The sequence below is a fragment of the Xiphias gladius genome, chromosome 12 (assembly GCF_016859285.1).
Source record: "Xiphias gladius isolate SHS-SW01 ecotype Sanya breed wild chromosome 12, ASM1685928v1, whole genome shotgun sequence".
In the NCBI taxonomy this organism is placed as follows: domain Eukaryota; kingdom Metazoa; phylum Chordata; class Actinopteri; order Istiophoriformes; family Xiphiidae; genus Xiphias; species Xiphias gladius.
In genome coordinates this window covers 494,311-638,489 of record NC_053411.1, presented here as the reverse complement: position 1 = coordinate 638,489, position 144,179 = coordinate 494,311, and the positions used below count along the sequence as shown (strand labels likewise).

At 37.9% G+C, this 144,179-nt stretch overlaps 2 protein-coding genes and 1 long non-coding RNA gene across 3 annotated transcripts; 2 read left to right on the top strand and 1 right to left on the bottom strand.

The window, feature by feature from the left end:
- The first annotated feature begins 32,942 nt into the window (after positions 1–32,942).
- On the top strand, positions 32,943–42,698 carry nat16 (N-acetyltransferase 16). The gene is made up of 5 exons (XM_040141387.1): positions 32,943–33,028; positions 38,702–38,927; positions 41,498–41,722; positions 41,854–42,197; positions 42,470–42,698. Exons 1-5 carry the CDS (start codon positions 32,970–32,972, stop codon positions 42,696–42,698), a joined length of 1,083 nt encoding a protein of 360 aa, XP_039997321.1. The 5' UTR covers positions 32,943–32,969.
- A 13,812-nt stretch (positions 42,699–56,510) lies between these two features.
- Positions 56,511–57,810, top strand: LOC120797592. Its single transcript, XR_005708544.1, has 2 exons — positions 56,511–56,718; positions 57,258–57,810. It is a non-coding gene; the product is annotated as an uncharacterized LOC120797592 (long non-coding RNA).
- Positions 57,811–71,416: 13,606 nt separating this feature from the next.
- Positions 71,417–138,743, bottom strand: acox3 (acyl-CoA oxidase 3, pristanoyl). Its single transcript, XM_040141060.1, has 19 exons — positions 138,627–138,743; positions 134,806–134,970; positions 133,179–133,276; positions 130,419–130,554; positions 129,419–129,493; positions 106,810–106,899; positions 105,515–105,658; positions 104,468–104,556; positions 103,042–103,138; positions 98,610–98,792; positions 94,576–94,698; positions 94,113–94,233; positions 93,726–93,848; positions 92,509–92,622; positions 91,342–91,457; positions 88,866–89,040; positions 88,701–88,768; positions 81,632–81,718; positions 71,417–73,672 (listed from the first exon to the last, which is right to left on the bottom strand). The coding sequence occupies exons 2-19, from the start codon at positions 134,941–134,943 to the stop codon at positions 73,553–73,555; spliced, it is 2,097 nt and encodes a 698-aa protein (XP_039996994.1). The 5' UTR covers positions 134,944–134,970; positions 138,627–138,743; the 3' UTR covers positions 71,417–73,552.
- Between the last annotated feature and the right edge of the window lie 5,436 nt (positions 138,744–144,179).

Sequence of the window (144,179 nt, the reverse complement as noted above, 5' to 3'; positions counted from 1 at the left end):
ATGATCTGGCGGGGTCTGGAGAGATGAACTGGGTCTTTATACTGCTGCAGCTTGTGGAGTTGATTAGTTGATGATCAGCAAGTGTGGAGTTAGAACGGTGGGAGATTGAGACCGGGAAGCCATGCTCAGCACAAAGACACACAAACAAACACAGAGATAGACAGACTGAGGATAAACATGAAACACCAGGAAGGGGAAAACACTGGGGAAAAAAGGGAGTATTGCATTCTTCCTAACAGTAAGGAAGGTGTGACACAGGTGTGTCTTCAAAAGGAGACACACCTGTGTCAGCGCTGGTTGAGGAATTGTGTGCATATTCGATCCAGGCTAGATGAGTGCTCCAGGTGGCAGGGTTGGATGCAGCAACACAGCATAGGGCTGACTCCAGGTCTTGGTTAGCTCTTTCAGTCTGGCTGTTGGTTTGGGGGTGAAAACCAGATTTGAGGCTGATAGATGTGCCTAGCTCTTGACAGAAGGCTCTCCACACCAGAGAGATAAACTGAGGGCCTTGATCTGACATGTATATCCACTGGGATACCATGGAGATGGAAGATATGGTTAGTCAAAAGGTCAGTAGTTTCTTTGTTCGAAGGAAACTTAGACAGGGCAACAAAATTAACACCTTTGGCAAAACATTTTAAAATAGTCCGAATAGCGGATTACCTTGGGAGGAAGGTGATGAAATCCAGGGCTGTGAGTGATCATGGACAACTCGGAACAGAAAAGGGGCGGAGCAGGCCTTCAGTTGGGTGCTTGGGCAGGATGATGCTTTTCCTTGAGCACATACTGTGTAAGGCAGCAAAGAATTCAAAGTGTCAGTCTCCATAGTGGGCCACCAGAAGTGTCTTTTAAGGAGAGTTAGGATACGATGCTGGCAGGAGAAAGCATCTGGTTTCACATTATGGGAGCCTGGATTATAAGTAAGGCTGAAATTGAATCTCCTGAAAAACAGGGTCCAACAAGCTTGGCAAGAGTTCAGTCTCTTTGTCATTTGGATCTAAACAAGATTCTTATGGTCAGTCCAGACTATGAATGGCTGTTCTGCCCCCTTCAGCCAGTTTTGCCATTCCTCAAGAGCAAGTTTAACACCATAAGTTCTCTATTTCCCACGTCATAGTTGCATTCTGCAGGAGAAAGATGTCAGGAAAAGTATGCACAGTGATGAAGCTTAAGGCATTGAGACGCTACTACACCCACCCCAGTGTCTGATGCGTCTATTTCAACTATTAACTCCTTGGATGGGTCTGGCTGTATCAAGACAAAACTGGAGGAGAAAAGAGTCTTCAATTTGTTGAAGGCTCCCTCACCTTCAGGAGTTCAAGAGTAAGGAATGGAAGAGGAGGTGAGTCTGGTTAATGGTGCAGCAACTCTGCTGAAATCCTCAATGAGCCTCCGTTAGAAATTGACAAAGCCAGAAAATCTTTGTAGCTGCTTCCTGATGCGACGTTGTGGCCCGTCAGCCACTACTCTGACTTTCTCCTGGTCCGTCTTCACCTGCCTCGATTCTTGATGATATAAAAATAAATAAACTCATGGTGCTGGAATGGAATTCACACTTCTCTGCTTTAACAAACAGCTTATTCTCCAGGAGTCGTTGTTAGAACCCGACAGACATGAGAGATGTGTTCAGACTGGGTTTTGGAGGAGATGAAAATATCATCAAGATAGACAAAGACAAAACAATTGAGAAAGTCCCTCAACACATCATTCACCATAGCCTGGAAGACAGTGGTTTGGTTAGTCAGCCCAAATGGCTTTATCAAATACTCAAAATTGCCAAGTGGGGTGTTAAACACTGTCTACCATCTCCTTCTCTTAAGCAAACCAGGTGATATGCATTCTGTAGATGCAACTTTGTGAAGAGCATAGCAACCTGGAGGAGTTCAAAAGCAGAACTGATTAATGGCAATGGATACTTGTTTTTCAGAGTGATGTTATTTCAGCCCTCGAAAATCAATGCAGAGACATAAAGACTTATCTCTCTTTGACACAAAGAAAGAAACCTGCACCAAGAAGAAAGGAAGATGGGTGGATTATGTCTGCTTCCAACAAATCTTTGATATACTCTTCCATTGCCTCTCTTGATTATACGAGCGACTGGAAGGCAAAGGAGCACCAGGGAGGAGATTAATAGCGCAGTCATAAAGTCTATGAGGAGGCAGAAGAGAGAGCATGATCCTTACTAAAAAATTCACCCAGGTCATGATATTCAGCAGGAATAGATGACAGATCAAGGGTTTCAGAACTGGGACTGGATGAAGTGATGGTGCCCTCTGCGGGAGACGAGGTAAATAGCAAACAGGATGAATAAAAAGAAGAGATCCAATTCACTATTCTCCCAGCTGACCAATCAGTATTGGGATTATGATCCTCAAGCCAGGGGTGTCCCAGCAGCAACATTGTTTTTGGAGTAATAATAATACTCTTTCCCATAGCTGACTTCCTAGCATTTATATTTTCTTACAAATATGTAATACTGTGTGTAGTGTTATAGACATGAATCAACTGTTTTTATACTTCTTATAAACGCTAAATAGGGTCGTCTAAATAAAGGGTTAGCTATAAGGGTAAGAAAAAATTAACCAAGTGGTCATTACCTAAGTAAAAACTAATACAGCAATTCAACAATAAGGGAGGAGACTGGTCAATCTTTCATAAATAAATTGTGAATGTGTTGTCTTTAGTCGTTATTTGTTTGCATAATTAAAACATCATGGTAAGAGACGTACAGTAATGAAGCTCAATGGATATGTGGAGGGTTAGAAGGAAGGTTGGAAACTTATACAAAATCCTCCCCAATAGAGAAAAAAATTTAGTTTCAATCAATTTTAATAATGTGAAACACACACACACACACACACACACACACACACACACACACACACACACACACACACACACACACACACACACACACACACACATAATTGTCTTACATATGTTGTGAGGACAATCATTGACATAATATATGCAATATATTTGACATAATAATCTGAGTTTCAATCAATTGTAATAATGTAAAACACACACACACACACACACACACACACACACACACACACACACACACACACACACACACACACACACACACATAATTGTCTTACATATGTTGTGAGGACATTCATTGACATAATATATTCCCCAGCCCCTTACCCTAACCTTAACCATCACAACTAAATGCTGAACCCCGATCCTTACCCTAACTCTAACCCAAACCTAATTCTTACCCGAAATCTAAAGACAAGTCTTAACCCTCAAACAGCCCTTTAAAGTTGTCAGGACTGGCCAAAATGTCCTCATAACGATGGTTTTAAACCAAAATTTGTCCACACAACCATAGAAAGACATGCACACACAGACACACACACATGCAGACACGCATACACACAGATAGCAGAGGGGGAGGGCTGCAGTGATGCTGAGCCGCTCCAGTGAGTCCAGTACGGAGGTTTGACGTAAGAACTGGGAGGGGCGGGATTTGTGGTTCGTATTGAGTCTCCTGTAGATCACCGACAGAGCCGGTTTGTCTGTCTTTCATTCATCACCGGAACTGTGCAGCTCGTACATCAGCCGTGACTCCGTTTACCATCCTGTCTCCTCCGACCAACGACACCAAGGACACTACCGCCGGCCATCATCCGCGGTAAGACCCGAAGATCATATGGCTGGAGCGCCTTAGAAAGCGGATGGCTCAGTGCTGTCCTATAGGTTGTTGAAGGAAAATTACCAGCCTATAACATCACTCTATGGTGTACAGAGCGCGTGCGGTGCTCAGTGGTGCTTAGCAGGCCCGCAGGGTTCATTGTGACGTATCGGATTTTATGGTATTGTTTGATTTTAATCTCCAATTGTATTATGTAATATTCTTAAAATTCTTTTGTAGGCTTCTCAGTAATGAAAGGATAGTGACCTTGACGGATAATTTCGGCTCTTTTTCATTTTGTTTGCATTTTGTTTGTCGTCATTAGTGATACACGCTGACGACACACACCACTGCTGAATATGTAGCTTAAAATTTGAAAAATTGTTATAGCATGATAAATGTTTTTGTAAAAAGTAATTGCTCCTGTCGTTGCCATCTTAACGAATTGTTAAACATATAATGCCTTATGACATGGCATAAAGGTCATTATGGTCATATTCAATTTACTTAAATTAATTAATCCTACCCGCTTAACTATTAATATAATACAACAAGATGAAAAATGAAAACATGCACAAACTGATTCAGCTCGAAATATATTTTTTAAAAAGGCATACATACAATAATAACACTTATAATATAATGCAAAAAAAACTGAAAATTATACTTTTAAGAGGTAATAATATTTTTGTTAATCCATTTTTGATATTTATTTTGTTTGTGTCAGAGAGGTGTCTATTGGTGCTGTAGTGTGCACTGAATACCGTTTTGTGTTTCCGTAAATTTGGTAAGAATTAATTAATCAAAGACTAGATTGATCAGATTAATCAACTGATTGATTGATCAGTATAATCAGTTAATCCACTGACTAGTTTTGGATGGAATAAATGAATCAGCGACTATTTTAAAGTCACTTTTCAAGCAAAGATGCAAACCACTAGATAGTATGACATTAATAAATGCATTTTCCTTTCTTCTATATGTAATAATATCATTGTAAAACAAATATCTATGGGTTTTGGACTCTTGGGAGGACAAAACCAGACCTTGGACTCAGAGAAATTGTGATGGGCATTTCTCTCAATTTTCTTATATTTTTTGTTCAAAATGATTAAGATTTACTAATAATCAATATTATCATTAGTTGCAGCCCCATTACAGTTCCCTAAAGCCCTAGCTGATGACTTTCTTTTGTCTGACCAACAGCCCAAAACTAAGTCCTAAGTTTTCAGTTTACAGTGATTTAAAAGAGTAAAACAGCAAATCCTCACATTGTAGAAACTGGAATAGCCTCTACAATGTGAGGATTGTAGTCTGTTTTGCTAGTCTGTTTTAATGTGAGGATTGTAGTTTGTTTTACATTATGCTTGACATATGAGTTTAACATTGAACATTGCTGATTAATTTCCTCTTGAAAGCATAAAACTTGTTTTTGTTGATATATTTTGCTGATTTTCTTGTTTTTTGTTGATGCCTTCATGTCACATATGTCTTTTTTGAGGTATACTTTGTGTTGGATAATATTTTGATTTTCTGTTAATTTGGCCAAAATAACAGAAAACGGTATTACTGATGTAAGGTCACAACAAGGATGCACGCTGCAGTTATTTTGGATATTTATAAACCAGTGAGCTGGGCTTATCCTGATTCAGAGCATTTCAGAGCAGGATCAACACCTATTTTGCAGGATTGGGCATTTCCTTAAATTAGGGTTGTGGCTCTTTAAACAGTTATTTTACCTATCAATTTATCTGTTGATTGTTTTTTCTGATTTATTGATTAATCATCTAGTCTATAATATGTCAGTAATAAGTGAAAAGCGCCCAACTCAATTTTTAAAAACTAAGTAGATGTCTTCAAATATCTTGTCTTTTCCAGAGAAAAGCAGCATCACATTGGAAAAGCTGGAACCAGAGAATGTTTTGCGTGATAAATGATATGAACGTTGAATTTTTGTGGCTATGCTAGTACAATATATGTTTTGGATCATTGTTTGTGACTCTGTTAATATGGACAAAATAACAAATCTCTTTTTATTGAGGAAGGTAATGATAAGGGTACAGTTTTCAGCGTTTTCATTTACAAACTAGTGAGCCAGACACACCGGAATTTAACCCAATCCAGAACATCCCAGATTGGGATTGTTACCTGATTCGGCACATTTTTCCAGCCCTGTCAGATTATGGCTGTTGTTAATTTTCTGTTGATTGACTAACTGATTTACTGACTAATTCATGAATTGTTTCAAGTTTAGACAATATAGCACTTGTAATTAAATATCATAACCATTCAATATTTTTATCACTGAGAGGCACATAAAATTGCATTTTTGTTACATGTGTTGGTACAGTCAGGTTTTGATTGAGGCTGCAGATTGAATTTGATTATATTTTGTTTTTGTGTCAAGTTGGACAAATTAATAGAAATACCTACCTATTGATGGCAGGTAAGGATTAGGTTTGCATCTTGCAATGATACAGGGTTTTCCCTTTTAAACCAGTTAACCAGTGGCAACAGAATAGAACCTCCCAGACTGGGATTGTTACTTATTTTGTTGGATTTGGCACTTCCTCTTGTCAATATAAAAAAACATGTTTTCTGAAATATCTCATGCCTAGTGTCAGTCAATTATTTCCCATTGACACTTCATGTAAAATGAAATTGGCATAATAGACTATCAGCACTAATATTTTTTTCCAAGAAGACTAGGGTCCATTGCTTTGTTACAATTGCTCAATATGCAGTTAGGAAAGAGGAAGTAAAAAGTATAAAAGTAAAAACAAATACAAAATAGTAATAATAATAAATACACAGTAAGTGAATTGAAAAATGTACAAAGGCAAATGTGCAAAAGTAATGTGTCCAGGGTCACATGACTGAACTCCCCAGAGATCATGAAGAAGCTTGCGGGGTCTCGCGGCAACAGACTGGATCACGTCACAAACGGTGTGTGTGGAGTGCGGGTGGGGGGGTGGGGGGCAGGGTTGTAAACAACAACCAAAATGGCGTGAGAGAAATCATTGGGTATGTATGTTGGACTACACGGTTAATGCCCCACTGCCTCTCTTCTTTCTGCTCTCACATTTATTCCTGTCTGGCCAAAACCGTCTGAAAGGTGTCAATGGTAGTGATGAGATCCGGAGTATCTTCCTGCTGCATGTGTCTGTGAAACACATAACACTGCCTTCACCGAGGTCCCTCCGATTCTTCGCAAGAGCCGCTAGTTTGTCCATCTTATTGTCCAGGGATCTCATGTTTCCCATGATGATAGAAGGGAGATACTGCTTATACCTCCTCTTCTTCATCAGTCTCTGTTGTCTGGACCCAGCTCTCGTTCCTTGTCGGTTCATTCCTCCTCTGTATCCTCTGTGTGTCCTCCTCCTAATTTCCGCAGTAATGTCCGATGTTCCGGTTGTCATGCTGGGCAGTTTCAGTGCAATCAGCTGGTCCCTGGTGTAAACAATGCGACCAATGATTTGCTGCGCAACAGTATTTTAGCTGAAACTAAATACATAACACTACACTTACTACAAAGTCATTCCTTGATGAAAACAACAGACCAGAACTCTCTCCTAGCATGTTTAGAGAGGGCACGGCTTAAAGAAGTTACTAGTTAACATTTAAACAAGTATGACGGAAGAAGAAAGCAAAAAAGTTGGAAAGATGTGAAAACAAGCAGGAGCAACTGCAACCAGCTGCATGCAACAAAAAGGAAATAAAAAAGTTTGCTACTTCCAGTTGTAATTTGGAATAAAGACAAGTTTAGAAAGTGGTCTATATTTTTTAGGCACTACTCCTTATAGACACTGTTACTGAGCACTGCATCTGCCCATAAAGGGGCACACTGGGTAAATAAAAAAAGCACACAGTACCATACTAGATAAAATAAGATTAAAAATCTATGACCCACTGAGACTGTAACTCTCTTTACACACTGTAAACCAAATGTGCTGGATGGATTAAAAATGGAATGACAACTTTTCTATTCTTAGACCTGTACCATTAGCAGGGCCGGAAATATCAGGTTTGGTATGGGTGGGCACAATCAAACAGGTTTACCTTTTGTACATTTTTAGGATATCTAAAACTAAGCTTACCAGCTCCAAATCTCTAAGCTATGCATTCCCATACTTAAAACAAAAGAGAAACAACTTATGGCAGGTGAGGATGAGGATGCAGTCTACAGCTGTCTGGGATGTTTCTATATTTAGATATCTGTTTTTAAAAACAGTTAGCCACAGACACCAGGGCTTAATTTTCACCAGAGCCTACCAAAACATGATTCTGAACCCCCCAGATTGGGATTCATGTCATATGGGAACTTGAATTGTCTCATGGCATGAACGCAAATTGTGAAAATAGGCAGCTTTCCTATCACTATCTTTGGCATATCATGGCATGGACAGAATGTTATTCCCCATTCACATCATGACAGACTGTAAATACAGCTGACAGCAACTAAGAGGAAAGAGCTGTTGACATCTGCCTCTAGTTGTAATTATAAATATGACATTTGTTAAACGTTTGATGGCTGATACTGCTGTAGGTAGAAAATACTTCAGAAGTGTCAACAAACTGGTTCTTAAATGGCTCCAATGGCAGGCTAACATGATCAAAATCCAATATTAACACTAACACATTTGCCACTTATAGCTAAAAAGCCACTCTAAAATTCCACTACTTGGGCATACTTTCAGCTAGAGACTCCAGTTAAGCTTTAAATGGGTCTCAAGGCTTTCAGCTATTAAACATATATTCAGCTTTTTGATATCTTGGACAGTTTTTGAATTAATAGTGGGTGTGTATTGTGTGGAATGTTCAGCCTTATACCCCATTTACACCTGTCACTAAAATGCATTTTGAGTGCTTGGATTACAATTAGATAGTGCTTGACCACTTGAAAGTACAGGTATAACTGCAACCAAGATGCTTTGAGGATGGATTGTAATCCGACCGGCCAAGCCCCATCCAGAGGTGGTCAGGGATGCATTGTGACCGCATCGAACACAAGTATAAATGCAATTGTGCTGTCAAACCACATACAACAACTACATGAGTGGAAATATGTTATTGTGCACGACTCTTCCAAACCAGCAAGGTAGCAGCTAGGTAGCTAGCAGCCACTAGCCAGTAAACGCAGAAAGCAGTCCTTTCCTCAGTCCTCCACTATTGACTTTATTCAAGACATTCGTGGCTGGAGTGAAGACAAGACTAAGTGTCTGCTTTCAATTTGGTCCAACGAAAGTATACAGTACAAGTGAAATTTGGCAGTTTATATTGCAACAGAGCCATTTATAAAGCAATGGCTAAGCAAATGGTGTCTCCACCATTTGCTTATGGTCTTCTTCTTCTTATTTTATCCTTTTTTTTTTTTTTCTTGGACCCACGCAAACGAGAACAGGATGTAACATGAGCTGGACAGAGCGATCAGTTCTCAATTGGATCTCAGTCTGGACATTAAGGACACATATTAATACCAGGTGTACATGTAATCAGGTTAAAATCATATGTAGATACAACCTGGTTACGAGACGCATTTTAACGCCAGGTGTAAATGGAGTAGGTGACATCACTTCAGCGGTTCTTCTTTACACAAAAATTTCACACTTTAGGCCTTGTAAGTCTCACAAATTTCACTACCATACACAATTTAGTCATCAAAAATATGTAGAAATTTGTGCTCTTTCAGACAATTTGACTATCATTGCACATTGTCTTACAAAATTTGAACTATGGATTTTCAGAGAAAAAAACGAAACAACCCTTTTTTAAACTTGCTCTATTTTCCACATTTTTGACGCCAGGAACACAAAATTGCGCAGATGTGTGCAGCAAAGTCTTGTAGCACTGATAGTGTGCAAGCTTTGGTTTTTGACTGAACAGCAGAACTTTGAGAGGTGTGCCAAGCCAAAACTCACTAAAGTCTGAGTCTCACGCAGGGAGAAAGACACCGGTACCATCATCATGGCAACCTTTTCTGGAGCTGGCTATACACAGCTGATAGACATTAACAGCTTCTCTGGTCTCTTTGCTGTTTATACACACAACCATACACACACACACACACACACACACACACACACAACTGAGACCCATTTCTTCAATTTCTTTCCATTCCAGTTAATCTGTGTAATATTAATACAAAGACCTTCCTCCTTCACAGTTTTAAGACATTTTATTTTTACTGACAGCATTGGCAGTGTATCATTTGCCTTTCAGCTGTTTCAGCAACATGTTTCAGCTATCAGCTTCTTCAGCTAATGCACATCAGCTCCCAGTTCCAGTTTTACATTTCAGCTTCCAAATTTTCAAAGCAATGCATTTCAGTTGATATCAGCTGTTCAGCCAATTTCAGCATTGATTCAGCAATTTCCTTCAGCTTTCAGCTTCAAATTTATTTCAGCTTTCAGCTACCAAGTTTTTTTTACTGCATTTCATTTAGTTGAGCAGTTTCCTTTAGCTTTCAGCTTCCAATTTCCCTAAACTTTCACATTCCAAATTTTGATTTTGCATTTCAGATGTTTTTTCAGGAATTTTCAGCATTGCGTTTGCATTTTTTTTCAGCTTTCAGCTTTCACACTGCATTTTCAACAGGAAATGCAATTTTTTGTAGTTGGTGGGATTGCAGTGGAACAAGTAATCCACTATACGGTCTTCTCATTGGCCATTTTGTTTATTGGTGGGACAGACAATGTGACTACCTAACCAAAGTGACTTACAGTTGGAACTATGAACCAACTGTCCTATAGACTGCAACACAACAAAAAAAAAAAGAAAATTGCACAGATGTGTGCAGCAAAGTCTTGTAGCACTCCTTTGGCAATAGGAGTTACGGTTTTTGACTGAATAACAGGAGTTGAGGAGGTGCACTGAGCCAAATCTCACTAAAGTCTGAGTCTAACTAGTAGAAACTGACCACATAAAATCACCATGGCAACCTCTGAGTGCAGTTGTGCACAAACAACTGATCCAGAGCAATTGATTAGACTAGCTCTGTGATGTCTGTGGTGTTTATCAAACAATTGTGTGACATTTCTGTCAAAGTTCTGCTACATACTGTTTTCAGTTTTTTGCCAGAATGAAAGCAAATTTGTGCTCTTTCAGTCGATGTAAGTACCAAAGCACAGTGACAGATGTGTGCAGCAAAGTCTTGTATCACTCACGGTGTCAAACACTTTTTACAGTGTTTGACTTCGAAAGGTGCACTGAGCCAAATCTCACTAAAGTCTGGGTCTCTCTCATTAGAAAATCACAAAGGAAACCTCTGGGTGCATTGGGGCGCATACAGCTGTTTCAGATCACCTGATTAGACTGCGCACACACGTAAGCACACAGACATACAGATAAACAGACACAAATACAAAGATGCACAAAGAAACACTCACACAGACAATCATGTTTAGATCACTTCACAGGATATTACACTGACTTGCAATCATTTGTGTTACACACATGCACAAATTGCTATTTCTCTGTACTTTAGACACCATTTCAATATACTTCCACAATGTAAATCCAAATCATTATGGTAATTGGGAGGATATATAATATGTTGTAAAAAAAAATCATATTTAGTCTCAATTTTCAAGTTTTCTGTATTTAACACTGGAATTGCCAATTTTCCCTGAATGCCTTCATCTACTTTTTTTTATGTCAATTTATGCCAACGATGCAGATTAGTTTCCAGCATTTACAGCAATTAAACTCAGCTTCAGCCTTTTTGTAGCAGCCAGCAATGCAGTTCATCTGGCTTTTACAGAAGACAGCAATCCCACCGTAATTTCTCCAGGAATTGCATAGTCCAGTGTTTAGCTTGTAATATCTAGTATGTTAGCATGCTAACATTTGTGTGAAAACATAGTCACTTTTAACATGTCAAAATGCTAACGAATGTACAAAATGTATTATATTAACTAATTTCCAAATGATTAACTTGTTAATTTGTACATTTAGTGTGACAACATCTCAGGCGTAAAATTTAGCATAATAACATTAACATGTATACAGTTTGTTAACATGATATATTAAAGCATATTAATATAATAAAGTTGGAATGTGAACTGGCTATGTTAGGATTAATGTCAAAGGAACAGCGGAAGCTGTAAGGAATTTGTTAGTTTTAGTGGCATCCTCTCATGAAGTGGTGGACAAGTGGAAATGCTGAAAAATTTAAAGAATCAAAAACAATATATTTTATTTATGTTATTTACCTAATTTGTGTTCACTCATTTCATTTCACCTCAGTGTGAGAGTCTCTACTGCGTTTTGCTGTCTATTACAGTCACTACTCTCTCCTTTACTTTCTGATTCACCCTGTGTATGTCTTAAACCCTACCCACATACACAGAGAGGAGCGGAGAAATTGAGAGACAGGTTGACAACTCATTAAGTTAAGTGCGATTAAAAGCTTTTCTACAAGTTTTTCCTCTTAAACAAAAGATGGACGATAGATGTTGACCCCAAATGTTTGATAGTCAGGCCAAAACATCAGCATTTTTTTAAACACACAATCTGGCAACAGTGGCAAGGATGCTAGCCACTCTGCTGCTGATGGCAGAGAAACTAGTCCTGGACAAAACACTAGTAGCTCTCCTGCTGTTATACAGAGGAGGAAAAACAGCTATTATTAACAAACTTTCAAATTTTAATCTGTGCAGAACAACATTAAAAACATGAGAGAAGCCGACAGCCCCAACCCATTGGACCACCCATCCCCCAAAAGTAGTCAACCTAGGGGAAACACTGTCTGTCATTCTTAAAGTCATGCCACCACCAAGGCAAATAATGCATACGGATAGCTAAAGTATTGGTAGGAATATTAGCAGTAGTGGCCCCTGCGTATATGTTGCATGTGTGGACCTCATACTGATCTTTACAAAAAGAGGAAATATCTACTTAATCTAGTTAGATTAGACTTGCAAATGTTTTTTGCAAAATATGGATATATATAGTATATAATATATAGACTATGCAGTCTTACCTAATAATTATAAGAATTTAAGTAGATATATGAGACTCGTGAAATTAACAGTAAGGGGCCCTATCCCATTACCACTGTTGTAGGTCTGTCACTTTTCTCAAAGTGCTCATGACTGGGGGAGCTACAAGGGCCATTTGGGTTAATCTGGAACTATAGATTGGGATACCAATTGCAGCAGTGGACAAAAGAAACAACTGTAGGTATCAGAGATATTTAGAGGCTGTAGTCGTTTGGCCTGTGAATTCATGGTATCCTCTATTGACAAAATGCAGCAACTGTCAGGTAGTCATCATGAAAAATCAGTAACATACTATAATCCACTGCATGTCTGTAGATTTTTATATTTTTATCTATAATTATATTTTTACATAATATGAAGATCTTCTGGCCACATTTGCACACATTTTTAGCCATTCCTCAACCACAGAAAATTCTTATCTCTCTTGATTGGACTATGCATGTTGTAATGCTGTGCAAATGAAAAATGAGCATTACAACAATTTTTAATTTTCAAACCAAATATTTATTATATATAAAAATATATATGATATTGCGGCTGCTGGAGAGATGCTGCATGTGGTTCACTGGGCTTTGGCAGCTGTAAATCCTCTCTGTAAAAGAAATAAAAATTTAGGACATTTATTACTACTAAGTTCACTGAAAGAAATTTCTCATTGCCTTTCTCCTTTGTTCTTCCAGGTGACCCCCACGCACAACAATTCACACCTAAGAGGAATGTGGGGGTGGGGATACTCTCTCTCCATTTCTCAACTCTAGTTGAATAATTTTACATTCAGTATAAAATCACACACACAAATAAATAAGACTCTATGAAAGACAAAGTCTCATCTGCACAAAACATTATGATAAAATGGCCAAAACATAACCATTCTGCTATACTATTTTTAAGTGAAGCTCACATTTACAGAAGGGAATATCTTTCACACAGAGTAAACCTTTACTAATGGACAGTCAATATTGTCACACAAAGTTCATGACTCTTCATCCACAAATTGATTTTGTGTATACCAGCAACATTTAGCAAAACGGGTCACATTTACACACAAAGCCCGTTTTTACTGTGATTGATATTGATATTGAAAACAAAGTTTTCGTAAAATAAATACAATTACCAATCTAAAAATATTAGTGATTTCCTGAGTCTCCATTGGTTAATTTCACAGAAAAAGTTGACAAACAAATCCGCCAATTACACGTGATAAAAGGCAACTTACGTGTGCGTCAGCTCTCTTCTCTGCCTCCCTGCACCGTCTGTGAGTCATGTACGATCTTGTGAGAATAAGGACTGGAAAGTGGAGAGTCTAGAAATTGAAGCGCTGATGTTTTCATCAACCTCAAAGGGTTAAATGAATGAAGCACTGTACTGTATTAACGGCAGTGAAGTTGCCAGCAGGTGGCTGGGTTGGATGGCAGGCATGCAAATGTCCAACCAGAGACCGGGGTTCACATAGACAGTCGGTTAGGTTTAGGCAACAAAAGCACTTTGGTTAAGGTTAGGGAAGATCATGTCTTGTGAGTTCTTAAACATAACCATAAAAAAAGTTTAATAACACTGTAGTAACTAGAAATGGATATTGTACTAGAAGATTGGAAATTTAGGTGGAAAACAAATGAATATTTTACTGATACATCCAGTATTAACATGTTTGTCACTTGCAAAGTATGTTAATTTACAACATATCCTCATTTGCATTAATAGGAAATTTCATCTGGTGACTATTACGCTTCCTTCAAAATGTATTTGCTTCTGCAAATTGGTTGTATAAAAATGTTTTTCTAGCAGATAGGGTTGGATAGGGCCAAGGGCATAATGGGACAGGGCCAAGATCGCTTATTGATAATTCCCAGTGTTCACAATAAATATCAAGCATACCTAATTTATCAAGATGGATCTCTTTCAATAATAATTATCTCTATAGAAAAGTGTATAGACATATAATTTCTAGTTATGGTACCAAGTTTCATGTCTTTAGCTCGTTCCAGGCAATTAGAGAAGAGGCATAAGATATGCATAAAATATTATATATATATATATATATATATATATATATATATATATATATATATATAATACTTCAGATTTTGGTTAATATTCAACCCCAGATCATGTTCACCAAATATGGTGAGATTCTGTCCACCAGGTTTTGAGGTACACATTTTTGGTATTTGTGGTGCCCTCTATGGGTTGGACTCAAAATGCTTTGGCAGGCCAATTCCCAAACACAGTCTGAAAATATCTACCAAGATTTATGATGACTGGACAAATCGTTAATGAGTTTTGGCCAATTTCTTGATGAGCCCCAACCCTTGTTAGGGATACTGGTCAATATCTTGAAAATGAAATAAGATATCGACAAGCTTTATACAGCTTTTATAAGCTTGGTCCAATGATGATCTACAGAGAATTTGGTAGCAATCAGACCAATGGTTTAGGAGGAGATGTCAAAAATGTTTTTCAAAAAATTAAAAATGCCAGAAAATCTATCATGGCAGACTACATTTGGTCAATTGGGCTCATATTTCTTGGGAAGTACTTGCACATTATTTCCAGTAATTGGGCCAATTTTCAAGTTTCCTGGCTCATTCCAGCTAATGGCAATTTGAGCCGTAGCTGAAAAAAATTAATAATGTGAATATAGCTGCAAGCAGCAACAATCAGGTGAACACTCAAGAACACTGGGACCCATTGTTTCAGAATTCATTAACTGTGAGCAGAAGACCAGTGGAGCATGGACGCAGATGACTTAAGAGATTAGAATGATGTAAGAATTTTGACTCTAGGCCAAGCCATTTTTTAAAATAATTGTGCAAAATGTAAACTTGATTATTACAGCGGTACCTTGAAGACAATGTCAATTTATGTGCCTGAGTAGTGGGAGGAACGCCAATTTTGGTGTTTCTAGGTTTTTGCTGCATAAACACTTCTAGCAGAAATATATAAAAGAGAAGAAGAAAATATCACAGGTTCAAAATAAGTAACCTCAACTTAATATGACCTCAGTAGGCACTGGAATCATCCCACATGATCTCCATACACCTTCTCACAACTTGAGCAATGATATCACGTGCAAAACTGGGGTATTTTGTCTGTTTAACCTTGAAATACTTACAACAGTCAAACTGTTGGTGTGAAAATTCTGAAAAAATCACACCATTCTGCTGGTTTCTGAAGTATCAATAAGTGTTTTGCTGAATTTGAATCCAACACTGAGCAAAAAAGAAAATGTGCATAGAGTACAAATTACAGCAAGATGGTGAATATCACTCAGCTCTGTACTACATATGAGTAATTTATTTAGATTTTTTTAAAGTTTGGAATGGGAACTGTGTAGAAATTTAGATTTGTTGTAAATAACAACCTCCACTGTAATCCGTCATAACCAAATTTTAAGCAATCAGCTGATTCATGACCCTAGATCATGCAAACCGAGATTTGTAAGAATCCATGTAGCTGAGTACATTTGTGGCGTCCTCTAGTGGCAGAATATCCCAAGACTTCATTGTGAAGCTTGGACCTAGCATCCAAAGTGTACCAAGTTTGGTTGCGATCGCTTACCCAAGTTTGATTTATGAGCATTAATATTAAATTGAAGATAAAGACACATGTTTAACAATGCATAATTTAAAACCAGATTTCTATATCAAAATTTTCTTAGCAACTTAAGATCAGGCAAGTCTGAAGATGATCCTGACCAAGTTTCGCAACATTTGGACCAGTGGTCTTGTAGAAGATGTCAAAAATAGGTTTTTAAAATAAGTGAGAAGAGATCATAAAATTGACATTTTTAGAGCAGAAGACCAATGGAGAAAATGCAGGCCAAGCAAAAGATTAAAATGACGAAAGAATTTTGACTCTAGGCCAAGCCATTTTCAAGATAATTGCATAAAGGTACACTAGATTATTACAGCACTACTTGGAGAACAATTAGTGTCATTTTTTGTGCCTGAGTAGTGGGTGGAATTTGCAACCCACCTGACAATCTCGGTGCTTCCAGGTCTTGTGGTTTTTGCAGCTCAAACAATTTTAGTGGAGAAAAATTATAACAAGAATGAGAACAAAAACAATAGGGTTCCAGCAGCTTCGGTGCTTGAACTCCTAATAATTGAAGCTGCAAGCAGCATTGAACAGGCTCAAGCACTTTGAACCGGTGGGGAGAATGGCAGCCACGGTGTTAGTGCTAGTCGTATGACATGTCTCTGAATTGGCATTATTGTCTGATACAGAACTAATGAGTTAAACATCACTTACAAACAGTACATGCACAGATGGACCCTAAAAGGGGCTTGAGCTCCTGTCCTTTTGCCCTCAGACTTGACAGGCTTCACAACATAGCGTCATCAAGGTCCTATTGCTTTTCTCACCTAATTTGATAGGGATCTGGTACATCAAAGTATAACGCATGTCATTTCCTGTTGCCAGTAGGTGGCGCTGAGACTATGGCTGAATATTGGCATGTAGATGTCTTCATGCCAACAATCTTATCAAACATGAAGTTTCAGGCAGATTTAACAACGTACGTTTGAGTTACAACAACTTCCTGTTTCATGGCAAAACATCAAAATTCACTGTGCCACCACAAGAACGGCATTCAATGAAAACTCACAATCTTCACAATAAATCCTCATCAAGGTCTTAAGGCCGTTCTGACTACATTTGAGGTGGATCTGGTCAATCCGCTAGACGGAGTACATCAAAGTATAGAAACTGTAATTTCTTGTTACCAGTAGTTGGCATGGTGACTATAACTGAATATTGGCCCGTAGATGCCCTCAGGTCAGGACTCTTATCAAACATGAAGTTTGGGGCAGATTGTACAATCTATATTTGAGTTAGAAGAACTTCCTGCTTAATGGCGAAACATTGAAATGTGCCACGGCAAAGGCGTTCAATGAAAACTCAAAATCTTCATGATAAAGCATCATCAAGGTTCTGAGGCTTTTCTTACCATTTTTAGATGGATCTTATCAACCCATAAAAGTAGAGCAAATGTAGAAAACGTCATCTTGTGTAGCCAGTAGGTGGTGCTATGACTATAACTGAGTATTGGCATATGGATGTCCTCAAGCTGGGACTCTTACCAACCATGTGACATTTGGGCGAGATGTGACCACATACCCTGAGTCACAACAACTTCTTGTTTCATGAGAAACATGGAAATTCCATGCCACGCCACACACATGCTGTTAAATGAAAACCAAAACGCTTTGCAATTTAGCATTACAAAGCTCTTTAGATTGCAGTGATGTATATGGAAAAAAAAATGCTGTGAAATAGCAAACTAAATTCAAAATGGGCAACTTCGTCTTGGGTTTAGGGTATGGCTCCAAGAGGCTTTTTTGTAGATCTAAATATTATACACATGCCTACCAGTTTTCGTACATCTAGGTGAAACATACCGATAGGACTACTTTGTTGAACATTTCTAGGGGGCGCCCTTGAGCCATTTTTACACACCCATGCCCAATACCCTTGTCAGATATCAAGTTATGCCACTTCTGGTGCGTGTGCAAAGTTTCATGAGTTATCACACACCCCTTGCACCTCAAAAATGCTAAAAGTAATTAGGGGGTGCTGTGGGGACCACGCCCATGCCCAATTGCAATATCAAATCGGAATACTTACTAGTTCGAACATGGATGCAAAGTTTTGTGATTTTTTTTTTCCAAAAGGCCTCAAAGATGTGGCCAATTGTAATCAAGTACATTGAGCTGGACTTGTGTGTCAAAGTCCATTTTTACCAGTTGAAGAATATATTTAAATAAAGTCATAAGTAGACCTGCAGGCTAAACGGGGTCCAAGACCGCCCACGCAATCCACACCCAGCGGCCCACAGGTGCGATGCAAGTCTCATATTGAAAACATTTCACCAAGGTTGGAATGTTTCTGAGGGGTGTTTCAGTGGGGTATTTAAGAAAGCAACTTGGGGTTGAGTGAAACTGTTGCGACTTATCGAAAGTTTTTGGGCAATCATCAGCCTAAGATGAGTTTGGAAATGTTGGTTTTACATATTTTTCAACTTTGTGTAAAAGCATCATCCAGTGGCCAATATGCATCAAATTTTGCACAGAACCTCAGTGTGGCATTGCAAACTACTGGTCCACGTTTTGTAGACAGACCTATGTAAAGATATAACATCACTTCCTTTGTATGAGTACAAGTTTTTCCTTTATAACTTTGGCAAGTCTTTAAATAACTTGTGATCATGAGAGTACATAGACGATACACGCAAAGTGTCATGCAGATCGCACTTGCATCCTAATAGTAGTTTTGAAAAATAATTTAAGCGTATTTCATGATTTTGGAACAAAAACGCTATCTAGTGGCTGATTGACACCAAATTTTGCACATATTATCACTTTATAAAGTTCATATGGCAAATGTATTAGCAAACATTGGTCTAGTTTCATATCCAGCAGACAAAGAGCAATATGAATCATTTGTCATGTGTATGTCTAATGGATTTAAAGCTAAAGTCTTATTCTGTCTACGGGTCATGCTTAGCCCGTACCTTGCCACCTTCCAGATTTGGGAAATGCAGATTTAGAAAAACAATGTATAGTGGGTCAAGCTGTGTGAGGCTCTTAAAGCTTTCCAAATAAATGTCAGTTTTTCGTAATTCATTTGCTAGTCACCAACTTGGTAAAAGTATCTGCCTGCTGCTGCTAGAAATTATGCTAATGAGATAGGAGTTTGTAAGCCGTAAAACCAAAACATTGAACTAAAAGAGGTTAAAAAGGTTCACAGAGCTGAGAGGAACTGCAGAGTTGATGATAATTCTCTGTGAATTTTTGTCACTATGAATGACTCCCTTCACATTACAGATAGTTATTTGATGCATTGTTAATATGAAATTATTGATAAGTGCAGCTTTAAATAGTGATGGGACAGGTGTGTTGGTGGCAATCATCCTTCCATATAATCATCACCATAATTTTCTTACTATTACTTATATGCATCTTTCTTTTACATAGTGACTTACAAATGAAATACTTTCTGTTGTCTTGCTATATCTGCTAGAGGGAGAGAGAGAGAGAGAGAGAGAGAAAGAGAGAGAGGTAGAAACAGTGACAGAGAGAGAGAGGTTTAGATGTGATCTGATGTCTTTTGACAGTTTGGTATTTGGAATTGAAAGCGTGGAGGCATTATTGTATTAATCATGGAAGGGAGAGAAAAAATAGGAAAGCACAACATCGAGATCCTATTCTTTTCACTTTTGTCAACACATGTATTCACAAAGTCCAGTCTCTCTGTGTTTCACTCCCCAAGCAAACACCAGCAGGATAACTACCAGGGAAGTCTATGAAGACAGGGGACGAGCACACGGTTCTGTACATGTTGTACTATGTTCGGTGTAGTTAGTTGTGTGCTATCATGCTTACTGTTACAGTCTTTATGTTATTGTGTCTTAACTATACAAAATCTGGCATCCTAATTATTAAAAGTTTGTTAATACATAGACATTTTCAGTGTTATCATAACAATCTGACTGATGCTTCCATGCTTTTGGAAAAGGGCCGGTCAATCTGCAGGTGATAGGATATATACTCAGTGAGCACTTTATTAGGAACACCATACTAATACTGGATAGGGCCTCCCTTTGCTTTCAAAACAGCCTCAATTCTTCATGGCATGGATTCCACAAAATGTTGGAAATATTCCTCTAACATTGTCGTCCATGTTGACATGATTGCATCACATAATTTCTGTAGATTTGTTGATTGTACATTCATAATGCCAATCTTCCATTTTACCTCATCCCAAAAGTGTTCTATTGGATTCAGATCTGGTGACTCAGGAAGCCACTGAAGTACACTGAACTAATTGGTATGTTCATGAAACCAGTTTGAGATGACTTTTGCTTTGTGACATGGTGCATTATCATGATGGAAGTAGCCATTAGAAGATGGATAAACTGGGATGCACATGGTCGGCAGCAATACTCAGATATGTAAGTTTTCTCTGCCACTGAATGTGGTTTGTTGCCAGTAGCGGGTGGTGGCAATGGTTGCTTGCCAAGAGCTTCAGCCATCATTGCGTTTACAAGACAAGAGGTTAGAATACAGCACTACTTATACTTTTACTTAGGATATAGCAGTAATTCTTCATCCTCTCATGTTGGACTGGGGGCAGACTCACAGTTCAAGTCACTTTGGTGAGATCACATTTTTTCCCCATTCTGATTTTTTGATGTGAACATCAACTGAAGCTCCTGACCTGTATCTGCATGATTTTATTTAATTGCAGTGCTGCCACGTGATTGGCTAATTGGAAATTTGCATGAATAAGTAGTAGTACATGTGTCCTTTATAAAGTGCTTGGTGATTGCATAGTTTAAAATTATGCACATGTGTGATAAATAAATACATATAAATCCCTACTGATCTGTCAAGCATGTTCTTTATTAGTGTATTTTGAATCTGTTAATAATGAAACTATTAGTAGTTTTGTTTTGATTTACGAAAGAAATAGCTGAATAGAGAAAAGCATTACAGATAGTGGAGGACAGTAATACAGAGGTATGATACTGCATAAAAATGCAGCAACAGATAAAAAAAATTAGAGACCATCTTCCAATGGGGATCCCACCAGCCGCAATGCCCGTCAACATGATGACGTTCTGACCCATGATTCAGTTATCATTACTACATTATTATATTTTCACACACTACATTATTAGATGAGAACTCAGTAGGGGGTACTTAGTACTCATGGGTCGGACCACGCCCATCTTCGAACTCTGCCTTCAGTACACACTTGTAAAGTTTCGTGACTTGATCTTGCACGGTTGTGACACTATTGTGGTGACAAAATCTCTCCACAGACAGGCAGACATACTCAAATCTGCCTCTGTGTTGTTCCCAGTACAGTAGGTGTCTCCAGGACCACATTTTGCCATGATGACAAACACACACAGACTCACAAGGTGAAACAATACCAGTCATGCTGTCATGGCTGGTACTGGTCATACTGCTTTCCCCTTAAATCACAGAAAACTGGTTGCTCCCACTTTTGAATTCATGCAGATGTTGAAAATGAACCTATAAACACATTTTAATGTCTTAACTTGCCAGATTTTAAGCCATTAAGACTCCCCACCTGATCCATAAAGACAATCTTGCATGATTATACACACAAAAACGTCAGCTGGCATACAATAGTGTTTGGCCCCAGGGTTGTTTTTCTCATGTATTACCATTACATTGGAGTCACAGAGCTACATGTCAGCTTTTCTGGAGGACTCTTCTAACCATCTGCATGGAAAAAAATCTGTCCACTGCACAATAAAATGAATTGAACACATTTCCCGAGTTGTGATAAAAAAAATTACAATGTCATTTCAGGTACCACTTTCTGATAAGGCAACATTCACAAAGGGTTTATAAGCTGTAGTTAATGGCTGTATTACTGGTTAATAAATAATTTACTAATGCTTTACAGATCAGTTATAAGCCATTAATAAGAACAACTTTTAGGTTGTTAGGTTGTGGAAAATCCTCCTCCACCATAACAGTTCTGTCTTTTTACCAGCTATTTAATTCATTAGGGAACCCCCTCCAATTGACTGTTTGACTACTTACCTTCTGGAAAGGAGCTGCAGGACATGTGGACCAAAATCCATTTATAAATAGTTTATGAAGATTTATAACTACAAACTTGATGGATTATTGTAAAAGGTATTAATGATTTATTAATTGTTTATACGTGACCATCTAATTTTGCAACAAAGTTAGATGGTCTTTTCCCAATTACAAAATGAGAAACCCATTACCCTTTAACATTTATAACTGCATACAAGAAGACTTATTAAAAAGGGAGAAACATGGTACCTTTGTTAATGACTTACTAACACTTATACAGTGCATTCAGAAAGTATTTCGCTTCACTTTTTTTCACATTTTTTTATGTTGTTAAAAGCGCATACTTGTCTGTATAAGGTTTCACAGCTAACAATACCTTCTGTAAGTGTCTCACATCTCCACGCAGGATCTGAGAAATGGGAGGTACCCGAGCCAAATTTCAAGTGTCATAACAAAGGGTCTGAATACTTACGCCAATGTGATATATCAGTTCTTCCTTTTTAATAAATATGCAAAAAATTCTAAAAATCAGTTTTTGCTTTGTCAGTATGGGTATTAAGTGTAGATTGATGAAGGAAAACAAATTTTTGATTTCAGAATAAGGCTGCAACATAACAAAATGTGAAAAAATTGAAGGGATCTCAATACTTTCCGAATGCACTGTAACTGCAGAATTGATTGCTTTGAGGGGTCTCCCTAATGAATTTAAGTGCTAGTAAAGGGTTGTGCTGGCAGAGAATTTTCCACAACCTGGCAACCCAAAAGTTGTTGATGGCTTATAGCTGATCTGCAATGCATTAGTAAACAATTTGTTAACCATTACTAAAGCCATTAATTACACCTTATATAGCCTTTATAATGGATATCTTATTCTTAAAGTGGTCCCCTATAAACAATTTGCAGAATGAGAACCAAAATGAAAACAAAAGAATCAATTAAATTATAAAAAAGTTTAATCAAAAGTAATATCTGTCTATATTGATGTTACTTTCTGTAAAATTCAGTCTGAATATAAGACCATATTTTTCTGGGAAATTAAATATAAAAAGATTGGGGTCATATTATATTAAAGGACTAGACATTTACGTGTCCACAACTGTGGATATTCTTTTTGAATGGCAAAAGTACTGGTGTTATGCCCAGCTCATACACAGAAAGTGTTGCATTGTGGATTGTATGCAGCCTAATTGTGCTGTTAAGGTAGCAACTGTCTTCAAGTTTATTCAGCGTGCCTTTTAGAGTTTGTCCGCCCAAAAAGTATTTAGCTTTAATGGAAAAGGATAAGAAAAGGCTCCAATTATGAGGAGTCTCTGTGAGGAATGGTGGCAGGGTCACATTTTACAAATGTTAGTTGCTTGCAAATTGCAGATAATTTGTAAGTCTTGCTGGTATTTGATTAGAGAAACTTATGACACATTAACATTAGTGGACATGATCTCATGTTTTTGCATGTTGCAAATTTGGTGAAATGGGCCCATAGATGGTACCTATTTATTGTGCAGAATTTCAGCAGCAAACAAAAATTTACATCCCACAGACCATTGCAAACATTAATGTGTAATGAATGCATTTATTAGTTCATGTGACTTTTCATGGTTGCGACAAGTGTGACATTGTGATACACATATACACCAATACATGCACATATACATACACTGTGTGTAGCACTAAAAGGACCTTTGAGATTAATGACTGTATAAGTGCTGCAGTGCAGAGGGGAGGCCAGGAGAGGAGGACAAGAGAGAGAAAGAGGGAGGGACAAATTTAGGAGAGGATGAGAGAAGCAGCAGGAGGGGGATGGTAGAGAAGCTGGGAAGATCGGAGGAGGGGGAGGTTTAAGAGGACTTGAAAGGGAGGCTCGGGGGAGTGGGAAGTGTGAATGAGGCTAGAAGGAAGTTAGGATATGAGCAGGATTATGATTAAAATAGAAGAAGGCATAGAAGAGGTGAAAGTTCAAGAGGAGGCTAGGAGGAGACCAGGTGGATGTGGAGGACAATGTTGTTTGCCACAGCATTTTTGTTGTTTGTAGATAGGCCAAATAGGGCTTAGTGAGTGTCTGTGTGTATGTGCGTGTGTAGAGTGATGCATTCCCTTGCTCACTGTCCCTCCATGAAACTGAACAGAGCAGACACAAAAATACAAATCACAAAGCCCTCATTTCTGATGTCACCTAACCTCTCCCTTTTACTGTTTCAGCATGATTATTACACCTGCAGCTGTCTGTGGGTGTCACACACGTAATCCCCACCCATCCCCCACAACCACCCTCTCCTCCCCATGACCCTTGTTCATTTTATAGCAGGAGCAGTTTGGGCTATTAGCATAGACTTGGTTTACATACATTTTTCTTGCGTCAGAATCGGTTTTAAGAAAAATACACATCTAATACACATCTATCTGGTGAAATCTGATTACTTGGACATTTATATGCTAAAAAGGTCTTTAGAGGGTGTTTTTGCTTTGTGCTTGTGCATGACGATGACCCAGGACAAATAACAGCAGTTTTGGGAGGATGAAAAATCAATCACTGCTCGCAGTGGTGCATCATTGTACCCTAAATTCAGCTGATAGTGTGACTTAACCTGAAACTGAATCTAACTACTATTATTCAGTATTTTCATTGTCAACAAGTCCCATGTGCAGAGCCAGATCAACAATGGATTGAGCCTTCTGACAAGTACTGTGTGTGTCCAAACTTGATAAATCTTATTCCTCTGTCCCTCAGAGCTCCATTGTTGTCCACAAACTATTAAAAACACATCAGTGAGCCACACTGCTGCACTGGCTGACATGTTAATTCATTACAATGAACACACACACTGAAGTTTACTTTGACTCAATCTCAGACACACTGTCCTGCTGCCCCAAATACTCACTAGTGCAATAAATGTGGATTAATCCACCGCTGAAAATAGTCCCTAACAAATGCACTATTTCCTACAGTTGGGTAACATTTGTTAAAAACTATGGCAACCAGCTTTTTTAAGAAATAAATAAACCTTTTTTTAAAAAAGAAAAAAAAAAGACTGATCCCTGCCAAGAAATAGTCAAATTATCCCACATAAATCCACAGATTGTTTTTTTTTTACAGATTAAACAAAGAAGATGTAACATGTTACTTAGTGAGCGTTAAAGGTGCTGGTACTTGGATTTTTTTTTTTTATCAGTGAACAAAGCCAGTGAAAAATCTAATTAATGACTGACTGCTACTGTATATAAAAAGGGCTTTACAGAAATCAGACCACTGAAGCAACTGTGAACACCTAATCTGAAAAATCTGCCTAAACCTGATTGTTAGTGATCTGTATCAGAATGTCACAATGTCAAGAAAATTACAGTTATGACTGCGCTAATGTTCGTACCCCTGGGCTCCTACATTTTTGTATGGACAAGACAATAACTTTTAGTTAAAAAATAAGATAACTAAGTTAAAAAGTTTGTCGAAAGCAGAGAATACAGTTATGTGTAGGAATAAAATTAGAACTTAAAGTTCAACTGAAACGCCAAAAGTCTTCTCTCTTTTAGTCAAAATTATTGTCAAAGTGAGTTTTGTTGATATGTTTCATTACTTGAAAGGAAGACAAAAATGCCTTTTGAGATACATTGATGTTGACATTAGCAGGAAAGAATTTAAGATGTTCAATGTGCTGCAGCTGACTAGGTGATCTACTCTGATGTTAGCTGTGCACTTTTCTGACTTTTTCTATGAAAAAAGAGCACAGAACATTGACGTACAGAGCAGATCTGAATACTGTAGCTGAAAATGTATACAATTTCAGCTAAAACAAATGCAGTAAAAAAAAAAAACTTTGCATGAATAACATCAGTGCTCAGTAGGGAAAAGCCATTTAGAAATGAGGATTTAATGTATACTTACAGCATTAATAATTTTATACACCCATTTGAATTTTGAATTTTGAAAGTTTTTAACCCCTATTGGCAATTTTGGGGACAGAAAACTCTGTAGTAGTTAGCATAAAGCTTATTTTGTCCAGGTCATATCAGATTTTTTGATTTAATTAATGATACAAAACATTGGATACAAGGGAAATCTACAAACATGTTGTTAAGTGCAGAAAAAAGGCATGGAAAGAAACTGAAAACGAAATTATTGGCAGCTTTACTGTTGTGGTTTGTGACTGAATGGAATACTAAAAATAGTACAACATTGTGTCAAAAGTTCATCAGGGAATTGCAGCTTACACAAAAGCAACTGCAGCAAGTGGTAACCCTACGCTATCCTATTCCGAATTATGCATACTACCTTTGTTAACGCATTATTCATGACCAATGTTACATTGTACAGGTGGCGGTCTTAAACCATTAAGCACATTTGCTGAACTGGTTAAGAAAGTAATGCCTCAATGAGTGGGGTAATGCTTCCTCTGATGGCAGTTGACAAACCCTAGTGTTCTTGCAAAGGTAAGGGCAATGTGAATTAATTGGTTTTTTTTTCATTTGGTAGCCAAATTGTACATAAATGTCAAAATTCATAGCATAAAGCATGTTTCTTTATTTCCAGGAAAAACACCCTTCACCTATCTTCATTCTACATCATTCTTCCCGTGTCAGGTCCGTTACCAGCCAAAGACTCTGACTGTGCTTTTCTCTTCAAGAATGAACCCAGTTGACTGTGAAGGAACATTAAAACCTTGTGCATGTAAGAGCAATACTATGCTCTCAAAATAAAAATAAAAAAAAAATAAAAATGAAATGTTTTTTTGAGTCTTTAATATGCTATTTGGTTCAACCTGGTATTGTGGAAAAATTTCTTACTAATTATCTTCATTAACATTATAATCATTTGGGGGTTTGGGGGGGTGTTGCGTAATTTGCATCTACAATAATTTCGACACGTTGTGGGGGTGCTTGTTGAATTTCTTCACGGAGAACATGTGCTTCCACTGGCTGGTACCCCGCTCTGATCTGAATAAATAACACGTAAATATGCCGGGCTACAAAGTACCAACTGGTACATTGTAACTGTTGTCTATAAATTCATCAGCCCACTGGTTATAACTAGGCTCCCAGCTTTGGTCCTGTGAATGGTGTAAGAAGCCATTGCTGTAGGGTATATCCTCTGTTACCAGGGGGATGACACCTTTGGGTTTCTCCTAAATAATTGTATTAATGCCTGGTCGCACCATCCTTTAAAGTGGCAAAATTTTGCAGTAAAATCAGTTCATTCCAATGGAATAGCCACGATCAGTGGATTCACTTGAGGAGTCGAAGTATGAGTACAACTTTAGTGAACGTTTATATGTGTATTTGCACCATTGACCATTAGCAAGCTGTTCTAACTGCTGACCTATGAGGGAACAGACAGCCACAAAGTACAAAATAGATGTAGCCATTGGCTTATTAGCTGTGTTGCACCATGTACTTGTATTAAACCCTCCTCTGGTGGAGTATAAAGTTATTGTTTACAGAATGAGACAAATGGTACAAATATCTCTTGAGTAAACTCTGTGATTTCGTCGTCCTTTCAGCAAACGAGCTTGATCAACAGCAAGCACTTAGCAAGCTTGTTAGCTCGGAGAAATCGTTGGGACTAAAGTACTTTCACTGAGGATGCGGGAGCTGTGGGTGAATTCAAGTCATCTAGCTACCACCAAATTTGATGTTCTGTATCACACAGCGCTTGCTGTTGTATCTTTTGCGGTTTACCCAAGTTTTCTTGTTATCTCGTTTTCTCCCCAAATGACTCAAGGGAGCAAATTGAAATTCTACAAACCTTACTACAATATATGGAGCTGTTGGAAGAATTATTGTTTTGGTGATACCTTGCTTATACTTGGCTGTGATGGTCCCAACTCTTCCACATTACCCAATTGTATATTCCCAATGGCTAAACTTGGTGGTAAAACAGCTGTCATCTCTGCTGTAATTGCATTATTCTGCAGAGTACTTGGAGATACTACATCTCAAACTACGTTACGTAAAAAACAGTAAGCTTTTTCTATCAAAATGCAACTGCTTGTCATTGTACAATTACAAAACATTCTTCGAAAGTGCATTCTCGCTTCTGTCTCATTACTGCAGCTTTCTAATCCAGGGACCAGACCAGATAACTTTTTCATATGGTCATAACCATGGACCATGGTTTGTATAGTGGAGAGTTTGTTGTCTTTCACAACCTGCATGACATGCAAAGGTGATCCTGCAGGAGCCATAGACAGACTGTGGAATCTGGAATGTCATCTACCCGGATGACATGAAGCACATCGTAAACATCAGAGTTACCAACAGAAAAACAAATACAAAGAAAAGCTTGATAGTATAACCAGATGGTGCCAAAGTAAACAAAAAGTCCAATCCCGTACATAGTGGCTTTAAATCTAAGCATATTTCTATGTCAAAAAAAAATATAATACAGAGCTTTTATGCATAACTTTGAGGTGTAGAAATAAAGGTGAAAGATTTGAATATTTATATCATCTTTAAGTCAAGCCCCAAACTATCCTTTAAGCAGTTTCATAAACTAAAGCTCTGGTTGGGTAATTGGGTAACTCTATTAGACTTAATTTCAGCATCAGGGACTCTCCACACTTTGATTTATTTAATAGTCTGGTGCAGAATGAAAGCAAGTATTTGGCTGGCATGCCTCTATCAACATGGAAGGTATTGATTTTTACATGGTACATTAAGGTCATTTTGTTTGGGATTCAAATGGAATTTATATAACTGCATTTTGTTATATCTAGACTTGTTTGGATGTAACCCCATAAGAAGAAATTAAGAAAAAAAATAAGATTTTGTTGGCGTGCCAGGTTTAATCCACTGGCATCTATTTGTTACCCCTAGTTTAGGCATTCACAAACATTCAGTGATTTGAAATACAGCTGTGCGCATGGATCTCAAGGTGTATAAGTAACAAGGTAATTAGAATTTTAGACTTAAAGGTGGACTGTTGATATTTGAACCCAACAGCAAAAAAAATACAACCATTCCTTCAGTGCTCCTTCAGAAGCTCCGCCGCCCAATTCATGGACACGTATTGCCAAGGCAACAACACGATGGTGGAAACCAGAGCATCTTGTGAGGCATGGAAGTGGATACTCTTTACAATAATATAAATAATATAGATTATAATATAAATATATAATATAAAACATCATCAAATAAACAGCACGCAAACAAACACGGCATCCAAAACATAAAGGAGTAAAAGCCAGAAAGAGTTAGTTGTTAAGATTGTTTTTACAAAACAGTGACAGAAGAGAGGACAGTAGGTTTGTAGCTAAGCTAAAAAGGATTATTCTTATTATTTTTATTATAAAACCCTTCACACATTGTACAGACAAATACCATGATATAGAGGAAGATAAAGTTTCCCATAGCCAGCATACCAGCTGCAGACAGCGATACTCACAACTCTCCTGCTAATGTACCTAACATCACACCAACAGCATATTTTGGCAAACTAGAAAGCAAGCCAAAAAAAAAGTAATTTAACATAACCTGCTTACTAATTTACCAATTTGGATTAGCTAACAAGAACATTAGCAAACAGGACAAAACAATACTGACCTATTGGCTTTGCGAAACATAGCAAAACTAATGTTTTACGTGCCTGTCAATTTGAAACAGAGCCATCTCCGCATCCGTCTTCATGCCTTTCAACTCTCCAAGGTCTATCTAACATAGTTGTACTGGCCATTGGGACTACTGGGACAAATCCAGTGGTCTGCCGCATCAGTGGGCCAGTGGACCGTCAGAACATCCATAAAGTTTTTAAAGTTTTTACCGGTCCAGTCAGTCTCTTTACCAGCCCTCTCTGTGCGCCTATCATTCAGGGTGTTGTCCAATCCCAGCAGATGAATCCAGGGCTGAATTTCTTTCACAGTCCAACCGTGCAATCTCCACCGTTGGAAAGCCTCACCAGTGTTAGCACGACTCTTCATTCTTGCCTGATCATAGTACTTCTTTTACAATTTTTGTTCTTCTGTCCTTCTTCTTTTTGGCTGTTCCTCAGCCATTTTTTCTTCTTGACAATGCGATTATTTTGTTTAGAATATGCCGCTGTCACCTGTAGATTTATCTTCCATGCACTTGCCTTAACGTCGCTGGTGGTCTGTCAGTACAGTCCCAATCAATCCCATTCAAAACTCCACATGGTTTGGCAGGGACGGAAGGGTCTACTGCTCCTTCTCTTTCCTTCTCTAGTAATCCTTAAATTGGCACTATCCGTCAGCATGTGCCAGATTTACCATCTCTCGCTCCCACTGCACCCTTTCCCCATCTCCCCTCTTCTCTTTTTCTTTCCCTTGTCCTGTGCACAAGCATGAATGCCCCCTGTTGCTGATTGGCTGGTATAGTGTTGTGTGGCTCGGTTCGAGCCACTTTGTTTGTTTCCCATTTACAGAGTCAGGGCTGTGTAGGAACACCAGATTTTTTTTCGGCACACACCCAGAAAGGACAGCTAGTGGACCATGCAGAGTTATTCATTGAATTTAGCAAAAAGTGTATTGGATTAGAATCACTTACTCCACCTTTAACTCTATTTAATACCCTAAGGCTAATCCACATATTATAATAGAATCACCTCAGTGAAAAATCTTAGGACTGTCGATAAGTGATTCACAATTTTTGAATCAATCATTCAATATAGGTATCTCTGTGTACAAAAGGCCCAAATTTTGGATGAAAAAACTAACATCTGAAATAAAGAGTAATTAATTCAGACCACGGAGCTTAATTCTATTTAAGATTAAAATTGAACAAACTTCCCTTTTGTTGAGATCTGTTCACAATCGCAGGTCACCTCTAGGAGAGGGATATCTGCCTTACCCTGTTCACCGTGAAGGTTAAGATTTCTCTGTACAACATTCCACAAGGGCATTTTAGAGTTCAGTGTTCTTTATTTGTAGTCACATGCTAAGACATAACAGAGTGTCGTCCTGTAGGTCAGTTAGATAGATCCAGTAACCTTCTAGCCACACCTAAGGCCCTAAGGCTATCTTTCTATTTTGAATGTTCATTAATAATAATTTTATCCACTGAATACATTCTAGAAGAATGCTGTATTAGAGATACACTTTGTGATGTTGAGTCCATCACATCTCATAGGTTGACCTTACTGGAAATACCGTAGATGATAGCAGTCATTGTTTCATGAGATTGCTTGGCCATTCGGCAAGGATGAACTGATTAGATTTTGTAGGGCAATGGTCAAGGGTCAAGATCAATGTAACCTCAAATCTGTCCCATTCTTGTGAACATGGTATATCAGGAACACCTGAAGAGAATTTTCTTTACATGTGGCCTAAACATCCATTTGGACTCTAGGATGAACTGATCAGAATTTGGTGGTCAAACGTCAAAGGTCAAGGTCACTGTAACCTCACAAAACACATTTTTGGCCATAACTCAAGAATTCATACACTAATTATAACAAAATACACTTAATACCTTTTATTAAATTCCTTCAAAGTCTTCACTACACTTTTTTTGGTTGTCCGTACAACTGCACGTACATCTGTATGTATGTATGTCCATGAACATGATATCTCAGGAACACCTGGAGGGAATTTCTGGCAAAAATGTCCGCTGGGATTCTAGAAAGAACTGATGAGAATTTGCCAGTCAAAGGTCAAATATTATGGTCACTGTGACCTCACAAAACACGTTTTTGGCCGTAATTGAAGAATTTATATGCTGACTATGACAAAATATACTTTTATTAAATTCCTTCAAACTCTTCACTACATGTTATCAGGTTGTCCATCCATACATATGTACATCTGTCCCATTTTCGTGAACATAATATCTCAGAAACACCTGGAGGCAATTTCATTACATCTGGCGCTAACATCCACTTGGACTCAGGGATGAACTGATTAGAATTTTGTGGTCAAAGGTCAAAGGTCAAGGTCACTGTGACCTCACAAGACATGTTTTTGACCATAACTCAAGAAGTCATACGCTAATTATTATAAAATACACTCAATACCTTTTATCTAATTCCTTAAAAGTCTTTACTACATATATTATATGAGTCTGGACAAAAATGGATGTAAACTGCAATTGACTGATGGAGGAATACAACCACGAGGCTCTAATTCTAGTTATTAATAAACCTGAGTCATGCAGAAATGTACACAAAACATGCTCCAAAACCACAAAATTTGATGTTTTTCAAATTTACACTTGCTGCAACAATGCTTTTGGGTTCAACACTGTAATAATTAGCCATGTGTAAATTGTGTGCCCTCTACTGCTACATTACCTCAGTTAATAATTTGAGCAGAATGCATTATAAAAGATCACATGTCAAGATAGTTCAGTAGTGGTTGTGATTTTATATAATTAAAGCAAATACTCCAAACTGAAATGTATAAAAGTCAAAAGCCTACTTATAGTCACTGCAGAATATCACTTGAATTTTGGAGTATGATCCATACAAACAGGTAGATTAGAAGGAATTCTTTACATTTGCATTTTCTTAAAATATAACTAATCCCACACAGAACCAAACAGTGTTCAATAACAATGTCCAAGTATATCGCACAGTTGTCTTATTTTCTTGGCAACAAGCACAAAGTGATGATTGACAGATTTACCAACTAATAATTTTCTGGTGCCTGTGTGTCACTGGTTTGTTTCATGTATAGGCGGGGCTGCGTGGGAAAAATGACATGGAGCCTGCTATCGTGCAACAGGGTGATATGCTTATGTGTTTGCGTAAGCATGGAGTCTACTGGCATGAAGCACTGGAGCCAAGGATCTACCCAGGAGACATGAATGATTTTGGTGTCCATGTTCTCATCACTTGACCAACAGGATAATCTACCAAAGACATGGTGTGTTCCTTTGAGTTTTGTATTATTCAGGTGCTCAAGAATACCTGTTATTTTCAATATGATGGTCTTATCTGTTATGTGTGGAAGTGGGGTAAGACGAAGAGGAGAGCTGGCAGCATACTCCAAATAAATCAAAGATGGTGTGTTAACAAAGACTAAATGGTATGCACTGTGTGCCATATTTGGCTTTGATCACCAGTAAATAGTGGCTATAGCGCCAGTCGATCTCTCTTCATGTGCTAAGTTCTGCTCTTTATAATAAATCATCAGATGAAGAATCTTTCTAGAGGTACAGTTTATAAATCCTATAATGCCACGCCTTGTGATTGGAGGTTTTCTCACAGTTTGGTGGAGAATGCGGGTACAGCTAAAACTCAATTATCAATCATAGATTCTTAGTTATAATTCATGGTCATTGTTGGTACCATTTTTTGCCAAGTATGTAGCTGTATTGCCATACGGCTACATACTTGAGGCATTGAAGTAGTCTTATACTACTCCAGCAACAAATATGGGTACACAACAAACCTTATTCTTGGCTCTGTCAAAACACAACCTGTGCAATAAATTGTAACCGCAAGTTTTAACTGATGATAATCCTGACTGATGTTCATGTGAGCAAATCCAGCATCTTACATTTTCTTAGTTCCAAAATATTGCCACAATTTGGTTGACTATTACCCTTGTTCCCCATAACTTGGTCAATTCACTAATAAAATCATGTGATGGAGTTTTTTTTGTGCATCCTTTGGGTTACTGTGTTTTTTCAAACTACCAGTCCAAAGCTCCCCCATGTGGTATGGGCATCATAAAAATGACAAGACCCCAATATGCAGGGAGCAAACTGCCATTTGCTCACAGTGGTGTATTTGATGGCAGCTCAACAGTCTTTGCAAACATGTCAAATATCCATTTTGTTTGGAGTTTACTGCCAGCCAAAGATAGGAAGAAAGCAAGAGCATGAGAGTGTATAAGGGAAGAATGTGTGAGTGTGTGAAAGAGACCAGGAGACAGAAATACAAAAACACAATAGCATCGCTCTCATTGGCAGGACTAGACTACCCAAGCCCGGGTAGCCAAGCCTGACAGCTCATCTCACAGCATCAAAGCATGATGGAAAAATACCAGTGTCCACGATGTGTACGTGTGTGTCTCCTGTGACCAGACAGTGTTTTCACTACAAATACCCTTACAGCTCACATGACTGATTGATAGATTATTGGAACATGTCTAGCATTTCTGTGTTATCCTCTACAAACCAACAACTCCCCTAAGGGACCGACTGGCCCCCTTCAATTGCCTCTCCTGATGGCATTAAAAGACAGTGCTTAAAAAAAAAATTGATAAACACAAACTAACAGGTAATGAAGAAAAGCTGCTAATTAACCCCAGTACAGCCACAACAACAAACTAAGAAGGAACACAGAATGATTTCTTTGAGGTCGTGTTAAACAAATGTGTCCAAATTTTTTTCACAAAGATTTAAAAAATTACAGAAAAAGTTGGTTTTCCATATACACTATGTTATCTAGAAATACCAAGTACAGATGAAGCACTGAACATCTCTAGACTTTTCACCATCCCTCTGAAGAGTGTAGAGTAGACAGTTTTCATCTGAGAGTTACCTCCTGCCTACACCAGACACATTTCAGCCATAACTTTCAGTTGCTCTTCTCACACATGCCTGATTGAACAGATGTACTTCCATTCTATTCTATTTTGCTGTCTGCGCTTGCTAAATAATGGCATGCACTTCTCTTAGGCTTCACTAACTCTAATTTAGCTACAGTGCTGCAATGTGTGTATAACGCATAGTGTTACGAACCCAATAACCATCAAAATAATTAAGTGTATTTTGCAAAAAAAATAAAGACTTGCACAAAAAACAAACAAAAAAAACCCACTGCAAGTGGCATGCACCCAGTTCCGTGGCAGGTGTAAACAATCGTATAACCGTAATTCTAAAATTGTAGACAACTGTAAAAAATGACAGACTGTTTGCCTTGCTTACTGCTGAACTTGCTTAGTGAGACCTCCCCTAAAGCTAGTCTGTACTGCTTTAGAGGGCTATCAGCATTGCAACAACACTCTAATTGCACTCCTGTAGCATTTAGCAGCAGCTAGAGTTATGGCCTGTAGATGTTTCTCATGTATTCACAAACAGGAGGTAAAAGCTGTGCTTTGATATGTAAAGGATGCTAGATCTTTAAATAAATGCAATTTTCAAAACATTTCATTATTTTGTCGCTTTTTTGTGGTCAGCATATCTAAGCTATATGCTTTTTTGTGGGAAAGTGCTCTAACAGTGGACAAATTGATATCATTATATACAGTACCTATGATTTCCTTCATGGCTTTGAAACATAGTTTGCTGAAAAGAGAACCTATATATCCTCTCTGTGCGAAAGAGCTTACACAGAGCAGTGGGTTTTGAGCTCATTGTCTCTCTCATAGGTTTTTAGCTTGGGGGGGAAATAAGATTTTGACCATGGCCAGGTTGGCCAGGATTCCCTTTTAGATTTTGTGGTATTTTCCACAAATTGATCTCTTTCTCTTTGCTTTTTTGGTTCTGCATGATTGGTACTGTAGAGTTTAGGGGACTCAGAAGAATAGTGTCACGACCCTTCTCCAAACTCACCTCTTGGCATTTAGTGCATATTGAATGAAAGAATTGAGTGAGAGAGAAAGGGAGCAATCATGACAAGCTGTGTTCAGGCCATCATTAGAATGTGTCAAAAGATTGCAGTCTCCTTCATTTTTATAAAACTACTGCAATGTCACATATGGCTTGTGTATGGCTTCTTCAAGCTTGGATTATCTAACAAGAGCCCTAGCATGTGAACATTCTGTGCAATATCTTTGCAGTTTTTAAAAGTTTTCTGATCAGAGTTTCTGCACATGGTTCTTGGAATCTGTCTTAGCCACTGTTCTTATTTGGAAACAGCCCTGAGCGCTTCTTCCACCACTGGGACTACTTTTGTCTTCGCAGTCTGCATGTTTTATATAGTTTTTCTTTCACCCCCTTGTATTTCTCTTGTATCTTTTTGATGTTGATGTCGCTTGTTATTACTACATTGCTGTAGCATTCTCAACCACTCTTAACAATTTTATTATACATGGATATCTTTCTTTTTAATCTCTCTTCACAGCCATCCGTCCACAATGGGGCAGATGTGGCCCACACAGAGCCTAATTGGCAACTTTGAAGCTTATGCAGAGCAGCCAGATTTGATGGTCTCTTAGGAGACTAACTGTTGTTCTTCACTTTCCTCTATGCTTCATAGATAGCATAAATAGATTGACTGTGAGACTTTCTTTTGTTAAATTTATTTCCACAGTATGTGCCTGTATTCAGCAGGGTATTATGTTCAGAGTCTGCTGTGGACATTAGACAAGACTGATGCCAAAATTTTACCCCTACTTTAGTGTCCTGTATCTGTGTCCGGAGAGGATTAGCATGAAAAATGGGATGAGAGGGTGACCACGGGGGTAACCACGGTTACGTTCTATGGTGTTATGACTCTGGTATTGAGAATCAAACAATACCATGTCTACCAGAGTGCCATGCATTTAAGGATGGATATGTGTTGTATTGAATTCATGTTGTCAGTCCAGTCGTCAGATTTGTGTGCTTGGTCTTACAGTCCTAAATGACTGTTGTGTCTTTTGTTATCTGGTGCTTTGAGTCCCCTGTATTGTTTTCTACATGTATTGATACATACTGTGTGTCCATTCAGCTTGGTGGCTGGGATGCCAAACAATTCCATGCTGTGGAGAGGGAAGTTATAGGTCAGTAGCTGGATGATGGGCTTCCCTTGCCATCATCTTTTGTGACTATATTGGCCTATGGTTCTTTAGTCTGTTGTTTAAGTTAGGCTATTATCACTTGAAACCTCTGCATAGCAGTATTATAAGCCTCAGTTCAATTGTATTGTTTCAGCCCATTCTTTGAGCTAGTTTTCTAAGCTCCGTCATGGACCAGTACAATTTGCAGTCTCCTGGTTATTATACTTGCATTGACATCTACGTAGTGCCACCCATAGCTAGGGCTGTGTATTGTTTATAACTGTTTGACATCAATTCCAATATAAAACTTGAGTGTATCACTGCAGACCTGTGGTTCAGTTTGCAGTGACCGTAACTCCAGCTAGGTTGAATCTCCCACGTGTTATTCACTCCTGGTAAAACTCATTATTGGCAGGTGAAAAGAAGCTACTGGACATTTGCTGTGGATGTACCCCAAGTTTTGAAGAATGCAATGCATAAGCAGTCCAGCATTCCAAACTGGGAAAAAATGGAAAATTTGCAAAAAGAGATTTTTTGTAAGAAAATAGACTTTTTTTAGAGACAAAAAAACCCCCACAATATAATAATAAAACATTTTTTTATTTGAAATATCTGATCAAATTGTGCAACTTTAAGTATTTGACAGCTTTTGAAACTATGAACACAACTTGATGATTATTATAATTGATATTATATAATAATAATAATTGAGATTCAATACCCACCCCTACCTATATGTCACTGTATGTAATCATATACTTATATTTTGTTGTATCTTATATTGTGTCACCTTTCTTTTGTATCGATTCTTAGGTTGCAATTTTTTTTTTTTGCACAAACCTTTTTTATTTGGTTTGATCACACTATAATACGTCATATGTCAATTCAGTGTCTTACCTAATTAAATGCAAAACTCTTAAGAGCAAGCCTTTTGTTTTTGTTTTCCTTAGTAGAGAGACCAAACACCTGGCACCTGTATGTAGGGTTTATCTTGCTCATTTCCCTCAGTATTATTCAATATTCATCATTAATTACATTTTGCTTGGTCCCATACTACTCCAATGACTTCACCGCATCCGAGTACAAAGCACACAAGTAGTTAATCTGGATGAAGTAACAGTAATGTGGGCAACATGATGGACTTCTAAGGCATATCTTTATGATGAAACAATATTGTTCATAGCTTTCTCCATTACGTCTTGTGTCTTCCACTTCCTGTGTCTGGTGTCAATTATCTGTTTTGCCCCATCTTTCTGCCCTTCTTTCTCCTCAGCCTGTCTCATCTGTGGTTTATTCTCTTATTTTCCTTGCTTTTTCGTCCCTTTGGTTCATTCATCCATCTTCCCCTTCCCTTTACCAAGTACTTAATCTAATTTAGCTACCTGGCACTTATAGCTCCCAGCAGTCATGTGTGTTTGGTTCCCCTTTGGGACTATGATTTTGTTTCTGTTGATTCAGAGTGTGGTAGTCAGTAGTTGTAGTAGTTGGGAGGATAATGATGTTTGTCCACTGTGGCAAGTATCGTGTGGTGCAGATTTGATTTCCTGCAATAAATGTTTTTGGTCATCCTGGGCAGTATTCACTTTCTGTCCTGTCTGTTGTTCATTCTTGTTGTTGTTTCGACTCAAAAGATGTACACCCTGTTTTTCTACACTAACCAGACTTTGCCACCTGTCAGGAACTCCCAAGTTAGGACAGCTCTTATCCTAAATCCTGTTTTAAGAAAATGGGAAAATGCCTTTATACTCCTATGCTTTAAAGTAGGAACAGTCAGGTGTCACTTTTGACTGGTTATTTTTGACTGGCTGAGAATGAGATCCTGCTCATCCTGAGACACTTGTTAAATATAATCCCCAATAATCTCTACTCCACTTTGTATCTCATCAGTTGTTTCGAGATGAAGATTGATACCAGCCTGACTATGCCCCAGCTCCCAGAGGCCCTGTCCCATGCAGGCTTACAGTTCGCTGTGGCCACTGAGGAGGACTTCGATGAGATCATGGCTATGAGCCAGGACATCTATGGAGGTCTTGACTACTTGCCCACCAGATACACCAGCTGGCTACAGGAGACCAACCGTACAGTCATATTGGCCCGCAAACAGGGAAAAGTGGTAAGTTCAATGAAAAGTATGAAAATATTTCAAAACTAAAGACCATCTTTGGATGGGATCACACCAGCCGCGATGCCCGTCAACACGTTGACAGTCAATAATGTCGTCATTACTACATTATTGACAGGCGTCGCAGTTGGTGTGATCCCATCCAAAGATGGTCTGTAGTTTTACCCAATGTCTTGGAGGGGAAAGGAATGAATGAATGAAACTGTTATACAGTGATCTGTTACTTAAAATAAATGTGGGCCATGGACGCTAAGTGGGGGGCCAATAGCCAACTCCATACTTCCAACCCCCCTACTTCCGGTGCTCTTGCTTGGACCACACCCATCTTCTAAACGGCCTTTCATTTTGATCTCAACTACATTGATGTACAGTTTCATGAAAGTGTCTTGCATGGTTGTGACTCTATTGTGGTGACAAAATCTGTCCACACAGTAAGACAGAGAGACAGACAGGCAGCCAGACATAGTATGAACACCTGCCAAAGTAGTCAAAATTGCCTCTGTGGTAGTTTCTGCTACAGTAGGTGTCTCCAGGACCACATTTTGCCATGTGGCATACACAGACTTACAAGATGAAAACAATACCAGCCTTGCTGTTGTGGCTGGTAATTATGGGGTTAAGAAAAGGCAGAATTCATATATTCCAGAAGCAAAGTCACAACCAAGTATGATAACCTGAGAATATTTTATTATACATGGATATAATTACCTTTCATTTGCAATGGTAAGGAATGTCATGACTTTCAGTTTGAAAGTGTATGAAGAAGTAATGAAGTTCATCTTTGTGCTTCTTGATATTCTTTTCTTTAATGAAAGAAGATGTTACTTAGTGTGTCTTCCATACAAATATGGACGTTTGTACATTAAAATACTAAAAGTGCCGTCTAGTGTTAGAGTTAAGAACAAAACCAACCAGAAAAACTAATGAAAAGGATGTATTTTGAATTTCAATGAAATTGGCATAATCCAAAACATACATATCTTTGCGATACCTGTGTGCAAATCTGCAAGTATTTCTGCCAATGGACCTGCAGAGACTGGATCTGTGACTGCAAACCACCTACTGCCCCCCTGATCCTGCTCAACAGCCACTGCTTCAATTATTATTATTATTATTATTATTATTATTATTATTATTATTATTATTATTATTATGACTACTATAGTCTTTATTATTAGTCTTATTTTTATTATTAATCTTTAAGTGTAACCTGCATTGTGCTATGCGCCCCCCTTCTCTGTCTCTCTATCTCTCGCCCTCTCACTTTCTCCCCATCTGTCTTTCTCTCTCAACCATGGTCAAGGCAGATGGCCGCCAACCATGAGCTGGGTTCTGTTAAAGGTTTCTACCTGTTAAAAGGGAGTTTTTCCTTGCCATGGTTGACACGTGCTTGCTCGTGGGGGAATGTTGGGTCTCTGTAAATAAAACTGTAAAGAGTAAAGTCTAGACCTGCTCTATATGAAAAGTCCCCAGATTTGGCGCTATATAAAACTGAATTGAATTGAATTGAATTGAATTGAATTGAATTGAATTGAATTGAATTGAAAATCACTGTACATCAAAGATAGTAGTGCATTATTCCTATCCCTGTAGTTGTTGTAGTGAATTGCAAAGCAGTTCAAGACTAAGTAGTCATAACTGGATTATTCCCTCATTATAAATCGGCTGAAAGGAAGCCACTGCACAGTATTGTAAATAAACTGGCATGCATGATCAGGGCAGATAAAGCTCTTTTTACTTACTTTAATTATGAATTTAATTACTGAATCTCAATTTGTAATCCCCTCACACTACTTGTTACTGAAAAAATAATCACATTTGTGTAATGTGTTACTAGGTATTGCGTTACTGCCCAATACAGATGCAACCAATCAATGTAGTATAAATAGAACCATATGCATGTGCACTGAGCCTTTAAGTCAACTGGTAATTTCAATAGGAAGTGGATCCCTTTTGATATGCAGTTAACTACTACAAAGATGGAAGGAGACTACTACTTCTACACGAAGAGCAGCCATCACAAACAATTAGCCCTGGCACCCTGTGATGGAAAATTATTTTGGCCACTGAATTCTGCACTTCTTTCGGTCATTTCCCAATGGTCATGACCAAAGGTGAATGTTGGAATGTAGATTGACTAGTAAATCGAGCTTCGACTTCAGGTTCAGCTCCGGTCAGCTCCATGACAGTCCGGTACAGCAACCCAGAACCAATCTTTCTGCAGAGCTTGTGTTTCACCTCCTCTCACTTGTGAACAAAATAGTTATAGTCACTTGGAGCAGTGACTCCACTTGAAGGGAGCAATGCACTGTTTTTTGAATGAGTACCATGGCCTCAGACAAGGAGGTGCTAACTCTACTTTAAACTGGTCCACACTGAAGATCACAGCCTGATGATTCCAGAAAAAGCACATTATCTACTTGCAGATAATGTGGTTGTATTGGCCCATTGCTTAGTCTGCTGCCACCGTGACCCAGACCCAGATTGGTCATGTTGCTCTGCCCATCTATGTGATAATTGATCATTTTTTTACTTCATTCTTCCTCTATGATGTTCGATAGATTGCTCTGGAGTCTGTGTGTTTGATTGATGATGGAGAGACCATGCTGGTGGAAGGTCTCCGTGTTGCCCCTCAGGAAAGGGGCAAGGGCGTGGCTGGAGTTCTATTGCGTTTTTGCTCCGAACTGGTCAAATCCAAGTACCCAGAGGTCAAAGTAAGCCGTCTGACCCGTGATGACCAGCTTGGACCCAAGGACTTCCAGAAGTATCGCATCATAACCAAGCAGGTACCAGTCTTAATATTTGATTGTTGTTAATAACCAACAAGCTTCATTCAAAATGCTATTTGTCTTGCTTTCAGTCAGTGTGTTTACTGTTGTAGTTCCTTGTCAGTTCATACATGGACTTTCTCCTACAGGGTATTCTGCTGGTGCGCTTCAGAGCTGAAGATCTCAAGCTCCGTCTGTCTGAGCTTGGTCTGGATGGAGACATCAAATCCTCTTTGTCCACCTCCCCCTCTAAATCTCCTCCAGTGCGTCTCGACCATACAGCTATCCACCGGCTGTATCTGACCACTGACCTGATGCAGGGGGTTCTTCCTAATGCCACCATCATTCAAGATTGGCAGCCATTCAAGCCCTTGCCCAGTAACATGGCCATTCTACTGAAGAAGGACATTGACTGGATGGTGGATAATGTGTCCAACCCTACCATGGCCAGCCTCTGTACCTTCCCTTTCAGAGTGCCCATTGGAGATGACTGGTAACCGTCCTTTCTTTATTTATTCATAATGCCACGCAGATGTTGCTAGTTAATTCAGGCACAACTAGTAAGTGAACAACAATATAGTGCCATGCCACTGCTGTCTACAATAGTATCTTTTGATAGTAACACTGGGAGGTGTCAGAGCTGTAAATTTATTAGATACTACACATAGTGGCTTTAAGACACTCATAACATTTAAGACAGAAATTGCTTATTTTCAGTATAAGTCATTCATTTTACTCAGTCAGCCAAACTTTTTTTTGAACCAGGTATTACCTGAATATTGACATGTTCGGTAAAGACCTGGACCTGGCTCGGCAGCAATTCTTGTGCCACCTGGAGCACCACACCGCTACCCTGAAAGGTCATGTGATGTGCCAGATTTTCCTGGACCCACCACTCTGGAAACCAATGGCTGAATTCTGCCACAACACCTTATGCGTGGAGCTGGTGAAGGAGTACACTGAGCAGTGTGTGGTGGAGTCAGACGTCATCTAGTTACAGAAGAGGGATGGAAAGGAAAAGAAGATGAAGAAGCCAGAAAGGAATGAAGACAAGGGTCTATACAACAATGAATGGACACAACTCAATTACACCATGTTTCTGAGGAGGCAGAAACCAAGCAAACAAAATGTAGTTTCTACAAAACAAAACTTCTAAGAATGCAGTGAGTACAGAAATAAATACACAGTGCAGACATAAAATCATGAGCACATTATGTAATCAGCTACAATAGGTGTGTGACAAATACTAAATTTGTAAAGATTCTAAATTTCAATTGGTTTCAGAGATGTGTTGATACAAGTATTAAATCACTTGGTGCACAATTTTTAAGGCTGTAGTTTTGAGGTGTATTTAATATTTCATGCCCCCAATGTACTGTATACAAAGAGGTGGGACTAAATAGCATAAACACCTATTAGTAGAGGTCTTCACTGTTCAAAAATTTTGGACCTGATGCAAAATGAACCCATAGGAAACATACTCAAACCCAAAGTTAACAATTTATTTTTGAAAAAAAGAGAGGCCTGCTCTGAAAGGAGCCTAAGGGCAGTCACGCCCAATTGAATAGAACTCAGGGTAATTGGTTAGCTTGTCATGATGGTTAGTACAGTGGCCATGAAGTGCAAATCACAACGAAGAATGGGAAAACACAACAACAAATCAAAAAACACAACGGCATATATTAAACCACAACAACAAATAGGGAATCACAATGGCAAATCACAAAACACAAAGGCAAATAGGAAAATACAGCAACAACTCACAAAATGCAACAACAAATAAGAAAACACAACAACAACTCACAAAACACAATGGTAATGCAACAGTTTTGTAATTTGGAATTGTGTTTTGCGATTTGTTGTTATGTTTTGTTATTTGCCATTGTATTTTGTGAGTTGTTGTGTTTTGTTATTTGCTATTCTGTTTTGTGAGTTCTTGTTTTGTTTTCCTATGTACCATTGTGTTATTTGATTTGCCGTTGTGATTCTCTATTTGTTGTTGTGAATTCCTACATGCCGTTGTGTTTTTTGATTTGTTGTTGTGTTTTCCCATTTGATTTACATTTCACTGCCACCATAACTTTGCAACCGGTCCGTGGTGCAAATTTGGGTGTCAACTCAACCAAAGTAGTCGGAAAGCCCTTGCCAGTGAGTTCAGAATCCTGACGTTTCATTGAAAGAAATGGATTTTGGTCAAAAACATTGTTATAAATGCTGATGTGACTGGATCGTAATGCAATCCAATGCAACAACACTACAAACTATAGCCTCAAAAATGACCATAGAGTTGAATCATCATTTTATTAACTTAGCTTGAAATAAGTTTTATTACAATGATTGCAGGTGTTTTTGATATTATATTCACCCCCTGTATGTCTCATGATGTGGAAAGGTGTAATAAGAGTGATAAGCCTGGGGAAGCTTTCTCACACTGGTAGCAGTGATGAAACCTAAAACCTTAAAACAGTCAACATGCAAATGATATTCTTTGAGGAAAAAAATTAAGTACCCCTAGGGCATCTCAAATTTTTCATCTCTGTTCTTTCTGTAAATATGAAACTTCTAAATATGTACACAAGCTGAGTTGGGTTACTAAATCTGCACAACTCTGAGGGCACTTTATTAATACTACACAGACAGGTTGTGTCTAAGTTAAAATGAAAAGGAATGGATCAAATAGGGGTTATTTACAGATCCCCTCACTCTAATGCTGATGGGTGCATCTGTTAATGCTAATTTCTTCAGGGATATCAACAACAAATCTTTGCAGAAACAACAAACAAAGCCTGTTAGTGAAATGAACATGCTCAGTCACAAAATGGCCTAAAATTTACCCTTTGTTATGGTCAAGGTTATGTCTTAGCTTTTGTCTTTTTTGTTTATTATAAGTATTAGTATTAGTATTAAGTCACTCATTTAATTTCTACTTAAATGCTGCAATAAAATGTTAACAGAAATGATTAACTTCTGAAGCTGTAAGTATAATCAAGGCTTACTTTTGTAAATTGCTAGCATAATGCCAAATAAAATGCTAATGCTTGAAAATGTTTGACAGACTACTGTGCAATTTACTAATGGTTGCAGCTAATGCAGGGAGAAGGAGTAAAATGAAAATAACTGTTATAATTAAGAAAAATATAATATTTCATATTTAACCATCACTAATATTAGCTGGCAAATCCTTTTGAATAATAGTGTTCCCTCTGTGACTATACAAGACCAGTGCTAAGAGAAGGTTCAGCCATGTTAGAGCAAACTAATCTCTAGTTTATATTCTAGACATGAAAAGACTATTGTTCATTATACAATAAGGACAGTACTCATTTCTGCACAGATGGCATTTGTCCATTAAATTCTGGACACCTAAAAAATAGTCCTAATCAGCAGTTAAATTTGTGAAGTGTTGATCCACCATGAGCCTCCAGAACAGCTTCATGTCTCCTTGTCATAGATTTCCCAAGTGTATGGAGCTCTACTTGAATGATAAACAACATTGGCCAAAAAATATCTCATTTGCTGTTTTGATGATGGTGGTGGAAAACACTGTCATAACATGTCGCTCCAAAATCTCCATAGTATATGATTCAAATCATTTTCATACCTATCAAAGAATTGAGCGAGCCCTTGTCTCCCATAAGGAAGCATCTGTTTGTCCACTTATTTATTCACATTTTTCCTTTAGTTTGTCACCTCTATGTATATGAAAATGGAAGCAACCATTGCAACGATAATGATTCTTTACACTATGTTACCAATTAACTCAGCTGTGAACGTAACTCACAGATGATGACAACTTAAACTCCAGTTTTTAGCCACACTAACAGCATAGTTTTAGGGATGGCAATGTTGGCTGGTATGTTGGTCCTCTAATTTTTGAATCACAATGACTCTGGTAATCCCCTTACTTTTCATAGTGCCACTAGTAGTCTAAGTTTTAGATTTAACTTATACAGTGAACTAACATCTATTGTACCTGCAAAACTAATGACATTCCCATCAGCATCAGCTGTAATTTGTTTAGTGCTGATTAGCAAATCTTAGCTTGCTAAACTAAGATGTCATTGTTTGGACATTTGCACGCTGACATTTAGCTCAAAACACTGTGCCTAAATACAGCCTCACAAAGTCACTAGCATTGCTGTAGACTTATTTCTTTGGTAAGTGGCCATGGTATAAGCACAATACCAGTAACCGATGTCACCATATACAAAATAATAAACTTTGCTAAAGACACTCCACTTTAAATTCTTTGGCCTCCACCTACCTGTAGTCCATTATTTTCTTATACTAGGCTACCTGCTAGCTCACCTACATATTAAAAATGTATCTAGTGATTAATTGCTGTTGTGACATTAGAATGGGATCATACGAGTATCCATAGCAATGGCCACACACTCTTTACACTCTCTAAATCTCCCCTTAAATTTCCACGTAGAGTGTGTAAAATACGACCACTGGTCTGAGCCAAACATGAATATATTATTTGAAATACACCTCAGTTTGTATAGAATTATTTTACCTTCCTGTTACCTTGAACGGATCTCAACTTAACTTTGACCACTTTCTTCTTCTGGTATGCAATTTTCCAGGAGTAAGGATGACTGGGTCTATTTTTTTCTAAATAAATGATTAATCAGACATCTTTTTTTAAATTATTAATATTTATTGTGGCCTCAAACGTCAACATATTCTAGGGAGCATAACAAAAGAGGAGGCCACTACTCATCTAAAGCCTATTATTTGCTACCTGGAGTGAACCTGAAAATATGCAAGGTTGGAGAGTGTAATTATTTATAAGCTACAATTTGTTTTCTCCTGATCATTATTATTATAATGTAATTATTATTTGTTATCTTGGCATAACATAACCAAGACTGTGTTCTCGTGATTCTGATCCTGACATGATCCTTCCTGGGGAGACTGTCTCTTAATATGTGCCATGATCATTGTTTTCAAACGATATCACAATAACAATATCGGTGAGGAACTGAGCCCCTACTGGCCCCCTTTTTCCTCCAGTTTACCGTGCATAGTATTTCTATGCTGGACTAAGATATGGCCCCTGGTTTGGTGTGTGGCAGTTTGTTTAAGCACAAATTTAATCTTGTACAATACTGGTTGAAATAATGAAAGTCTTAAACTAGATTTTGGGAGCCCACTTCAAGACAGGAACTCAATATTAAATGATAAAGCAGGACCCACCATATTAATGTTAGTTGATATTGTGCATTTGTAGTTCACATTCTTGTATTCCCAAAAAAGTTGCAGTTACTCAAAATAACACAGCCTTCTGGGAGTCCATCAGGGTCTTGGGCCCCAGGGCAGGTGACTGCTTTGCCTGTTTGGTAATCCAACTTTAAATCATAGTTTGCCCATAGGCTAGTTTCATTAAACCTTTACTACTATAATATTCCTGATAGTTTTACTAGTGTAAATCCAGTTCTTTTCATGAATTCTGTCTTTGCATGTTTTTGTAGTGTGGATGTGATGAATTATACAAATGGAGATAACATCCATACCCTCCACAACTGCACTATCAGAGAAGGAATTCTAGAAAAATACTATGTGTAAGCATACTGGGGCATTAAGGATCCATTTTGACCTGTAATCTTTGAAGATTTTTGTGCACCAACAAACTCCTTTTTACATCTCAAGTTGCTTGGGTCATGGCAGCTTCAATAACTTGGCCATGTCTTTTCCAATTTTGTCAAAACACATTTTTGCCTGCTTCTCCTACAAACCCAATTTAATCTAAACTATATGCAAAACAAAACATCTCTGGTATTCTTTTATTATGCCTTGTCAGCTGAAAGGGAGGCTTGTCTCGTCTTCTTTGCCTATGTGTTCAGATTAACAACAATCCTCTGGTGCCATCAGTCTAAATTTTTGTGCTTTATCACCAAACCTTACTGAATCAAGACAACTACAATAAGACTTTTAATTTTAAACAATTAATTTGGGTACTGTTTTGTGTTTTGTCAAAAAAAATTCTCAATACTAATTATCTACTTTTGTAACACTCCTATAAAATTGACCCAGTCATCATCACATGTGAAAGAAAACATCTTTTGGATGCTTTTATTGTGACTTACTAAGAGCATTTGGAGCATTTTTTTCCAAACAATTTGGTATTAACATGAAAATTAATCTGACAGAAGCTGTCTGTAAATTGTGTTTCTGCGTTTCTTTGCCTTGTTAATGATCCCTGTTCATTACATAGAAGTCCTCAATGTACATGTTTGCAAATGTTAATAATTCCCTCTAACACCACCACTAATGGTGAAGAGATTCCTAGAAACTTCTGTGGTCTATAATGTGAAGTGCTTCACTGAGTTCTGTAGATAGAGATCAATCCAAAAAAATGTGGTCTAATGAATATCAGTGACCACCATTTTAAATTTGATCAAAACACTTAAACATACTGTAAAGAAAAGAAAAGAAAGGAATAGAAAGGAAAAGAGCATTCCACCCGAGGCTTATCAGACTGACTTATTGTTCTCTGCCTGATGCGCTTCTGCTCAGCCCCCAGATTTTGATTTGAGCCTGTATTTTGGAGTTGGAATTGGATATAACTCCAGTGTGGTTTTGTTTGATTGTCAAACAAATAGCCCAGCAGAATTTGGGGTTACCCATTTTAGATACTACTTTCACATAAGGGATGCTTTTTAAGGGGTTAAAATTTGCAACTAATGGCTTTATTAATGTTAATAAATAATTTATTAATATAGATACAAATAAGCCAATAATAAGGACAACATTTATTTTTATACAGTTAATAGAGGTTTTTTCCAGTTAAATGTAGTAGTTGAACAAACAACTTACTGTATGTTGTCACTTTAATGGGAGGACAGTCTCACTGATGAAAGAGATAACAGCAAAAGCAACTTACACCTGGAAGAGGATATACACCAACCTAAGGGATTTTTCACAACCTGATAATCCAAAAGTCCTTTGTACAAATGGTTTATTACTGCTTTGTCAATGAATTATTTATTAACCATTAACAAAGCCATTAATTACAACTTATAAAACTTGGTACTGTATAATAAAGTAACATTTATAAAGGGTTTATGATAACATACTGCTAGTATGGACACTCATCACCAGCATGTACAAGTCAGGGATACCTTCACAAAGGATGTATTTAATGATGAGGAAAATAAGAACGAAACATTTTATATTAAAGATAAAAAAAACTTTTAAGATTGGCTTTGTCACCCAGTAGTGTCCCCAATCCCATTTATCAGGTAAAGTATCCTCAGCTGTAAAGTCTCAGATGTGTTCCCCGGTTTTCAGGGAGCTTGATGCCTGTGTTTACTTCAGACCTGTGTATACAGAAAATAGTGAAAAATTCACTGTACAATATTTTCAGAAAAAACTATTATGCATAATACTTCTTCAATGGATGTGGATGCATTGTGTGCTTAAAGGGAAGCTCAAAGAAGTGACAAATTTCATGACTGCTAAACTAATTTATTTTTCAATTAGCTTACAAAAATTTACTAAAAAGCAGCATATATCCAGAGTTTTCCTATCATTTTTCTTTATATAGAGTCCCCACCACCACCACCCCCCACTCGCCCCACTTGAAAAATGTGATGATGATATACTTTGTATACAAGTGAATAAAATGCTAACATTTTGCTGCAAACCATATAAGTCTTATAGGGTTAAGTATTATATTAATGTATGTTTTATGAATTACTGTACAAACCATTAATTTAGTGGGTAAAGCAGCATGCACTTTAGTTGTCTTTAGCAATAATAGATATGCTCCTATCCCCTGTAGAGTAGCATCAACTTCAGTGAAAAACAAATGTTCTTGTTGCACATCTTGATGTCCAGAAACAACCACACAGTTTTATGTGAGAGAAAGCCTTTCTCTGTTAGTTTTACAATGTTTCTTCAAAGCTGAACCCTTTCACAAAAGAAATGTACAGAAGTTTGTACATCAGTAAACAGTGGTATTGAAATTAAGTCTATATTTTACTCTCAGAATAGACCAACAACTATAAGATTAAAACAATAAGAGTTTGAAATGGCTGTGTTCTGAAAGAGTAATGTGGATTGTATTGGTTAAGTCCAGAGATAAAAAGTAACTAAGTATATTTAGTATACTACTTTTAAGTAGTTTACTTTATGTAAGTAATTCCATTATATGAGGGAGAATATTGTCCTTTTTACTCCACTACATTAACCTTACAACTGTAGTAAGTAGTAATTTTGAAGACTACGTTGTTACATGCAAAATCAAAATAAGATTCACTGCTAGAGTATAACTAGCCAGTGTCATGACAGAAATGTGTAGAGTTCAAAGATAATTTTATTTTAATATGCAGTCAGTGATGCAAACCTTTATCTCTGTACATTAAATCTTTCTCTGTGCTTGATTTGTAGTCACTGCTTTATCGTGGCTTGATAGGTAATTCCCTTTGACCTCCAGGAGGGGGAACATGAACAAACCTTACTCATTGGTTGTATTTTAAGTAAAGACAAGCAACAAGTCTGTGTTTTCTTTCATATTATTTTTCTCCTCTTAAGGGAGTTGTTCAACATTTTTGGAAATACTCTTATAGGCTTTCTTAGCAAATAAATTAGGTGAGAAGAATGATTTCAGTCTCGTGTCTGTGTGTTAAGTACACAGCTGGAGTCAGAACGTGGCTAGCCTAGCTTAGCAAGAGCAACATGGGGTAATGGCTAGCGTTTCTCTGTCCAAAGCGAAATAATAGGCCTTTAATAACACTTTTTTAAACACCTCCCCATAAACCAGAACTGACCATTTGTGGTTTATGGGGAAGTTGTGCAATGGAGCAATTTCTTGACCAAGAACAGGTTATTCATTTGCCCAGTAGGCTACCTCTGTGCAGCGTTAGCGCGGGTAAAAAATGCACGGTCAGTGAGCACAGATTCTGGCTTTTGCTCTCCTTACAGGCACGATGGTAACAAACATTTCTCTGATGACAACATTTTAGAAAGCTGCACATAGTCACTGCCCCTACTTTTGTTTAACAAGAAACAGTTTCAGCACACACAATAACCTCCCCAAAAAACGAGTGAGCTACGGTGAGATTTTGGTGTATTTTTGAAATTAGAACAGAACCAGTCTAGCTTTTTCCTCCTGCTTTTATGCTAAGCCAGGCTAACCATATCTTGTCTCCAGCTCTGTAATCAACACACAGATTTGCACTAACGAAAGTAGGTAAACTGTATTTTCCAAAATGTTGAACTATTCTTTTTAACTAAAGAGTCTGGAGTAAAGACATAGTTAGCCTAGTGTAGCATAAGGACTGGGTGTAAAAATAGGCTCATTCCTCAAAAATGCATAAGTATTCCCTGAAGGGTTTCTCTGTGGAGAAATTAGATATTTACCGCATAACAAATCTGTCCTACTACAACACTGATATAACAATGGGAAAACCTCCATGACCTCCATGTACTTCTGATATTTTACTCCATTTGACTTTAAATACTAATACTTTTATTTACATAAACTTCTGAATGCAGTATTATTCCACTATGGTGCTGATAGCTTTACTTAAATAGAGGATCTAAGTCATTTCCAATTACTGTTTTCTGTAAGTCATTCTATGAGTTCTTAGAGGAGTTTCATCAAATTTTTCATTATTATAGTTTGATATGAATGTATTTTTGTAGAACTTGGATTTTTGTATAGTAGGATTAGTATTTGTACAAAACATTTTCATAAGGGTATCAATAAATTTCAAGTCATAGAGAAAACTGTTTCTCAAATCCTATCCTACATATCCTACAACTGTTGCAGTGTGAATGTGGAGCAAAATGTATTCACACAATTCATCAGAGTAGCAAAACTTTTTTCAACAATATATTTTTCAGGAATATTAACTGTAACTCTACAAATATGTGCTAAGATAGAATTACTAGACATCAGAGTGCTTTTCTATGGAGAGAAATTAGTCTGGAGGCCACAAGTGACAAATGCATGTTTTACATTTATGCAAGTTGGCTGGTATTTGTGGATAGGAATACACATTTGTGAAGATAATTTATTCGCAAATTACTATACACATTTATAAGTCTTGTTAGCCATGCTAGACTGTCGATGGCGGGGTAAGTCTGAAAGTCATTCAGTGTCTTTGGTCCAGACTGAAATAGCTCAACAACTGTTGTGGATTCACATTACATTTTGTATAGACATTCAGGATGAATCCTACTGACTTTGGTTATCCAGTGACATTTCCTCTAGCACCACCAGTAGGTCAAAGTTTTCACTTTTCCTAGGAAATACAGTGCATTTAGAAAGTATTTAGACCCCTTCACTTTTTTCACTGTTATGTTGCATTCTTATGCTAAAATTGTTTAAATTAATTCTTTCCCTCACCAGTCTACACTCAATACCCTATCATGACAAAGTGAAAACAGAATTTTAAAAAGTTTTGTAAGTTTATTAAAAAGTAAGAATTTAGTTTGCTCAGTACTTAATTTAAGCACCTTTGGCAGCAATTATAGCCTTGAGTCTTGTTTGGTTGGACGCAACAAGCTGTGCACATGTGGATTTGGGGATTTTCTGCCTTTCCTCTCTGCAAATACTTTCAAGCTCTGTCAGGTTAGATGGAGACCATCAGTGGACAGCAATTTTCAGGTCTATGCAGAGATGTTCAGTTGGGTTCAAGGCTGGGCTCTGGCTGGGCAACACAAGAACATTCACAGAGTTGTCTCTAAGCCACTCCTGCATTGTCTTGGCTGTGTGCTTAGGGCCATTGTCCTGTTGGAAGGCGAACCTTTGGCCCAGTCAAGAGGTCCTGAGTGCTCTGGACAAGGTTTACATTAGGGTTTACATTAGGAGATATCTCCGTACTTTGCTCTTTTCAGCTTTCCCTCAACCTTGACCTGTCTGGCCACTCTGCCATAAAGCCCAGATTGGTGGAGTGCTGCAGTGACAGTTGTCCTACTGGAAGTTTCTCCCATCTCCACACAGGATCTCTGGAACTCAGAGTGACCATCAGATTCTTGATCACCTCTCTTACCAAAGCCCTTCGCCCCAGATGGCTCAGTTTGGCCGGCTGGACAGCTCTAGGAAGAGTCCTGGTTGTTCCAAACTTCTTCCATTTCAGAGCCACTGTGCTCTTGGGAACCTTCAATGCAGCAGAAATATTTTTGTAACCTTCCCCAGATCTGTGCCTCGACACAATCCTGTCTCTGAGCTGTCTTTGACCTCATGGCTTGGTTTTTGCTCTGATATGCATTGTCAGCTTTGAGACCTTGATAGACAGGTGCGTGTGCCTTTCCAAATCATGTTTAATCAGCTGAATTTTCCAAAGGTGGACTCCAATCAAGGTGTAGAAACATCTCAAAGATGATCAAGAGAAATATGAGGCAGCTGAGCTTTCAAGTGCCACAGAATACTTATGTCGATGTGATATTTCACTTTTTAATTCAGTTTTTGCTTTGTCATTTTGGGTTATTGAGTGCAGATTGATGAGGGGAAAAAATAATATATACTGGCTAGATTGGCACAAAATTTTGTACAGACATTCATTACTCCCAGAAGATGTATCCTAATGACTTTGGTGACCCCCTGACCTTTCCTCTAGTGCCACAATGAGATTGACATTTGTGGCAAATGTTAGCATGCTAATACGCTAAATTCAGATGCATGGCTATAGACTCTTATTGTAGTTTTTATTTGTGAAACATGATACACTAATTTGTTACTTGTATGGAGACTAATCTAAATACTTTCACTACATATCTTCTATACACATATATTTTGATACTAGAAGATATTGTATTGGAAAATTCAATCAGTTGAAGACGGACTTGAGATTGTGCTGAAAAGTAAAAAAAAGTACAGTAGCAAGCTGTTTAGGGCAAATAAACACTAATGGTACAGCGGTCAAATTCATGTGAATGACACAAGGCAAAAATTCGCTTCACTTTCTGTCGGAGCACCTTGGCATGGCAAGACTACATTTGCAGGGACTTGTAGTCAGAATTCATTGCTTCTGGCTGGTCTAACTGACCTGGAGTCCTAGATGGTGTGTTGGTAAAAACAATAACTACAACAACAAAAAGAGTATTTTTTTTAATTTCCCCTAGTATAATTCTAGTGGTAAAAACTACAGATTGTCTTGGATCTGTAATGGTGGACCAGCATCATTTGTCTCACTGACAAGATCAAAAGTGCTCAAGACATTTGATTTTTAAAATTTGCAGCACTACTATACACTGCAAGTGTATTTATGGACATTAACTAAAGATGCACCATTGGAATTCTATAAAACTCTGGATCTTAAATACAAAAAGTTGCAATCAAGTCTCAAATAATTCAGTGGTTAAGCTCTCCTTAAATGCAAGAGGCAACCAAATTCTGATAATCCTTCATTGTTTATCTTCTGACCTTTTCAACACAATGTTTTTGGGCATCCAACACAAATCTTTGATGTTGGGTAAGATGAAGTACTCCAAAAAGCTACTGTTACAAACAGGGACAGTTCTAGGCTCAGTGGAGATCCAGGGCTTAGCCCTGAAATCTTTGAATGAGTCTAGGGTCACATGTTGATCAATAAATATTGCAATATAAGTGCTTTGTTAATAAACTGTTATTATTGTTGTTGTTATTATTTCAAACACACTGTTAACTGTCAAAACAGCTCTTGCCTCCTTTAATATAAACTACCTATCCCTTTTTTGGTACACCTTTACAACCTAATGCAATCGAATACAACAGATGTGTTATGTAGAAACTGTACATTTAGGAAGACTGTAATGATGAGATGAAAATTCTTAATGATGAGGTGAAAATTCTGAAATTACTACTATATGCTTATAACTGAGGCTGTAGTTAGTGGTGTTGTTGTACTGGACTGCAATACATTTTAAAGTGTTTCTCATATTCTTATGCTTGTAAATGTTGGGATAAAACTTTAAACACACCCCACAATATAACACAATCCAGCTCAACAGCACTGCAAACTACGACCTCAATAATAAACATATGGTTAAATTAGCAAACTCTCTGACAGTGTCAACAAACCGATCATTAATATCTTTGTGAAGGTACAAAGGAAGGAATTTATGGCTGAGCATTTGTTTTGGATGCATTAGATTTTACAGGCATACCTAGTAAAGCGTCTACTGAGTGTACATGAAACTAATTTCAAACAAAGCTATATTTTAAACAATGTATAAAAAACACATCCTATACTGATAATCTGACTGAACTGCCATTCTATTTCACGTCAGTCAAATACTTAAGTTGGTGTGCCTCATGGAACAATAAAGTTATTAGTTACTATCAGCTGTTATTATCAGCTGCCACTGAATGGACAAACTGGGTAATGTTATGTATTAAGGTACCATCACCATATTACCATACTGTCCTGCAAAGGGACAATGCAGTAAAATTGTCAAAACTGAGTTATAACCTGTATCTGACTTTATGATTCAATGTATATAAAAAATATATATAGATTAGCACAAACTAGTAGATTTAAAGTATGGAAAATAAGGATGACAAAATTATAGATAGGAAGACAGAGTATATGAAGAATATGATCCGGGAGGATGTTACGCAACTTCCATGTAGTGAAGGGTTGATAGCATGGACTGTAACTGTAGCTGGATGGGAGTATGTAATCACTGTGGTGCATCAGCAAGAATTCACAGATGTTGGGATGTTGTCTTTGCTGACATTTGTGCGGTTCTACGATTAAACAAGAACAAACAAAACATTAGCACCAAAGCACAACAATAGTACTAGCAATGATCGTTAAACAGTGTTAGTGCTAAAAATGCTATTAGCATTTGTTAGCACTACTTAATCTAGGAGGCAAATTGCTAACTAACAATACACTGGTATTCCAAGACAACATACACATTTGCCTAAGACGCCTGCCATTATAATGCACTAATATTCATGACATCAGTGTGAATTCAAGGCACAGACACATATATAGCACACAATTCTACTTACATGTTTTTCTGAACAAACACATGCATGGATGGCTTATTGGCGGCAACCAATTTTACAGGGATTAGTCTCTTTCTGCCACTTTGTGTATTTCTGTAGGGCTGGAAGGTAGTGTCTGATGTTTTGCATCATAACAGATAGGACCTGATCTCTCTATGGACATTTTTATTGGATTTAATTATTTGTAACCCACAAAAGACCATCCACAAATGTGTACTGTGACCTAAAAATATTTAACTTTCCACAAATATGTATTTTTAAATTTGTGTTGTGTAAAATCCTTTCCACAAAATAGCGTAACACATAACTTACTCTGTAAACATTTACACATTTGTGGATCCATTTGTACACGTGAATTGTGGATTGTGGATTGTTCCCTGTCAATTTGTGGGTAATGTGAAATTTGTGACTTACATCCTATTTGTTTTCAGATTTTTGTCAGATTTTTGTCAAATTTGTACCACAGTGGATCTGTATAAGGAATCCACAAATGTGAGGTGTCTATGGAAGATAATCCACAGATGTATACCATGATGCACAAATATCTCACTATCCATATTTTTTAAAATGTATGTTAAATATGTGTAATTTAAATTTCACCTAAAAAATTATTTTGGTTTAACAAATATGAAGTTTCACCATATAAATACATGTAAAGTGATGTTTATGCATTTGTGGTCCGATTGTACACATGAAATGGATTTTTGCACATTTGTGGATCGCTTCATATCAGTTTGTGGGCCATCTTTGACTTCCGTCATATTTGTTTGCGGATTTTTGTCCAATTTGTACCACAGCTGATCAGTAGGAAAAAATCCACAATGTGAGGTGCAGTTACTAGCTACACCAGCAGGTGGCAGCAGTGCCTTACATGAGCAGACAGAACTCTGTTCTGGAAGGAGGCTAAAACAAGACTCTACCTAGCGTCCAACCATATAACATGAGACAAGAAGGGCAAGGACAGCGGTTTGGCTTCAACCAGGAGGTGAAAGACAAAAGGTGGAGCATCTTTATTTAACCCCACAGTCGTAATTCAGGATTTGGTTCATCATTGTCATCCCTGGTGAGTGTCCTGTGCTTGCTTACTTACTGGTTTTACCTATAGTTTGCTAACTCTATGTTAGCTGTGGTAGCAGTATACAAGCTACCTCACATTGGGATGTGTGTTACCTGCTCTGTTTTGGCATGGTTGTAGCGCTGTGAAAGGCTAGAAAATAAAGCATAAAGCTTGGATATGAGATAGGAAATGTATGTATGAATTTCACAGTAATTTGTAATTCACACTACAACTGGAATTATCAAGCGATTCAATAGCCCAAATTTACCACTGTCAGGTGATCAGTAAATGTTCTGGCTCCTAGTGATGATTTCAGAAGTAGGAAAGTTGGCCTGATCAAAGCAAAATTATCATTATCCTATTGACAGTAATTGAAAGGTTAAATGCTTTGTAAGCCATGATGTCACTGGATTGTTTCTGCTAAATGATTATGGGAATGATGTGACTTGTGGATTTTCTCCGAGATATCACTGACATTTTCATCCATTTCTTTCTCCCCGTCTTCTCAAAAATGCTTCATCTTGGCCTCATCAATCATGTCCCAGCTGTTACCATCACTGGATTCCAAACCACCAACACTGCATTCTGCTGCTTCCAGCTAGCTGGACTCTTTTCTGTAAAAGTGTATAGTTTTTACTTTTGAATAGTTTATCACAATATACTTGTTTTACAGTTATATTTAAATAAGTATGAGCCTACATTTGAGAATTTTGTTTGTAGTATACAGTCCTGTATAAACAAAGTATAATCCAAATTATAATTAATTACTACTTAAGTTGTACAGTATACATCTATTTATGTTTAATATATCATACAGCTTCCTGTCAGAGTTGTTAAAGAAATATTTGTAAAAGTATATGAAAAGTATAGTAGTTACATATTTTTTGAAACCCACTTGGAATACTGCATTTCAATTAACTTGTACTTTAATGTGAAATGATGTGTTCGCTTTTTGTTCACTCTTTGTTATTAACATATAGTACACTCGTAATGAATACATTAAATTGCAACTCAAATACCAGTGTACTGCATATTGTATTACTTTTTATAAGCAGAGATACTGTAAATATTATTTGATTAAAATCCACTTTAAGTTTATTCAAACAGTATACTTAATTGTGTATCACAATAAATTCATATTCTTAGACTGTATATAACAATGGCCGTAGACTCCAGGTCTGAAAAGTGAAGCCAACGTGGAAAGTGGCTACCACTGAGGGCAGCTGGGTGCTGGTTCTAAAAAATCTCTGGCTCCCATAAGCTCCCATTTAATTAAATACATTTTTGTCATTATGGTGTCATCAGCTAAATTCACTCCTGATCAGTGTTCTGGTGGTACATTTGAAAATATTTCCATAATTAATTAGATATTTGGCCTCAAAGATAGGTATGTTTGCTGGCGTGCCTGGTTTGGAGCCAGTCTGGAATAATTGTCAGTCAACCCATTTGTAGGGGGCCAGGAGGGTCATTCCCCGGTGAACTTGAGTCACGTACATTGTTTGGATTCAGCTGTGTTGTAATTACTTTTATTTCTCTTTATTTGTCTGTGAAGTAGGCAATTTCCACAGACTGATGCTTAGTTCGCTTGTAATAAGTTTTGGGTTCACCGTAGTTCACCACAATAATTAAAGCGTGTTCCTCAGTTAGTTGTGCTAACAGGCCCTCCAAGGATTCTGGTATCTGTTTTTTTCTGTAAGTACATGTTTATTTTCTTAATGGTGTCCAATTTTAATGCACTTTATATGCAATTTTGAGTTAAGTATAATTTTCACAATGCACCTCAAAAGTTGTTGCATTTTTCCTAGGTGTTTTGATAGGGAAGGGTAGACAATTAGCATCCCAAGTAATATCACAGTTCATCTGAATTACGGATGCACATCGCTAACCGAGTTAATTAGCTAGCGTTAGCAGATGAGCTGAGGAACGCGAGGAATAGATGAGACAACAGGAAATGATGCTAAATAAGCGAATGAGATACATCATATACATACACAAATCATAAGAGATTGATTCTTAAGTTTGATCAAGAGCTTGAAACAATTTCATAGGTTGTAAGAATTATTTACTGCAATGTAGACTAGAAGATGAAACACCCTGACTGACGCTACAGTTAAATATAACATTTAAAGTGCTGCACAGATAAACTGGAGAAAAAAAAACCCTCATCTAAATGTGAAATGTCTACAGCCCTTTCTTAAAATACATGGAAATCCCAAACAGGAAACGCAACCAGGTGTGCACCCAGGAGCAAAATGTGGCTCCTGCAATAGATGTGTAAGGCTGTTACCACTTTAGAAGTATGTGACAGTATCAGACATACAAACGCTTTAGTGTGTACTGATGATTGGATAGTTAGATTTCAAAGCAGTTAAGTTATCCAGTTGCAATTGATATTGCATGTACTTGTATCGTTTTGGACTTCCAAAATGTCAGTTTAGTACAGCTGATTAGTTTTACTCATAAATACAGTTATTGTAATTGAAAAAAAATGTGTTTAAGCCTTTACAATTTGCGATCATAGTTTTCTGTTATATTGAATTTTAAATATACCCATCATGATTTAACGGCACTGAGTGCATTTTCCATTAACTAGAGAACACTCTTTCTTGGTTTTTACAAATTTATCACATGCCTTGTAATGAATCTAATAGGACAATTTGGTGTTTTCAGTGTCATTAAAATTGATAAGTACATAAGACACATAAGGAAAGCATAAACTCTAATATATCTTTTAATCCTTTGTTTTCAATGTTCAAAGACAGCAGCATTTAGTAAACATTCTATGATCCAGGTTGTTTGTTAAAGCTAACATAGAAATAGCCTCATAATTAATTACAAATTCTGGCATAACCTCCATCAATGTATTCTTCTGACTGCAAAACTGTGCATGTTGCTATTGTTAAAATTAATACCAGATATACACCATAAAAAACATTAACAAACATAGGACAATATCTTCATAAATACCTTTATTGCACATTAAAAACTGAATTAATTTAAACAATTTTATAATCCAGCAACAACACCAGAAAGGTCTATAAAATATTGAAATAAATGGATGAATTAAAAAACTACTTACTGCTTAAAAAAAAAGATAAGATAATAGATACAAATAAAGATAAGGCTGTTGATCAAGGTACAGTGAACTTAACTGTCACAAGACAAGTTTGCATAATAGAAAGAGGTAGTTGAATATCCAGTGCAACATATTTTTTGTAACAAGTATATATTTCTGTAGAAATCGTAGACATGAGAAACCCCAAGTTAAAAATTAAAGCTGCAAGCAGTGATGATTAGGCACTGGCATCATCGTGCATATCTGCGGTGTTGGCTTGGGATGATACATGTTCCTAAAAAATGTCTCATATCTAGGTTAAATGTACCACAGTAGCTACGTAGGGGCCACTATCAAGCCCTTTTAACACACCCTTTGATGAAATCAATATGAAATAAAAATTTCTGCCACTTCTGACTTGTGTGCCAGGTTATGTGAGTTTTCGAACATCCCTAGCCCGTCAACAACAACTTCCTGTTTCATGGCAAAAAATTCGAAATTCATCGCACTGCCAGTGAAACAATGTTCAATGAAAAATCACAATCTTCACCATTTTTTTTTTTGAATTTCGTACATGTAGGTGAAAATTACTGTAAGGGCTACTCTGTTGAAATTTAGCAGGTGGCACTATCAAGCCATTATAACACACCCATGTGCAAGACCCATAAAAAATGTACATTTTCACCACGTGTGATACATAAGCAAAGTTTTGTCAGTTTTCGAGCTGCTTTAACCCCTCAAAAATAGAATTAATTTTGAAGACGAATACTAATAATAATTACAGCTGCAAGCAGCGTGGATCAGGCCCTCGCACTGTTGTGCACATCGAGGGTGCTGGCAGGATGCCAGTTGATGCAGATGTGCACTTTCACGACCATTGGAGATTGCATTAAGATTTGATTTCCTGCGTGGAGTGGATGGCGGGCGGACATTACGTAGTGCACATTTTGTACTGATTCCTGTGTTCATAATGTGGCGCTCAAGAAAATGCACAAATCATGTATTATGTTGTTGTATATGAAATGTAAACAAGATCATGAAAGTTTTATATAAATAAAAAGATTATCGTCACACAAAGCTTACATTCTGTTGCCAGTAGGTACTGCTTTTACTGTGATTCAATATTGGCCTGTACATGTCTTAAGGCTGGGACTCTTTTCGAACGTGAAATTTGGGAAACATCTGATGATACAGATTTGAGTTACAGTTTGTTTCATGTCAAAACATTGAAATTCGCCACACCAATGGGGAAACGCCATTCAATAAAACCTCACAATTTTCACAATGAGAATCATTAAGGTCTTAAGGATTTTCTGACCACATTTGAGGTACATCTTGTCAATCCGCTAGGAAGATTACATCAAACTATAAAACATGTAATTTCCTTTTGCCAGTTTGGGGCAGATCGAAAAATGTATATTTGAGTTACAACAACTTCTCGTTCATGGCCAAGCATAGAAATTCACTATGTCGCCATGGACATACCATTTATCGAAAACTCAAAACCGTCACAACTTAGAATTTGAAGTCAAATGATTAACTTTCTAGGAGGAGGTTCTTAAGTACAACACAAACTGCGCAAAAGTTGCACAGTAAATGCCGGAATGTAATTTAAAAAATGGCTGACTTCCTGTTGGCTGTACATGGTTCTACCAAATTTTGTACATGTAGGTTAAACGTACTTTGATTGCTACTTCCTTGAAATTTTATCAGATATCAGTATACGCTACTTCTGACGTGTATGCCAGGTTTTGTGAGTTTTCAAGCATACCTAGCCCCTCAATAACAACTTTGTGTTTCATGGCGAAACAATGAAATTCCCCATGTCACTACGGTAATGCCGTTCGATGAAAAGTCGCAATTTTCACAATAAAGAATAATTAAGGTCTTAAGGATTTTTTGACCATGTTTGACGTTGATCTGGTCAACCCGCTAGGAGGAGTACATCACAGTTTAAAATATGTAATTTCCTTTTGCCAGTAGGTGGAGCTATGCACTGTAACTCAATATTGGTATGTAGATTTCTTCAGGCCAGGGCTCTTATCAAACGCAAAGTTTGGGGCAGATTGGACCATGTACAGTTCAGTTACAAACCACTGAAAATTTGACGCTTTGCCATCCTGTAGGTCTTGGATTATGGCTCCAAGTGGCTTTTTTAGGTCTTGCCATGATACACTTACCTACCAAATTTGATACATTGGCGGGAAAGCAAAGCGTGGGTGCTTTGTTTTGAAATCTATAGGGGGCGCTATTGTGTACAACCTGCCACACCCATGCCCAAGACCCATATCAGATATCTATTTTCACCAAGTCTGACATTTGTTCCAAGCATTTTCAAGCACCCAAAGCACCTTGTTTTTGCGTTTAAAGATGGCAAATAATAATAATAATAATAATAATAATAATAATAATACTTAGTATCACAATAGGGCCTTCGCACCACCCAGTGCTTGGGCCCTAATAATAAACATAATGGTTCCAGTAGGGTCCTTGCACCGCTTGGTGCTTGGGCCAAAGCCTGTGTAAAGGAATAAAAGCTGCCTTTACAATTAAAGTGAGCACATTGCAACATTCTGTAGGTTAGAAAAAAGCTATTGCGCCAGTCAATAGTCAATAAGTAATGGAGGTAAGGTCCAAAAGCCCAGGAGCCATTATTCATCATGAGTCCTTGTGTGAGAAAGTGTGAGTATGTGTGAGTTTATATGGTATGTAGCAGGCTCACAGCTTCGAGGAAAATGCTGTTCTGAAGTCTATTCATGTTAACAATTTCTGGGTTTAAATGGGTCAGTATAAAAGGGAAAAAAGGCAACCTGATAGAGTATTTGTTTGTAAATTTGCGGCAGTAACAACCCCTCTCTAAAAAGTAATGCTGTTGGAAAAGCACTCTGATAAAAATTAACTTGAATAATTGAGAACAATGAACAATATGAACTATGAACTGAAAAGTTTAAAACTATTTAGTTTGTTACAGCTACATCCAACATGGGGGCAGAGAGTGTCACAGACACAGGTAAGACTGGGGTGTTAAGGGAATAAGATTGGGAAGGGAAAAGGGGAGGGTAAAGGAAATGAGGGAGAGTATAGCTGATAAGACTGCACATTGTTATGGCCACAATATCCCAGGAGTGTCAAACCTTATATGTGGGTGATGTACAAAGTTGCCACTTAAACAATGAATATACGGTATGTAGCCATAACACTGTTCACAAACCTGCAAGCCTTGTCAGTCTTCCCCAGACTGATACCAGCCTTCCACATGCATCTCTTGGTGATACCAGAGAAGAGGATCTTCATACCTGGATACTGCAGGCGGAGGTGGGACAGGTCCTTCTCCATTGCTGAAATGAAGTTGATACTTGAGACGTCCCCCAGGTCATTCCTACTGCAGTGGATTAGGAGGACATTGGTTACTGCTCTTCCACTGGTACTGGGTGAAGAAGAGGAGAAGGCTAGAGACCACTCTAGCCAAACCAATGGATGGAGATATTATCAACAAGGTTGTTCCCCATGGTGTCCGTAGCTCTCTGGGCCCCACACTAGACCTAGCTGTCCCCAGTGATCCAGACTGAATGCTGGATAGAAAAATCAATGTAATAGTTAGAAATAAATGCTATAGAGACGACCGTCATCAACAGTGAAATGAACAGGACTTGCCAAAAGAGCATACAAACACTTAACCAAAGACCGTTTTATTAAAACACACTGATAACATTGAACCATGCGTTCAGCTGTACTTCATTCATTTAACTGAGAGAATACCAGAGAATACCTGTTAATCAATAGTGTTATGTAGTGTAATGTTTACTTAGTTAAATGAGCTGATCAGCTGGCTCTTGCACGAACAGCATGTCAAGACTCCCACAGTTAAATGTAATAACTTTATCGTTTTTTAAGCGTAACTTAACAACATTGACAACCCATTGTCACTGCTAACACTCAAATAAGTTAGGTAACATAACCTTAGATTTTCAGAACCAATTTTAAAACACAATGTTATGATATGTTTTAACCTTATATAAAGTCTATGGTTTTACCACAACTGTTTACACACAGTTAGTTTTCACACCAAAAATTAATATACTTTTAATGAATACATTAAAGTACAACTATAAATGTACTGGATATTAATGTACTTATTACAAGATGTATTTGTATTATTTACAGGTATATATGTATTATAAGATGGACTTATTATTTAAATATAACATGATTAAAGAACACATCAAACAGTACACTGAAACACAGGTTAATACACTTTTTTCATATTTAAATTTAATACAGAAAGTAATTTGCTTTATATTATATATATATATATATATATATATATATATATATTTTGCTGTTCTTTTCCATTTTAAGTACACATTAAATGTATTTTATTTTTACCACTGAAAAGTTGAGGACGAGTCACTTCTGGTTGAAGTGGCAGGCAGGTGGATGTGTGCATGATAAGAGCACAAAAACAACTTTTTCCCTGTTTTTTTTTTATTATTATTATTGTTGTCAACACCTTATGACCAATTTGGGCCAGAGTTTGGCCCAGATTTCTTAACTGTAACCCTAAGGTGTCACATCAGGCCCATCATGTACCAGGGACAGGACAAATTCCACTGCCTTCAAATACATATCTACACCATTACATTCTGAGTGTTGGAGGGCATTTATTGCCACCCTGACCATTTCCATTTGTTGGTCGCTCAGGGGGATGTCAGTCTCTGGCAGAACAACTCCAAAATCAGGCTTGTGTGGATGGCCACTGTCCTTCTAGTCAATGTCCTCGATGTAGGTGTCCTGCAAATTTGAGTATAAAGACAATGACCTCAGGTTCGATTAAAATACAGTATAAAATACAGTGGTCATATGGGAAAATGTTTCTAAAACTGAAGTTGGAGTTTCTCTCTGAAAAAGAAAAAAGTAATTATTACAACAAAGTGTAGTTACAAGTAGGCTTCATTTTGAAGATTTCCTGTTCTGTGTTTGGCTTGCTCAGTTATTAAGAGCAATAATATGTGCACTTTTTACACAACAACGTTACCAGGGAATGAGATGTTGGCACACCCATGTGTGATGTAACCAGTACTATTGTAGCTTTACTTTTAAGTAATCAAACAGCTACACAATCATCACCATCCTTTATTTATTTCTCAGGAGAAAATTGAGTGAAAGACACTCATTTATAATGTAGCTGAGATTTCAATGCAGGATTCCAGTGTAAAAGAAAAGGTTAAAAAAAAAAGTATTAAAAATGGAAATGTTACATTAATTACATTTCAAACTTGGGAGCTATAATACACTGCAGTCAAGTGAGCCGTGTCTTGCGAAAGCTTGGTCTTACCAGCTGATCTTTATATATATTCTGCTGGTTCCCTCATGGTTTAGCAACAGCTGTTGAAGGAGTGTAAGCAGTTGAAGTATTTGCTGTAGTACCAGTAGTAGTAGTTTGGAGGTAATGTAACAGCAGTAATAGTAGTGCTTTCATAATACCAAAATTGTAGTTTAATAGTAGTGATCCTTGTATAAAAGCAGTAAGCCACACTGTAGTTAAACTCAAGAACAGTTCAGTATAGTTTATCTTTTCTTCCTTTTCTGTGTAGAGGGACTGTAATAGCAGTGATACAAGTGTAATAATAGCATAATAGCCGAATTTGAGTAGAAAGAGTATCATACTAGTGTAAAACTGGTGGTGGTTTCAGGGGTGTTGCTAGGTAGTTATTAAGGACTCCTAGGTGGTTGTAGTAGTCACAGTTGTAGTAGTATTAGTGATAGTATTAGTGTCCGCGGTAGTAATAATAGTAGTAGTAGAGGTCATAGTGACTAGACAGTGGTTTCAAAAGAGGTAGCTCACTTGATCACAGTTTAATGCACATGGGGTGTAAATACTGGTTTGGAAGATCACAAGCACTGACTATGTATAAAATCAAATAAAATTTGACATTCACAAGGTCAGTTTTGAACTACATGGATTGTTGAGTGGATACAGGAATTTGGTCGCCACGTGATGGTGTAGCTAGTAACTGCACTTCACATATGTAGAGTTTTTCTAAAGATCAGCTGCAGTACGAATTGGAAAAAAATCCATAAACAAATAGGAGGGAAGTCACAAACTTCACATGGCTCACAAACTAATAGGAAGCAATCAACAAATGTGAAAAACCCATTTCAAAGATAAAAATGGATCCACAAATGTGTAAATATCAGTTTAAATGTATTTTTGTGGCTAAATTGTTTACATTTGTAAAAACTATATCATTTTTATGTAACAGTGAAATACGCGTTTACAGAGTAAGTTTTGCGTATTTGCAAATCACTCCATATTTTTGTGGATATGGTTTTACATAACACAAATAAAAAAGTACATGTTTGTGGATAGTGAAATATTTGTGGACCATGGTACACATTTTTGGATTGTCTTCTGGTGGGTTACAAAAAATACTGTCCAATAGAAACTTCCATACCTCTTCACCATAAAGACCTGAGGACAGACTACAAAAATACACAATAGGCAAAACCCAAGGACACCAGTCACAGATTTAGGAGAGGAAACAAACACATAGAAGAAGAAAGAGACAAGGACATCATGAACACAAGAAAGAGGCTGGGCCTCCTGGAGGATGAAGATCCAGATCCAAAACATCTGGAATGAAGCACCAACAGCCAGGCGAGAGAGGGAAGTCCCAGGATGGCTGATGGTCCTGCACAGAGAAACTGAGTGAAGAGAAAGGCCCGGGAGAAAAAATAGCAAAAATAGGGAGAGAGGGAGGGAGAGAGCAAGATAGGCACACAGCTTGGATGTTCGTGCTTGAGGGACAACAAACAAACAGAGAATTGTTCGAGAAAAACAAACAAAAAGATGGTTTAACAAAAAGTTTACAGTAATCTCGTCGGCAGGCCAACATGGATTATACTTTTATATTATACAGATTCACTGAGACTGAGACCGACCCAGTGGAGGGAAAACCTTAACAGGTACCAGACCTGAAGTAATCAAAATGTAGGACCAAATAGACAGACAGCACAAAAGGTCCCTGTGCTTCATACCACACTTCCAGCAAATCCATGTGGGCTTTTGATCAGCAAGATCCCACTACACACCATGCATTCCAGGACATCTCTTAAGCAGTACTGTTTTTTACAATTTGAAACCATTTGGTGGCAAGACGTTGCAATCAAAGGGCAAGTGTCTTGTTAGTTTGTTTTGTGTTGTTGTTACTTTGTTGTTTAGTTCGTAGTAGTAGCAATAAATGTGTACACTTAAGTTTGGTGTTTTTCTGTTTTACATCTCAGTCCCTAACTCGTATAGATTCTTTGCTACCTTGCTTAGTTAGTTATTTTTTCCTAAAGAATAATCATTTCTGATTAAGAAATTCTTCTTGGCAGGCCAAGAAGAGATTAATTTTTCGTTAGTGTTAAGCCTTACTCTGTAAAGCCATCTCTGTGGACAAATGGGTAAATTGGATGTGTGTAATAATTCTAATTCATATTAGATAAGATGGCATGGAACATCAACACTTTCACGGGATGCTAGCAACCAAGCAACCCCTAAAGATAAAGTATACTGTACTTAATCAGGGGTAACCTCTAGCCTTGAGGTCCTCTGCTTTCTGGATCGCCAACCAGAGGAAGTCAAAGCTAGCTCCCAGCTGCTGCGTGAGACCCTGATTATGGAATTCGCCAACCCAGAATCAGAACAGGGCATTATGGTCTCAATGGATGTCAAATAAGGCAGACAATCACATCCGGAAAGCTTACTTAGGGTGTCAAAACAACTGGAAATGGAAGATCTAAAATTTAAGAAACTTTTCCTCTGGAACCTTCAACCAGTTCAATTAAATTCAATTCAATTTTATTTGTATAGCACCAAATCAGAGCAAAAGTTATCTCGGGAGACTTTGCACATTTTCGGTTCCACATAAAGATGTATAATAATAATAATAATAATGAGACTAAATATAATAATAATAATAATGATTGAAGTAGTGGGTGTTGAGCAGGATCATGGGGGCAGTCGGTGGTCCGTAGTCACAGATCCAGAAGCTGTAGGCCTCAGCTCCGGAGGTAGAAATACCTGCAGAAAGCTCCAGGAGAAAAGAGATGAGAAAGCGCAAAAGTATGGGAGAGAGAAGAAGCCAATTTAGTAACAAACTTTAATGGAATACAAATGTGTACAGATGGAGAGGGAGAGGAGGGGAGAGGAGCTTGGTGCATCTTGGGAAGTCCCCGAGCAGTCTAGGCCTATAGCAGCATAACTAGGGAATGGTTCAAGACAAGCCTGAGCCAGCCCTAACTATAAGCTTTATCAAAAATGAAGGTTTTAAGCCTACTCTTAAATGTGGAGAGGTTGTCTGTCTCCCAGACCCAAACTGGAAGAAGGTTCCACAGCAGAGGATACTGATAACTGAAGGCTCCGCCTTCCATTCTATGTTTGGAGACTCTAGGAACCACAAGTACGCCTGCATTAAGGGAGTGTAGTGTTCTACTGTGGTATGAGGGAACTGGTTATCTTTGAACCATGCCTTGTACAATCAGGGGTAAAATTGTGTAGTAATATGCAACTCGTCTAGGCCGATCACTGTATGCCGAGAGCTCTCAAGGAGTGTCTTTGGTGTTCTTTGGCACATGGGCTGCGGTTCACCATTTACATTAAGACTGGAGGACAGCGACTATGTACGATAGCTGGTATAAGCAACAGCTGAGTTGAGTCAAGTTTGTACGGGTTTGTAGTACAGAACGGTCGCAGCAGTGAGTGCACACAGCTTTGATGAGCCTGAGGGGAAAATGTGTTGGTAAAATGTGTCAGTGACCTACCGCACTGGATAAGCAAGATAAACTTTGTCACACTGTACTGTGCTTTCATTTATATGGCTGATAGTTTGGTAATATATAAAAGCTTAAGGAGTAAGCTTTGGTCAGTATTGGACTTTACAGGGTAAGCATAAGGCTATTTCCTGGAGGCAGTACCTACCAGTGTAAACTCAATCTGTATTGAATTTACAAAATACCAGTAGAAAATATTTCGTCGTTCATTTTGGGCCAGCACTACCTTGTGGTACTGAGTCGAGTGGAACATGGGACAGAGTGTTGAGGCATGCATTGTAGTTGAATTCACAATGATCTACTGTGGCTTGGACATTGTTGGAAGAACTACTCAGATATTTTATTAAAGTAAAACTACCAATACATCATGTTAAAAATACCAAATTACAAGTAAAAGCATTTTAAATTTTAAATCCAGCTTAAGTAAAAATATAAGCAGTATGATTTACCTCTGGTTACCTGCTCAAGGTGGAGCTAGTTTTACATACTTTATATACATATACTTCTAAGAAATCTAAGGGGTTTGGATAATTTGAACTCATTAGGCCTTAAACAGTAAAAATGACACCATGTCAGAAGCTCAGAGGGGAAATGTCTCCCTGCTAGCAACTCAGACATCTTGAATGTCTATTTCACTTGACAATCACATGCTGTTTTTTGTAAGAGGTCACAAACCAAAGTTAGGAGCCATTGGTTTAATCTTACCAGTGTGCTGTATTTTATTAAAAATTATCATGTTTTTTATGTAAAATCTAAATATGAAAAATAACTAGTAACTATATCGGTCAAACAAATGTATAGGAGTAAAAAGTACAATATTTGCCCCTGAAATGTAGCGGAGTACATATATTAAGTAACATTAAATGGAAATACTTTTGTCAAGTACGAGTACTCCAGAATTGTAAATTAGTACATTAGTTACTTTCCACCACTAAGCTTGGGTTACACTTCATTTGTAAATCACTTTGGACAAATGCATACAGAATGCTAACATTTGCTAAATAACACTAAACACAAAATACAGCTGGGGCTTTAGGTACAGTTACTTTTTTAGGTATTTGGTAATTAACTCAAGATTTGGACAAAGTGACGTCTTGATCTGATGATTTTGCTAGTTGAAAAGCCACCAAAATGTTGGACCAAACGACAGAGCAACATTGGTATCTCTAGAGCCAAGAGGTATCTCTAGAGCCAAGCCAAGCCTAGAGTGGCTCAAAAGAGGAGTGAAAAAATATTTTTATATGCTCAATTCATGCATTAATGCAGGTACAAAGAGGGTAAAAGAAGACAAAAAGGGTTTGGACTAACAGCTAGTCACAGTTGTAACAAATTCCAAGCTTGGCGCTCTTCCTCATGCAGCAATAGCTGAATTCTGAGAAGCTTTTAGTCCAAGCCTTTTTGTTCTCCTTTTTCCCTCTTGGCACCACAGATTGATATTAAAAGTATTTTTTCATTTCTCTGCATTAACATGGCTCCAAATCCTTTTTCCTAGAAGCAAAGCGAATTTGACTTGATATACTGTACTTACGGCTGTACTTTGAGGTTGTAATCTCAATTGTAATCTCAATGAGCTTTCTAACAAATGCTTTTTAATGTTGAATGCAAGGACATCTGGCAGCTTCCTAGTGTTTATGTGGTGATCATACAGAAGATTATGACTTTAAAGTTGTATGGTATTACTTACATTATTGGTAAAACTAAATAATGAAACTGTTGACGTGAGATAAACTGAGGCTGTGTGGTGGCAAAGGTTAAACCAACAAAATAACGTATATCAAGTCTTTAGGGATTCACTGGAGTACATAAGGCTCCTCTACTGTGGAACTATCTTCCAGTTTGGGCCCGGGAGGCAGACACCCTCTCCATATTTAAGAGTAGGCTTAAAACCTTCCTTTTAGATAAAGCTTACAGTTAGGGCTGGCTCAGGCTTGGCTTGAACCATCCCCTAGTTATGCTGCTATAGACCTACACTACCGGGGGACGAGAGTTCCTCTCTCCTCCCTTTCCTCTCCATCTGTATGCATTCATATGGCATCAATGCTCGTTACTAACTTGACATCTTCTCTCTCCCGTAGTTTTGTGCTTTTTCGACTCTCTCCTCATGTTGCTTTTCTGCAGGTATTTCTGTCCCTGGTGCTGCAGAATCTAGATCTTTGACTGCAAACCACCTACTTCCCCCATGATCCTGCTCAACATCCACTGCTTCAAATATTATGATTATCATTACTATTATTATATTTAGTTTTATTAGTATTATTATTCACCCTATTATTATAATTATTAGTTTTATTATTAGTCCCATTATTGTTATATATCTTTATGTTATACCTTTACTGTGCTATGCCCCCCCCCCATCTCTCAACCCAGCCGGTCGGGGCAGACAGCTGCACCATGAGCCGGGTTCTGTTCAATATTTCTACTTGTTAAAAGGGAGTTTTTCCTTGCTGCTGTCGCCAAGTGCTTGCTCATGGGGGAATGGTGGGTCTCTGTATATATAACTATAAAGAGTACAGTCTAGACCTGCTCTATACTATGAAAAGTGCCCTGAGATAACCTCTGTTATGATTTGGCGCTATATAAATAAAATTGAATTGAACTGAATTGAAGCTTAAAAGGTACTTTAGGTCAGAGATACAGAATGGTATCGCCTGTCATGGGGCCCAGCAGATTTATGGTGGTTTATAGCCTGATACCCACTCCAGGGCCTGGTAACAGGTCAAAACATCATTTAACATTAATGCTGGGCTTCCATAGGAATGCTCAACCAAGTTTTGATACATTTTTACTGTGTTTTGATAAGTCTACATCATCTTCAGTATAATACAATTTTCAGAGTAATTGAATGTGATGTGAACAACATCACGTCACATTAGTCTACTATGAAATACAATAAGGTAAAAATCAAACTTAGATTCACTTATATGGGCAAAAAAATAAAAAAGAAATAATATTCAGGAATGCAAGCTTGTGGTTGTTTACTTGTACCTGTGAAAAAAAAACTTAATTTGTAGAAAAAAATGTGTATTTTAAGAAAAAAAATGTGAATATCGAAATAGACCTGTGCAAACAAAATAGCAACAATATGGTTACATTGAGAATGTGTGAAAAAAGAAAAGTTTTCTTTAAACGTGAGTACCGATTTAAAGCAGAAAACTGACTCAGACATAAACTTACCACACTGTAACACTGAAGCTACACATAGACACACATTAATGTTACAAGAACAATGTTAGGACCAGCCTTTACAGCCACAAATGTATGTGTATGTGTAACTTCAGCATCAGAAGTCAGCACTCAAAATTACTTTGCTTTTTGTACCCAGTCCCTGGTTAATATTTCCCTTTATGGGCACTTATAGTGATACTTTGTATGGCCATAAAGATGATTTTAAAATGTAACTGAAACATAACTGCACTGGAATTCCTGCTGTTGTAAAATAGTTTTACTGCTGTGTTAAGGACAAAAAAGTGACAAGGTTATTAATCCACATAATCAGTTACATGTTACAGAACAGATGATCATGACTGTCAGTGACTGAATTCCTGTGAAACAGCTTTACATTAAAGATGAAATCAAGCCATTTTTAATCAGTGTTTGACTTTTAAATCAATACATCATAATATCCACTACACATAACTATGGTGACATAGTGAAAAAAAAGCACATATTAAGTCCAACTGAAATCACAAGTAATCCCTTTTTGCAGTCAAAAATCATGACAAATTATTTTAAATTTACTATAAATATTTTTTAAATCACTGAAAGGAAGGAAATCATGTATTTCAGTATATATCAGAAATGCCCATTTAGTCTCCAAGCCTCTGAGTGGGCTTGCCACGGTACATTTGATTGACAGCTGAGCAAAACAAACTTGCTCTTGTAACTAAGCTTCTAAGCCCAGCTCTGGGCTTTGAGGTGGCTTTGGCATAGTGACTACACTCAGAATTGTAGGATCACATGTTGACTATTGGCCCAAGTAACCTCTTTCCCGTACACAATCATTACAAAAGGAACAGCTGTAAAACAATGAATACATTTTTCCTAGGGTCACAACCACTTTGATAATACTCTTTGTATAATCACATAAAGATAAAAATAAAAAAAGTCTTGCAGAGGCTATATCTGTCAATTAGTTTTGTACCATTCATGTGTGCAGACAGCTGACAGGAAGTCACCCTGTGAAGAGAACGACTCTAACGCTTTATAGGCCATAAAACACAGAAACCTGAAGAAGCTGAAAATACTTTTTGGGGATATGTGTGTGGTGAGCTGCTTACCACAGAATTAATGGGTTGTGATCATGAAACATGGTATCCAGTTTTCTTAATACATGCCTGCCGGAATCTGTAGTTCAGAAGTTAAAGACAATGTTTTGTTAGCAGTAGTGCTGAAGAATAAGGAGCACTCCATTTAGCATCTAAAGTCAACTAGGGGTGCAGCTGATTAATATTTGAATTACCTATTAATCCGCAGATCATTTTTTTGAATAACTGATAAATTGTGTGGTTGATAAAATGTAAGAAAATAGGGAAAGATGTACATTAACCTACGTCATCAAATGTCTTGTTTTGTCCAACCAACAGTCCAAAACCTAAGGATATTCAGTTTACAGTTTGCCCATCAGCACATGGCAACTAGCTTCTTGATTCTGTCGGGTTCTATGTCTGATGGCCCTCTTTCAATCACTCATTTATTATTCCCTACATAATAAACACTTGATAGAGTAGTCTGTATATGTGATTTTTTGCACTTATTTTTTGCATTTAATAATCGTCATTTTGTGCCTAAACTGACAGTGGCAGTGTTACACTGTGGTTTTTTTTGGCAAAAAGCAGTGTACATATGGAAATGACATGTCTTATGTACACTCCTAACTATTGCATTGTTGGAATATTTTAAGTAATGCTAATTTTAAACATAAAATTCAGATAGTCCAGAAACCAGGGTTGTAGTAGAGAGTATGTCTGGGTTCTAGAGTTTTGGACGCAGGGATCCAACCACAGGTTTGTCTGAGCAGAACTCTTTCCACCAGGACGGGCGGTCCAGCACCTGGCTGCCCTGTATCACTGTTGACCACAGGTTCTTGTAAAGCTATGTGGAGGAGAAACAAGGATATGAGTCAGAGAAGAAGTTCTTATGTGCTCAGAGTTGAAAAAAACTCCTGACCGCTTTCTAATTATTGGTTTCTTGTAACCTATTCCACCCTAGATACACCAGCTGTAAAAAAAACACCTAATTCTGCTAAAATACTTGAACCATCATCTAATGCACCCTTCTTTTGTGAACTGGTTTGGGATCCTGGCTCTGGCCAGTGACCTGCAGCACAGCTATAGAATCAGATAGAACTCTAACATGGCTCACCGAACTGCCGTGTTTTTTGTATTGGTCTATTAATCAGATGAACCTAAAATGAGATCAAAGAAGTTGGTTTTGCATATTTTTGAGCTAAATTAATAGAACGTGTATACATAAGGTTTTTGAATGTGCAATGTACTATGTGCAAATTACTGGCCAAAACTAGGAAAACTAAACGTAAAACTGGAGCTAGGAGCTGAAGTACATTAGCTGAGGAAGATGAGAGCTGAAAGATGTTACTGAAACAACTGAAAGGCAAATGATATATGCCAAAGCTGGAGGTAGAATTAAAATGCCTTAAACTGTGACAGAAGAAATTCTTTGTATTAATATCAGAAAGATGAACAAAATTCTGAAACAGCTGAAGGTTTGAGTTTCTTAGTTAAAACGGAAAGAGATAGCTCTCAGTTGTGTGTGCGTGAGTGCATGTATTTGTGTGTGTGTTTGTGTTTGTGGAAGTAGAAACAGCTTAATGTTACTCTTAAGCAGAACTAGTGATAACATACAAAGCCCCACTGAGGTACCACTCAAACAAGAAACCTCTACACAAAAACAATATTTTATACTGCTGAAACTGCTTCACAGCAAGCGTCAGGAGACTTTGCTGAAAACATGCATCTGTCACTTGTGTAGATAATGTGAAAAATGACTGGAATTTCACAGTTTTGAAAGTGCCCTCATTTGTGTTTTTGCTCAAGAGTGGGAGAGGTCAGTTAACAGTCTATGTAGCAGTTGAGGGCTCCTCTTGTTGCTCAAACACTGACAATTAAAAAACCATAAGTCCTTATACTTAAGTAGTCACACTGTGAAAGGGCAAAAATTTGCCTATAATCTGTTGTATAAATTGTGTGTGAGAAGTGAAAGATGTAGGAGCTACAAGAGCTGAAGTACAAAAATTTTATAAAACCAGAACAGCTTAAGTGTAGAGTTTGACATCATGCAGTGACCACCATTATAAACTCAAAAACTGAGAAAATAACACATAAAACTTAAACTGTGGTAAATCAAAAACTGTACAAGATATCACACAGGTTAATACAAGTTCAATAGCTGAAAGTCTTGTGAACCGTTTACAGCTTAAATGAAGTCGTTAGTATGTTGAAGTAGTTGAATTTCAAAGTGGATTAAGTTTTAGAGGATTTGAAAATTCTGTCCAATGGAAGAAATCTTTTAGACAAACTTGAATATTTTAAAAATGATAAATAGTAGAAAAAAATCAAAATAATAGCAGAATTGTCAGAGTTGAATAGTTTCTATAGTTGAAAGTATGCAGAGGTAGTAAGTTGACAGAAAAACGTACAGAAGAAGAATAAGAATAATAATAAGGATTAGGACAACGATAGTGTGAATGCTGATTCAGCGTTGATTCAGCATTCACACTAGACTATACAATTCCTGGAGAAACTGCGGTTGAATTGCTGCTACTGCTATCCTATGTCTTTTGCTTCCTGCTAAATATTTAAAGCTGAATGGCTGCTGAGTTGCTAGCTGTTAGAAAACTAAACTGCTTTGCTCCTTTTTCACGAAGGTGTCTGTTATTTTGTCTTCACTGTGTATGACCATGCTGTCTTTAAGTTACGTGTCCATCTCTCTCTCTCTCTCTCTCTCTCTCTCTCTCTGTATTCATGTGTCTGTCTCTGTTAAAGCTGTAGCTTTCTTGGATGTTTTACCTTGAAAATGTGTGTTTGTTTTCCCATTACCATCTGAAATTAATTGCAATATGTCTTATGACTTAAACTGTACTAAAACATGCATATTTCCAGTGAAATCCCTTGAAATGCACAGCAATCCCACCAATAAACAAAATGGGTGGCAAGAAGAACATAATGTGGGATTGCTTGTTGCCTAGCAATTGCTTGCACAGTAATCCTACCAATAAAAACAGATAGAAAATTTAGTAGCTCACAAGAAAATATAGTAGGATTGCTTGCACAGAAGTCCCACCACTTAATCATAAATCATGACCATGACTTATATCCATAGCTGGATTTCCAACTGGGCAAAGCAGGCAACTGCCTTGGTGCCTCTCGCCCCTCATTTATTGTGTATCAGGTGGTGTGTGGTAAATCAATTAATTGCTTTGTTTGGGAATATGCAATTTGTTTGGGAATATGCACTACTAAAACAGAGCATCTGCTAAAATAATTTGGGCATTAAGATGGATCCTACATTATTACCTGTCTTCTCTACCTGTTTTATACAGGGGACCTGTGTCAAAATTAAAATTCCCAAATAATTTCACGTTTAACCAAATTTCCACAATCAGGGGATGAATAGGGCCCATGACTCATTTTTACCCTGGGGCCCCCTAATAGGTTAATCCAAGCATGCTCACATTTGTCAATCTAAAGTAAAAAGTCTGGGCCTACTTGGATTTTAGACTGATGGAATAAACTAATCCATTACTTTTTTATCATTTGTTTATGTTTGTGAACTGGTTTGTTAAATCATCTTGAAACACTTGAAAAACATTATGTTTTGCAAATTGGCAAGGCCGATACCACTTTGTCTTAGTCACTGGTGTATATGCTGGCCAATAAGAAGAAATTTCAGAACAGCATTACAATAAATTTACCTCGTTTACCTTTACCATGTTTCCATTATAGTTTGTCCACCAGAGAGCACCGAAAGGTTTATTTTTACACTTTAAAATGTCCTGCTCACTATATATCATTATCACTATTATTTAATAAACAAATCTAAGATATCATTATCAAACAGGTTTGTTTTGGGTGTTTTTGTTTTTGTTTGATGTAGAAACTATAATTACTGACTCGCGGTTGTACACCTCAACCAGTCAAGTCGCAGTTTACATCCATGTCTGTCCAGATTAATATATGTAGTTAAGACTTTGAATGAAGTTAATTAAAGTTATTACTGCAATTTTTTTGCAAATCGGAAGTTATCACTATATTGACATATATGATTCCAGTGAATAATTAAGCACTGTTCTTCTTGTTCTGCTGTATGTCTACTCTGTATGTGTGTAAATTCACCGTGAAGAAAAAAAAAAAAAACAGATAAAATCCTTGTATGTCTTCACATTCTTGGCCAATTTGGCAGATTCTGATGGAACACAAAGTTCCAGCAATGGCAGTAGACAATACTTCAAATATGGATGTTGCTGAAAAGAAGCTACAAATTCTAAAATGTGGATGCTGCACACCTCTTCAACCCGGCAGGACAGTAGATCTATACAATCATCACAGTTTCAAGGTTGGCACCCAAGATTAGTGTCACCAATTCAGTATCTGACCAAATGTAAAATATGGTCACAGTCTCACTTTCTGTTCCTGAGGTATGGCGTTGAATAATGGCCAGAAAAGTGTTTTTAGAGAACATTATAATGTCAAAGTGAAGTTGACCTTTTGGATATGAAATGTCATAATTTCATGATTGTATCCTATTAGACATTTGTGTGTAAAATTTTGTCATAATTAAAGTATGAATTCTTGAGTTATGGAAAAAAAAACGTGTTTTGTGAGGTCACAGTGACCTTGACCTTTGACCACTAAATTCTAATCAGTTCAGCCTTGAGACCAAGTGAACGCTTGTGCCAAGTTTAAAGAAATTGGGCACAAGCATAACTAAAATATTGCATTCATGAGAATGGGACGTACAAACGGATGGAAAACCTGAAGACATAATGCCTCCAGTCGTGGCTGTCACTGGCGTGGAGGCATACCAATGATTATCCACTAATATTTTGTGATCAAATATCATTAGGAGTTGGTTCATGGAGATAACAGTTGTTGTTAACCTTTTGTTGAATTTTTGTCCACTCAGGATAGTTTTGAAATCTGTGCACTCTATGTACACAATAATTTGCAATTACTGTTTAGTCAAACTATTGAGGGCATAATGACATCTGAAAATGCTGCAAACAAGATCTCAAATCTGCACGATCTCAAACTACTACTTTACTGCTACTGCTAGTACCTCTACTGTTGTGGCTACTCAGTAGTAGCACCGTCAAAATTGGCAAAAAATTACGTTCGATTATTCCCTCTGAAAAACACACAGGTTTGAACCATTAATATTTCTATTTTTGCACATTATGTCCATAGGAGGGCAAACCAATACAATTTAAAACGTTTGCTAATGATTTGAACCCATTTGGAGCCCTCTATTCCAACTCTTGTTGATACATGTACCATTCCTACAATACGGAAAAAAGTCATTATTGCTGTTCCAAAAAAACCCTTCCCACAGGAAAATAATTATCTTAGACCAGTACCACTGACATCATTAGTGATGAAATCATTTGAACGCATCTGATGGTACCACGCATTTCTCATAGAAAGACAACAGCAGTCAAATGTTGACTCAACATTCTCTGACATACAGGTTAGAAGTATTGGAGCCCCTCAAGGCTGCATAAGATCTCCCCTTCTTTTCACATTATATTCAAATGATTGTAGAAACTATTACACAAACAACTACATTATCAGTTTTTCTGGTAATACAGCCATGCTCTGTTTACTGACAACAGATTCAGACATTGCTGTGTATAAGTCAGAGATAGAGGAGGTCGTGCAGTAGCTTGCAGGATACAACCTGATAATAAATGTTAAAAAAACAAAGAATTGGTTTGATCCCAGGTCTGTAGGTGATCACAGCCTAGTTTTAATCAGTGGGGAGAAAGTTTAGCAGGTAACAACATACAAGTTCTTAGGTATTCACTGTGATTCTCATTTGCAATGGGCCAATTATGTGAAGTATGTTTGTGTACGAATCAGTCAGTGTCTGCATTTTTTGTCAAGACTCAGAGTCAATGGAGGATTAAAAATATTATGTTATTGTTCTACAGGGCAGCCATTAAATCTATAAATCATTATGGAATCACCACATGGTTTGGCAACCAGTCTGTTTAACTCAAACAATTTCACTCTGTTAAACTCTGTTAAACTCAACTGACAAAAGTTATGGCTTCTATTTAGTTAACAGAGGCTGTGTGCTGCTCTAACACCTCTGCTTCTCTCGAATGCCCATGACAAATTTCTCCTAAAGGAGAACATAAAGGCTAATCCTAATCCTAACCAATACAATGAGAGACATCGCTAATTGGGTGCATATTTACAAGATATACCCCCAGGTTGCTAGTTTTGGAATGGTAAGATACCATGGTGGGCTAACTGTAGCTTACATATCTTACATACAACTTTATCTCGAGATTCCCCTATTTTGCCATCTACTGACCAAAATCCGAGCTTTTTAGCTTGCTCGAAGTGCAAATACCTATCTGAGGCTGAGTTGGGTTTTGACACAATTGAATATCTGGTGTTTTTTTTTTACAATTTGATAATTTAAATCGAATTTAGAATTTTCGTTAACAGCTCTACTTAGTAGTAGAAGTACAAATATTACTTTTACTTATAGTAACAATCTTGACTGTTGTGTGAGGTATTTTTTCTATTAGTTTTGAGCTTTTACAGTATTTTAAGTTTATGGTTGATGGCAACAATGTCCTGTCTTTCTGTTTTTTTATTTTTAATAGCACTGGAACCACTTGTTATATCAGTTTTTTAAAAACTAAATTAAAAGGAGTAGAAAAGAGGAGAATAAACATTTATTTGCGGACAATATTCTGTTTTATTGATGACAAAAGAATCCTATTTACTACAATCCCCCTCTCATAGAATGTGTTTTTGAAAAATGTTTCTTAAGATATCAAGATATAGGATCAACTGGCATAAATTAGAGGCAATGCCAGTATCAGCTTGTTGTACCTCAGACATGCTTTCACCTTTTAATCTAATTAATCAAAAAGGTCTCTAGAAGATACAGCAAACTTGAACCTTAAAATGTCTGTTAAATGCATTTTCTACATAGTTCTGCCCATTAGTAATCTGACCTACCATCTGCTTCATCTGTGACATTGTAAATGTCTTATTATACACAACTTGTAAATATTTTTAAAGTAAAACGTATGAAGGAGAAAGTAATACAGTAGAAACAGTAGAAAGGCAGTCACTGGTATCAGCAGTATAAAGTATAAACTTTTTCAAACTTAGGAAATATTAGAGATAAAACATCTATGATAAATTTTGCTGCAAAAATAAACTTGATGAACCCAGAAGCTGACACAAAGTAACAGAATACACTGTGGGTGTGCATGACATCTTCATTTCTCAGGCCAAACAAACAATAGTTGAGCCTTCTTGTGATTTTTTTTTAACCCAACACTACCTTGTGTGTTTTCCTAAACACAATATTGTTCTTACCTTTAATATCAACAAAGCATGTGGAATTGAACTGACGAAACCTTCAACACAGAGTAGCGATTTGTTTGCATGTGTGGATCTGTGCACGTTGGTTGCTGTCCACAACTGAGGGTTTGTATCGTGTTTCGAGCATGTCACTAAAATAAATATTTTTCATTGTGTAAATACACTCAGTTGGCAGGTACACCTTGCTAAAAGTAATGGAGTCTAATACAATAATCCTGCAATAAATCTTACCTTCATGACAGTTATAATTTTCAGTTTGTGTTGAAAAAGCTTTAGAGAGGTGGTGATTCAACTTTGGTAATTTTGGAGGCTGCAGTTTGTGGTGCTGTTAAATTGTATTGTGTTATACATGTGTTTCTATTATTTTGTCCCCATTTATATCAATGAGGGTAGGCTAAATAACAGAAACACCTCTCTGTATAATGCCATACAGTTCAACAGCAGCACGAACTGCAGCTTTCAAAGTGATCACACAGTTGAATCAACACCTCGCTATCACATTTCAACAAAAACTGAACATTATAACCTTCATAAAGGAGGATTTATTACAGGACTTTTATATTATTCTGGGCTTAGACTACACGAGTTTCGGGCCGATTTATCCCCAATTCATCCCTTCTGACAAGAAGAAATTGGCTCTGGGACCTTGGTCAGTACCCATGTTCGGCCCAGATTATCTGGTAATTTGAAGGATTTACAGATCCAGTCTTAAATCTCCAGAGCTGATTGCAGTCTCATCAGAGATAGCCCCTAGCTAAACATTCTAGCCCTTGAGGCTAATATTAGCTAACTTACTACTGTTGACAGATATTAAAACTGATATGTCAAAAATATCACCTCTAGTTCTCACTGAAGAATAAACAACCAGTAATGACTGAGTCTCCCCAACGATTTGTCATCCAGACTTGTTTAGCAATCTGCTTTTGTTTTTTCATACTGAAAAGTATTACTACTAGTAGTACTATTAGAAGGGCCATTGCTCCCTGATTGCTCCCCATGGCACGATAATCTTAATAATATCCTGTATTGTGTGATGCATCATTATTTTCCAGATCTTGTAGCGTGCACATGATTGAGATTAGAGAGAAGTCTGTGAAGTTTCTCCTTATGTGCATGATACAAGCGGATTTCAAAACTGGTTAAACCTCCTGTAGTCTGAGCCGAGCTTTAGACTGCATGTTCCTAATGAACTGCAAACTGAATGAAATAATCAGTTAATAAATTGATCAATATGAAACTGCTATGACTTGTTTAATTAAATGAAACATTATGAAATTTAAAAAATCATATAATTTATAATTATATAATTTACAGTGTACTAACGAAAAAGAACAGGTGTGCCCCCACCTGTCAACAGCAATCGCAGGTGGTGGTATGACCTGACAATTCCTGTATTATTGCAACCCATCAAAAAAAAAGTTTTTACTGAGGTATACGTAGGCTTTATGTGTGTGTATGTCTTTACCTGTCCATCAGCATTGCCAATAGCTGAGTTGAGGATGAAATCAGGAGGTGCAAAAACATCCACCAATGCAACTGCATCATTTTTCAGCTGGAGGAGAAACACAGAGCAGATTGGGTTTTGCTTAAAGTCAGGTGGGTGAGCAGCATCTACCAGAGCCATAATTTAATCATTCAGCTTTATGAAGAAAAGGAAAGACCCATTTTGAATGGGTACTGCACTATAGTTAGACTAGTACTAATAAACAATATACAGTAACTTCCTAAAGTATTTGGACCCTTCACTTTTTGAACACTGTTGTAGATTTCATTTTAAATTGATAAAATTGCCATTTTTGCCCATCAATCTACACTTAACCCATAATGACAAAGTGAAAACCTGTTTTTATAATTCTTGCAAATTTATTAAATATCAAAAACTGAAATCACTCATTTACAAAAGGACTAATACCCTTAATTTAGTACTTTGTAGAAACCTGATTGACAGCAATTACAGCTTTATGTCTTCTTGGGTAAATCGCTACAAGCTTTGCACACCTGGATTTGGCCAGATTATCCCATTCTTCCCAGCAGATCCTCTCAAACTCCATCAGATTGTGTGGGAATTATCTGTGAACTACCATCTTCAGTTTTCTCCATAGAATTTCTATGGGGTTTAAATCTGGGCTTTGGCTAGGTCACTCAAGGACAGTCAGTGAGATTTGTCCTGAAGCCTGAAGCCGTTGAATTGGCTGTATGCTTTGGGTCACTGAATTCTGACCAGTCTCCTTGTCCCTGTTGCTGAGAGGCACCCACATAGCATGATGCTGCCACCACCATTGTTCACTGTAGGGATGGTATTAGCCAGCTGATGAGCATTTGGAGTTCTGTCTTTGGAGTACTGCCCAAAGGAACAAAGTTTTGTTTCTTCAGACCAGAGAATCTTTTTTCTCATGCTTTCAGAGTCCTTTAAATACTGTTTGGCAAATTCAAAGTGGGCTGTCACTTTTGAGTTTTTTACTCAAAGTGAGTCTAGCCACTCAACCATAAAGGCCTAATTGATGGAGTGTTGCTGAGATCATGATCCTTCAAGCAAAAAAGTCCTCTGCAGAGCACTTTTTTTGTGAGTTAAAGTTTACTGAATTTCAAATTTTCAACAACATAAAACCATATCATAGAAGACCCATTTTTCAACTTCATTTGTTAGACTATAGGATATTCTCTCAGAAGCCGCCACCTCTCCCAGTTCTGAGATCCAGCCCTGGCATAATGGGCCTTCTACAGCTTTCCTCTTTCTCATTATTATCTGTTTACCAATCATAATTCTGTATGAATCCAATTTGCTATGGGTTTTGTAATATGGGTTTGAGGGTTTCCAAAAATGTATACACTAGGACAAAACTCATAATCTACCCTCATGATCTCTGTGATATACTCATGGACTCTGGTCCAAAAGGTCTGTACCTTCGAGCATGACCACGGTGCTTGGACTTAGTCACCCACCTCCCTGTTACATCTCCAGTCTCCAGTCTGGTGTTTCTTTCAAAGTCTGAATAACTTGCATGGTACCAGTAAAATCAATGTAAGATTTTTAATTAATTAATAATGTATTAATCTTATCCTGATATCTCTAGAAACCTATTTGATAATCCCAATAATTTTGTCCAACTCATCTTCTTCAAAGGTGGTGCTCAAATCCCCTTCCCACACTTTTTGCACAGCTGTGGTGGTCTTGTAACCAGATTTTTTATAAGCATAGAACAATAAGTCCCGTGTCCTGCAGAAACACTAAATCTCCTTAATGAGGTCCAAGCCCTGGGGAGGAGTAAGAGTAGAGCCAAAAATACTTAGGTGGAGATGATTTAGCCAAAATTAATTTTGGCTAAATTGAACTGGTCAACAAGATTGTCAAATGATTTATGGACACCTTCTTTATAAAGGTCAGCCAAAGCATGAACACGTCATTCACCCACTCCCTCCCTATAACTGGGGTTTTGCCAACAGGGAGTTTAGGGTTGTCCCATTATACAGGAAGAAAGCCTTAAGTATGGGTTAATTTGGAATATAGGATATACTTTCCTCCAGATTCCCTGTAAGTGAGAGATGATGGGGTGGGTTTGGCCATTTTGCAGCATTCTGGCAGATAAGAATAATAATGGGAGGAGGGGTGTTCACACTGACTGTTCTTTTGCATACCATGGGCAGGCCCTTTGAATTGCCCAGTGTGATAAGTGCCTCAGGTTAAAAGCATAATAATAAAACAGCAGATTTGGGAAGCCCAACCCACCTTTTACTATGGGGTTTTATAGTTTACCTAGATGTATGATTGGCCTTTTGCCATTTCCAGAAAAACCTTGTTATAGAGTATATCAAATTGTTTGAAGTATTTAATAGGAATAGTCAGTGTAAAAGACTGAAGGAGATAAAGCATTTTGGGAGCACAATTCATCTCTATAATATTAACCTTGCCCCATGAAAAGAGATAAGGCAGAGACCATTTTTCCATATCTTTATTGATTTTGTCTAGAAGTGGGACAAAAATACAATGTACTATACCTTAGTTGCCTGAAAAATAAAATCCCCAAGTATTTAATCCCTATACAGGGCCAATGGAATGAGCCAGCTTGGATTAATGATTTGGGGCAATATGAGGTTAGGGGGAGGGACTCCAACTTTGTCCAATCCAACCGATAAACAGAAAACTTGAAAAGGATTTTATCATTTTGAGTAGGGCAGATATAGAACTAACAAAAAGCAAATTGTCATCAGCGTAAAGCATAGGTTAGGTTGTGGAGCCCCAAATCGTAACCCCAGGAATATTGGGGTCTTTAGGAATTGCTCTAGCAAGAGGTTGTATTGTGATGAAGAAGGGTTCAGTAGGTCTGGGATTCGAACAAAGATGTCAAAAGCAAAATGTTTCTTCTAAGAAGCTTTACTTCAAAATTCTTTAAACAGCACAACAATTGAGTCACTGGGGAGAAAATCTAAGCAGAAGGTCCTCTCCAAAGGTTCCCTCAGCTACAGCCCTACAGTCCTATACCTTTCTTCAAAATAGGCAGGATTCTTCATTCAACAGTCTTTCTCACCGTATTGGGAAGTGACTAGCTCAAAAGACTCAACTCAGATTTAAATGTACATTTAGGTACATATCTTCACCTGCGCCTCGCTGCTGCATGTATGCGTGTGCATGTGTATGCCTAGAACATTACAGCAATTGCGCAATATGGGATTGTATGTGATTGATGTGTATGTAATGTTTGAACACAGGCCGCTTCAGTAATAGAAGAGGAATAGGGGGAGAGAGACTGTACATGATTATGGATTTCAAAATGATTATGTTTCTTGCAGAACCAAACAGTATTTCAATTAATCCTCTTCAATTGCTAAACAAAATAGTAAAGGAGAGAGCCGCGGGCCTTGCTGGATCCCACGGCTAAATTTAAAATAAGAGGAGATATCCTGTTATTTTGAACAGCTGCTTGAGGTGCACTATATAATAATTTCAGCCATTTTATAAACGTTTTCCCAAAACCAAAGATCTCTAGCATTTGAATAAGATAACTCAATTCCACACAATCAAATGCTTTTTCAGCATCTAGTGAGATGGCTACAGTAGGTGTGGGGCAACTTCTCTCTTTCGAATGCCTCATTATACATTCATAACATCAACGTCAACAACCACAAGAGCAAAATTAATCATTATATTAGTGATAATAACAACAATAACAAAAGACAGTAAAATAGAAGTATGTGTCTATATATATTAAAGAGAAGTCTAGTTATTATGAAATAACAGAACAGAGAAGAGGAAAAAAAGAACACAAAGAAATTATTATGGGATAGGTATCAGGAGTGTAGGTGAGTATTGTCCTGTGTATGTTGTTCAGGAAGTAATGCATGAGGATTGGCTCCCATGCTTTCTGGAACATATGTATTTTGTGGTTAATAGATGATGTCCGTTTTTCCTTTGTTATGTTTTCTATAAAGAGGTCTAACTATAATGAGATGTTTAATTTTTTTTCCTGCAAAATTAGGAAGATGATTTTCTTGGTGACAGAGCAATGAGTATTACTTTTACGCTGTGATTGGGAAGTGTGACTGATGACAAGTCGCCCAACAAGCAGAGTAACGGGGAGAGTAGAATTCAGCAGTCAAATATGAGGGACTGTTTATCAGTGATATCCTTCCGAAGGTCTTGTACAGATCAGCATTTTGTTTACGCCCTGCTTCATGAAGTCTAAACAAAATGCTAGAAAAAATCTGGAAGAAAACGAAAAAAATTAAAAAGAGAAAAACGAAAAACAAAACAATAGACACAAAGAAAATATAAAGCAGTTGGATTTGGGACATCACAAGACACCTCTGCCAGTAAAACTTAACGAAGTTGTTCGTTTTTCTTTCTATTATTTTTAGTTTTCCGTCTTCTACTTTCCTTTCTTTGTCACATTACTTTTCCCTCTCTATTATTTATTTATTCATTGTTTTTCGTGTTTATAAAACCACCCCCCCCAACTTCCATACACACTCACACCTATACACAATAATCTTACACAAAAGACTGCCCTGCACCTTCCCTATACACAGATAAATGCATTTTTTGCACTGTCACATTAATGGTCATGTCACCCAATGTATGTCTTGTCTCAACTGTTATGTCTCGAATCACTTAAAAAAAAAAAAAAAAACCTGTAAAGATCATAACACATTTACCATTCTCCTTTCTCTTGGGATGTGCATAGGATACGAACTCTATCCCCAGATCACACGAATCTTGCCACAAAATCCATCCATTGCAACTATTGTCGGCAATCCGGGGACGGATTCTGTGAGCACGTTCAAAAAACCATCCCCTTAACAGTGGTTATGTCCAGCATTTCAGGTAGAGCCCTCTCCAGGAACGTGAATGGGTCCCCTGCTTCACAGCCCTCTGGAATGCCGACAAATGGCAATTTATTGCACCTGTTTCAGTCTTCCATGTCATTCACCTTGTCATGGAGACCCCTTTTAGTAGCAGGTGGGTTAGCCTTTAGCTGGTTTTCAAACTCCTCCAAAAAGGTCAGTCACCCTTCCACCTTGTTAATCTTTGTCACGATTGTTCTCCTCCATCGATGACGTGGCATTGCGCATTTCTCCCAGGCTTTGTAGGTCACCTGATATTTGTTTCAGGACTGTGAAAATGTTTGCAATATCTTCTGCAACATTTCCTGGCGGACTTTTCTTTTCCTCTGTCCTGTGTGCTGGCAAGGTATCATCTTTGGTAGCACATGCAGAAATGTTGTTATTTTTAGAATTTGGCTGGCATGCGCCTTTCTACTTGCCCGACATTGCTACTTAAGGGTTTTGCCTGCAGTCTGACTTGTATTAGATGAAAAAATGACAACTCTGTATGTGGCTCTCATATACATTACATTTATACAATTTTCTTTACTGTGTCACGTGACTCCCCCTCTGCAGAGGACTTCTCAAGCTCTGTTAGAGAGAATTTTAGTTCTTGGTCACCTAACCAAGGCACTTCTTGCCAGGTTCCTCAGTTTGGCTGGACAGTCAACTCTAGTAAAGTGTCCTGGTGGTTTGAAATGGTTTTATGGTTTTATACCCTCCTCTGATCTATCACAATTTTATCACAGCGGTCTACAGAGAGTTCCTTGGATTTCATGGCTTGGTTTTGTCCTGACACGCTGTGTGAATTGTGGGACATTATATACACAGTGTGTGCCTTTCTAAACTATGTCAAGTCAATTCAATTTGCCACATGTGGACTCCAATCAAATTCCAGACACATCTCAAGGATTATTAAAACAAAGAGGATGCACCTGACCACAATTTGGAGTGCCACAGCAAAGGGTATGGACACTTTTGTAAATAAGACATTTCAGTTTTTTCTAAAAACATTCTTTCACTCTTTCATTGAGTGCAGATTGATAAGCAAAAATGGCAATATTATCCATTTAAAATTACATTTACAACACAATAAAGTGTGCAAAAAGTATAGGGGTTTGAGGGTTAGATGTACTGAGGGTTTTGCATTATTTTTGCAGGTTGCGCAAAATATGATGGACGGGTAATTGTGGTTTGTGTTCAATCAAACTTGAATTTGAACTTAACCATCAATGATATGAAATCACTACTGACTGCAACTACACCTTTCTTTGTTTTTTTAAAACATGTAAGTAATAGTTAAACTGTATCATAACTGTATTAACCTCCACTTCAAAACCATCTACACCTCCACCTTCTTAAATCTTCTTGACCCGCTTCATCCGTCTCTCTCTCTCTTTCCTCTGGTTGCGCTGCTGTGTGTACCTTGTGTATATTTTGTGCATTTTTGATCTGTCTTATACTTCACCTCCTTTCTGTGTACCCTGTTTATTGTCTCCTAATGTATTACAAATTAGATATATGCTAAACATTAATATGTAATATTTTTATAAGTAATATTTTGAGTAATAGTAACAATTTTTCTCAGGCGGAGTTGAAGCACGGCCAAAGTAAATATTTTGTAATCAAGATCACTATGTTGTGATTTCTTTTCTGAGCTTAATGATCACATAAAAATCCTACTGTAAAATACTATACAGTGTAACCAAGAAACAGTTGATGGAATGTTATTGCTAATACTTAATTTATCTACTACATTTTCAGTTTTGAAGTACTGTCACTGGTTTGCAGGTCATCTGTAAATCTCAAATCTTTTTCCAATTCAAGTAAGGAAATTAATTAAAAAAAATAAAATACAAAGTTAACACTGTAGTTCAGTTACATACAGAATGATATGTAAGGTGCTGTCAGGTGCAGCCTGAAGACAACATGAGTTTGACTCAAGTCTTACTTGAGTCTAAGTTGTATGGCTCAAGCCCACACTCCTTTTACTGGGATAAGTATAGGGCTGTAATTCACACAGTGGGGTGACTGTAAAATCTAGTTTCATTCGTGAAATTTGTTGTGAATTTAATTCAGGAATGAATTAAATGCTAACAATGCCTCTCAGTATATCTGCTTATGACGAGAAGTAAGAGATTTGAGTTAGGCAAATGAGAAGTACATGGACAAAGATTGACACAGACGGGAAGACAGAGAGACAGATGTTCCTGTACCTGGGAGCAGAGAGTGAGAATGCCCATCTGAACCAACTCTGCTGGCTTCCTTCCACTCAAGTAATTACCTGGAAAGGAACAGTGGTATGTTACAAATATGAACACAATGGAATACTTCATCTGCATTTCTATGTATGCATGCATTATAAAGAGTATAGTACATACCCTGGTACAGTGTGGCCATGTGGCTGCTGAGGCTCCATAGCCCATACAAAGCACAGAGCTTGCTTAGTACTGGTTTGAGACAAGCTGGTGTGTCCTGATCAGCAGTTTGCTCATGAAACCTCTGGAGGCAGGTGTGTTCAATGTAGGCAATGGCCAGGGAACGGCAGTAATAAACCTGAACACAAACACACATATACACACACAAAAACACACAACGGGAACATTTGTAGCATACTTTTTATTTCTACTATAAACTCAGGTGAAAAATCAAAGCATTACAACATAAAACCTCTATAATGCTGCACATTTAATGGGTGGTACTGTTTGTATATAAAGTGAGAGAATATAACTTTCATCTTTCTGCTTCCAGTACAGTAATAGCTCCAGTGTACTGTAAATCACAAAGACCGGAAAGTAGGGAAAAACTGTTCGTTTTCCTTCATCAAAAGTGAAACTGGAGCATCCAGATTCTATTTAACAGACAAGACACCTAATTCAAAATCACACTGACATTTCTTAAAACATAACCTTGCACAACATTTTGTTGTGAGGTTGTCTCCATTTGTCTTGTAGGGGGATTGAAATTACATAACCAGTCACTTCAGAGAGTGTTCAGACCCCTTCACTTTATGCATACTTTCTTGGGTAGTAGATTTGATTTAAAATGATACACTCAATAATCCATAATGAAAAAGTGAAAACATGTTTTTAAAAATTGTGGCAAATTTATCAAAAATCAAAACCTAAATCTCTCATTTACAAAAGTATTCAGACTCAAAAATGGGTGGTAGCATGGTGGTGGCAGCATCATGCTATGCAGGCGCTTCTCAGCTACAGAGACAGGGGTACTGGTCAGAATTGAGGAATGAATACAGCCAAATACATAGAATTCCTTGAAGAAAACAAGCTCCAGAGTTCACGCAACCTGAAACTGGTACGACAGGTCACCTTTCAGCAAGACAATGACCAAAAGCATACAGTCTGGACAACACTGGAGTGCCTTGGGACAACTCTCTATCTATCCTCGAGTGGCCCATTCTTAAACCCTATAGAATAATTGTGTAGAGACTTGAAGATGGAAGTACACATACATCTCCCATCAAATGTGATTGAGCTTGACAAGATCTACCAGGAAGAATGGGATAAACTGCCCAAATCCAGGTGTGCAAAGCTTTTAAAAACGACCCACTCTAACTCCTGGGCTGGAGCCAGGAACAGAGAGGCTGTGGGAAAGGAATGGCTGGAAAAGCCTGTACATACAAGATAATCTTCTTTTACATTCCTTCCTCTGTAGTGAAAAAAAAAAGGTCCTACATACATATACACACACATACACACATACACATGTATACACACATACACACATACACATGTACACACATACACACATACATATACATATACATATACCCACATCTACATATATATATATAGGCTAAAGGAGGCCGATGGATCCATGCAAAGTTGGGGCATATGTCTTTAAAGCTTCATCTCAACTGTTTAGGTGATGAGAAAAGCTAACTTCTTTAGTTCCTTTCGGTTGAATGGTATACATCTTCAATTAAAACACCATTTTTGATCAGGAACTCTAAGAGAATCACACTTCACACTGATCTATACTGATGCCAGGCACACCTGCTTGGTGATAATAAGGTGGTAGGAATGCTTGCTTTGTGGCACTCGACGGCAGTGCAATGTATTATCATTGTATTATATCTCCTTTTATATTTAGTTTTCAATAACTAAGAAAGAGATTAATAATTTGCTACACAATACATTATCAACAAGTCATTCACAAATCACCACTTAACCCAATAACTTTGTACTGCCTAGTATTTTAACTATTTTTGAAGTGTATAAGACATGGTTTAGTAGTTTATTGAACTGAGGTTTTCTTTCTGTGATGGACTGAGGGTTTATAGAGCTAATCAAGAGTTTATTTGTGCTTTGAGAGCAGAATTGTTTTGAGCTGAGTTTTTTTTTTTTCTTCCTCTCTCTCTTTGAAAAATTAATTATTTTTTGTTGGTCTGAGAAATTATATAATTTAAAGGACTGTGCTTTGGGACTCTTTGGCTTTGAACGTACCAAGTTGAGGACAAGTCTTTAATCTATTTCTGTGATTAAAAACTTGTTGGCTGGTGCTACTGTTTGTTGCACATTTACCTGTATACACACATGCATAAATTACAACTGATTATATTATTTAAATACAAAACTTCTGATGATCTAAGTGGCGTGTGACTTTTTGTTATAAAGTGAAAAACTGTATTTTGTTCTAAGATTGTTGGAGATCCATGACTGTTTTTCTTTTGTTGTCTTATGTGTTTTTTCTCTGTAGGTTTTAACTGTCGGTTGACCTCGACATGACAGGAGAGACATCTTACTGGCACCCCTAAACCTTAAAAAGAGGACACATTAAAACTTTTAAACTGTTACAGTATGTGAGAGTGTCTGCAGTGGTATGTGTGTGTGTTACCTGACTGTTGTTGCGAGCCTCAAACTCATCCTTGCCCGAGGCCCTCTGCTGTTCTAGCCTCTTCTGACTCTCCTCCAACAGGAAACACACCAGCCACTTATAAGCTGCCAGTGGCACTAATAGGAAAGACAACAGGCAGTACACACACTATGTTAAACTGAGAAAGCAATATAAAAAGACAATCACATAGAATTTTATATCAGCAATATTTACATAACTGGTAGAGATAAATGTAACTATTTTAATGCTAAATAATTAAAAGATTACACATTTAGCAAGGCTTTAGCAGCACTTTTTCAGAGTAAGATGTGATCCATCCCCACCACATGCTGTTAATGTATGAAACTGGAGCGCCATGCCGGAGGTCAAGCACGACGCTTATTCTACAGAAATCACACACACAGTGACCACAGCACAGAAATATCCTGGGAGCTACACTGTATCAGTTACAAAATAAACAAACTGGTTAACTATATATGGCTATATACTGTATAACTAAAAATCAATTCTTGGTAAGTAGAAAACAGAGAAATAATTATCCCTCAACACAAAATCTGAATATGTTGCACCAGCTAATAGTGGACAGGGTACTGGGCTTGTGTTCATCAAATTTTAATTTGAACTTGAAGATCAATGAACTGTGAAATCACTTCAGATATTCTTCTTTCTTTAGATTAGACATTTACAGTAAGCATTTGGCTACATTCACCGCAGTATCCAAATGAGACACCAGCAATATCAACACAATCTCCCCCCTCCACCTACTGCTGCTTTGTCCTGATTTCTCTCTCTCCTTCCTCTGTGTACCAGTTGAGGTGGCACATTTGCACCACATCGTTTTCTTAGTACATCTGGTACTCAATGTTCGTGTAATTTTCTTAAAATCTCATATCTGACTATAAAACCTTGCCTGAATTGGATGTATGAATTTAATTCATTTGAAAATACACCCATTATAATGACATACAATTATCACTGATCTAATTTTCACTTCACAGATTTGACTTTCAAAACGTTTAATCTCTGTTTTTCCTAAAAAAACTAAACTGATTTTCCTGTAATTACCCTGTTGGTTCCAATCCCCTCTGAGTTATAGTTTTATCAAACAGAGTTTGGTAACAACATTTGAAATTAATCCTATCTGGACCAGCTGAAATACTGGAATACCTGCAGAGTCCATACACTCCTCCATCGTTGTTGCTGTAAACTTGTTTCCCATAATCTTGTGGAAATCATCCAGGAAATCTACAGTGTGAAGTGGAGACTCAATCCGCACACCATCTGCAACCAACAACACAGCAGTTGAAGCCTTAGAGACTAATTAGAGTTCCTGTACTCACCCTTGAAGATTCCCTGTTGCATTTTAGAGACGTAGTAGCGCTGTGGAGCTTTATGAGGAAGGATATGCGCCCAACACATTTGTCAGCCCTGAAGGATACACGCTTTTTTTGTGTGTGTGTGCAGGAGAAACACTGAATATAAACATAAATTTTGTTTGTTTACAACAAAACTGCACTGGGTACCTTTAATGCTGTAGGTACATCACTAGCATTCCTAAATTTTACCAGTTCAGGGTGCAGAATAGAGTTCAGCAATGATCTCAATATTATATCACTATATGTCAACCTATCATTATTGTCTGAAGTTACCAATACCTGATGCAATTGTCTTACACACAAAATCTACTTATGCTCTCTAAATGAGTCTCATTCTCAGTGTGCACTTGACACCCTCAGTGTGCAAATGACATCCAATAGACCACCTCTGACATCCCAAAGGTGTTCTATTGGATAAAACGAGATTGGCAGCGTGAATGTGCAGCTGACAATTCTGTAGACATTATTTGATGCAATTATGTCAACATCAGTCTTTGAATCTCAAAGGAATGATTCCAACATGTTTTGGAATCCATGCCATGAAGAAGGCTGTTTTGAGCGCAAAGTGAGTTCCTACCCATTATTAGTATGGTGTTCTTAGTGAAGTGCTATGTGTAGTTGGTTGTATCTTTACGCAGTGTGGATCCTAACCATAATAATAAAATATATTATGCTCAATGCTGCACTAATTAAACTTCTAACAAGGGGACATGAGCACACTAAGTCAGCACTAAATTTATTTAGAAAGCGATGAAGCTCCAAATTTTCCCCAACTGAGACCTGACCTGGTCTCAACTGTTGTCGTATATGGTCCAAAAACTTCCTTCATACTGCCAGGCACAACAACACAAACAATTGGAGGACATCATGTCAGTCATCAGTAACCGCTAGGAAACCCCAAATCGGCATAACCTTTTTGGTGACAATTGCAGTTCTGCTTATCACTACTGCCCCCATAACTGACAACAATTAAACTTTTAGTAATCTCTCAGTGGTTAGAGGACTGACCATGGTGCTTGGCATGGAGCCAGCTGAGCAAGTAGTTGCTGGTCTGCTGCAGTAACACATTGTTGTCTCCTTCATATGTGCAGTTTGGGTCATTGTCATCACGCAAATTACCCAGGCGGTTCACTGAAAGATAAAGAAAACTAAGGCAGTTACGTCTCTGAGAGAGAGTGTATGTGTGTGGGTTCAAATGGCTGTTTGAGGGTTAAGACTGGGTTTTAGGGTTAAGGGTAGAATTAGGTTTCAGTTAGGGTAAGGGTGGGGGTCAGGCATTTAGCTATGGTGGTTTAGGCTAGGGTATGGGGCTACAGAATGCATTACGTAAATGAGTGTCCTCACAACTATAGAAAAGCCGATGTGTGTGTAAATGTCTGTATGCTTGAGACTGACTGGCAAGGTATCCATGTCCACCGCAGGCCTCCCTGCATTCTTGGATCCCCCTCTGAGCGGTCCATGAGCCCAGTGGTTTACTGGAGCAGCCTATGGCATGGATCTCCCTGCCCATCTCTGCCTAGTAAGCATATACAACAGACCACAAGGATTTGAACAGAAACACATTTTTTTTGCCCTTCAGGCTGTGTGCTTCAGCACATTCAATTTGAAATAACAGAATTGATTCTATATTAAAGTGCCAAGTCGAAGCTTTAATTTGTGTAAATTTACATCAATATAGAAAGAATGATGTGTGAGATATGAGCGATTATTTCATTTCAAATAAAATGTCCTGAAGCACAGTGCCTGCAGAACAAAAAATGTGTAACTGTCCAACATACAGTGTGGACTGTAAAACTAATTTATACAGCAAAATAACTCTGGATATAGACACACACACATGCCCATTATCTTTACTTACTTGGCTATCACCCTTGTCTCTCATAATCTGTCCAACCTGGAACTCAACAAAGTTCATGAAGATGGATTTGGAGAAGTATTCAAGAGCATACGCTGCTGCCAGGTAGGGGATCAGACGCCATTGCTGGAAGAACACACAGTACATAAATATTAACATCCACACTAAGACATGACAAATGTATATAAATATTAACACTTTTTATACTACCACTAGGGGGCACCAATTCAGAAATATTCACATTCAACAAATAGTGGCCTCAAGCTACCCCAAAAAACCTTTACCAACACAGCCAACTCCACCTGAAAATTATTCTCATTAATCTGTTAATTGTTTTGTTAAGTAATTGATCTATTAGTCTATGAAATTTCTAGAATAAATATAATATTCAATTCCCAGTGATCTAATACGCAGAAAAGAATCAAATCTTCACATTTGACAAAGTGGAACCAGCAAATATTTGGCAGTTTTGCTTGCTTTAATGATTTGGACAATTGATAGAATATAATATAGTAATATAGTAGTAATAGCACAACATCCAATAACCAACAGCAATTGGTTGTTAACACCTAAGACATGAAAGAATGAATAACTTTTGAGCTAAAATAATAAGTTGATTAAATGACAATAATCATCTCTGTTCAGTTCTGCTTGTGTAGGTAAGTTGCACGCAACAGGTTTGCAAAGAACTTGAAAATGGCCATTATTGATATTTTTTAGTTGTCTTTATTTCAAAATCAAATCTTCATTATCTTGTTATGTGAAGATAACTGTGTTTTCTGTAAATAAGACTTATCTGATTTTCTCAATATTACAAATTGCTCTTTTAAAGCCCTATATGTGTAGAATTTTTATGTGATCTTCTTTCACATTCTGATGTACATTTACAACTGATTATAATTAAGCAATTAATATAACAATTAATATGACTATATAACTAACTAATTATTCACGATTGATCAAACCATCCTTTTGCCTGCTATAGTTCCCCCAAACCAAGGGTGGCATATTCAAATTCCTTGTTTTATCCAACAATTAGTCAAAGATATAAAAAAATATTCAATTTACTATCTTAGAGAGTAGCTTCAGAAAGAATTCAGACCCTTTCACTTCATTGCTTTGTAAATTTAATTTTAAATAGATAAAACTGCAATTTTTGCCCATCAATCTACATAATAATAAAGTGAAAATGTGTATTTAAAATTTTTTGAAAACAAAAAAACACTGAAATCTCTTACGGATTAACACCCTTAATTCAGTACATTATAGAAGCCCCTTTGGCAGCAATTACAGCTTGGAGTCTTATTTGCTAAGTCTCTACAAGCTTTGTCCACGTGGATTTAGGCACGTTATCACTTTTTTCTGGCAAATCCTCTCGAGCTTGTTCAGATTGGGTAGGAAGTGTCTGTGAACTGCCATCTTCAGGTCTCTACACAAATGTTCTAAGGGGTTTACGTCTGGGCTTTGGCTGGGCCACTCAAGGACGGTCAGCGACTTGCTCCACGATGCTGCCCCCACCATGCTTCACTGTAGGGACAGTATTAGCCAGGTAATAAGCAGTGTTTGGTGTTCGCCAGACATGTGCTTGGAGTTATTCTCAATTCTCACAAAATGCTCTCAGAGTCCTTTAAATGCCATTTTGCAGACTCCTTTTAATCAAAGTATCTCCCATCTAGCCACTCCACCATAAAGGCCTTATTGATGGGGTGCTGCTGAGATGGTTGTCCTTCCAGCATGTTCTCCCATGTCTGCGGAGGACTTCTAAAGCTCTGATAGAGTGACAGTTGGGTTCTTGGTAACCTCCCTGACCAAGGCCCTTCTTGCTCACTTACTCAGTTTGGCTGGATGGCCGACTCTATGAAAAGTCCTGGTGGCTCCAAACTCCATTTCACAATTATAGAGGCCACTTCGAATACTCATGTCCTGGGAATACTCAAAGCTTAAGAAATGGTTTTATACCCTTGTTCTGATCTATGTCTCGACACAGTTTTTAAGACCCACTGTGTGCCTTGTGATAACATTCATTACCTTGTAATAATTAATGGAGGTCATTGCAGTAATGATATGTGTAGCCCCAAAGTTATATTATTTGTATTTTTGCAATTACACATTAAGGGCAGTTCTGCGGATGCTTCAAACAGATTACCGTAACCTTCTCAAATAGTAGCCACAGCCTTAATTGCCCCATCTTCAGAGAGAACAAGACCTTTATTTGAAACAGGCCTATCTTAGAGACTTGGAAGCTATTTTATAAGCGTATTCCGTCATGTTTAAATAAGAATCAGGACTCACGATTATGGTCATCTTTGTAACATACTTTACAGGACTGTAATTTTCAAATAATTTCTTAGAAAGTTTTCCGTCATCTTGTATTAATTATGGGGAAAATAGGGAAGTGAAACCAAGTAAATATTAATTTATTATTCATCTATAATGGGAAAGTTTTTATATATATATATGTTGAATTGTATGGTTGCCACATTTCACATTTTTGAGTGTTAGGTTAGTCAGTGCAAAGTTCAGCCTAACTGTCTATGTTCCTCCAGCAATTATTTGGAAGTATACCAACTGAAACTCCTGCACTGAACAACTGAACTTCCCTAGATAATCCAAAACTCGGCAACTCTGATAAAAAAGACTTTAGGTAAAACTTGGTTAAAAGGATTTATGCTGGTCCAGTATCCTCCTAACAAATGAGGACAAGTCAGCTACATTCCCCCTCCACCGCCCAGTCCAGCAGGGTTGCCCTCTCTCGCCAGCCGTTTTTGCTATTGCATTGGAGCCACTTGCCTTAAAAATCAGAATCCACCCAGATAATATTGAAGGTTTAACAGAAGGAAATGTAGAATCACTCATCAGCTTATACACTGATGATGTATTGCTATATTTAAAAAAAAGCAGAAAAGTCAGTTTCCCTTCTATTGAAAGTTCATCACTTAATTCGGCAGGCTGTCAGGCTATACTATCAACTGGACAAAAAGTGACTTCATACCTCTCTCTGTGACTTCTACACCTCTGGTTTCCTTTAAGATATACCATTTAAAATTGTCAATGACCAACTGACTTATCTTTGTTTAAAAATCCCTAAAAAAATTCTAAAAAGTCCTCAAATTAACTTTTTAGTTTTTTCAAAACTACAACAAAATAATAAAGAGGTACTGCATACTTAAACATTGTTTTTTTGAGCTACAATTATATGACTGTACTGCAGTGAAACACATCAATTCCGGTGTTGATACTGACATTTCTTACCAAAGTTATATAGTTATCTGCATTTCATGGGTTAAAAGTAGCTCAACATGCCATCTATTGCTTTGAATCATCCTGAACCTTGCGAGGCGAATGCTGAAATAGAGTCGACCGTTGGAGACTAATTTACATCATCAAATTTATATTTAATAAAAAAATGTTAATACTTGGCTCCCTCAGCACCCGTCCTTGAGTGGGAGCCTGTGAAATCGCACTTATTTTCAAATATAGCCTATACTGATGGAGACTCATAATTCAAAGGATCTTACACTATTTTTTTTCTAAACCTCTACTTAGTATTTTTCAATTTTAGCACAATGGTTCAGACTTGTACTCAATTCCCTGAAAAACTTCTCAAGTATTTGGACCCCATTCCTTTCCCACCCAGACAACCCCAAAGTTGAAACTAATGACTGAATTTGTGAATTTGGCTTAGTGTTTTGAAGTCACAATCACAAAAAGGAAAAATCTTTTTTTGAGTGTGACTTAAATGTTGCACTGGTTGTGTATTATGTATTTCTGGCATGTCCTTTGACTTGTCCAATGTTTGTTAACTGAAAAATTTTCAAAAGGAAAAAGAAAAGGAAAAGAAAGGGAAAGAAACTCATGCATTTAGAAATGCATTTATCATGTATGCTATCAGAGTACAGCTAATTCCACACAGCAATTTTTTGAAAGCGGGTTCTCATTTCAGAATTTACAGTATCTAAAGTGAGTGAGATATCTACTGTCTGTTGAATGTGTATATTTTATTGTCTGTGTCTATCATCTATTCCCACCATTCTGACCTGCAACTGGTACTCCAAAACAGGAACTTCCTCTTTGTCTTTTGGTCCAAATTGTCTCCTGGTGGCTGAGAAGCGGATGGCCACAACCAGGGCCAGCTTCAGGTTGGCCAGAGCTATCCTGGTGATGGACACCCTTCCACCTGACAGGGCACCCAGAGACGCCCCAAAACGCCTGTTGGGGTCCTGGAGGAGAATACAGACATTAAGGAGAGACATGAGAAACAACAGAATGGGAGAAAAAAAGAATAATAGTGTATATACACTGCAAAACTTTAGATTAACAATGGAACAAACCTGTGACATGCATCGTTTCACCAGATTTTTGTGCCCCTGTCTCTCAGTTATCTTGTGTAACTAGTGCAGGAATCTCTACCAGAACACCTACATTTCTCAGGATTTCAACAATGAATCTTACTGTTTCCCTTTGTCCAACAACCAAGCTTCCATGTCCAGGTGTCCCAAGGTGTTAATCAACTGATATTTTCTTTGTTTACTCAGCTTGGTGGCATGTTTCTTTCAAAATGTAGACTGCCCTCATTATTTACACCTCTCATGGGCTACCAGAGGTGAAGACTGAATTTCCAGGCCTGGTTCTCATCACCATACACCTTCTCACCATGCCCATATGGATTTGGACCCGGCAAGCCCATTTAAACACTGCAGCAGCAGTGAAAAGCAACCGTAATGTGAATACAGCGTTTGACTCCTGAACTGATAACAGGTAAGGCTAAAGGCTGCCTACAGATCACTCCTTTATTTATCCAGAACTGTCTGCGCATTCATATTAAATAAGGAGTTCTGCAATATCTGTAATTGAAGGAGCGGTTCCTATGGGATTTTAGGGCTGTCCCCTAGAAGACAATGAGTCGATGCATCAGTTGAAAACACCCAAGTTGACTTGCATTTTGTGAGGTTTTTTTTTTGGGACTCACTGCACTAGTTTTCTTTTTTTTTAGCTGCTTCACAGTATACTGAGCAATGCAGGAGCAACAGTGTGGCAGCTTGTAAACTTTACAAAGAGATTCTTGTCTTCAAATGACCGAACCACAAAACTAACTGTAAGTACAGATGGGTAATGGAAACAGCAGGTTGCACCACAGATGTCATGATACCAGAAATTTGGTAGTCAGTACCAATACTGCGGCTGAGGCTACTGCACACAGTGTGCTACCACACATACGCATGTGCAAACACACACGTACGAGCACACCTCCGTATAGTCAGTGTGCAAGCAGTAGTTTAAATTGACTCACAAGGTGACAGACCAATGGTGTTAAAATATTCATTTAAAATGTTGTTATATTTTGACAGACCCTCCTAAAGTAGTGAGCACCCAATTCACATTATAAGCTGTCGCTACATACGCCTGAACTAGCTAATGTTAGCCTTTGTGAACGTTGTGTGTGGAGCTTTTACAACAGATGCCAGCTGTCCTAATTTGCAAACAAATGGTAACATTTCAGGAGATGCACATTTTGAAGACATGTTAATATAAAGTTAACAACTGAAACTGACTCACCCTCAGTTCTGTGTACCGATCCAGATGCCTGTCCCTGAGCTGCTAAAATAAGTTTGAGGTATTTCCTCCTTTCATTTGAAGTGCTCTGTAACAGAGTGCAAAATATGTCTATACAGCAGTCTTCCACTTCCATTCTACATGTTGTTGTTGTTGTTATTTACTGTGTCTGCCCTCTTCTTTTTCTCTTCGAGTTTGACGTCAGACTAGAATGCTTGTAGGGTTAATATACTGCCCTCATCAGTCCCAGAAGAATCACATCTCCAGTACTTAACACATCTACAGTACTTTCGGTACCTTTAGGTACTGTAGAAAAACAAATACCATCCAAATTTTCATAATTTGGCATTGACTTGGTACCGAAGTATCAGTTCTCGAGACATACCTAGGTGGCACAATGCTGAACAGTTTGAGGCAGGGCAGCGCAACTTGTTTCTGTTGGCCACGCCGATTCTCTTATCTCTGATGTCTGGCTGACAGCACTGCCAGCAGCCCAGCAGGAGAGAGACTCTGTGGTGCGGTAGGATTTCATAATTGAGCTATGACAAAGATGCCATTTTACTTTCTCTGTCTGTATGGAAATTATGGAAATCAATGTTTTCACACCACAGATGATGAACAAAGACATTAAAACTTGAATTTTTTGGTAAAAGATGACAGTCATGTACAGGAGTATGGTGTGGGGCGGCACTGCACGTGCAGGGGAGTGATTGATATATTTTTCCTATTTGTAGATAAGATGTAACGAAGAAAATCAGTAATAATGATGAGAATTTATAACAAGTAATGAAGATAAAAAAGTTTTAACCAACAAACCACATGCACCTTACCACTTTATATACTGAATTTATTTACTGAATAAATTTTAAAAAGTTAAATAAAAAGGGTCAGTTCACCAAAATTACAGTCATTTTTATTGGAGGTTTTGGTTTTATGAGCGCAGGTCTGAATCTCTGAGATTTCGGCCTTGGCTAAGCCAGGCAGCTGTGGCTCAGGTAGTAGAGTGGGATGTCCATTAATTAGATATGTCCTGTGTTGATCCTGAGTATTGGTATCTGGGTTATTTGACCACAGGCCAAAACTTGTCCGTTGTCTGGTTTGTGCACTCTTCTCAAGAAAGTGTCTTTTCTCATCCAATGATAATGCGTGAGGGAGTAAGCCCAACTCTTTAACATCACTGTACAATCAGAGTAGACTCAGTGTTTCGGTCGTCCCAACAATTCCAAAAGTCTGAGATGTCTTCTCTATAGCTGATAGTGTCACATCATTTTCAGGAGTCACATTCTGGCAGTTGATATTTCATATCATATTAATAATTTAAGCTTTATAAATAAATAAATAAATAACAATGATGATGATGATGATAATAAAAATAATAATAATAATAATAATAATAATAATAATAATAATAATAATAATAATAATGGTACATTTAAATAATAAATTTAATAGTTTTGATCTACCTTCAATATTTAGATCAAGTAGCTCATGAAAAATAAGATATGTCAGATTTAGTAGCTGCAGCTGCTTTCAATGTGTGAGATACATATTTAAGTAACAGTAAATATAAGAATCAGATTGGACTCAGTATTGGCAGATACCCAAAATTAATCGACTCAGATCTGGAATGGGGCAGAGGAAACTTGATCGGGACATCCTTACCATTGGCTTTAAGATTGGTGGTTTTAACCTCTGGCCTCAGCCAGTGCTTTGAATTGAATTGAATTGAACTGAGTCGGAATCTTCAGCAAACCCTCAACACTTTTCTCTACAGAGACACTGTCCCTGTTACCTGTGGATAATCCAAAGTTTTCATACTTAGAGGAGATTTCATAGTAAATCACAGTAACTTTGACTAATTAAGACTGCTGAAGCCTCATATCAGAATATAGTCACTGTAAATTGTAGGCTGCCACTGCTGCAGAAACAAGGCTGATGAGAGCACTGAGACTGAATCAAAACAGTAAAGTTGTTGTGTACAACAAGCTCCATTATACTGAGGGGAACTACAAACTGCAGAACTAGTGATAATTCTGTGTGTGTTCATTACCACAAGTGACACCAATTACATTACACATGATCATTTGAACTGTTCAATATAAATATGTAGCTTTGAAGTCAAACCTACCGGACTTAACCTACTAGTCTCTATCATGGAGCTAAATGAAGATAGGCCGCCTGGTGGTTGGTACTTGAAATAGTGTTGGCCAAAATGTTTACACTGGTATGTACTGCCTCCAGGAAATACAGTCATATTCTGCACTCTGAAGTCCAACATGACAAAAGCTTTTACCTTTTCCAACCCTCTCAGTTTTTTATCTTACCAAACTAACTACTAGCTGTATGAATGTAGGAATATACATTCTTAAATAGTGTTACAAACTCAACTGAGTACTATGTGAAAAAGTTCAGCTTACTTTAAGCAGTGCAGATGGTGGCTGACTGAATCATGTTTTCCCCTCAGGGCTGAACATCCACTGATACCAGTCAGTACAACAAACCCATATACTCGACTCGGCTGCTGCTGATACCAGCTCTCGTACTGCCCTCGACTCTTCCCATACATGCCAAACCGCAGCCTGCAGACCAAAGAATGCTGGAGAGACCAACTGGGAGCTTTGGGGCACACCAGATAAGCCTGTTATCCTGTTATTAATATTACTCCTGATTCCTGCTGCCCACAGACTTGGAGGATAATGAAACATTATTGTTTCACTTCTGCTAAATACCGGCATATCATGTTAGTGTGCTCAGCATTCTTGTGGCCTGAGATGTGCCCCACACGAAATACTGGAAAACTCAAAATAATCAATACATTTAAAGGTCGACACCTGGCATATAGCCTGCTGAGTCAAAATAACACTCAAACCACCCAAGCCTATCACGAAATGTCAAGGGAGTACAAATCTTACTAACCTTGAATGGTGTAACGTAGCGACCATTAGGAGTAACATCTCCTGTCTGATTTAGTAGGTTCTCCCGTGGGATCCTCACATTGTCGAACAAAGCAAACCTAATGGGGAAAAAGATGTATTGTATTTACAGTAATGTGGTGGTGTGTTTGGTCCACATTAGTACAGGACTACTTCTAATAGTGTATGCTCTTGTGTATGCTCTTGAACCAAAAAAAATGGAAATCAAACAGAAGATCTTACATTTAACTACACTTAACCATGGCAAGAGGTACAGGAATGCTGAAAAAGACTTTTCTTTTCTTTACATTATCATTTCATCCTAAGTGTCACAACCTCGTAAACTCTTCGTTACCTTTAGAGAGGACAGAATCGGATAAGACAGGGCTGGAAAATAACCTGTCTAACTACAAAGAAACTCAAACATAACTTATGTTTAATTTATCAGCTATATTCTGTAAGGCCAACAGGAGTATAAGAGGAAAGATTCCCACATGCATACTAAGATTAGAAATTATACTCCCATGGCTAAAAATAGCAACCACGGACAGAATGTTAGAAACTAGTATGTTGAATCTTAAACTAACAGTAAAAGTCAAACTGATTACAGCAATAACACATTTATTTGTACATGTTAATTCATATAGCACTTTGAGCTACATCTTATGTATTTATAGAAGCTGTAGCTCAAAGCACTTTACTTAAACAAAAGAAGGTATAGGGAATTCATCAAATAATGTTAAAAGGACAAGTGAAACAGGATTTAGCAGCAAGATATGAAGAAAAAACATATCAAAAAATATCAAAACAAAGATTGAGATTTTTTTTTTCAAGGATTTGATTCAAAACTATTTCCATAATTTGGTTTTCTACCTGAAAAATAGTCTAAAAGGGATTCAATCTTCAAAGCTGTAGTATGTCATTTTTTTCTCATATTATAGCTGAAATACGCTCCAAAACATAACTTAATGTGGAGAGGTGCTGTCAAAGTCTTCTGTGAATCAGACTCATTTAACAGTCTGGAAGCAGTGCAGAGATATTCCCTTCTAAAGTTTCTGAGTAAGCCTTACCCTTCTAACCAATCAGAGAAAGCCAAAGTCAGGGGGTAGTACTCTACATTCATACCTGTGTCTCTGCATCATTATCTGACCACCGGTTTTATTCTAGCTCTTGGGAGCAAAGCACAGCTTTCGTTCACTATGTCACAAGCACATAACATAATTTCTGTAATGGCTTGTGTTTTCTTTATTAGTGGTACATTTCTAAATGCAACATATGTGCTGACAAATCGGTGAAAATGTTTTATCCACGTGTAGCACCTTGGGCTTCTTCTGCCACTGTAAAAAGCCACTAAATATCAGATTAAGTGGGCAAAAATTCTCTCTCAGTAAAAGAAAACAAGGCTAATGTTTTCCTCTGCTGTCACCTACCCATTATCCAGTCCATTCTGGCCCAGCTTCTTGCCAATGTCTCCAACCAGCACACCCGGCAGAGCCAGTAGGGTCTTGGGATCTCTCACCTGCAGCACAGTGATTATAGATTTACTGGATGTGACAAATTGTGCTCAGTGTCATCTAACCTGTACAAAAAAAATATTTTCTACACAAATGTGTATTCTTGGATAAACATTTTGACTTGGGTCTGTGGTCAAAGCTTTATTGCGCTGCAACTTTCAGTCTATTTTCAGCCTTTGACCAACTTTTCATACTTCATACATAATTTTTATATCAAAATGCTGGAAAACTCATCCTTTGTTACACAATGTCACATTATAGACAACAATGCTTCCACTTCAACTGCTTTCATCCTGTTCTTTTAAAATGACACTTCATTACCTTTCAGTGATTACACTTCAACTGACAGTTCGGCTATTTTCAGCACGTCCACTTTGACTTTTTCTTCACCGCAGTAATTAACTTTCAACTGAAACATCAATTGCTTAAAGTTCAACCTAAATTTTAACTGCTGTCAGTGCATTCAGAAAGTATTCAGACCCCTTCACTTTTTTCACATTTTGTAATGTTGCAGCCTTATGCTAAAATCAAATTTTTTGTAAATTTATTAAAAAGTAATAACTGAACTATCACACTAACTTAAGTATTCAGACCTTTCACTCAGTACTTAGCTGAAGCACCACTGGCAATTACAGCCTTGAGTCTTCATGTTGAAACAAAGAAACTGTTTAACCTTTTTCCACTGCAGAATTTCAGCTCTGAGCAGATATACAATTTCTGTAGAAAATGTAAACATTTTTGATTTGGGATTTCTTTTTTGAACACGTGCAAGATGATACATTGTTTTTCATTTTTAATCTGCACTCAAGAGATGTCAGAATAACTTTCCAAATAGAAAACCTGGGTAATAATATGTTTTCTGAGATGTAGCTGTTTGACAAAACATCAGATAACATCGACTCATAATGTAACCGGCTGTAACCGGCTGTAATTTGGTCAGGGGGCCAAAGGTCAGAGTCTTACCTGGACAATGAAGGAGTGCAGGCCGTGGCACACCTTGTCAGGTGTGTAGAGCTGAGCAAACACCACAGCATGGGTGGCAGTCTTACCGAGGTTCCCCACCCAGAACTTGGCAGCCTCAAAGTCCGGAGAGTTGATCACAAACTCCTACAGACAGGAAATTTACTGTTTGCAACAGAGACGTAGCCAGGATTTTAGAAATACTGAGGTCATCAGTCCTAATTCCCAATTCCTCAAAATTTCCTTGTGAAATTTTAAAAGATAAAATGACAATTAAACCAGCAAAATTACCAGCAAAATTTTACCAGATAAAGGTCTGACGACCAAAACATTGTTGATAAAGTGAGGACAAGTGATCAACAGTGTGCAGTAATGTATTGATTCTTTGCTTTGTAGTAATTAATTTAACTGAACAAATATATTTTCTGTAAATGCTATCTCACAAAGTTATGGTCTAAACCTATGGTTCTCACCCTGGGGGTCAGGCCCCCCTCCCAATGGGTCACAATAGTAGCAGATTTTTAGTTTTACTTACTTTGTTCAAGTGAATTACAGGAAATTTTTAACTGACTAAAAATTGTGCAAGTTAAACCTAGAGAAAAAAAAAACTCTTGTAGTTGACATGGTAATAACAAAGAGCAGTAGTTTCCATCCTGGGGATTGGTACTTCCCCATGAGAAGATTTGGAAATCAGAAAAAATAAATTTTTCCTACACAATATTATGTTAGTTTTTCTACTCTGCTTTTTGCTTGTTTCTCACTGGATAATTTTACATCTTTAAGCCCCTGGAAGTTTTTAAATAAAAACTATCTGGTCTTATCAATCTCATCACGCAGCAACATTTGCAATTTGATGAGGGGTTGCGCAGGCCAAAAAGGTTGGGAACAACTGGTGTACAAGCTGAAAGTCATCTCCAAACTGATAACAATTTTTTTTTAGTTAAAGAAAATTTGTAAATCCCTTTTGATTTTCATTTGTGTGTGTTTGCAAGTCTAAAAAGGTCAGAATCAGTCTTAAAAACCCCACCATGTGTAACATGTTTGTATTTACAGTACGGATATAAGCTCAATGTTAAAATCCTCAAATTGCCTAAAACCAAGGAGATGAGACTTTGGTTTTATCAAAGCTAGCTCTGCCTCTATTACTCTATTACAAGCCACAAAGAAAAAAATGACATTTAGGAAAATTCGATTTTTAAATGGGAGGTGCTGTCATGAGCCAAATTTATTGCCGTTTGACATTCACATAGACATATTTTATGTGCGTGATATAAGCATTGTGTGGTGTGTATACTGACCTGGGTGGAGGGGTCATACACGGCTGTTGTCCTCATGGCTCTGGTGTTGCTGCCATGACTCATTTCAGTCAGTGCAAAGCATCCAAATGTCTACAAACAGATACATGCCGTTACAAATTAAAACCATTCATGGTGAAGTCCTGCTGACTGTGTGAAAACTGGAAACTGCAGAATTCTTGGCAACAGCAGCTTGTAGTAACAATTCTCTGTAGATTAGAGCAAAATTTGTGGAGCAGTACTTTTAAGTGACTTGAAAGTGTTACCAGAGTAATATCTAGATGCTGTGTAGATACTTTACATTCTTGCTATTGTTCTTAGTTCTTCAAATGTAATTCTGATAAAAAGTCCTGTGTTCTTCAGAGCAAGACTTTCTTGCATTTTGAAACACTTGATTTTTTATAGGATTAGAATTGTTTGAAAATAAACTGAATAAACATCAAATAAATCAAATTTAAAAAATCAAAGTCAAAATTAACAAAAAATAATTTTAAAACATAAAATGATCTTGAAGGCAAAACTTACAATAAAACTAAACAACTTTTCTGTCACTGATAAGGATTTCTCTTTTGCGACCAGTTTTTCAGATTCGGTGCTGCATTTTTCAGTTTCTGTTCTGACACTAAGCTCTCTTGCGGGCAGGTGTACAGGGGTGCGTTATGGGCTCAAAATAGGATAACCATATTTCCATGTGTGAAATTTTTTTTATGAACACATTCAAATGTGTGAATGTGTAAAAACGTTTTGATCGAATTAATTAATTCAATTTATTCTGAACAAATAGATTTATTTTTTGAATCCGTAAGGAGATCCGTAGCTGTGCAAGACATTTTGTGAACAAATGAAAAAGATTTGCTCAAATAATTTACGATATGCGAATAGATGAAGAAGATTTGCTGTTGCACATAAAAGGTTTGCATTTACACATCTATCTGTTTATGGGTGAAAAAGGCTCACACAGAACTCAATTATATGTGTGAATCCTACAAGAAAAATCAAATCTACGGGTACAAGTACTTTTGCCCTACATTTGACACTTCCTCCTGTGTAGCCAATGCGAATGCTCAGATTAACATACCATTTTATGCCTATCAAATCATGGCGCCAGGGGGGCAAGCCTTCTTTGTTGTGAGTCTGTGGCTGCAATCAAACTTTACCTACTGTGTTACTGCTCGTTAACTCAATTTATGGTGAGATCGCGGCAACGATCCCAACGTTTTTTATCTAGAGATGAAAAGTATGTTCCTAACTTTAGCTAATTACGGGAAGAGTACGTGAATGATAATAAGTTAATCTTTTCATGGTTAGATGGTATAATTGCCAGCATTCTCTGCTAACATTACCACAGTTTTAGCTTGCTAACTTAGCTAACATTAACAGGAGCTACACTGATTTTGCTCAAAGAGATGGGAGCAGAAATTAGGTTATGGGGTAAGTTACATAGGTTAGACGAACAAGCTGCTATCTTAACATTATGATACATTACTTCAACTAACTCTGATCCGCCATCTCTTTTTTTTGATACTGGGCGATATTACTGTCTTTCAGAGGCAGCAGATAGCTCAGTTTTATAGTAAGAGTGAAGAGGAGAATTTTAATTGTGATCTGGATTTTATAGGGAGCCAATGCAGAGAAATATATATTATATTATTATATTATATTATAATATATAATTATAATACATAATATATAATTATATTATATTGAAACATGGCAGTGAATTAAGTGCTGATTGAATCAGTTCCTTAAATTTAGCTACAGCACTCTCAGATAGACATCTAGAATAGACATTTTTGCTTAATGGTGTGTAATCCAGTAATAAGAAATTAAGTTACCACACAATGGTCGATAAAAGATGATTCTGTGGAAAGACTATTAAATGTTCAATTTTGATGCCATTAGTCAGAACGAGGTCGAGGGTGTGGTTAAAACAGTGAGTGGGTTTATTTACACTCTGAGCGAAAACAATTGAGTCTAATAATGAGATAAACCTACTATAATTATTTTATCTGTACTAAGGACTAAACTTTACAAAAACTCTGAAAGTAGGAAAGAGACAAAGAGAAATGATGCATCGAGAGGGCATCAATTACTGGCAGTCATTTAAAGAACCAAGAAAGATAGTAAACACAGAAACCAAAGAAACAGAGAAATGGAGAAATTGGACTGAAGAGAAAAAGAGACAAGTAGCACGCCAATGGGTCCCATGCCTGACCCACTACCATACCCTGGGGATAAGAATCCCTTCAGAGTAGGACAGTATCCAGTAAACGAAGTACAAGATGGAAAAGACGAGGTCATGAAATTTAAGGGAGAACTAACAGGAGTGCAATGGACAAGAAGCAACGGTAGTTAACAAGCGCCATGCACACAGCGACTCTCTCATGTCACCAGGAAGCATGCAAAGCACTGGAGGACGTACTAGCAAGATGGGAAGAAAAACTCCAAGAGGAGACAGAACCCTCTGCGGGATGAGATGGCATCTCTCTAAAAGGGGAAAAAGAGCACAACGTATCAAAAGAGGGAACAACCTACATACACATCCACACCTGACGAAGATGCACTCACGGAATCCAGCTTCAGCTGTGGTAGGGAAAGCAGTATCATAGAAGAAGATGACAGTGACCTCGCAGATAACGCAGAAAAGGACTTAGAAAAAAGGATAAAATCTATGAAAGCTGCAAATAAGAGGCAACAAGAAAGGGAGAGGGGAGAGAACACTTCAGATGCTTGAGGAAAGTAACAAAGCACTAGAAAAGATGGAGCAAATGCCTGGGAAGAAACAGCCGTGGAGAAAACAGATGGTCCAAAGAAAGAAGGCCATTCCTCAGACAGAGTCAGCAGACAACCTAATGCAGTTCCTGGAACATGAAGAGGAAGAAAAAACACAATACACAGGGAAGATGTCAGTTAACCAAAACAGGAGTGAAGCATGGCCTGCATAGGACGACCATGAGGAGCCACGTTTAGCCACCTAAACTACTAAGAGTTCAGAGTCTACACCAACTGCAAGACTAAGCAAAAGAGGAAGAAGAGTGGTGTGGTGGATAGCCCCCAGGTGGACATTAAGCTTTGCTAACGCTGCAAGGACAAGAGAAGTATGCTCCATGGACATTCGTGGACTTGGTGGGACTGGCAGGCATCCATCCAAGTTCCTGCAAACCTTCCAACTTAGCTGGAGAGAGGAGACAGGAAGTGCCTGGGATGCAAATGTAACAAAAGAAAACTTCTTCAAAATCATAGTAAAAAAGATCATGCCCATGTAAGTGCAAAAGCGTTTGGACTCAGTAGTGGGACTGATGAAGATGTCATGGGAATTGTTTGAATAACACATAGTGCATCATGTGGATTAGTATAGGAGAGAAAAATGACAGCTGGAGGAACAGGAGAAACAAGTAAGATGGCACAACTGCAGTTGGGAGACCTGACCAAGAAAAACTTTGGAAAAAACAAGCCCCAGACATTCAGGGCCCAGTTGTTTGTCAGCAGCAGACAGGTCAAAGACCAAACTCACAGTCAAGCAAGTGCCACCCAAATACCAAGAGGTAAAAGTCAGCAAAACAAAAACTACCGACCAGACGCTCCCCTTTGCACCTTTGCAGGTAGTGGTGGATGTGAGACCTCCAGGACAGCTATGAGACAACTATCAACCTAGGCCCTAACAATCACAGGGGTATGGAAGAGAGGAGGTTCCCCTATGGGCAGGGGAGGAAGAGGTGGAGCACAAACTGCCTGCTATGGCAGAGAGCAATATGTGCCACCAGATCAAGGAAGATGCTTTAGATGTGGGCAGCCCGGACACAGGCAGACACTATCCAGAAAATACCTGGACAGGGCCGTCCATTGGTGTTTCAGTATTAAGGAGGCCCAGAGGAGCCAAGGGGGAGAGGGATGGTACCAGTCATCTACCAGGCATCCTAAGGAGGAACCTACCATACCGGTAACCATCAATGAGAGGCAGCACAAGTTTATGGAAGACACAGGTGCAAAATAGTCCTGCATTTGAAAAGAAGGCTCTTACCTCTCCCTGTCACAGTCATCCATCAAAATCATCAGCTTCTCTGGGAAGAAACAAGGGGCACCTTTAACAGAGCCTCTACCTATGCTGATCAAAGGGAAGATGGTATATGCACCCCTCTTATATTGAACGCAAACACCAATTGACTTGATTGGCAGCGACATATTCTATTTACTCAGGGGCCATGATAATGTGCACACCGGATGGCATCCATATTACTTTCCCAGCTCAATCGGAAGAAAACCATGATGGCGTTGTCTTTGCCAGACAAAGAACCAGTGCAAGGTCTGAAGCCAATGTTGTATTGGATCAGACTTACACCACAAGAGTCAGCGTTGTATCAACACTAGGAACCATGGGAGCCATGGGTTCAGGCACAAATGGTGCGCCCAACAATATCGTCTTTGCCACTCCATTGTACCATGAGGTTCGATGCTGAACAAAAAGACACTGACTACCAATAGTGTTTGAATAAACTCATAAACAAAAGACAGATACTACTAACAGCGGACGATATCTACATTGGACCACAGGGAGCAGCTGCAGGAGGGATTACATTCAACAGTGGTTCCAGGTTAAAAATTCCAGCCCTCACGTGATATTAATGGTGGAACAAGGACATGAGTCACATGAGCTAGATCCCATGGTACAGAAAGCATTGCAAGTTCAGCATGGGCCTCTCATCTGAGAATCCTTATCCTTATCCTTCATACTTCCGCTGATTGAAAATTTATCAGAATCTCAAGCAAAGTGGGAAATCAATGTGCGGTGGAAAGAGTGTTTTTAGATGACAGGCTAGCTGTCCAGATGTCCGTTACACGTAACACATCAAAGCAAGACCTGTTACAGCAAATCTGTGACTGTCTGTGGTCCAAACACAAAACAGATGTGGGACTGGTGAAATCTGCACAACCAGTTAAAAACATGGTAAGGCCAGGTGCTAGACTGCTACATCAAAGGCAATACCCCCTCACATCACAGGCAATTGAATGAATCAAACCAAAAAACCTAATTGAAACGATGACATGACATGTAATAATCTATAATGCAGTGGTCAGTGCAGAAATGCCCATTGTACCAGATCCTCACACACTGTTATCAAACATTCCACGCAGGTACACAGTGATTGATCTATGTTCAGCCTTCTTCAGCGTACCATTTCATCCTGACTCCCAGTACTTGTTTGCCTTTACATACCAATGAGAACAGTATACATACACATGCATGCTCTATTGTGAAATCCCCTCAGTATTCAACAAGGTATTGATGCAGGACTTGCAGAACCCGGATATTGGTACTACACTAATACAATATGTGGATGACTTGTTGCTTTGCAATCCCTCAAGAGAGCAGTGTGAGAAAGACTCAATCGCAGTACTGAAAGCAGTGGCCAAAGGAGTCCATAAAGTAAGTAAAGACAAGCTACAGTTCTTTCAGCAAGAGGTCGACTACCTGCACAGACGATTGAGTGGGGAAGCAAGGTACATTATCCCCTCAAAAACTGAGGCAATAGCTAAGGCGCCTAAACCACAAAAAGTGGCACAGATGCTCTTCTTTTTGGGTGGGGCAGAATACAGTCAACAATAGATATATGACTATGCATTGAAAACAGGTATGTTCCGAGCAATGATTAAAACAGCATGACAACACAACAAATCAACTAAATTACTGTGATCACAGAAGGCGGAAGTAGCATTCCATGCTATCAAGGTAGAGTTACAAAATGCGCCTGCCCTGGGCATATCTTGCTATTCTAAACCCTTTCTGCTGTATGTGGAGGAAAAACAGGGATACACCAGTGCGGTTTTAATGCAAGACACGCCCACAGGTAAACAGCCCATTGCCTATTATACCACAAAACTAGACACGGTGGAGCAAGGTCTGCCACCTTGTGACCAGGGGTTGGCAGCGGCTGCCTTTGCATATTGGAAAGCCTGCACACTCACTCTGGGACATCCATTAACTCTGTTCATGTCCAATCAATCAAACAACAGGAGAAGGTAACAGCTCAAATAATTACAGTAGCCATGAACCAGCCACATGAACCTCCTGAAATAAGACTCACTCATACAAGCACAAGCAGCTGCTAGTGTCTATGAGCAAAGTATGTGGATAAGAAGAGGAGCACATAAGAAGGATTACAGGTTATAAGAAAGGAGGTAATAAGAAAGATTCAACAAGCATGGTGGTCACCATATCTGACAGCCACGGTAGACAGGATGCTAGCTGAGTGTGAAACATGCACAGAATACAATTAAGAAAAACGTTTTCTGCACCAATTGCGTCAATCCCAGTACCTGATGGACCTTTCAGACACATAATGTTCGATTTTGTGGATATGAGTCCCGAGATTGTGAACAGCAAAAGGTAGAAATTAGGGGCTATAGACAGGTTTAGCAGATGTATCGAGGCGGTGGCAAGTGCTAAAAACAACGCTCAGGTAGTGGCAAAGTTTCTCAGCAGAAAAGTGATACCAAGGTTTAGGATACCTGACAGGATCAGCACAGATAATGGGGTTCATTTTGTGAACAGAACAATAGAGATCCTAACCACTTGTTTGAGAATCAAGTGCAGACTAGGATGTGTATACCACCCTCAATCGCAGGGGATGGTGGAAAGAGCAAATGGAAGCCTGGAAGCTAAGATAGCCAAAATCTGTGCAGACAGTGAAGGTAGGATTAAATGGCCAGACGCTACCACTTGCACTGATGCGCACGAGAAGTTAAGCTAACCACATGACACACCTAACATAGTATGAGATGCTTACAGGAAGACCTATGCCTGTCCCATACATTAGGGGGCCCTACAAAGGACCAACACTCGAAAAGCTTGAAGCAGAACTAGCAAGCTACTGTAAACACTTAACTGAGATCCACAAAGTTATCTTCCAACAGGTTAAAAGGTACCATCCAACTTTGGAGTGCTGAGATCCCTGAGAACTCAGAACAAATAAAACGAAGAGACTGGGTGTGTGTCAAAACCTCCAGGAGAGGGTGGAGTGATACCAGACAATCAAAATTACTCAAAGTGATCTTAGCTACCCCAACTGCAGTCAAGGTTGAAGGTAAGACTTTTTGGATTCATTTGAATCACTGCAGCCCAGCAGAAGAAACTGGAAGATCAGTAACAGAAATCAGAAAAGAGATAGAGAGGACAACACCTCTGGATTCTGATGGGGCAGGTGTTAATATACCCCGCATGTAGGAAGACAACTCCGGGATTGCGCAGGTGATACCACCCTGCAGGGAAAAAGGAGATCTCACAGAGACTGTCAGCCAGGCAAACCAGCAGCCAGCAAAGGAGCCCTGGAGAAGGGCCATCAGGAATGTAGAGACCTGAAAATTAAAGGAGAGTCCCTGAGAGGAAAAAAGGGAAGGAAGATACTAACAGAGTGGCTTATGGTATTGTTAATAGTTGAAGGCATTCTAGCAATAACTTTTGCAGGGATGGAGACAGAACAGACCATCAAGGCACAATGGGAGGAATGGAATAACATGGTAAAAGTACAGTTGGAACAGTGTTCAATCAAACGGCCATGCTGTAAGGCGGATTGAAAACTGACTACTAGCAGCAGGAGCAGTACTGGTGAGAAGGGGACGCATTCCCTCGGATAAAATTTTGACCTTGACATATGAGCAATCGAACAATAATCAATCCATAATTGTAGCAATACTAGGCCAGAAGGAAATCCAGATTCATCAGGAAAGTTGGTCAAAAAGATGTGGTGAGGGCTATGCTCATATTACCATAAGATGCAGTCAAAACTTTTGTATAAACTTAAGGACAACACTACTTATGACTGTAATTAGTGCTCACAGGTTAATAGAACAGGACCCCGAAAGATATGACAAAACTACACACCAAATAAGCATAGAATACAGCGAAATTTGCGACCAGACCAGAAAGGTGCCAAAAAAAAATTAAGAACCTCGCAGTGAGTCAAATATGTTTTATCAGTGGCCAGTGTGCTTCCTCTAGTTCAAAAAGGTACTATCTACAGCAACAGGACAGTTTCCCATGAGGACAGGTGAAGATACAGAACAGATTGACAGGGTAGAAGGGGAAGAAATAGAAATGACTCAGCTAGGCCTAACAAATATAGATTATGATATCTATGCTAGGGCGGATGCTGGACTCAAATGGCAACATACATAGAACAGATCAACCATGGATGTTAACCAAGGAGGAAAACAAAATACGATCTCAGTTGCTAGTACAGCATGAGTGGCAACAAAAAATAAAAATAAAAAAACTATATAATAATAAACTCCAACCTCTATTAAACCTCTTGCCCTACAGGCCAATAATGTTGTATTAGTCACAAACCAGACTTCGCATAACTAACAATACGTTACAATCAGTAGGTTATCCATTACTTCCACCCCAGTATGACGAAATTCGTGTGGCAACAGTGGAATTTTGAGAATGGCAGACAGAAGGGTTAAACTAATCAAAAGGATTTGTCATTGAGCGCTGTATATTGAAATTCCATTATGACTTTGACCCCATTAATTGGTACTGTGAATGTCGCATGCCTCTATGCACCATAGGCAATTAAACGTTGAACTAGGACCCTTCATATTGTTCAGCACTTGAAACAAATTAGCAAGGCATGGCCGAAAAGGAATAGCACGGACAGCAGAAAAAAAGGATTCCTCTGTGTATCATAGGGCCTGTCTAACTCTGTTGTTGTATCAAATAGACAATTATGGTAGACTGATCAGGGCACAGTTGGTATGGGGACAACAAGTTCTGACCCAGAAACTGCCAGGTGACTGGCAGATGCAACTCCAGGAAACCTGACCAAACCCCCAGGCCTACAAACACCAATTACAACAACTACAACAGCCCAGCCGCAATGAACATTGGTCCCAGCGGATTAGGAGGCCAGATGGTGAGGATGGCGAAGGTGGTAATCAAGGAGGATCCCTGGATCCCAAACCGACAGCAGGATGATTCCCTGGTCTCCATTCCCAACTCAAGGGGGATGGGAACATCTTATGAGGAACAACCAGTTCAACACCTTACCCCGATGCCATACCTTGCACAGCTACTCCAAGACTCTTTCAAGGATGGAATGACCAGCAGAAACCCGGCCCCAGATGCACCCAGGATCCTCAAGGCCAGTTCCCGTGTGCAGGGACTCCACAGCATTCAAGGGAATCTCCCCGGCCAAAATTCCAGAGGAATGTCAAACAGGGGCTGGCTCAAGATTCAGAAAAACTTTCAGCTGCCACCTCCCGGGAAACAGCAGGTCACCCAGGAACAGCTTGGATCCATGTCAATCCGAGAGTTCAATGCATTACTACGGATGGCGTCTCCAGATGAAGCTATTGACTTAAGGGCAGTACGGCACCACATGAAAAAAACCATTGCATGCCAAAGCTAGTCAACAGAGAAGGGCCTAACAGAGGCGGATATGGGGGGAGGAAAAGAAATGATTGGCGGAGCAGATCCAGCGCTAGAGGGATGAAGTTGAGAGAGTGCAATGGGAGTTGGCTGTTTATAAACAAAGCCTTGAGTACTACAGAAAGCTTAGGGGATGGATGCCCTAAAGAATGTGGACCCAACCCCTGATGAGGATCTGGCACAACACCGAATGGACTTCTTACACAATACCTGGTCATTCTGGTTTGACTGCTGCTCAGCTTAACTAGGACCATCAGGAGATGCAGAACATTAGGACAATTATCAAAACCAGTAGTTGATGGAAAAAGATCAGGACTACAGACTTTACTCGCACAGGAACCATATTTTGGTCAAGCTTTGGACTGGCAGATATGCATCTGGATGGACTCTGATACTAGACTCATGATATTAAGGGGTTGATTGGATATTCCTTGTAATCCTTCCTATATGATACAATTAACATTTGGAAGAATATAGATATAATTTTTGGAATAAAAGCTTGCTATGATTTAGGTCCATATAATCCACACGGACCGGAAAAACTGCATTTTCTGTCTTGAGTATACCTACATTTAAAGTAAGTATGCTCATGTCACACATCTATTTAAGATAAAATATGTATTACTAGTTGTGGTAGTGAATAGGTAACTAAGGTAGTATGACCCTGCCTGGTCAAGCCCCTGACAAGGTAGAGTTCCCCTAACCCCCTATAAAAAAATTGGTCACATTACGCATGAAAAGGAATTGAATTATTTACTCGCATATGTCACTTATTCCTATGTGCCAATGTATCTGTGTGCCAATTTGTCTCCTTGAGTATATACGCCTTCATTTTAACCCTATAAAGATATATATGTTCACTGTACCCACATGTTTAATACAGTGAGGCTGGTCTCATTTTTGAATGTGAAGTTTGAATTAGAGAAAGCATAGCTGGTGTTTTACCTACTCCCATAGAGATGTGGAGAGGATGTTCTTCCTGCTGTTAAACCTCCAGCTGAGTGTCAATCAGCATTTTGGCGATCACTACACAGGTGGGGTGGCGTTTGGCTGCCCAGGATGATGGACTTTGACAACAGCAGAGGGATAGGTTGTACCTTTGAAAATATTGTGTGCCACTACTGAGAATTATGTAAAGTAGACAATTACTCTTCTAAGTGGGACTCTTAGTCCCAAAGGGGGGACTAAATATCAAACAAAAATAGCAAACTCTAATTATTAAAAGCGACAATCATTGTTTAGCAACATAATGTTAACATTAATAATCTAGCCATTTCTTCAAATAAGGGAAGAATGTTCTCTTCATAGCTACTTAAACTACTGTTTATTAACATGATTAGCTAAAAACAAGAAGGCAGCCACTCACCTACTTACGTTAGATTCAGGAGCACAATTTTATTTTCCACTTCCTGTAGAATCATATTTCAATGTTTTGGTCTCCACAGTTATTCCAGTTAACATTAGTCTATTTATCAAAGGTTTTACTGATTTGATTGATTAATGATCTTATTTCACTGTGAAGTGATCTACCCCTTTACAGACTGCAGGAAAAAACTTCTTGAAAGGCTCGCCCCCTGGCTGTCTGATTGGATAGTGATAATGATATTCTTGACTGGATAGTCAAATGATAAATTAATCTAAGCATTCCCATTCCTCTGAGGAGGAAGTTTCAAATGTGGGACAAAAGTAACTGTACCCATAGATTCTATTTGTACTTGTAAACTTAATTTATAGCTGTAAACTTGGGATTCATACATACAATTGACTTCTGTGTGAGTTTTGTTCACCCACAAAAATAGATGTTTAACTGCAAATCTGATGTGTAACTGCAAACCTTTGAGGTGCAAATCGTCTTTATGCACTCGCACACTGTCAACTATTCGTGGAAATCTTTTTATTTCTTCACAAAATGTCATGTATAGCTACAGATCTCCTTATGGATTCAGAAACTAATTCTATTTGTTCAAATATTTTTTACAAATTCAAATATTTGATGTAATCTGATCAAAACATTTTTACCTGTTCACACATTTGAACGTATCCATACAAAATGTTTTCAAACGTTCGGATATGGTGATATACGGTTACAATACTTTTGACCCTTTTTTGAGCCCATATGTGTCCATATTTGTTAGCAGTTTTTCCAAGTGAGCCATTGTTGTCACTATTTATCTTTCACCTGTACCATTGTCACAATATCTAAAAACCTTCCTGGAAAAGGGAGAGGAGGGAAAAAGAACCAAGAAAATCTATACTAAACATTAGTCCAACAGTACTACTACCAACAGTACAACCTTGGATCCTTCCTGGTGCTACAGTAGATTTTACATTACTAGAAAATAAGAACAAAGATATGGAGTTTATTTTGAATCCACATACAATTAAGGCCTATACTGAAAGTCTCTAATATTGTTACATTCAGATCCACACAGATGCCTCAACAAATTTAGTCAATAAAATCAGAATTGCATTTAGAGTTTTTACCTTAAAGTATGGAAAAGAATTAGCGATGGATTATCAGTTTACACAGGAGAAATTATTGCAATACTAGTAGTATTACAATGGATAAAAGAGGCTCAAGTTCATCACTAGATAGTTTATGTTACAGTCATTCAGAGAGCCGATCGGATATTTTGATAAGAGTTACAACAAACATTAGTTGGAATTCAAATGATGGGACTCAGTTTAACATTTTTTATGGATACCAGCACATACTGGAATCAAAGGAAGAGACATTAAAATACATAATGATTTACTGTCAGAAATATGAAGCTGAAAGAAGACACCTGATTCAGAAACTCAGAGAGGTTAAAGAAAAAGTTTGGTTTAATAGATATTTTGCAAAGAAATTTAGGAACTGAAAGTTGTCTTTTTTGTTTCATTACCTTAGGGGAACAAATTTAATTGAGAAGATAAGAGTTTTTCTAAGTATAACAGATTTTTTAACTTAGAATCCCCTTTGGTGGCAGTAGTGCAATATTTTTATGTTTGACAACTGTGAATAAATCTCAAAAAGAAGACGACAAATAGGACACAAATACAAGAGAATGGCTCAAGTCCATTCAACCCCCTACACCCTGCCCGTAGCCACTGTTGACTCTGTTTGCGTGCTCATATGGAGGGTCAACCACATTTAGTGTTAAAATTGAGTGGATTACAAAGCTCTCCAACCCCAAGTCTGCTTCAATGCTGGCTCACTCACTACACTCCTCAAAATTGCAGCACCTGTTTTGTGTATAAGATGGAAGTAACTCCACATACCTACTAATGTGAGCTCCATGCAGCCATTTCAAAAGGATACATAATAAGTTAATTGCCCATATGCCTACATATTTGTTGTCAGTGCTATGTATCAGACAAATCATTTTTTTAAATACACAATCCTTTCTGAAATATCTTGGGTAACAGGTTCATAATTAGGGAAACAGACCTTGAAGGTCAAGTGTCCCCTAAACAAGTCTTTGAGACATAGGAGAAGCTGAAAAAGAAATACAGGTTAATGGTTTGTTGTCATACAATGCTATATTGCCGCTGCTGCAGAGAGATCTCTAACATGTCATTGTTTGCACCAGGAACTAAAGATGGCCTTCCACTGAGTCTGGAACTGACCAGGGGGAGGAAATCCTGCAACATCAGCATATTTTCTTGATATGCACGGGGCACTGGGGCCCAAGCCATCGACGCATTCTTCTGTCCTCATTGACTCGTGCATGTCAAACCCCAACATTCTCCCTAGTCACTCTCCAAATGCTCCATTATGCTCCACAAACTCCCCAAATGTCTAAAACTGTTCATCCCTACTGAACCCCTCCAGTCTAGCCTCACTACCCTCACCTGAACCCAGCCAGTGGCCAAAGAAACAAAGAAAAGAAAAAGGTGAAATACTGAATGGGTGCTGGACTTTTTGGAAAAATAAGTCGAACAATATTGTCACCAACAAACTATCGAACAAGTGGAGAATGTTTTATTCTGCACAGAGTGTGCAGAAATACACAACAAGCAATGATGTCTGGGGTTCCCAGTTCCCGCTACAGAGTCTCCAGGACTACATTTTGCCTTGATCACACACACACACACGCACGCACGCACGCACGCACGCACGCACGCACGCACGCACGCACGCACGCACACAGACAGACTCGCAGACTCGCACGGTGAAATGACCATATTGTAATCTGGCACAATTTGTAATTTTTGAGTTAAATGAAAGGGAACACACCAGTAATTACTGCTTGTTCCTGTATTTCATTCATTCATAGGATTTACTGGCTATAAAAATGGTTATATTTTGAGGATTCTTTGACAGCAAGATCAGTCTAATGTTATTCTTAACTTTACTATCTTTGTTGTAGCAAGGTGCAGGAGCTACTTTTTCGCCTTTTCTCGCCTACTCAGGTTTTATACATTAGCCAAAAAGTTTACACTGGTATGTACTTCATCCAGGAAATATTGTCCAACATGACAAAAGCTTTCACCTCTCCAACCTTCTCAGTTTTTATATGTTACTAAACTAACTCTCAGCTATATGAATGAAAGTACAACCTTATACTTGAATACTGTGTGACAAAGTTTAGCTTGCTTTAAGCAGTGCAAGCAGCAACTGGCTGACCCATGTTTTTCTCTGGGGGCTTACCATAGCTGTATGCGATCACTGCTGAGACCACTCAGCACTACAAATTTGTACAAACCTGTATGCTCAACTCAAATTGGCTGCTGCTGGTACCACCTCATTTATAGTCCTTGTTGAAATTATTGGCACCCTTAACTTTTAGGTACAGAATTTACAATATCTTCAAAAATATATACAAATTAACCAACCTTGTACAATGAAAATCTTGTAATAAAATGCCCAAGGTTACTGAACAAAAAAAATGTTCATAATAGTGAAATCATACAAAATGTTCCCAAGACACAATTAATTTCACCCTTTATAAATATTTGCTTGCAGAACCTTTGGCAATAATGAAAGCCTCTAAATGTTTCTTTTAGCCATGAAGAAGCTTCTTGCACCTCTCTGCTGGTAGTTTCTGCCACTCTTTCATTGCTATGTGTTCAAGCCCTTTTAAGTTTGCAGGAGTCCTTTTTGCAATGGCAGATTTCAGCTCTCTCCAAAGCTTTTCAATGGGATTTAGGTCAGGACTCATTGTTGGCCAGTTTAAAACAGTCCATCTTTGGGTCATTGTCCTACTGAAACCCAAGACCTTCACCTCAAACCTAGTTTTCAGACACTGACTAACACATTTCGCTCTAAATGCCTTGGTAATCTTCCAATTTCATCAATCATGTGATACATTTAATGCCTCCAGTACCAGTGGCAGCAAAGCAGCCCCACAGCATGACAGAACCTCCACCATATTTACTGTAGGTAGGGTGCTGTTTCCCTTATGGGCTTCATTTCGTCGCCTATACACAAACTGAAACACTGCAATCCCAAAGAGCTTTGGTTTCATCTGTCCATAGAACATTAACCGTGTTAACCGACTGTGGCTTATCTATGAAAGTTTTTTAAAACATTAGTCTTGCCCTTTTGTACCTTTATTTCAATAGTGGTGTCCTCCTGGGCCTTCACCAATTGAGCCCTACTTGGTTTAGTGTGTGGCATATGGTACAGGCTGAAACCACCATTTCAGATTGCTCGAGTTCAACCTGAAGATTTTTTTTGATGTCTTGCATTGTGTTTTTTCCACAATCTGCACCAACCTTCACAGACTTCTCTCATTGATTTTCTTTTTAGCACCACATCCTGGAAATGTCTTAACAGTTTTATGACTGTGAAACTTCTTGATAACATTATGAAAACACGGATTTCAGGAATCTTAGGCGACTGCTTTGTAGCCTTTGGAATTATGTTTTTTTGATAACAGCATTTCAGATGCTCTCAGACAGCTCTCTTGTCGTAGCCATTGTGAAAAACAATCAGCCCCTTGTAATGCAGTAAAACCATCACTCTTTGGTTAATTCAGGTCATGTAAACACTGAAAATTAATCACAGGTGAGTCATATTTGTTTTTGATTTTATTTGAGAAATTAACTTAAATTCACCAAAAGGGGGCCAATAATCACTATATGAAAGCATTTTATTTTTTGTTTTTGTTCTTGTTGTTCAGAAACTTTGGACATTTGTATTAAATATTCTGATTATAGAAAATAGGTTAATTTGCATTTATTTCTGAAGATATTCTAAATTCTGTACTTAAAATTTCATCGACCATTGTTTGGTAACTTTTTAATTCTTATTACTGGACTACACACTATTAGGCAAAAATGTCTTTTCTAAATGTCAGACTGATAGCGCTGTAGCTAAATTCAAGGAACTAATTCCATCAGCACTTAATTTACTGCCTTGTCTCAATATAACAGAGGACTCCTATGCTAATTTTAGTCCCTCCGAAACTGATCATCTTGTTGATAGTGCTGCAGGCTCAATGAGAATTACACTGGACTCTATAACCCCTCTAAAAAAGAAAGTAATAAAACAAAGGAGGTTAGCTCCATGGTTTAACTCCCAAACCTGAATATTTAAGCATATTACACGAAAACTTGAAAGGATTTGGCATTCTAGCAAACTGGAAGAATCCCGCTTGGTCTGGCATGATAGTCTTGAAACATATAGGAAGGCCCTCTGTAATGCCTGAACAGAGGAAAGAGAGGAAAATAAAAACAACCCTGGGTTTCTTTTCAGCACTGTAGCCAGGCTGACAGAGTCATAGCTCCATTGATCCATGTATTCCCATTGCCCTCAGTAGTGACGATTTCATGAACTTCTTTGATGATAAAATTCTAACAATTAGAGACAAAATTCACAACCTCCGCCCTCAACCGGCATCGATTTATCTTCAAACACAGGAACCTTAGAAACAGCTGTAAAAAATATATACTTAGACAGTTTTCCTCACATCGACCTTCGCCAACTAACTAAAACAATGTCTTCATCTTAACCATCAACCTGTCTCTTAGACCCCAGCCCACCTAGGCTGCTTAAGGAAGTTTCACCCTTTGTTAGCACCTCTTTACTTTTTCACTTTCACCGTTTTACTTTTTAAGTCCTATTTATTAGATCGATTTCAGTTTGTGCACGCTAACGATAAATCCGCAATACACTCAAAAGTTAGTCACGGAGTTCCACAAGGTTCTGTGCAGTTCTATTCACCTTATGTATGCTTCCTTTAGGCGATTTTATTAGGAAACACTCCATAAACTGCCATTACTATGCAGATGACACCCAATTATACTTGTCAATCAATTTCAGTTTGCTAAACTTCAAGCATGCCTTAAGGACATAAAGACCTGGATGAAAGGCAACTTTCTGCTGTTAAACTCAGACAAAATTGAAGTTATTGCACTTGATCCCCAACACCTTAGAAACACCTTATCTAATGTTAAAGTTACTCTGGATGGCTTTTGCCCTGGCCTCCAGCACCACTGTTAGGAATCTTCGAGTTCTCTATGATCAGGATATATCCTTTAACCCACACATAAACAAACTTCAAGGACTGCCTTTTTTCACCTACGTAACATTGCAAAAATCAGGCACATCCTGCCTCAAAAAGAAGCAGTAAATCTAGTCCATCCTTTTGTTACTTCTAGGCTGGATTATTGGAACTCATTATTATCAGGCTGTGCCAACAAATCTTTACATACTCTCCAGCTGATCCAAAATGCTGCAGCGCGAGTACTGACAGGAACTAGGAAAAGAGATCATATTTCTCCTGTGTTAGCTTCTCTGCATTGGCTCCCTATAAAATCCAGAATATAATTTCAAATCCTCCTTCTCACCTACAAAATCCCTTAATGGCCAGGCACCATCTTATCGTAAAGAGCTCATAGTACCCTATCACCCCATTAGAACACTGCACTCCCAGAACACAAGCTTGCTTGTGGTTCTTAAGAGTCTCCAAAAGTACAATTGGAGGCGGAGCCTTCAGTTATTCAGCTCCTCTACTGTGGAACCGTCCTCCAATTTGGGTCTAGGAGGCAGACAACCTCTCCACGTTTAAGAGTAGGCTTAAAACCTTCCTTTTGAATAAAGCTTATAGTTAGGGCTGGCTCAGGCTTGTCTTGAACCATTCCCTAGTTATGCTGCTATAGGCCTAGACCGCCAGGTGACTTCCCATTATGCACCAAGCTCCTCTCTCCTCCTCTTCCTCTCCATCTGCAAGCATTCCTATGGCATCAGTGCTCATTACTAACTTGAATTCTTCTCTCTCCTGTACTTTTGCGCTTTCTCGCCTCTCTCCTCCTGTCGCTTTCTGCAGGTATTTCTGTCCCTCATGCTGCAGAGTCCAGATCTGTCACTGCAAACCACCTACTGATCCTGCTCAACACCCACTGCTTCAATTATTATGATTGTCATTACTATTATTATATTTTGTTTTATTCGTATTATCATTCACCTTATTTTAATTATTAGTTCTATTATTAGTTTCATTATTATTACATCTTTATGTTATACCTGTACTGTGCTATGCCCTCTTTCCTTCTTGATAAGACTTGAAAAGCACTATATAAGTGCAGTCCATTTTCTATGAGCCGGGTTCTGTTCAAGGTTTCTACATGTTAAAAGGGGGTTTTTCTTGCTACTGTCGCCAAGTGCTTGTTCATTGGGGAATGTTGGGTCTCTGTAAATATTACTATAAAGAGTAGACCTGCTCTATATGAAAAGTGCCCTGCGATAACCTCTACTATGATTTGGAGCTATATGAATAATACTGAATTTAATTGAACTGAATTGATGCCCTTCTATAAATTAGCTGACCAGACTTGATTGCTGTCCCTCTCACACTACATATATTCAAAACTTTAATCAATAACCAAAATACACAAGAAGAAACAAATACAAGACAGTAGTTTTCATTATTGATCTGTCAGATATTTAGACTGTCTAGGCTTAACATTTACACAGATGTTATTTTAAGAATCTTCACATCCCACTTATCAAACGTTTTCCTGTTGCTTAATATTTAATATTCATATTGTAAACTAGAGCTATCATAGATTGTTTGCAGTCTATGTGATGTTTGTAAATCAGTGATATAAGCTGAGCCTCTGATTAAAAAAAAAAAACACACCCATTATTTTGTTAACATAAACCTTCATAGTGCAAAACCGGCTTAATAAAAATCAAAATCTCTCTAATTAAACAAAGACAAAAAGTTTCTATTAAACATCATGTTGTAAAGCCAATTTCTAAATCAATCAACTCTTAGATCAGAGGAGAGCCAGGCATTTCCCATCATGGCTTCAGGTCTTGTGGACAGCAACTGTGGTGCCTGGCAGCAAAAGCTGCAGTCATTTTGATCTTGTGAGGTTATCATATCTCAAAGAGCTTTATATCTTGACGAGCTCACAGTATCCTATTACCCCACTAGAATACTGTGCTCAAAGAATGCAGGGTTACTTTTTGTTCCCAGAATTTCCAAAAGTAGAATGGGAGGCAGAGCCTTCAGCTATCAGGCTCCTCTGCTGTGGAGTCTTCTGCCAGTTTTGGTCTGGGAGGCAGACACCCTCTCCACGTTTAAGAGCAAGCTTAAAACCTTCCCTTTTGATAAAGCTTATAGTTAGGGCTTGCTCAGGGATGTCTTGAACCATCCCCTAGTTATGCTGCTATACGCCTAGACTGCTCGTGGACTTCCCATGATGCACCAAGCTCCTCTCTCCTCCTCTCCCTCTTTATCCATACATATTCATATCAAATCAATGCTTGTTACTAACATGGCTTCTTCTCTCTCCCGTAGCATTGTGCTTCCTCGTCTCTCTCCTCCTGTCGATTTCTGCAGGTATTTCTGCCTCTGGAGGTGCAGAGTCTAGATCTGTAACTGCAAACCACCTACTGCCCCCATGATCCTGCTCAACACTCACTGCTTCTTAGTCTTACTATTAGCCCTATTATTATAATTAATAGTTCTATTATTAGTCTTATTAATATACATCTGTGGAACCTGCATTGTGCTATGTTCTCTTTCCTCCCTCCTGCCCCCCACCTCTCTTTCAACCCAACTGGTAGAGGCAGACGTCCAGCTTTGGCTCAGGAGGTAGAGCAGGTTAGTGGTTTGATCCCCAGCTCCTCCAGTCTGCAAGTCAAAGTGTCCTTGGACAATATACTGAACCCCAAATTGCCCCGATGTATCACTGTACCTTAGAGGGGTTGATAAGACTAGAAAAGCACTATATAAGTTTAGTCTATTCACCATGAGCCATGTTCTGTTCAAGGTTTCTACCTGTTAAAAGGGAGTTTTTTCTTGCTACTTTCACCAAGTGCTTGCTCATGGGGGAATGTTGGTTCTCTGTAAATATAACTATGAAGAGTACGGTCTAGACCTGCTCTATATGAAAATTGCCCGGAGATAACTTCTGTTATGATTTGGCGATAATAAAAAATTGAATTGAATCGTTGCCTTTGTTTGCATGCTGTCAGAGCAAGTCAGGATCGAGTCGGACAGAAATCTAACCAGCATGCATTGTGTGGCAATAACCAGTGATCGATTCTGTGCAGGCCTGTTTGCTCAACCCTTATGTCATGTCGTTTTCCCAGCAGCCTGCATTGTACTGAGGACATATCCGTTTTCTGAATTCTACTAAGAGATAACACATTGGGTTTGAATAAACCTTTTCAAACACTGTAAGGATCTACATGATGGCCTTCTCACCTCTCACATTTAAAGTGTCAGAATCAACATTGGCCAGGCAAGGAACCACCCTTCTCAAACTAAGTGACTAATATTCTGACATGGTAACAAAATAAAAAAACAGCGGGATGTGAACTCACTTTACGACCTTTTGGGTTCATCTTGGCTGTGAGTCTCAAGGAAAGGGAGAGACAAATCGTGAACAAAAGGACATAATTAAGCACGCATGTCCAGTTGCTAGTGGGGGAGTAAATATAACAGTTATTACTGCGTGCATGGTGCCAATTGTAGAAAATAACTTGAAGGTCACATGTCTTTTACTCCAGGCCACCATCCATGGATCCACTATTTAAAGTTTCCCTGTTTTGACTTACCCCAACTAACTGGCTATAAGTGGGGGTAATTCAACAGTTCATAGAATACTCTCGTTTCCCAAAAGTGTGTGGTATAGCTGATATAGTCCCTAGCCATGTACATTCCTCTCATCAGGATAACTTCTTCAGTAGATATAACCTGAAATTAGACTATTATTATACTATTACACAAATACGATATGAAGGTACCCGTACCATTGATTTGACCCCTGTGGAATGACTATGGTTTCCGCTGTCCTAAAGCTTGTATATGACTAGTAAAGTAACCCTAAAGTAACCAAATAATCATCTACATCAGATTAGAACCCAATATTTAACCTTGCCCTAGACTAGCTATACGAGCCCCAGTGATTTACAAAATCCAAAGAGAGACATCAACTCTGATCATAGGGATCACCTATTCTCTGTTGCCTACACCTGTCCTCAACGGTCCAAAGCTCCCTGGACTGTGACCATCGGACCGTGTAACCCCACTTGGAATATGATATGATATATGATATGATATGATATATGATATGATATATGATATGATATATGATATGATATATTATATGATATATGATATGATATGATATGATATGATATGATATGATATGATATATAAATAATGTAATAATCTACTAAAAGTGGGTTTGAATAAACCTTTTTAGACAAAGTCAGAATCTGTCAGATGGCCTTCTCACCCCTCACAATAAAAGTGTAAGAATCAGCATGGTCAGGCAAGGAACCACCCTTCTCAAACGCAAAGGAGGTCGATGTCCCGACATGATAACACAATTAACAGCGGGACTTGAATTCACTTTATGACCTTTTGGGGTCATCCTGGCTGTGAATCTCAAGGAAAGGGACAAAAAGATCAAGATAAAGTGGCTATGGAACAATAAACTGAAATATATTTAAATATATTTAACAAAAGAAAAATCGGAATTAAACACATAATATCTCTCTCATGCATACACACAAACTCACACACTCACAGACACACACACACACACACACCCCTCAGGTCCTGAGGGGCGTCCTGAAGAAAAGAGAACTGCCAGGTGCCTGCCATAAACTGTAGATGCATTCCTGAAGTGACCAAATTGATATTCTTCCATGGATGAACACATGTCTGAATCAACTTGAATTAGCTGTCCAACTATTCAGTAATCCAGCTAATATTTCTTAGCAAATGTTTTTATGAAACAGTTCAACTCCCATATTTGTGTGATGTGAAATGGCCAAGTTATGAAATGAAAAATTCAATGCATTGTTTGCCATGTGACCATATTGCCATCTAGTGACCATGGACAGTTAGGTCTCTGTAATTTTGGTGATTCTGAGTGCACAATTAACAGACTAGACTGTAGGGCTGTATTCTATTAAACTGTTAAATTCGTTGTCGTTTAACTCCTGTTAATCTGTTTGCAGTATTGAAATTCATCTTGACAGGCTAACAGGCTAACATGGGTACCACAGAAAGTGCCACAGCTGCTTGCCACAGTCACTCTGTGCACTTGCTGCCCATCTGTGTATGTAGAGTCACATAAAGTTGTTTTAACATCAGTGAAAGGACGGTTATTACACCCACATAATGTCTAGTATCTGTGTCAATGAGATGGACGGAAGATAAATAGAATGAAACCACCTCTTGGCCAGAACTGAAACTAAAAAATTAAGCAGCAAAACTGAAAAACCTAGAAAAAAAATGGCAGTGAAACTGAGAGGTGGCAAAAAAAGGTCAATACTGATCAGTGAAAGTGGAGAAATTGTAATCATATCAATCATGTAGCATTCTTGTATAGTTTTATTGTAAGTTTTTCCATATTTCTGTCTCAAATTATTTTTGTTGACTTTTAGTTAATTTTTTTTGTTTAATTCTTGGGAGATTTTGTTCAATTATTTTGAAACAAATATTATCATAATTTGTACGAGATTAATTATGGAAGCGACAATCATAATATAACAAATATTATGTATTGAATTACTAACTGCATATCCCTAAAAACTGGAGTGTTGGAGGAAATAACTTAATATATTGAATATAGGGATCCAAAGATGATTGTATGATTCACTGTGAACACCATTTTGTGACATCCTTGTAGACTCTTCACTCTAGATTTTTCCTGTTATACCATGAAGAATACTCACACAGCTGTAAGGTGGTTCTACTGGCAGTTCTACAAGCTGTGTTGAACACTTACCGTCATGTCTTCAGTGTTTTCAACATATTTGCGGTGTCTCTCTGATCCTGAGTTGGCAATAGTTGCTCCAAACATCTAAAAACAGAATTTGTTTTTACATCTTTTGGATTAAAACAACAAGAAAGAAGTCTACAGCAATTTTAGCGGCCACATCTTGGCTTAAATGCTCATTACACATCAATAAAGGAAAGTGTTGGATGGATAAGTATGGAGAGACAGCCATACTAGCAGCTCTGTGAGGCTGTAGATTTAGTGCTGCTTTTAGCAAAATGCTAATGTTAGCATGCTAACTTTCTGATGTTTAGCAGGCAATTTTCACCCTTTTACTTTACCATGCAGCATTCAGAAATTAGCAATAGACACGAAACACAGCTGAGGTTGATGGGAATGTCATTAAATTTGCGGTTATTTGCTCATAAATCACAGCAGTGATTATGGCAACTAGATGGCAACCTTGCTGCCATCTAGTGCCAACTAGGTTGCCATCTAGTGCAACCTAGTTTTGCACTAGTGCACTGTTGACTTGCAGTGCACTAGATGGTTGTTGCACTAGCCATCTAGTGTACTTAAAGTCAACAGTATTGACTTTTAGTTTAAAAAGTATACACTGTAAGATTATCAATGAAGCAAATAGACAAAGTACATGTTATTGCTGGAGAGGAGCAAGCACTCTCAGTATTGAGTATTTGCTGGCAAACTAATTTGACTTCCATTGGATAGAAAAATAAGACTTTAAGGGGATAACAGAATAGTACAGATTTGATACTCGTATGAGTATCAAATAATTAATTATTTAATTATGTAACTACATAATTAAGAAAGTAAAGTAGATCAGAGTAAAGTAGGGTAGAGAAAAGTTAAGTGGAGTAAAGTAAACTTTCTTTGTCCTATCACACACTTCAGCAGTGAACACAACATGTCCTTTGAATATCTAATACTTTCATCATGTCAAGTGTTTCATTTTGCACACTTCCCAACATAGCCAATGATAAATTCTCACCCCTTTGTTGAGGAAGAACTTGGAAGCCATGGCCAAGTCGTACATGCCCAGACACTCATTGAGGACCACAGCCTTCCAGGGATTGACCATTGCCTCTTCTTTTGTCACAAAGTCATAGCGGAAGAGCTGCTTCACCCTGTGGATTTTAAATTGAAACTTTTTTTTCCCATATGTCAGTCCCTCCAGGATGGCATGAGCCCAACAGTTAACACAAATTGAACCCATCCCCATGAATTCTGAGCGATTTGGCAATTTTGTCCAATCACTGCAAATTTCTACAAATTTCACCAATCATCTTAGTTTCCCTGCAAGTTTCATCATCATAGCAGTCCCTCACGTATGGTTCAATTCATGTATTGAGCCATAAACGTATGTCATCAAAATCACTTCCTTGTTTCTGGTTGTGAAGATACAGACATGTGTGACACAAACATCTCACAGTTACAAACAAAGATAGCGCTAAAGACTGTGCAAGGCAATTCCATTATGTTCTACACGAAAGCAAAGGTAAATTGTTTTGTAACACGCGCAACGTTGTGGTGTAACACAAATAAAAGTTATCAACTGAAGAAAACTTTCAACCGCAAAACACACCGGGAGAATGGCTGAAACGCGTGGACAACAGACAAGACAAATCACCATGAAAGAAGCTGTTGCATCCAGATCTATTGCAAGTGCTGAAAGAGTCCAGGTTTCATAATTATAGTAAAAGTGGTTTAACAAAAATATTGCATTAACCGTTAAGGAAATAAAGCAATTTTTATACACTGTCCCTCATTTTCAGAGGATCAAAACCAATTGAAAAATTGACAATTGATTAGTTTGTCAGGTGTGGCCTGTTCCCTCGTTATTTCATTCACTTTAGGAGGGGCAATCAACAATTTGGTACATTCTTAAAAAGAAGGAATGCACTGGTGAGTTCAGCAGCACCAAAAGACTTGGGAGACCACAGTGAAGTGGATGATCACAGAATTCTTTCCTTGGTGAAGAAAACCCCTTAACAACATCTAGCCAGGTCAAGAACACTCTCGAGAAGGTAGGCGTATCATTGTCAAAGTCTACAATCAAGAGACGCTTTCATGAATGTAAATAGAGAGGCTTTACCACAAGGTGCAAACCACTGGTAACACACAAGAACAGAAATACTAAATTAGACTTTGCCAGAAACCCTCTAAAAAAGCCTGCCCAGACAGATGAAAACAAGATTAACTGTGTGTGTGTGTGTGTGTGTGTGTGTGTGTGTGTGTGTGTGTGTGTGTGTGTGTGTGTGTGTGTGTGTGTGTGTGTGTTTGATAAAAAAAATAGTTTAGGAGTAAAAAGTCATAAACAAAATGTTTAAACACGGTGTGAAAGCTTTTCAAAATATCAACTTGGATGAAATCAGGGATTGTGTGTGAGAGAGACGTCACTGAGGCGGAGGAGTGAGAAAATATTTAAATGCAAATAAGCTCTAACAATATCTTGTAAAAGGGTAGGCTTCTTTGGACTGGGGGAGTTAATAAATCATTAATGAATTATAAAAAAAGAAATCACAACTATTTTTACAATTTTCACTTGCTCCCACAATTCCATTACAAAAAAACATCTAAAAACATGGCAACATGTAGAGCAATTTTGTAGAAAAGCTGCTGTGAAATCAGGCATTTTTGGCCATAACAATCCCAAAAAAAAAAAAAGTCCAAGAAATCCTGGAGGGACTGATATGTACAGTATATAGATAAGGATATTATACAGTGTGTTCGGGGAGTATTCAGACCCCTTCAGTTTTTTCACATTTTCTTATGTTGCAGCCTAGTGCTAAAAATCAAAGAAATTCATTTTTTCCCCCCATCAATCTACACTTAACACCCCATACTGACATAGCGAAAACAGATTTTTAGAATTTTTTGAAAATTTATTAAAAAGGAAAAACTGAAATATCATGCTGGCATAAGTATTCAAACCCTTTACTCTGACACTTGAAATTTAGCTCAGGTGGCTCCCATTTCTCTTGATCATCTTTGAGATTTTTTTACACCTTGACTGTGGTTCATCTGCAGTAAATTCAACTGATTGGACATGATTTGGAAAGGCACATAGGTGTGAGACCTTATATAGACAGGTGTCTATATAAGGTCTCACAGCTGATAATGCATATCAGACCAAAAACCAAGCCATGTGGTTGAAGGAACTGCCTGCAGAAGATTGTGTTGATGTGCAGATCTGAGGAAGGCTATAAAAAAAATTCTGCTGCATTGAAGGTTACAGTCAATGAGTACTCTTGTAGAGCTGGCCGCCTGACCAAACTGAGCAATCGGGGGAGAAGGGCCTTGGTAAGAGAGGTGACCAAGAACCCGATGGTCACTCTGACTCAGCTCAAGAGATCTTGTTTGGAGATTGGACAAACTTCCAGAAACATCTCAAAGATGATCAAGAGAAGTGGGAGGAACATTTCTCTAAATTTCAAGTGTGATAGCAAAGGTTCTGAATACTTATGTCAATGTTCAGCTGTTCCTTTATACCAATCTTACAAAAACTTCTAAAATTCTGTTTTTGTTTTGTCATTATGGAGTATTGAGTGTAAAAAATGATTTTTTATTTTATTTATTTTAGCATACAGTTGCAGCATAAATTGTGAAGAGGTCTAAATACTTTCTGAAGGCACTGTATAACAGATAATGTTGCTGGTGGGGGAAGAAAAAAGAAAAAAAAAATTGAATTGTACAGTATGTGTAAATTCACACTAGCCACAAAAAGTGAAACTTTCTGTTATGTTGATACCTTAGGAAAGTCAGCTCTTTCATTTTCTCAACAGGGACGTCTTCACCGGGCCGACGGGCAAACAGAGGATCATTCTCCAGCGTCCTGAACACATGTTGCTGCAGCAGAGAAGAATTGCACAGGATATGACGAGGAACATTTAGAAAACAAAGGAACCAAAAATGTTTTGTTTTTGTTAAAAGTTATGCAAAAAAAGTTACTTTTGTTTTATCTGATGCTGTATGTTCTGATGTTCCAAGGTTCTTGTAAGTTAATTAGTAAAAGGACCATGGATTTATAATAACAGTAATACCTAGAAAGAAACTTTCAAAAAAAATACAATGTCAACACTGTAAAATGGTTAAAATGTCTTAAAATATTAATTCTTTGCATGTTAAATATTGTATGGGGGTGGCAGTTTAAGCTGAAGCACAAGGCACAAGGATTTGATTTATCAGTTTAAGTCTAATTCTAAGAATAAATCTAAGTAGGTAAAAAAGTTGAGGATGAAATCGGTCACTGAAAGCATTAAAAATGTCAGTTTCACGTTTAAGCCCTGTAGTCAGTTAAAGTGTCCACTTGTACACAATACATGAAAGCAGTTGAATAGCCAGCCAAAAAGTAAGAGAGGAAAGCAGCTGGATGTCTGAGATTCAAAGTTCATTCATGACCTTGGAAACAGCTGTTCTTCATCAACATATGGAGTTATTTTTAGTTGTCCAGAAATTTTTGAGCAGCTACTAAATCGTGCTTGTGGTCAGATTGTTTTCTCAACAGCTGTGTCCAAGGTCAAAAATGAACTTTGAGCCCCAGCTTTTAAGCCCCACCATGGACAAGAGAACGTTAAAGTTCTAAAAAAATATATATTACATTTGAACATCTACAAAATGGATTATGGAGACTGCCCAGTTGTCAGACTCAATCCCGACAGTTTCATTATGAACCAAAAATACTTTTACACTTCTAATAATAACATATATAAGCTCTCTAATGTAATGTTTTGTGCCGTTGCTTCATCAAAGCATCTCTCACTCCCAGTCAGTCAGTGCTTGTTGTGAAAACAATGTATAATGTATGTAACGTTAAATCTAGCAAGTGACGTTAAGCAACGTTACAGTATCCACTACAGTTATCCACAAGTCCAAACTCAACTTTAACGCTCTCAATATACGACAGCAAACAGATAAGGTTACTCCAGTAGTTATCATTGATAATTAACGTTAATTTGATGTAAGCTAAGTTAGGTAATATTAACGTTACATGACATTGACGTTAGCTAACAACGTTAGCTGTCAGTGTCCTTACTTATGTCAACTGACATATCCCGGCTGACTGACGTGAAAAACAATGTGTAACGTATGTATCATGTAATGTTAGGCTATTTTCATTGTTAACTAATCAAGTTCAGTGTTTCCTACACATAAACTTTACTTGGGTGGGCCACCCAGGTATATTGATGGCTGCCAGTGTATATTTGACAACCCATTTTAGCATTTTTTATTTTTTCATTTAACTAGTTCAAAGCCCCCGTACACAGCGCTACCTTTCTCCAGAGTATTTTTTGATACTACCACTAGAAGTTGCTGAAGTCAGAATTTTACAAGTCCCACATAGAGGAGTCCAAACTACAGAGAGAATGTGATGTTACCTTGAATGCCAGCATTTCCTCTCCATCTATGAAGCGGAGCATATCCTTCCAGCTGAAAGAGACTTTTTTCCTATAGATATCCAGGGGGCCACTGGGGAGGTCAGCCACTTCATGGTCCATCATCTTGTGATCAGCCATGCAGAGTTATAGGGCACTTAGCTCTCTCTGAGAAGACACAAGGGACTAAATTAGGACAATGGGATGTGGTGGGACTGATCGATTAATCATTTTTATATCGTGCCACAATTTTAAATAATTCAAATTGTCTTAACAAGCTGTAGGAAGCGTAGGTTTCAGCAGGCAACCACTGATTTTGCCAGCTATAATTACAACTGTTACTGACTAACTTACTCAGCATTCTGTTAGTTGACTAAACTTCAAAAATAGTATAGTGTCCGTATTATTTACACAGCCACAGATGGTTTCATCACAGAAGGTAAAACTGTGATTAAACTGTGAAGCTTGAAAAAATATACTCTGGGCTCTGTCTTTTTGAAATTAAAAAACACCAACAGGGTGGTGGGTCTAGAGTAGTGGGTTTAAAGAGGTAGGTAGCAGGTATTTGTCATGTGTAAATGAGCTGGTGGGCGGAGTTGTCATAATCCAGTGTTAAATTTATCATATCCTCGTTTAAAGTTTAAATCAGGACCTCTCGTATTCAAAGCTGTGAATCAGCCTGTCCAGTCAGTCTGTGAAGCTAATGTTAACGTTAACTTAAGCAGCTAAAGTTCTGCATTGTCCGACCTGGGAAAAATTCAACAACAAGGATTTTTATCTTTTATTTATTACCGTAGAAACAAGATACATTTCTGATTATGGCTGGTATCTTGTTTAATAGCTTAAAATACAGGCCAAAGCTTTGGTAGCATCCTTGGTAGCGCTACTTTAGGTATGTTTTGGTCTGTGCTCGACTAACAAATTCATGACAAATTATGCACTGTTTCAAAGCTGTAAGTCTCCTGATTCTATATGTGCAAAACATTTTAGGATCCCCATGTCACTGGAACAGATGTTGACACAGAATTGGTTCAGACTTGTGTCTATGGCTACAAAGTGTTTTCCACACAAAAGGTACTACTACAGGCCTTATATTCCCATTTTTACGCCAACAAAATATGCAAGGCAAAAAACTCCGTAACTTTGGTTCAGTATGACTTATACTCATTCTGACTTGTTGGATGTGAAATTTAAAGAGGTACCTTTCAAATGAGAGCAGGTTTATGGTAGTAACCTTACTTGAAAAGAGTCATGTATTGACAGTTGCCATTGAATGCTTGGTCAGATTCTTAATTTGAATATGAAAGTAGCAAAATTATTCTGAAAGCAATGACTCTCCAATATGTAACATATATTATAAGCCTTTAAGGTCTTAGACAAAAAAACAAATTGTCACCATCACTTTGGCATTTTAGTAAATGATTATTTAAGTTGCTGAATATGCCAATGCAATACTAGTTTTTAAAATACTTACACTCTAATGTATTTCCATAATATATGTCTATTATTGTTTACCTTACGTGCATGCTCTGTTCTTTCTCTATTGTTTTTTATGACTCGTTTGTCATTGTGTAATTTGTTCCTGATATTTATTTGTACTCCTACATTTTGTAGTGTTTTGTCTTTACTGTTGTTAGAAAGCCATAACTGTAATATGCACTTGTACCTACCTGTTCTGTCATGTTTTTATTAAGTGTCCTTTTATTGATACTGTATCCAATTGTATGTGCTTTTGAAGTGGTTTGTGTGCTTCTAGTCATGCTTGTGTCTTTCCTTCTTTGAATGTATAACACAAACCTTCCAAGGGATTGCAGATAACAAGTAGCCTGCTGGCTCAATCTGGCAAATTCATATTACACTATATTATATTTATAGATAGATAGATAGAAAGAGAGTAATATTTAATTAACAGACAAAAAGAGTTACACTAAGTTTACATCAGGCTTTATGCTATGCTGTCACTGATGGACACTGCTTGTGTGGAGGGTTTTAGGATACATTTTATGTATTTTATTATGTAAATGTTCAAGTCTATGTGCATTCTGTGTTTCACCTGGCTGGAGGACAAATTTGCCCCTTGGACAGTAAAAGTTAAAATTTTAAAAGTTATATATATATATATATATATATATATATATATATATATATAATGTTATTATATTAATATTCCTCAAATTTACGTATCATTGTATCCATATAGAATTTCCGGCATCATATCAGCACTGCTATTGAAAGTTTCCAAAAATGCCCAAACCTAGGATTGTTTTTTTTAAGTGGCTGTTCAATTCTGTATTTCAACTTTAAGCCTGTGACTTTTACAGCTATACTTTAAGTCATTTTAGTGTGTCAGTAGTGCATGTTGATTAAGGAGGGGGATTTACCCAAGACAAAAAATAAATGGTGGCCCGCCGGAAAATTAATGGTCAAATTCTAAGCAAAAGAGGCTGAGATATGCTGACTTTTAGTCCCTAGTATGAATCAAGTTACAAAAATGCTGGACAATAAATTTCTCGTAATGCAATTCAATATCATCTTTCGTTAGACCCTGCCCATTAAATGCCTACACCATTCAAACTACATGCTACAAATTTGACACAGGTTTTGTCTAACTTTTGTGTATCTCAAGCCAAACTCCCGATAACCCTGATGAAATCATGAGTTATTCTCTCAAACTTGACAAAGCTCCTCAAGAGTCAAGGAAAACATACTAAAAACTGTTTTCACAAGCTGAGTATGACAAGAAAACTGAGTTTTGTGTGTAAAATCAGCGGAGTGCCCCATTACTATTACATCTAAAAATGATATTGTAACTATCCCAATTGTAAATGCTGCTATATTGGTACAGCTGTTTTACTGTGTTACTATCACCACTTCTCTATTATAGTGAAGTAATTATTATATTACTTTTTCACAAATATATTTGTTGTAACTGTGTGCCACTGCCACATGGCCCCAGACCTCCAGGGAGCCTAAAAGCCTCAGCCTGACTGTAGGGTTGTAAACAACCATAGAATATGGTAGAAAATTGGTTTTTGATAATTTTATTAATCGTAATTTTGTTTGGGAATGCAAGGAACATGCACTACTAAAGCACAAAATCACCAGACATGCTCCTGCTTTAGAACCTCATCTTGTGGCCATGTCTTAAAAGGGTCCCTATGTCAACATTTAGTTTTAAGACCGTCATTATTTCAGCTAAACAGGAATGCCGGGGCCATATAATGTTCCAGCATAACACTATGCTGGATAACACTATACTGGAACATAGTCCAGACATATCCGACCTTTACCCCCGACTTCCACCACCACTCCTGTGTAAGGTAAGGGGGTGAATGAAATTTTAATGTCCACTGTGCCAGAGATGATAAAGCTCTACAGCAGAGTTAATGTAATACTGAAAAATTATCCATCCAAACTGGAACAAGTACACGGATGATTTTAATTCAAAGTAGGCTTTGTAGTTCAGCTGCTATCTAAACTAACAGAACAGAGTTCAAGGCTAAGTCTTTTTGTGTATCTGTCAGGTCACGTAACTTACAAATACAAACTATAGAGCATACTGTTCTACAGGAAAATGTCCAGATGAAGTGAGTGCTATTAAACGCTGCTTTGTCCCACTATCACCACCTGTCACACACACACAGTTGTTTACTAACTAACATATGAAAAAAGAAATGTTAAGTGTTTACTAAAGTGCGCTGAATTATTTTCTATTCAATATTACACAAGCTGTTTAGGTAGCTGTAGTCAAAGTGCTACCACGCAAAAAGAACTAGCATCTTCGTAAACAGTCGACATTGAGTAATTCTGTAGTTATGTCTTACCTTTTAACTCTAAGCTAACTCTCCCTTTTATTATCGCCGTCTCTCTTCTTCGTCAGTTGTCAAAATGACTTATGTACAGCTAGATACTTGTGGCCCAGAGATACCTCCAGCGGCTTTTGCTCAGCTATCAGCAACAACAGCAACAGCATTTCCGGTTTGTGTCCTTCATAACAAGAGCATCTTCTCCACACGTCAAGAGAATTAAAAACATGACTCGCTGATCAGCCCCTATAGTAACAAATGATGCATTTTATACTATTTTTATGACACGACTTAATAATCTGTGCAGTAGCTATAAAGGTTAAATTTCTGTGCCATACTTTAAAACCATATTAAATGTTTCTGCTTTTATTCTGAAAGCCCAAGGTGAATACCAGAACTCTTGCTGGGACTAAAACGCTTCTCCGCCAGCAGCAGTAACTATCATATTTCAAGTCTATTTTCTTCAGATTCAGTTTCACCTCATAATCTGTTCAAGAAAAACTTTGCTAAAAGTAAAATAAGATAAAGCGTGTGCAACTAACAGTACATATTTGTAATAACAGAGTCCCTTCGGGATCCTTGCACGAAGTATAATTTATCAGACATGGGTCATCTTGTAGTATGTTGTTGCGTGGATGTGTTTCCTTGGACCACTTTCACATTTGCAAATGATTGTATATGCATTAATATACTAGATAGTTCATAGCACAATGGTCTACCACGCAGAAACAGTAAATACGCTTGTCATGATTTCCGATTTTTCACGTGAAAAATATATTTGGAATTTTTATTTTTAATTCTTATTTGAAAATCAGAATTCTGACTTTTTTCTCAATTTATATTAAAAAAAAAATCTGTCCTGAAAGTCAGAAATCATTCTTTGACGCTAAAAAAAATGTTCTCCCAAATTTGTTTCACATGTGGCTCTAATCCTCTTCCGTAACCCAGCAAACATTAAACATTGAAAAAAAGTTTGAACGAAATCTGAACCTATTTGTCATCAGGGGGCTGAAATATATAGCCAAAATGAAACCTGAACCGACATCAGGTCGCAACGTCGATGTCGTCTCAACGTGCAGTCTTCATTAATTGCTATAGACTCTTTTCAAAAGCAGAGAGAACTACTCCTTAAAAGGTGCAGTTTTACATAAACCTTTCATTAATTTTAATAATACATTACAATGTATTTGTAACCACCTAAGTAGGGCTGTGGTCAACCAAAGAAAATCTTGGTGAACTGAAATCGTACCTACACTTCAACCACGTCATCTCTAAATTAAATAAACGCCCTGACTGCACTCCACCTGGTAGGTAGCCTTATTAGCCTAAATGAATTATAAATAAACATAAAAAGCTAATATTTGCAGCATATTAAATCATTTTAACCTAAATATTTTATACTTAAATGATAACAACAGACTCAGAGCCAACCAGTTTTTGCACTTGCCCGTATTCATATGATTTCCGAAAATAAAACTATATCAACTGGTTATCCCAGCATAAGAACTTCTGAGGAATATAAAATCAATGCCCCAAGCATTAAACACGAAAGCTGACAGAGCATCCTAACGCACACAAGTTGGCATACCTTGATATGCCATGTTGGTTATTGAAATGTGATATGCTAACTGCTGTTTGCAAAGTTTACACTCAACTTTATGGTCATTTGTTTCAACAAAATGCAGCCACATTGATGACCTCTTTGACATGGTGTCAATTAGTTTGGAGCCAACTCCAAGTAAACGTTCATAAACTTTTAAGTAAGTTAGACCAAGCACTCTCCATTAGGTTTGTTGAGTTCAAAGTTGTGAAAACAGGAGGTGTTTTCACAGCAACCCCCGTTTTCACAGGTAGTCTTTCCCTCCTTCTGCCGCCATAAATAATGGATTCATCCTGGAAGGCTTTTGATGTGGCACTTTTCTCCTTATGAAAATAACACCAACAATTGTCCGACCAATAAGAATTTGGTTGGACAAAAGCATATCGACTAACCCAATCGAACAGTCCACCAGGAGACTACAGCCCTTTACCTAAGGTGTCTATAATAGTTGGAAATATGTTACTCGAATAACATTACATTTTATACAGATGAGCTAACATGGAAGTACAACATATGCATTTTTTGACACATCATCACTTTTGACAACTCTTAAAGTTGCGTATGAATTAATAAAAAGGATCTAAGTTCATCTAATCATCTAGTTCTATATTTTTTTAAAAACTTACCGATAAATGTATAAAGAAGCACTCGTCATGTGCTTTTTCTACTGCTTGCGTCAACTCTGACAGACTTCTCTTTGAAAGATGCAAGACATGTGCAGTAGGTTGAAATGAATACTTCCTGGATTTGGAATTTGAAAAACTCACAAATATTATCAATAAAGCATCATCAAGGTCTTAAGTCTTTTCAGACGACATTTGAGATGAATCTGGTCAACCCAGTAGGAGGACCACATCAAAGTACAAAACATGGCATTTCCTGTTGCCAGTAGGTGGTGATATGACTATAAATTAATATTGGCATATAGATGTGTTCAAGGGCCAGGATTCTTTATCAACCACGTGAAATTTGGGAAATATCTGATGATGTGGATTTGAGTTACAACAGTTTCTGTTTTCAAGTCAAAACATCAAAATTCGCCACACAGCCAGGAAAACGCCATTCAATGAAAACTCACAAATATTTAAAATAAAGCAACATCATGGCCTCAAGGCTATTCTCATCACATTTGAGGTGAATGTGGTCAACCTGCTACAAGGTGTACATGAAAGTATAAAAGGTTTTTCTTCCTTTTGCCCACAGGTGGCGCTATTAATGATTCAATATTGGCCTAAAGATGTTTTCAGACTGGCACTCTTATCAGATATGAAATTTGAGAAAGATCTGATGATGTGGATTTCAGTTACAACACTTTGTTTTCATGTCAAAACATTGAAATTCGCCACACCACCAGCAAAATGCCTTCCAAAGAAACCTCACAGTCTTCATAATAAACCATCATCAAGGTTTTAAGGATTTTCTAAACACTTTTGAGGTGGATGTAGTCTACCTGCTAGGAGGAGTACATCAAAGTATAAAAGAATTTCATTTCCTGGTAGCAGTAGGTGGAGCTATGATTATAATTGAATATTGGCATGTAGACGTCTTCAAGCCGGTACCCTCATTAAACATGTGAAGTTTGGGGCAGATTGGACAATGTATATTTCAGTAAAAACAACTTCCTGTTTCATAGTGAAACATCTAAATTTGCCATGACGCCACAGACACGCCGTTAAACAAAAACTCAAAAGCTTCACACTTTAGCATCACAAAGTTCTTTAGATTGCACTGACCAAATTTGAAGTTGATCTGATCCATTCTTTAGGAGGAGTTCATTCAAGTATAACCCCTGTAAATGGTAAAAACTACACAAAAATTGCACAGTAAAATTCAAAATCACTGACTTCCTGTTGGGTTTAGGGTATGGCTCCAAGAGGCTTTTTTGTAAGTGTTTGAATATTTCATTTGCCAACCAAATTTTGTACTTGTAGGTGAAATGTACTGCAACAGCTACTCTTTTGAAATTTTGTAGGGAGCACTATCAAGCCATTTTGCCACACCCATATGCAAGACCTATAAAACGTAAATTTTCACCACATCTGATGCATGAGCAAAGTTTCATGAGTTTTCGAGCATCTTTAACCCCTCAAAAATGCAATTAATTTGTCCTAAGAACAATAATAATAATAATAATAAAAATAATAAATATATAAATTGAAATAGGGTCCTTGCACCCTGTTGGTGCTTGGGCCCTAACTGAAGCTTCAAGCTGTGTTGATTGGGCCCTTGCTACTTTTGTGCACGTTGGGGGCACAGCTGTGCACTTTTGCTACCATTGTTATTTCCTGCGAGGAGTGCGTGGCAGCGGACATGACGTATTGCACATTTGATATTATTACCTGTACCAAGAATGTAGTGCTAGAGAACATGAACCAAGCATGCATTATGTTTTTGTATATCAAGTGTAGACAACATCATGAAACTTCTTTGTTTGACTATGATGGTTGTCACACAAGGCTTACTTCCTTTTGCCGGTAGATGGCACTATTACTGTGATTCAATTTTGCCTGTAGATCTCCCAGGCCAGGACTCTTATCAAACATGAAATTTGGGAAAGATCTGAAGATGTGCAATCGAGTTACAACAGTTTCTCTTTTCAAACATCGAAATTCGCCCCATACTCAGGGAAATGGCATTCAGTCAAAACTCACAATCTTCATAATAAAGCATCATCAAGGTCTTAAGGTTTTCTGACCGTATTTTGGTCAACCTGCTAGGATAAGTACATCAAAATAGAAAACACATAATTTCCTGGTACCAATAGGTGATGCTATGCCTATAAATGAATATTAGCATGTAAATGTCTTCAAGATGAGACTCTTATCAAACGTGAAGTTTGGGGTAGATTGGACAATGTATATTTTAGTTACAGTAACTTCCTATGTCATGGGCAAACATCTAAATTCACTATGCCACAATTGAATCGCTGTTCAACAAAAACAAAAAAACTTTGTGATTTTGAATCATGTAGGTTTTTGATTAGACTGTCCACATATTGTGTTGATCTGCTTAATTCTCTAGGAGGAATTCATTAAAGTACAAATTAAATGCAAAAATGTGCCAAAATTGGACAGTAAATTCAAAAGGCTGCCTTGCTTTTGGCTTTAGGCTATGGCTCCAAGAGGCTTTTTTGTAAGTCTTGGGATGTTACATGTCTGTACCAAATTTCATACATGTAGGTGAAATGTACTGTGAGGGATACTTCGTTGAATTTTTGTAGGGGGCAATACTGAGTCATTTTGCAACAACCATGCACAAAACCCATAAAATATGTAAATATTCACCATGTGTAACGCATGCGCAAAGTTTCCTGAGTTTTACAGTGCCTTTAGCCCCTCGAAAATATGATTAATTTCAAGGGAGAATAATAATAATAGTTAAGGCTGTGAGCAGTGTTGTGCATGATGATGGGATGCCGGTTGACGTAGCTGTGCACTTTTGCAAACATTGGAGACTGCACAAATGAGGAAGATTTCCTATGTGGAGTGTGTGGTGGCGGACATGACATAATGCACATTTTATATCATTTCCTGTGTCCAGTATGTGGAACTAGAGAACATGCACCAAACATGCATTATGTTGTTGTATATCAAGTGTAGACAAGATCATGAAACTTTTGGTGAGTTTCAACTGTTTCTCTTATCATGTCAAAACATCGAAATTTGCTGCACCGCCAGTGAAATGGCCTTCAAGGAAACCTCACAGTCTTCATAATAAAGCATCTTCAAGGTCTTAAAGCATATCTGACCACACTAGAGGGGGTTCTGGTTAACCCGCTAGGAGGAGTACATGAAAGTATAAAACATATTTCCTGTTGCCAGGAGGTGGAGCTATGACTATAACTGAATACTAGCATGTTGAAGTCTTCGGGATGGGACTCATCAAAAATGAAGTTTGGGGCAGATTGGACAATCTATATTTGAGTTACAACACATTCCTCTTTCATGGTAAAACATATGAATTTGCCATAT

What these genes read in the sequence shown, in the direction of transcription:
- nat16 (XM_040141387.1), top strand. Translation starts at nt 32,970, where the DNA reads ATGATTTTGGTGTCCATGTTCTCATCACTTGACCAACAGGATAATCTA. An exon ending in GATAATCTACCAAAGACATG is followed by an intron (nt 33,029 to 38,701) that starts GTGTGTTCCTTT and finishes GTATCTCATCAG; the next exon opens with TTGTTTCGAGATGAAGATTG. An exon ending in GTGCCCATTGGAGATGACTG is followed by an intron (nt 42,198 to 42,469) that starts GTAACCGTCCTT and finishes TTTTTGAACCAG; the next exon opens with GTATTACCTGAATATTGACA.
- acox3 (XM_040141060.1), bottom strand. Translation starts at nt 134,943, where the DNA reads ATGGCTGATCACAAGATGATGGACCATGAAGTGGCTGACCTCCCCAGT. An exon ending in TGTATGACCCCTCCACCCAG is followed by an intron (nt 105,659 to 106,809) that starts GTCAGTATACAC and finishes TCCTGTCTGTAG; the next exon opens with GAGTTTGTGATCAACTCTCC. An exon ending in GAGACAAGGGTGATAGCCAA is followed by an intron (nt 94,234 to 94,575) that starts GTAAGTAAAGAT and finishes TATGCTTACTAG; the next exon opens with GCAGAGATGGGCAGGGAGAT.